Source organism: Dioscorea cayenensis, unplaced genomic scaffold (assembly GCF_009730915.1).
Source record: "Dioscorea cayenensis subsp. rotundata cultivar TDr96_F1 unplaced genomic scaffold, TDr96_F1_v2_PseudoChromosome.rev07_lg8_w22 25.fasta BLBR01000910.1, whole genome shotgun sequence".
Classification (NCBI taxonomy): Eukaryota; Viridiplantae; Streptophyta; class Magnoliopsida; order Dioscoreales; family Dioscoreaceae; genus Dioscorea; species Dioscorea cayenensis.
This window is the reverse complement of record NW_024087301.1, coordinates 1-142,544: the sequence shown is the minus strand read 5'-3', so window position 1 is coordinate 142,544 and position 142,544 is coordinate 1. Positions and strand designations below refer to the sequence as shown.

Sequence of the window (142,544 nt, the reverse complement as noted above, 5' to 3'; positions counted from 1 at the left end):
GAGATGAAAGGGGTGAAGAACTGGGTGAATGAAGTTGTACAAGTTGCTTACCAAGTCGAAGACGCCATTGATACTTTCCTCATTAAGGTGAATCGTCAGTCCCATGGTTTTTTTTTTCCAATTAAGGCAAGTGAAGGGGCAATTGTGCTTTCACCTTGTATAGGTTTAATGTTTAATTTTTGGTCAACTATCAAACCAACACATTAGATAGGGAGATTCATTAGTGATAGGGGCTAATGATAAAAAGTAATTTTTTATTTTAATTAATGTGCATAAGTATGGAAAAAAAACTCAAATCAATTTTAAAATATAGAGCAGGAATAAATTGATTGAAAACAATTCAATAGTGTTGGAGTATAGGCTGACAAAAACGTAAATATATATACATATAGAGAGAGAGTAGAAAGCTTTTTAGAGAATTTATCACTAACCAATATTTGCTATAATTTTTTTAGTGTAAGTGGTTAGGTACCTATAATTTTCAATAAACAATACATTATACATATATATAAAGTACATTACGTAGTATACTTTGGTTTTTTTTATTGAAATTATTCTGGAATTTGAATTTATTATTTTAATCTTTTTTGTTTTGCCTTTCCTCCTTTCTTAAGAATTTCTCCATCCATGGCTCTACTTTCACATGAACCATAACTTCCTATTTGTAATTTAACACTTTTTTTTAATAGGTTTAAACCAAGCGCGTTGATAGCAAGGCATAATGTTGGTGTGGAGATTCGCAAAGTAAAAGAACGGCTTAATGAGATCAAGGATGCCAGAGAGAGGTATGGGATTCAAAACTTGGGTGAAGATGGAGATGCTTACAACTTAGTATCCATAATAAGGAGACCCCATTTCTCATCTCAATATTCTGATGATGCTAATGTAGTCGGGCTCTTTAATGATCAGAAGATCCTACTTGAACGGCTGATGGATCAACAACAACAAAGGCTTTGTGTCATTAGCATAGTTGGTATTGGTGGTCTTGGCAAAACAACCCTTGCACGGAAACTCTACCTTGACAATGCTGTTAGCAATCATTTCGACAAGCGCATTTGGGTAACAGTCTCTCAAGAAAATAGTTTAATGGGGCTTCTTAGAAAGATGCTTGAAGAAGTTCGGGAGATTGAAAAGGAGAAGTTGGAGAAAATGACAAAAAATGATTTGATAGAGATGATTAATGGCTCACTGGGAACACACAGGTTTCTCATTGTATTGGATGATATTTGGCGAGAGGATGTATGGAATCAGATGCAAAGAAGTTTTCCGAATGTGAACAATGGAAGCAGAGTCTTGATCACCACTCGATTTCTTAATGTTGCAAAGGAAGCAGATCCAAGAAGCACTCCGTACCAACTTCCACTTTTGAATGATGATGAGAGCATGAAGCTTCTTCTCAAGAAGGCCTTTCCTTATGAAGATGCTGAGGCAAATTGCACTAGTGAATTGCTTGATATCGGCTGTCGTCTCATGCAAAAATGCGGTGGCCTACCTCTGGCTTTAGTTGTTCTTGGAGGTCTCCTATCTACAAAAGACAAAACACCTGTTGTGTGGCGAAGAGTGTTGGAGACGTTGGATTGGGCGGAAGAAGGAAGACAATGCCAAGAAATACTTGCTTGGAGCTATGAAGATCTTCCATATGATATGAAATCTTGTTTTCTTTATTTGGGCGCTTACCCTGAGGATTATGAGATCTCTGGCAATGAGTTAATCTGGCAATGGATTGCAGAAGGCTTCATACCACAGAAAAATATGAAGACCATGGAAGATACGGGGGAAGCTATTTTAGAGGAGTTGATTCAGAGGAGCTTGATTCATGTAAATACCAGGAAAAGCAATGGGAGTGTGAAGAAATGTGGTGTCCATGATCTACTACTGTATTTTGCAAGATGTGCAGCTAAGAAAGATTTGTTCCTCACAGTATGCTCCAATGAAAATGATCAACCAACTTATTTGGCGTCATCTCGCCGTGTGGCTTTTCACAACGTCAATGACACCAAGATCAATGAAATCTCTAGAGCCTCTACAATGCATGGACTCAGGACTTTGATGGCATTTGGTCTACTTTATCCTCCAATTGATTCTCCAATATTTAGATTTGAGCTTCTAAGGGTGCTTGATTTGACTGAGTTAACTTCTGTACAAAGATTACCAAAAGAGATTGAGCTCATGATCCATTTACGTTATTTAAGACTGGTGGGTGTTGATTTTCGCCTACCATCGTCCGTAGGAAACTTTCAATCCTTAGAAACTGTTCTTCTAAGGCAAGTAACAGAGGTACCAATCACACTATGGAAGATAAAGACACTAAGACATGTGCAAATCAAGTTTATGTGCACACCATCACAAAGTCTTGAGCTAAAAAATCTCCGCACACTTGAGAATGTAGAATTCGGATCCTATAAAACAATAAACTGGAGGTTTCCCAACCTTAGGAAGTTGAAAGTGTTGATTCATACGGAACACCAGGGAACAATGCTAACCCATCTACTCTGTGGACTATACCATCTTATCAGCTTGTTTATACTTGCTTTAGAAGATTGCCCTTTAGAGATCGACACCAAGGACTTTCCATTTCACAACCATCTCCTCTCATTGACGTTATTTGGATTTTGGCCAAAGGGGGGCGCCATATCTGAATTCCCAACTTGTCTCACTAAGCTTGAACTCGGTGATTCTAGATTGGAGCAAGACCCAATGCCCAAATTGGAGAGGTTACAATACCTTGTCACTCTTGAACTCTCTCAAAATGTGTATCTTGGGAAAACCATGGTATGCTCTACTGGTGGATTACCTAGTTTGAAAAGTCTATTCATTGACACAATGCCTAATCTTGAGGAGTGGAGGGTAGAGAGAGGTGCAATGCCCAAGCTTGCTTTCCTAAAATTAATTTCATGCGAGATGCTAAAAGTGTTTCCAGATTTGCAACATGTGATGAGCCTTCAGGAGTTGGAGTTGCGTCACATGTCCCAAGAGCTCATGCTCAGTTTGCAGAGGGAAGCAGGGGAAGATTGGTACAAGATTCAACATGTGCCAAAACTCACCCTTGAAGAATGGTGAGTGTTAAAGGCCAGTTAGTTATCCCTTGTTGGTGTTGTTTATCTTGTTCTACTTTGTAATCTTTGTTATATTTGTTAGTTTGTGTATTTGTTTTTCATTTCCTTAACTTGTACGCCGTCTATAAAGAAAGAAAAACTTTGAGGTCAATGTGAGTCCTCTCATTGATTTCATGTCACTTGATGTACTCCTTTTTTTTATTTTTTTTATTTTTAATTTCATGCATGTCTGTTTGGCTGAGCATTATCATCTTTTGCCATTTTCACCTGCCTTTGGATTCTCATTATGTGTACAATGATTGCAAGTAACGGAAATTTCTAAATTTTTCATAACATAAGATAACATATGTTTTATCATTAATTTAGTATTCATGATCAACGTATCTTTCACCAGGTTAATTATATACGTATAATTTTTCATATATTTACAGTTAAAAAGAAAAGAATATATAAATTTCTCTTTATTTGTTTATTTATTTATTTATGTATTATTATTATAATAATAAAAATAGATAAACCAATATTTTATTGAAAATTGAATTTTTTTTTTTTCAATTTTATCTACTAATAGATAAAATTGGTTTTTCCATTTAGTGTTGTTATTAAAATATTATTAAAAGAGGGAAAGAAATAAAAACCAATTCACTAATTAAGTAGCTAACACTAATTAAACAAATGACATATGTTAACCGGCTTTTATTCCCTTCCGACCTTTTAATAAAAAAATTGCTATGCCAACTTTTGTTAATTGGTAGATTGAAATTTTCAAAATGAAATAATGTAGGTATTCATGTAGCTAAATTCAAATAGGGAAACTAAATGACTAATTTGACCTAATTAGAGGAACCAAATAGAAGATTAAATTTTTTCTCAAAGATCCTTAGAAGGGTAGACAAATAACTTTGAGACTTATTTATTACAATAAAACCTCTAGAAAATGAATATTTATTAATTTAGAGGGAAGGTTTAATATTTTATACAATTAGAAGGAGCAATAAATCCAAAAATAAATAATATATTGGATGCTATTAATTTTATCAATATGGCTTAGAACATTAATGGGAAGGTAACAACTATTACAAATTATTTTCAACATCGCAAAAACCTAATTAGAGGAAAGAATTGAAAAATGTGGATAAAAACACATTCATTGAAATGAAAACAAAAACACACAATACAACAAGATAATTACTAGATGTGGTACAGGACAAAAGAGAAGAACAAAAAAACAGTCCCCCGAAGACACAGACGTCCCCCACGCATAACACAAGGAAAACTACTCCGTGATCAGGTCAATGTCCTCCTCTGTCGCGGGAACCTCTCCGGAGGGCTCAGCCCGGGAACCAAAGAAATCCAGGCTTCTACGGATGAGCGTCATGGACCCCTCCAACTTTTCTTTAATTCCATCTGAGACAACAGAGAACCAGGACAAGAGCATACGGTCAATCTTTAGGATAACATCAAAAGCAGAAATAGAGTTGGCATTAAACACAAGATCATTTCTAGCAAGCCACACATTCCATAACAAAGCTTTAACAAAAAGGTCCCCAAGCTCCTAAGTGAGGATTGACAAGCACTCGCCACGAGGTCCAAAGACTACTCATGGAACTAGGAGGGTTAGGCAACTGCAGCAACTGAATAAAGTAACTCCAGATGGAATTCACAAAAGGGCACTCCAAAAAACGGTGGTCCACCGTTTCAATCCCCGTACTGCACATCACACAGGTCGCCGTAGGGAGCCTATTGCATCTTCTTTTTGACAAATTAGCAAGAGTGGGAATTTTATTTTTCCATGCAAGCCAATTGAACAAATTAATTTTTCCTAGGACAAGCGATGACGCTAAAAAGAATTTCGCACCCTGACATCTCAAACCACCGTCATTTAGGAAATTATAAAAAGGACTTCACCGAGAAAAACACCGCTTTCCCGTGAGACACCAACGTTTCTCATCTCCCAATTCACCGTTATGGCCCCTAATACGATCCAAGAAAAGGCTAGTATCCCGATAATCAGAAAAAAAGGAGTCGACTCTAGCAGATGGCTAAGCTCGCACACTCGAACCATTCGGGTTGGCGACTCACTCACGAATTCCTCAGGCCACACATACATAAGTGCAAGACATATGAGCGAACAATCTTTCCAAAACAGAGTCTTGTCACCATCTTTGACTATATGTGAAATCCCAAATCTAAACGCCGGTAAACAATTGAGAACCCCTTTCCAAAAAAAGGAACACCGACTTGGGCAATCGGGGAACAGGTTCCAACGGGACAAACCATAATTAAACTGAATAACCTTCTCCCCACTCAAGCTATGATCCGAAAGGAACTTCCACCACCATTTTTCCCAACGAGCACTATTAAAAGTTACCCAAATCCAGGGATACCCCAACCCCCCGATCTAGGGACCCGACAAAGAGTCTTCCAACTGATCAGTCTACAACCCAGGTTATCAATATCTACCCCAGATCAAAAAAAATCTCTCCTAATCCGGTCAATTTTCTTAATGACCCAACTCGGGAGTAGGAAGAAGTACATCCAATATGTCAGAAGAGCAGAAAGCACCAAGTTAATGAGAGTCAGGCGACCTCCCAGGGAAAGATGCCTTTCCTTCTAACCCCAGATACGACTTCTAACCTTGAGAATCAAATTCTCCCAATCCTGCCTTTGGGTTCTAGCGCCAGAAAATGGGACTCCCAAGTAGGTGATAGGTAAAATACCCACTTGGCAACTTAAAGTATATGCAGCCCTAACATATGGTAACATGTTTCGATTACTCATATATAAGCAAGTTTTACCAAAGTTGGTAACAAGCCCTGACATTCCTTTAAAGACCAACAAGATCAGCTTCACAATTCTGAGATCCTCCAACCCTCCAGATGTCAAAACCAGCAGATCATTTGCAAAGTGCAGATTGCACCTTGCCCCGAACTCCCCATTGGGGACACCAACCAAAACCCCAGAACTCAACGCATGCGAGAACATCGCACTCATCGCATCCATGACTAGCATAAATAGCATGGGCGATAAAGGATCACCCTGACGGAGCCCATGCTGGTAACGTATGTAACCAAGGGAAGTTTTGTTCACAAAAATATTGGCCTTGGACGTAATCAGAATATTTTGCAACCAACCCAACCATCTCTCACTGAAGCCCCTCACTCTCAGGAGATCAAGGAGAAACTCCCAATTCACTGTATCAAAAGCTTTTGCAAAGTCCACCTTCAGAATATGTCCTGAAAGTCTATGTTTACGCATGCTAAAAATTAATCCTTCCTCCGTGGCAATGTTATCCAATATACATCGACCCTTCACAAACGCAGACTGCTCCAGATCCACCAGATCATTCAAGACCTTACTTAATCGGTTGGCCAAGACTTTAGAAAGAATTTTCAAAGAGGTATTGATTAAACTAATGGGCCTATAATCATTCGGAGATTCAAGAGAGACAACTTTAGGAATGAGGCCCAGTTAATCCTCTACAAGTTGGCACTTCCCGAATAAAAGTCCTCGCAAAGCCGAAAAAGATCCAACTTAGTCGATTGCCAGAATTGCTTAAAGAACTGGATAGGAAAACCATCCGGTCCAGGACCTTTCTCCCCACCTAATTCAAAAACAGCCTGTTTGACTTCATCCATCGTAAAAGGATGATCGAGCTGCGAAAGGTCCACCTGACGCTTGTGATCCATTAGCTTATGCAGATTAACCCGAAGTCCAAAGGCCCGCCGCAAACCAAATTGCTGCCAAAAATGCGATGCAAAAGTTTACCAATATCGCCCGGATCCATCACAGATATCCCATTGTCAGCAATGGAAGGAATAAAATTTCTATTTTTTCTCCCATTCGCACCCAAATGAAAGAACCTCGTATTTTCATCTCCTTCCCTCAGCCATTGGACCCTAGATCTCTGTCTCCAGTAAATCTCTTCTTGTCTACGAATATCATTGAGCTTATCTAATAGAGTCTTGTCCTGTTGGTTTTCCAGCGTGGTTAAGCTCCTAGACTCCTTAGTGATATCTAATGGAAAGGTCTCGGATTAGAGATGAAACTCCCCACTTCAAGCTTTATTGCCACATGATCAGAACCCAACCTAAGGAGGCTGTTTTGAAGTAACTTAGGGAACTGAATGGCCCAAGCACAATTGACCAGGAAATGATCCAACTTAACCCAAATGGGATCCACTTGTCCATTGGTCCAAGTGAACTTCCTACCGGTCGACGATGGCTCAATTAAACCCATGTCTGAAAGGAAGGCATTCGAGCACCTAATGTCCTCCAAGTTGGGAACCCCTGAACATTTATCATTAGGATTAAAAATTGCATTAAAGTCCCCGTAAATTATCCAAGGAACTCCCCCATCGCCGCCAATTCCCCTAAGCTTATCCCAAATGGAATTCTTTAGGGCTCGGGTATTTGGACCATACACAGAAGTGCAACGCCAAATAAAATTATCCCTTTTATTACAGAATTCCACTATTAAACTAAAGGCACCCACCCTTTCAAGTTTACCAGTCAAAATAAGACTATTCCATCCTACAATTATGCTACCTGCCGAGCCACTAGCAGGGAGAAAAAGGAATTGATCTGATCGAGAACCCTTGATCTCACGCCACGTGGAGGGCGAGACATCATCGAGTTTAGATTCTTGTAAACAACATACTTCGGTAAAATAAAGGTTCAAAAAATCTTTCACTAGGAATAGCTTAGACGGTCTACCTAGGTCCCTGACATTGCATGAGATAATATTCATAAAGAAACAATTAAATTTCCCGGACCTCCGAAGAGGTCACCGCTGTCCCCTGACACGGGGCAGAACGAGACTGTTCTAACATGCGAATATGATTTAAGCAGTCACTAGCAGGGTCAATAAATTTAATGCCGCATGCATCACAATAAGCAGCTAACTGAACATCAGACCAATCTGAAAGAAGGAGCGGGGTGGAAGAAGTACCTTCCGAAGATTCTCCACGAGCTATTTTCTTCTTGGTAGACCTTAGCGGCTCCACTTCTTCATTGAACCTTGCTGGGGGTTTTTTGGCCTCTCACTTCTTCTAGTCCCCGCTGGAAGTTTTGTGTCTTTCTCACTATGCAAGTTTGGAAGCAGAACACGTAGATTCCTTTCAAACTCTGTCGACGAATCATCCGACTCAGATATAATTTTCGGTGAAGCATTAACAGCCATATGAATATCAGAACCATCTCCCTCATTGTGCTCCAAACCCAGGTGGGAACTAAAATTTACCGGAACCAAGGCCCAAAATTTTGACAAAAAATGCCATTTGAACCCTGAAGAGGGTGCCATAGCGGGCATGGCCCCAGGGTCACCAAGACTGCCCCCAGTCGCGTGAACCATAGAATTCTGATTAGGCTCAACCGTGTCTCCAACACCAGTCCCACGAGCCTCCAATCCCGTATCAGAACTGCCATTTGGGCCTAAGTCCAGCCCAACAACAAGCCCAGCCACCTTTTCCAAAATAGAAAAAGTAGACTGGTTAGTCGGCTCCATGGTCCCCCCATACTTCCAGCCCAACCCGTGGCCCACCTCACAAATTAAAATTGGGTCATCCTTGCAACTAGAGCCCATGTCTTGGCCCATATTCAAGTTAAACCCATCCACGAACTCCATAAGCTCAGGCCCAACAGAATCCATACATGAACGAGCCTTCTTCCTATTACTGACAGGTGAACCAGGAACCTCCGAAGGTTGCATGGGCGCCACGTCACCAAGCATCCCCTCCTCGAACGACACCTGGGCCTTCGCAACTCCGGAAGCCTCAGACGATCCAGGCCGTCCACCTATCCCATCCTTCAAACCATGCGAACCCTGGCTCCGAACTTTTCACTACTCGACATATCGCCCTCTTGAGCTCTGTGTTTTGCCAGGAGCGTCAATCCATCCAGACTTGAAGCGCTTGGGTATCCAAGCCTGCCCCTGACCATCAGTCCGACCACTAGAACCCGACGAACCGCCGGTCCATCGCACCATGGCCTAACCTTTCGACTGGTCCTCCGTGCGACCATCGTGGGAGTGACGCTTAACCTCCGACAATCCCCTGCGAGCAATAACAGCGTGGGAGCAATGCTCCACCACCTTAGCGTTGTCTCTACCCTCTGGGACATGACTAGTAGACCCCTTGCCTTGTTCACTCTCGGCATTAGAACGGGAGCAACGCTCAACCGCCACCCGGGAGATCGACTAAATTGAATTCTCTTTCACCTTTGCCATGATGAGCAACGGTCGCGAGATCAAGAGAGATTTGCAGGTGTTCGACGAAATTCCCAGTAAAAAACCCAGGTATTTGATGAAATGCCTGGGTCTTAACTGGGGTCTTCTCCACTGAGTCAATATAGTCAAAGAAACAAAAAAGAGAAAAGTTTTTAGGGGGCCAATCAAAATGATGCACATTCATTAGATTATATAGTAGTCTAATACAACCCATCAGACACTATCTTAACTTCCATTGGACAAAACACTATCAAGTATTTCATTGGTTACTTAACGTAGTCCAAAGACCTGGGTTGAGTTCATCGACTCCCGGAGATTACTAAACATATTATAATATATATTCAAAAGTCTTCAACTTCTTTAACACCCATTTGGTCAGAGCACCATGCCATTCTCCTTGCTTCTTCGGAGAGCCATCTTGGACCCAGACAGACACCATCCCAAAGCACCCATGCTCCCATCCATCTTCACACCATGCCCTTCCACCATCCCCCGCAAGGTCATGGTCGAGCTTCTTCATGCGTACACGCATCCATGCCACCTTCAATCATTCTCCCAACACTCCCTCTTGATTGAAGTGTCCGAACTCCAATCAAGTGTCTCATTACAGCATGTTTTTTTCGATGTACGAGAGGTTTTGTAAACATGTCAGCAAGTTGTTCATCAGTGGGATAATGATGAAGAGAGATTACATTTTCAGTTACCAGCTCTCTGATGAAGTGATAGTGCACGTCTATATGCTTCGTCCTCCCATGGTGCGCAGGATTCTTTGCCACAGTAATCGCAGATTGGTTGTCACACCATAGTTGAGTAGGCTTGCTGATAGAATGCCCACATTCCTGCAAGAGTCTTCTGAACTAGACGACTTGACAAGCTGTAGAAGTCGCAGCAACGTACTTTCGACCTCCGTGGTCGATAGTGCTACTATTTCCCGCTTCTTCGGCTCCAAGATATAGAGCTCAATCCCAATCGAATTAGCATGCCCCGATGTGCTCTTCCGGGTCCGGCGGAGAACCTCCCCAATCGCTATCCGAAAAAGCTTCAAGTATGCCTTCGTCTCCTCGTGAAAACCAGAGACCAAACTCCTTAGTTCCTGCTAAGTATCTTAGCACTCTCTTTGCTGCAGAGAAATGACATAGGCTTGGACAACTCATGTATCGTGTAAGATAACTCACTGGGAAACATATATCAGGCCGTGAGTGAGTGAGATATAGGAGCTTTCCAACGAGACTACGATACATCATAGGATCACTGAATTCTTCTTCAGATATTCCCTGTGCTTTGTTAATCATACCCATTGGTGTTGGCACTGATTTTGCAATCGATCATATTCAGTTGATGTAGCAACACCTCTATGTATCTCTTTTGCCTGATAAAATACCATCTGATCTCTGTATAACCTCTAATCCCAGAAAGTAATTTAATTCACCCAGGTCAGACATATCAAACGTACTCATCATTTCTGCCTTAAATTGATTAATGAGAACCTCGGATGAGCTTGTGTAAATGATGTCATCCACATACACACTTAGCAGCAACCTCTCTCCATTTTCCAGCTCCTTTCTGTACAATGTGTGTTTACACTCACTTCTCACATATCCAAGCTCCCGAAAGTGACTGTCAATCCTTCCATACCATGCGCGAGAGGCTTGTTTCAAGCCGTATAGCGCCTTTTTTAATTTACACACAAGATGCTCGTTCCCTTCTATTATATACCCTTCAGGTTGCATTGTATATACTTCTTCTTGAATGTTTCCATTCAGGAATGCTGACTTAACATTGAAATGGAATACTGGCCATCCTGCGTGTGCAGCTAGAGCCAATAGCAGCCTCACCGTCTCCAACCGAGCAACAGGTGAAAAGACCTCCTCGTAGTCCACTCCCTGCTTTTGTGAGTACCCCTTTGCTACCAATCTTGCCTTCAGCTTCACCACTTGTCCTTGAGCATTCACCTTTGATCTGTAAACCCATTTCAGCCCCACTGCTCGCTTCCCTGGAGGTAAGTCACACAGCTCCCATGTGTGGTTCTTCTCAATTGACATAATATCGGAGTTCATTGCCTCTTTCCATTCCTTGTGCTTCACAGCTTCTTTGAAGTCATGAGGATCACCTGCACAAAGAGCAAATGTACAGGTGCTATATATATCAGACAGCAATCGTGTCTTTACTGGTGTTGTGTCTCCAGTCTGTGCAGCTTGAGACACTTGCCTCTGAGATGTATCATCACTTGTGGAAGCTCCACCTTCATCTTCGATTATGATCTCTGTATTTTGATTATTGCTGGACCCCCAGTTCCATCGAGAGTCCTCAAACACCACATCACGACTCACAATAATCTTGCCAGTGTCGAGATTATATAGCCTGTAAGCTTTGGCATTTGGACAGTACCCAATAAAGACACATCTTTCTGATTTATCATTGAGCTTCTGCAGTTTCTGCGAAGGTATTAGAGCAAATGCAATACATCCAAATACCCGAAAATGACTCACATTGGGTTTAACTCGATGCATGGCTTCGTACGGGGTCATATTGCGCAGTGCAAGAGTGGGACACCTATTTACAAGATACACAGCAGTGAACACTGCTTCTCCCCAAAACTTCACAGGTAACTCTCGACTCTTCATGAGACTCCTTGCCATTTCAACCACAGTCCTGTTCTTGTGCTCCACCACCACGTTCTGTTGAGGTGAGTAGGGAGCAGTGAACTCCCTCTTGATTCCAAACTTGTCACAATATTCCATGAATTCGTTTGAAGAAAACTCCCCTCCTCGGTCGCTTCTCACTGCTTTTAGCTTCAGGCCTGTCTGCCTTTCCATGAGAGCATGAAATGTCTGGAACCTTGCAAATGCTTCAGACTTGCTCTTGATGAAATAGACCGTGCACCACCTGCTATAATCATCAATTAGCAGAAAAAAATATTTGTTACCTCCCAGTGTGTCTTCACTCATAGGACCACAGAGGTCCATGTGCACAAGTTCAAGACATGAACTTGATCTTCTCGCCATTCCACTGGGAAAAGGAGTTCTAGCCTGCTTAGCCATTACACAGTCCTCACAGTGTGTTTTCTTCTTCAGCTCTGGCATCCCCCTTACTAGCTTCTTGTGAGCCATGTACATGAGACTTTTATAGTTTAGATGCCCGAGTCGTTGATGCCATAGCTCCTCTACTGTTTGACTCTTCATAGCTAGCACCAAACTGTCCATCCTAGCAATATCCAAAGGGAACATGTTATTACTTGATCTTGGAATTGAGATTACCCAATTTCTCTCTTGATTATCACTGATGATGCAATGATCCTTTTCAAACACCACCGAATATCCCTTGGTGAGCAATTGGCCTACACTCAAGAGATTGTGCGCAAGTCCCGGCACATATTGGACTCCCTGCAGCTTCTTCTGAGTTCCGGACGTTGTATTGACAACCACTGTCCCCATTCTACACACCTTCATCTCCTTGTCGCCTCCCAGCCTCACAGATACATTCAGCGACTCATCAAGTTCATTGAATAGCACTTTATCACCGGTCATATGATTCAAGCATCCAGAATCAATTAACCATATAGTGTTTGAGTGTGTACCTGTCGAGCTACTCGCCATGAAGAGACATTCAGTGCTTCCCTCTTCTACTATTAGACCAGCACCTTTCTCTGGTTGCTTCTCCCGAGCTCGGCACTTAGCTTTCATGTGCCCGAACTTCTTGCACTGAAAACATTGAATTTGGCTTTTGTTGTCAAAGCTCCTTCCATGACCTCCTCTTGCTCGGCCTCTTCCACGAGCAAATGACCTTCCTCGGCCTCTACCGTCACCCCACGAGCTCCCAGCGCCCGCACCCTTGCTATAGTTTGCTATAGGAAGCTCACTCTTGACTTGAAGAGCTTTCTCTCCCACTTTCCCTGCAGCACGATTTACTCTCACCTCGTGTGCCTGCAGTGTCCCACAGAGATCCTCTAGTGTAAGCTTCGCGATCTCCTTCGACTCCTCGATTGCAACAGTAACCCAGTCAAACTTCGGCGCCAAACTTCTGAGAACCTTGGACACTACTTCTGGTTCCTTAAGCTTGTGTCCAAGTGATTTGATCTGATTAGTGATAGTGATGACTCGTGAGATATATCCCTGGACCCCCTCTTCGTCTCCCATCTGCAACGTCTCAAACTCCTGCCGGAGAGCTTGGATTCTCACCGACATTACCTTGGAGGTACCAAGGTAATGCTTTCTTAAGATCTCCCATGCATCATGCGCTGATTTCGCTTCCGCGATCCGGTCAAGATTTGGACCGTCCACGGCTTGTTGGATCAGACACAACGCCTTCGCGTCTCTTTTCCGGTTCTCCCTCTCCACTGCTTCATCCTTTGACTCTTTCCAGCCGTTTTCAACCAGATCCCACATCTCCTGGGATCTGAAGACAGTTTTCATCCTCAGATTCCACCGTCCATATTCCTGGCCGGTAAAGATTGGAACTGATGGCTGAGAGAGACACACCGGGTTATTTGCAGACGCCGACGAGTTGCTAGTTGCCATAGATGAGCTCTGATACCATATTGATGAGCAACGGTCGCGAGATCAAGAGAGATTTGCAGTTGTTCGACGAAATTCCCAGTAAAAAACCCAGGTGTTTGATGAAATTCCTGGGTCTTAACTGGGGTCTTCTCCACTGAGTCAATATAGTCAAAGAAACAAAAAAGAGAAAAGTTTTCAGGGGGCCAATCAAAATGATGCACATTCATTAGATTATATAGTAGTCTAATACAACCCATCAGACGCTATCTTAACTTCCATTGGACAAAACACTATCAAGTATTTCATTGGTTACTTAACGTAGTCCAGCACTGGCTGGTTACTGACTCCCAGAGATTACTAAACATATTATAATATATATTCAAAAGTCTTCAACTTCTTTAACACCCATTTGGTCAGAGCACTATGCCATTCTCCTTGCTTCTTCGGAGAGCCGTCTTGGACCGGCACAGCACCATCCCGGCACCCATGCTCCCATCCATCTTCACACCATGCCCTTCCATCATCCCTGCAAGGTCATGGTCAGCTTCTTCATGCGTACACGCATCCATGCCACCTTTAATCATTCTCCCAACATGCCAAGCAGGGCCGATAGTTGCTATTTCCCCCCGAAAGACCTGCCACCAACCCCACTCTCTTCTCCGAAGATAAGACATACCTGCTAAGACCTCGATGGAATTTCCTCATACCAAGACTAAGGTCGACTTCCAACGGGAGAGCAACGCCGGTGAGCCTCCTCACCAAAGCAGAGACGAACATTTTATGTGGCAAGGAGGCTTGTGATAATGCAATCAACTCCCTCGCCGATCGCAACACTTCCGAGATAATTCCCTAGCTCCAACCATGGAGCGGAAAGTTCCAAATGAGCATCCATTGCCATCCCTAGACGCCCGGCCACCAGCCCTAAGCTTCGCCGACCAAGGTGCCAAACGCATAGAGCAAGGACCATCCCCCGCCGATCTCAAATGTACCCATCTTGCACACCTCCGTCACTTCTTCTCTACTTTTCAATGGCACCAGAAAAGCACACTCATTCAACTGCGTAATAGGTTTAGCAAAGGGGATGTTAAAGATAGAGGGCGCCACCTCCAGGATGCTAGAATCATTGACAAAACCATCGATGAGCGACAGCACAGCAACCTTCGCTAGCTCCTCCCGAGTGGCCGCAATCTCAGTTATTAGAGGAAGAGATCTCTACACGCCTTGCAGTCCTACCCCCCACCGTTGCAGTTAACGCACCTGGTTGCACTATCTCTGAGTACCCCGCCGAACCCTTCAGCAACTTAGATCTCACGTATAACTGTTTGCGCTGCAGACTGTGTCTCAACCCGCCCGGATAGCAAGCTGCCAAATGCTCAACACCAGAACAGCGCAGGCACACCACTTGGTGCTTGCACTCGGCCGTCGAATGTGAGGTCCTGAAACAACGCCCGCACGTCAGACTCTTCGATGAGCGTGGGCGTTTGGCTTCTGCGATCTTTGTTCCACCGCGGGGTTGGTCAGAGGAAGTGCTGCTCATGGTCATCCTTGACCCCTTCTTCTTAGGAGGCTGACCGTCTAAAGAAGAGGACGACACTGCTTGCGCGTACGAAATGGCCCCGCCTTTGTTGTTGATGCTCGACAGCAAAACCTTGGACGTCTGAGGCAAAGGACCATGACCTTCACCTAGCTCTTCACCTCCATCCTCGCCATAGCCCGGCTTCCCGTGAAAATAAAGTTATCACCATTGAAAAATATTTATTACAACACAACTATAATCATTATCAATTGATGTATTCATTGCCCTTGAATAATTTTTTTATCTATTGATAATTCTATCACACTGTTATTTTTAATAGAATAATTCAAAAGCTACTCAATATTTAGTATTCCATTCACACTGTTATTATCAAAAGCTACTCAATAAGATGAATCTTGAGCGCTTTGGTGTTACGGATGAGCTCAGGAAGGTGGATTGCTCCATCCCGCGCTTTTTCTAATGCTTTTGTGAATTCTTTTGATTTAGTGCTTGACAATGTTGCACAATAGATGAAGTACAGTATGGATGTGCTTATTGTGTGTAATGTGTGTAGATGAACCTGAGATACAAGAAGTTCCAACTTTGTCAAACGTCCGGCATGATCTTAGTGAATGGAAAGCTAGACATGCTACTCTGGTTTTGTCGACTGTTAAGGTACTCGAGCTCTTACTGGCCATTTATGTAGGCACAGCTAAAAACTGATTTTTTTTTTCCTGATCTCTGTTTATGTTTCAATTAAAGAATCCATTAAAAATTCAGTTTTTGATCAATTTTTTGAGCTTACTTCCCAAAAAAGATTGCTTTTTGTGCCCAATGTAGATCGGATGCCTAGAAGTCTTTTCACAAATGTGCATGTGATTCAATGAATAAGTAGTAGCGTTTTGTTGTAAGACACTTTTGTTCTATTTTGCATCTGAGTGTTGGTGAATTTGTATTTGATATCTCTTGTTATGACAATTCATGTTAGACAGTTTAGTTTTCTAGAGGTGGTACGAGTTACTCTTTTCTATCCTTGCAAGAGATATCAAAGTTCAGATTTGAGTTATGTCCTAGATATATGAAAGAGCAAAAATTTTGGCAAATATACTTCATTCTTGTGAGCAATTATGTGGCTCCATGTTGACAGTTTGCAGATGAAGAATCAGAAAGTTCGGGTATCAATCTGAAATGAACACCATGGAAGCACAACTGAAGAAGAAACACAAACAGTAACAAACACAAAGCATACACTCATTCACACACACCTTTTTCTTCAGTCAAACACTACAAAACAAAGGAGAATAAATAAAAGAAAAGATACTGAAAATACAATAATGTCCTTAACTTAACCCAGACAACCATCAGCATGCCTCGAACTTAAACTCCATCTCATGATCCATTCATCTCAGCCATTCATTGCTTCTTACTCTCTCTTCTTCACATAAACTTCAGCAACCCATATGATACACTAACTTCTTTGTTATATAACTGCTCTTCAGATCGTTGAACTTCATAGCTTCAATCAATAAACATTCCCCCCTTGATTGAAGAGTACACATTCCCAGTTGCTCTCTAAATTGGCAGTGACTCTGAAAATTTAAGCATTTAGTCAATCCATCAGCTACTTGCTCATCTGATTTGCAAAACTTCAGATGTACCTCTTTGTTTGACACTAAGTTTCTTATGAAATGAAACTTAATGTCAATATGCTTGGTTCTGCCATGCATAATGGGATTTTTTGCAACATTAATGCTGGATTTATTATCACACCACAGTGTAATAGGATCATTGCAAGTCATACCACATTCTATTAACATTCTTTTCATCCAGATTCCATGACAACATGCTGAACAAAGGGAGATGTATTCAGCTTCTGTAGTTGAAAGTGCAACAATTTCTTGCTTTTTTGATGACCAACAGACAGCTCCTGAACCCAAGTTAAAAACATACCCTGAAGTGCTCTTTCTGTCAATTAAATCTCCACTCCAATCACTATCAGAAAATCCCTCTAAAACACATTTAACTCCACTATAGTATTGAATGCCATACTCAACTGATCCAGCAAGATACCTGAGAATATACTTAGCTGCAGCAAATTGAACTCTAGTGGGCTTTGCCATAAATCTGGATAATAAATTAACTGCAAACAAGATGTCTGGTCTTGTATGTGTTAGATAGAGCAACTTTCCAATTAATCTTCTATATAGAGTTGCATTTACTTCCTCTGATTTCCCAAAAATCTGTTGTTTTGTTTCAATGGTCATTGGAACATTTGTAGGCTTGCAATTCTGCATATGAAACAATTTCAACAAATCTTCTGTGTATTTCTTTTGAGACACATGTATTCCAACATGATCTTGCTGAATTTCAAAGCCTAAGAAATATTTCATCACACCCAAATCATTCATTTCAAATTCTCTTTTCATTTCTACTCTGAATTTTTCTGCTTTTAATACTGATGAACTCATATATATGAGATCATCAACATAGACACATACCAGCAGTATATCTCCATTTTCTTCAATCTTTTTGTACAATGCATGTTCCATCTGACTTCTTTGAAAACCCTGTGATTGCATCCAAGTATCTAGTCTTTCATACCATGCTTTAGGAGCTTGCTTCAGACCATATAAAGCCTTGATTAGTTTATATACCATGGTCTCTTTGCCTGGAATTTCAAATCCCCTTGGCTGAGCTATATAAACATCTTCTTCAAGAATTCCATTCAGAAAGGCTGATTTTACATCCAATTGAAAAACAGTCCATTTTTTATAAGCTACAAGAGCCAAGAAAATTCTCACTGTGTCCATTCTCACAACTGGAGCAAACACTTCCTCATAATCTACTCCATACTCCTGATTGTATCCTTTAGCTACTAACCGAGCTTTGTACTTGTCTACTTCTCCATTTGATTTGAATTTTGTTTTATAGAGCCACTTTACACCTATCATCCTCTTGTCTGGTGGTAATTCACATAGTTGCCATGTTCCATTCTTTTCAATGGAATTAATTTCTTCACACATTGCTTTTCTCCAAACTTCTAACTTTTCAGCTTCTTCAAACCTTTCAGGATCCGAAACACATAAAGCAAAGCTGCAACTTTCATACACTTCTCTAAGTGATCTCACCTTTTGAATTGGAGAATCATCTACACTGATATCCCTTTCTTCCCTTGTTTGCCTACTTGGTATGCCATTATTTTCTGATTCAGAAACCCTTGAAGAATCAACTTGAGAAACATGAGATCCACCACTAGCAGGAAAACCAATAATGATTGAATTACTTCCAGCCTTATCTTGTGATGCAGAGACATTTTCTGAAATTTCTTCCTCATTCCATACCCAATTCCTATCTTCCATAAAATAGACATCTCTACTGAGAATTAATTTTCCAGAATCAGGAATATAGATTCTGTAAGCTTTGGTGTTTTGACTGTATCCAATGAAAATACCCTTTTGAGCCCTTTCATCTAATTTCTGTGACTTCTGAGCAATTGTTTTAGGAAAAGCAAGAGACCCAAAAATCTTCAAATGAGATACTTTAGGCTTCACACCAAACCATACCTCATGAGGAGTCATTCCTTTCACAGCCTGAGTAGGAGATATATTGGACAAGTATGCTGCTGTTAACACTGCTTCTGCCCAAAATTTTACAGGAAGATTTTTAGCTTTCATCATGCTTCTAGCTCTCTCTACCAATGTTCTATTCTTTCTCTCTGCTACCCCGTTTTGCTAAGGTGAATAAGGTGCTGAGAGTTCATGCTTTATGCCCAACCTGCTGCAAAACAAATTAAATTCTCTTGATACAAATTCTCCACCTCTATCTGTTCTTAATATTCTCAATTTCTGATTTGTTTGTCTCTCAACAAGTGCAACAAATTCTTGAAAACAAGAAAAAACTTCATGCTTGAACTTTAACATATAAACCCAACACATCCTCGTATAGTCATCAATAAATAAAAGAAAATACCTGTTCCCTCCTAATGACTCAGTTTGCATTGGCCAACAGACATCAGCATGAACTAAATGTAGTCTCTGTTTAGCTCTCCATGATCTGCCTTCAGTAAATGAATTTCTTGCCAATTTTCCATAGATACAAGCTTCACAATATTTGAATTTTTGTAAGCTTGGCAATCCAACCACCATTTCTTGTTGTTTAAGAGTTTGCAGACTCTGCATGTGAAGATGACCAAATCTCTGATGCCAAAGCAATGAAATATCATCTTCATTCATCATTTGCAGTATCAATTTTAGCAAATTCCACAGGATAGAGATTGTTATTATTTTTCTTTACATTCAATAATTTCTCACCAGTTTGTGGATGTACAACATGACATTCCTTATTCTTGAAGTTGATAATATAACCCATGTCAGCCAGCTGACCTACACTTAGTAAGTTATCTTCTAATCTTGGCACATAGTATACATCATGAATGAATTTCTTTTCTCCATTTTGAAGAGTAATAGCAACAGATCCTTTCCCATTAACTTTCACCTCCTGATCATCAACCAATTTCACTATATGGCACAAGGATTCATCCAACTTAGTAACGAGAGCTTTCTTGCCTGTCATATGATGAGAGCATCCACTATCTAGAAGCCAAATAGCTGAATTTTCTTGATCAGTTTTCATAGTAGCATCATGAACCATAAACAAGCTACCAGTATCACTTGATTGTTGACTCTCTTCAGTATTAATATTTTGCTCTTGAACTCTGTTTAGTGACCAACAATAAGCTTTGATATGACCATATTTCCCACAATGGAAGCACTGAACACCTTGATAAGAACCTCTTCCACCTCTTTGATTAGTTGTTGTTCTATGAGATTGCCTTTGACCACCTCTTCCATACTGTTGTTCTAGTTGAGCATAACTCTGGGAATCACAACTATATCCTCTTGGAACATCAAAAGTACCTTTTGTATTATTCATACCTCCTCTTCCACCAGCATCATATCCTCTTCCTCTACCTCTGAAACCTCTACCTCTGCCTCTTGCATACCCTCTTCCTCTATAAAAGTCAGATGACCAATCTTCACTCTCTAGAGGACTCCCACTGCTTGTAGATGCCTCTCCCTTCACATAAAGAACTTTGTTTGTTGGTTGATCTACAAATCTGTTAAGCCTTGCTTCATATGCTTGCAGACTGCCACTCAGCTCATTTAAGGACAATTTATCAACATCTCTAGCTTCTTCTATAGAAGTAACCACATTATCATACTTGATGGTTAAGCTTCTCATCACCTTGGAGACAACTTCCTTCTCTTCCAACTCATAGCCAAGCCCTTTAATCTGATTCACAAGAGTAATAACCCTTGAAACATATTATTGAACTCCTTCATCTTCTCTCATTTGCAAAACTTCAAATTTCTGTCTGAGAGTTTGTCTTCTCACAGAAACAATTCGAGAAGATCCATAATACTTAGATTGAATATGCTCCCATGCTTCTTTTGTACTTGTGAATCTCACAATACGATCAAAGTGATTATCATCCATAGATTGTTGAAGAAGATATAAAGCTTTAGCATCATCATTGCTACTCTTCAATTTTTCAGCATATGTTCCCTCTTAGAGCACCCCTTTCTCTACCACTTCCCATATATTTTGAGATATAAACAAGGTCTTCATTTTTGCACTCCATCTATCATAATTTTCTCCTCTAAAGAAAGGCAAAGCTGATTGAACAATATCAGGGTTAGAGGATGAACTAGAAGTCATACCCTCTTTAAGTTAACACTAAATTCAAGGGAAAATATCAAGCTTCTTGATGCAACTCACTCCAACACTGCAAAACTCTTTACTCCTAAGCTCTGATACCACTGTTGACAGTTTGCAGATGAAGAATCATAAAGTTCGGGTATCAATTTGAAATGAACACCATGGAAGCACAACTGAAGAAGAAACACAAACAGTAACAAACACAAAGCATACACTCATTCACACACACCTTTTTCTTCAGTCAAACACTACAAAACAAAGGAGAATAAATAAAAGAAAAGATACTGAAAATACAATAATGCCCTTAACTTAACCCAGACAACCATCAGCATGCCTCGAACTTAAACTCCATCTCATGATCCATTCATCTCAGCCATTCATTGCTTCTTACTCTCTCTTCTTCACATAAACTTCAGCAACCCATATGATACACTAACTTCTTTGTTATATAACTGCTCTTCAGATCGTTGAACTTCATAGCTTCAATCAATAAACATTCCCCCCTTGATTGAAGAGTACACATTCCCAGTTGCTCTCTAAATTGGCAGTGACTCTGAAAATTTAAGCATTTAGTCAATCCATCAGCTACTTGCTCATCTGATTTGCAAAACTTCAGATGTACCTCTTTGTTTGACACTAAGTTTCTTATGAAATGAAACTTAATGTCAATATGCTTGGTTCTGCCATGCATAATGGGATTTTTTGCAACATTAATGCTGGATTTATTATCACACCACAGTGTAATAGGATCATTGCAAGTCATACCACATTCTATTGACATCCTTTTCATCCAGATTCCATGACAACATGCTGAACAAAGGGAGATGTATTCAGCTTCTGTAGTTGATAGAGCAACAATTTCTTGCTTTTTTGATGACCAACAGACAGCTCCTGTACCCAAGTTAAAAATATACCCTGAAGTGCTCTTTCTGTCAGTTAAATCTCCACTCCAATCACTATCAGAAAATCCCTCTAAAATACATTTAACTCCAGTATAGTATTGAATGCCATACTCAATTGATCCAGCAAGATACCTGAGAATATACTTAGCTGCAACAAATTGAACTCTAGTGGGCTTTGCCATAAATCTGGATAATAAATTAACTGCAAACAAGATGTCTGGTCTTGTATGTGTTAGATAGAGCAACTTTCCAATTAATCTTCTATATAGAGTTGCATTTACTTCCTCTGATTTCCCAAAAATCTGTTACTTTGTTTCAATGGTCATTGGAACATTTGTAGGCTTGCAATTCTGCATATGAAATAATTTCAACAAATCTTCTGTGTATTTCTTTTGAGACATATGCATTCCAACATGATCTTGCTGAATTTCAAAGCCCAAGAAATATTTCATCACACCCAAATCATTCATTTCAAATTCTCTTTTCATTTCAGCTCTGAATTTTTCTGCTTTTAATACTGATGAACTCATATATATGAGATCATCAACATAGACACATACCAGCAGTATATCTCCATTTTCTTCAATCTTTTTGTACAATGCATGTTCCATCTGACTTCTTTGAAAACCCTGTGATTGCATCCAAGTATCTAGTCTTTCATACCATGCTTTAGGAGCTTGCTTCAGACCATATAAAGCCTTGATTAGTTTATATACCATGGTCTCTTTGCCTGGAATTTCAAATCCCCTTGGCTGAGCTATATAAACATCTTCTTCAAGAATTCCATTCAGAAAGGCTGATTTTACATCCAATTGAAAAACAGTCCATTTTTTATAAGCTACAAGAGCCAAGAAAATTCTCACTGTGTCCATTCTCACAACTGGAGCAAACACTTCCTCATAATCTACTCCATACTCCTGATTGTATCCTTTAGCTACTAACCGAGCTTTGTACTTGTCTACTTCTCCATTTGATTTGAATTTTGTTTTATAGAGCCACTTTACACCTATCATCCTCTTGTCTGGTGGTAATTCACATAGTTGCCATGTTCCATTCTTTTCAATGGAATTAATTTCTTCACACATTGCTTTTCTCCAAACTTCTAACTTTTCAGCTTCTTCAAACCTTTCAGGATCCGAAACACATAAAGCAAAGCTGCAACTTTCATACACTTCTCTAAGTGATCTCACCTTTTGAATTGGAGAATCATCTACACTGATATCCCTTTCTTCCCTTGTTTGCCTACTTGGTATGCCATTATTTTCTGATTCAGAAACCCTTGAAGAATCAACTTGAGAAACATGAGATCCACCACTAGCAGGAAAACCAATAATGATTGAATTACTTCCAGCCTTATCTTGTGATGCAGAGACATTTTCTGAAATTTCTTCCTCATTCCATACCCAATTCCTATCTTCCATAAAATAGACATCTCTACTGAGAATTAATTTTCCAGAATCAGGAATATAGATTCTGTAAGCTTTGGTGTTTTGACTGTATCCAATGAAAATACCCTTTTGAGCCCTTTCATCTAATTTCTGTGACTTCTGAGCAATTGTTTTAGGAAAAGCAAGAGACCCAAAAATCTTCAAATGAGATACTTTAGGCTTCACACCAAACCATACCTCATGAGGAGTCATTCCTTTCACAGCCTGAGTAGGAGATATATTGGACAAGTATGCTGCTGTTAACACTGCTTCTGCCCAAAATTTTACAGGAAGATTTTTAGCTTTCATCATGCTTCTAGCTCTCTCTACCAATGTTCTATTCTTTCTCTCTGCTACCCCGTTTTGCTAAGGTGAATAAGGTGCTGAGAGTTCATGCTTTATGCCCAACCTGCTGCAAAACAAATTAAATTCTCTTGATACAAATTCTCCACCTCTATCTGTTCTTAATATTCTCAATTTCTGATTTGTTTGTCTCTCAACAAGTGCAACAAATTCTTGAAAACAAGAAAAAACTTCATGCTTGAACTTTAACATATAAACCCAACACATCCTCGTATAGTCATCAATAAATAAAAGAAAATACCTGTTCCCTCCTAATGACTCAGTTTGCATTGGCCAACAGACATCAGCATGAACTAAATGTAGTCTCTGTTTAGCTCTCCATGATCTGCCTTCAGTAAATGAATTTCTTGCCAATTTTCCATAGATACAAGCTTCACAATATTTGAATTTTTGTAAGCTTGGCAATCCAACCACCATTTCTTGTTGTTTAAGAGTTTGCAGACTCTGCATGTGAAGATGACCAAATCTCTGATGCCAAAGCAATGAAATATCATCTTCATTCATCATTTGCAGTATCAATTTTAGCAAATTCCACAGGATAGAGATTGTTATTATTTTTCTTTACATTCAATAATTTCTCACCAGTTTGTGGATGTACAACATGACATTCCTTATTCTTGAAGTTGATAATATAACCCATGTCAGCCAGCTGACCTACACTTAGTAAGTTATCTTCTAATCTTGGCACATAGTATACATCATGAATGAATTTCTTTTCTCCATTTTGAAGAGTAATAGCAACAGATCCTTTCCCCATTAACTTTCACCTCCTGATCATCAACCAATTTCACTATATGGCACAAGGATTCATCCAACTTAGTAACGAGAGCTTTCTTGCCTGTCATATGATGAGAGCATCCACTATCTAGAAGCCAAATAGCTGAATTTTCTTGATCAGTTTTCATAGTAGCATCATGAACCATAAACAAGCTACCAGTATCACTTGATTGTTGACTCTCTTCAGTATTAATATTTTGCTCTTGAACTCTGTTTAGTGACCAACAATAAGCTTTGATATGACCATATTTCCCACAATGGAAGCACTGAACACCTTGATAAGAACCTCTTCCACCTCTTTGATTAGTTGTTGTTCTATGAGATTGCCTTTGACCACCTCTTCCATACTGTTGTTCTAGTTGAGCATAACTCTGGGAATCACAACTATATCCTCTTGGAACATCAAAAGTACCTTTTGTATTATTCATACCTCCTCTTCCACCAGCATCATATCCTCTTCCTCTACCTCTGAAACCTCTACCTCTGCCTCTTGCATACCCTCTTCCTCTATAAAAGTCAGATGACCAATCTTCACTCTCTAGAGGACTCCCACTGCTTGTAGATGCCTCTCCCTTCACATAAAGAACTTTGTTTGTTGGTTGATCTACAAATCTGTTAAGCCTTGCTTCATATGCTTGCAGACTGCCACTCAGCTCATTTAAGGACAATTTATCAACATCTCTAGCTTCTTCTATAGAAGTAACCACATTATCATACTTGATGGTTAAGCTTCTCATCACCTTGGAGACAACTTCCTTCTCTTCCAACTCATAGCCAAGCCCTTTAATCTGATTCACAAGAGTAATAACCCTTGAAACATATTATTGAACTCCTTCATCTTCTCTCATTTGCAAAACTTCAAATTTCTGTCTGAGAGTTTGTCTTCTCACAGAAACAATTCGAGAAGATCCATAATACTCAGATTGAATATGCTCCCATGCTTCTTTTGTACTTGTGAATCTCACAATACGATCAAAGTGATTATCATCCATAGATTGTTGAAGAAGATATAAAGCTTTAGCATCATCATTGCTACTCTTCAATTTTTCAGCATATGTTCCCTCTTAGAGCACCCCTTTCTCTACCACTTCCCATATATTTTGAGATATAAACAAGGTCTTCATTTTTGCACTCCATCTATCATAATTTTCTCCTCTAAAGAAAGGCAAAGCTGATTGAACAATATCAGGGTTAGAGGATGAACTAGAAGTCATACCCTCTTTAAGTTAACACTAAATTCAAGGGAAAATATCAAGCTTCTTGATGCAACTCACTCCAACACTGCAAAACTCTTTACTCCTAAGCTCTGATACCACTGTTGACAGTTTGCAGATGAAGAATCATAAAGTTCGGGTATCAATTTGAAATGAACACCATGGAAGCACAACTGAAGAAGAAACACAAACAGTAACAAACACAAAGCATACACTCATTCACACACACCTTTTTCTTCAGTCAAACACTACAAAACAAAGGAGAATAAATAAAAGAAAAGATACTGAAAATACAATAATGCCCTTAACTTAACCCAGACAACCATCAGCATGCCTCGAACTTAAACTCCATCTCATGATCCATTCATCTCAGCCATTCATTGCTTCTTACTATCTCTTCTTCACATAAACTTCAGCAACCCATATGATACACTAACATCTTTGTTATATAACTGCTCTTTAGATCGTTGAACTTCATAGCTTCAATCAATCAACACTCCACAATTATTGATTTGTCTTTGTGGATGCTGGATTATGCTGGTATTTTTTTTAAAAAATTGTTGTTAAATGCTAAATTAATTATATGCATAGCTTGCATGCTAGGAACATTTTATAAAGGGATTGGATTATATCTTGAAATTTGTTTTAGTATGGAGAGTGGGTAGCAGTAATTCTACAATTAGCTTCATAAATTCAAGTGCACGTACACTATATGGATAGTTCTATATGTTAGATGTATGTATATATATACATGAGTAGTGGAGTATACTTGTATGTGTTGCTTCTATATGTAACCCCTTAATCACTTGTTTCTAACATCAATTGATGAGTATTAATCCATTCTTTTCTCCTATATCCTTCTTCCCTCTTCTAACATGGTATCAGACTAGGTGCTTTCCTCCGGCCATCTTCTCCGGCCATCTTCTCCAGTCATCTCGCCGACCATCTTCTCCGGCCATCTTCTCCGGTTATCTCTCCGGCCATCTCTCTGACATTTTCTCCTTTATTTTCTACCTCACTACATCCTTTTCTTATTCTTTTCTCCTTCATCCACTCTTTCCTTGATCCACAAACAAACAAACTTACGCTTCCACCACCCTTTGTGCAGCGCCGCCCACGCAACCGGCGGCGTCCACGTGCGCGTCGCGCCCCTCCACCGGCGCCGGCGCTCACCGCGGCGCCAGTGCCGCTCCCCTCCCGCTAGCAACCCGCGCCCGCGCTTGCCCTGCGCCCCGAGTCCCGTCGCGTGACCAAGCCCGGCCCGGCCCGTGCCCGCGCTCCGGTGCTGCCGAGCTCCAGTGCACTGCGCCACGCCACCGGACGCCGGCGCCGCGCCCGGACATTGCCGCCCGCCTCCTTGCTCTCATCACCTAGCTCCTGGAATCAAGGCTTCCTACATTTTCCAATTACATGAAGACAACAAGTGTTGGGCCTTTGCCTTCAAAAGTAAAGACATTGATATGATTGGGCGTGCATCATGTGATTCATTTGATAGTGCGGATATTAGTACCGAGATGGGACGCTTATGGATTCAGTAGGATGTTACATGAGATACGTCACCGTAATCTCCACCATTCCGATGTGGTGCTTGATGGCACCAACTATATTCCTTGGCGACTCACTATCAAGCGGATTCTCGATGGTGTCCGGCGTTCTTACGTCCACGTTGACGGTACATGTCTTGCTCTCACTGCCCCCTCTCTCTCTGACACTGCTGCCTCCACGAGGGCCTCGGCTCTTCTCCACGACCTTTGAGCGGCAGTTTGAGAAATGGGGTCAGCGATGATTCTACAACCAAGATGATGATCTCTCGAGCGGTCGCTCTTGACATTCGTACTTAGATTGTTGATCTTTCCATCGCTTCGGGACATGTGGGACTATCTTGAGCGTCATTCTTTGTGGTTCCGGCCGGGCACAACTTTACACCTTATATCGAGGCTCTCTCTAGTCTCAGCGAGGGTGAGGACTGTCGACCCAGTTCTATAGTCGGTGTGCACCTTATGGCATCAGTTGATGCTTTGACTCCTCCTTCTTGTCTTTGTTCATCTTTGCCCGGATCCTTACTATTCGACTCTTGCTCTCGTCGTCGTAGCCATGATGAGACATAATGTATGTATGAGTTCATTATCGTCTTGCCTACGAGTTTGAGCAAACTCGGGCTCGATTACTTCATGCCCCCTCGGTCTACTCTTTGGATGAGGGCCTTCACTTTTTGTTCGTCTTTGAGGAGACCCGTTTCCGGGCTTCTTTCACAGGGGGGTAGGGCTCTTGCTGTCTCTCACTTCCCTGTTGTGTTATCGCCCTCTTTATCTACTAGACCCCCCGGCTTCTCCTGTCTCATCTCGGCCTTTTTCTACATGGTCGAAACGCTTTATGACTTGTCACTACTGTGGTATTTTTGGTCATCTTCAGCGTGATTGTCGGAAGAAGCAGTGTGGACTTCCGCGTACTGCTCCTTCACCACCTCTTCTCCCCTTTGCCTCACCGGCAGTACGTCTTTCGTCTAGGTCTCTCCCCCTCCACCGCCCCTACTCCACCATCTTCTACTCCGCTGTCTCCAGCTGATCAGCAACTATTGGTGATGTTCCGCCAATTTCAGCAGTCCTATCTAGCAGATTCCACTACCCATGCGCGGTCGGCTTAGGTTCCTCCTTCCGCTCTAGGTAGTTCCTGTCCTCTCTGGCTTCTTGATTCTGGTGCTTCTACTCACATGACTCATGATGCCACTCATCTTCATCATTCACGTCCACCCCTTACACATCACAGGTGTTCATACTTTTGATGGCACTCTCCTTCCTATTTCATCTACTTGTCATTTTTCTTCTGATGCCTTCTCTGTTCCCTTACCTCTCTCATGTCCCTCGGTTATCAATGAACCTTATATGCATTAGTCGACTCAGCGATTATAGTATCGGGTTATTTTTTTACCGTACCTCATGTCATGTCTCGAGGGATCGAGTGGGGCGGTGATTGGGCGGCCGCCACCATAATGGAGTCTATGTGTTGGATACCCTTCACCTGTCATCTTCATCTAGGCCCACTCACCACTGTCATGCTACAGTTCTATCTCATAATATGTGGCATCATCGTCTTGGTCATTTGTGTCAATCTCGTATGTCCTCTCTAGTTCGTCTTGGAGTCTTAGGAGCTATCTCTCCTTCCTCCGACATTATCTGTGTTGGCTGTAAGCTTGGTAAACAGCTACAACGCCCTTATCCCACGAGTGTATCTCAGACTACTGCTCCTTTTGAGCTTATTCATTCTGATGTTTGGGGTCCTGCTCCTTTTGTTTCTAAAGGTGGTAACCGTTATTATGTTATTTTCATTGATGACTACACCTGCTTTACTTGGATCTATTTTATGCATACTCGTAGTCAGTTATTATCTATCTATCGATCTTTCGTAGCCATGGTTCATACCCATTTTGCTGCCTCAGTCAATACTTTTCGATCTGACTCTGGTGGTGAATACATTTCTCAGGCTTTTCAAAACTTTTTATCTTCTGAGGGCATATTGCCTCAGTTATCCTGTTCGGTGCTCATGCTCAGAATGGGGTTCTGAACGCAAACATCGTCATATCTTAGAAACGGCTCGTGCTTTTCTTCTTGGTACTTTTTTCCCTCCTCACTTTTGGGATGATGTTGTTATTACAGCTGTTTATCTGATTAACCTTCAACCTTCCTCTCATCTTTATGATTGCAGCCCAGGGGAGTCTCTTCATGGGACACCTCCTCGCTATGATCATCTTCGTGTTTTTGGTTGTCGTTGTTTTGTTTTGCTCTCAGCGCTGGAGCGAACCAAGCTCACCGCCCAGTTTGTCTCCTGTGTTTTTCTGAGATATAGCCTTGAGCATAAAGGTTATCGTTGTTATGACCCCGTTGCTCGTCGTATTCGTATTTCTCATAATGTTACATTTGATGAGACCACCCCATTTTACGCTTCTCCCTCTTCTACTGAGTCCCTCTCTCCTTCGGTTCCTCTATCTTTCCTTTTCCCTCTCATTTCTCCTGTGGGTACCTCTCCTATGCCTTCTTCTCCGTCGATCATTACTCTTCCCGAGCTTCTTAGTCACTCCTTTCTTGACCCCCCTTCTCCTCTATCTGTTGAGTCTCCTACTGTGTCTACTCCTACTTCTTCACTTCCTCCTGCTCATCCGCCAATTCGTTTATTCTACCATCGTCGGGATCCCGTAGTGACTCCATCAGGGCAGGCCCACTCTGACGTCTCTCCTACTACTGATCCGCCTCCTGAGGTATCCTCTGCTCCTTACTCTTTACGAGATCGCTCCACTTTACATCCTTCTGTTCGTTATGCTTCTGCTAGCACCAGTATCTCAGATGTCATTGAGCCAGGTACATACAAGGAAGCGGTTCAATCTCCTGAGTGGCGGACTGCCATGGTTGAGGAACTTGATGCCTTATCTCGGACTCACACATGGGATATTGTCCCTCTCCCTACCCATGTTATTCCCATTACATGTCGTTGGATCTATCGGGTGAAGACCCGTTCTGATGGGTCTCTCGAGCGTTATAAAGCGCGTCTTGTTGATCATGGTTCTCAGCAAGAGTATGGTCGTGACTATGAGGAGACTTTTGCCCCCGTGGCCCACATGCACACTGTCCGTACCTTAGTTGCTGTTGTTGCTGTTCGTAGGTGGGTTCTTCATCAGCTTGATGTGAAGAACGCCTTTCTTCATGGGGACCTAAAGGAGGAGGTCTACATGACTCCTCCTCCTGGCCTTCAGGTACCTCCTGGATCTGTTTGTCGCCTTCGCCGCGCTCTCTATGGTCTCAAACAGGCTCCTCGTGCCTGATTTGAGCGGTTCAGCACGAGTTGTTGAGGCTGCTGGATTTACTCCGAGCATACATGATCCGGCAGTCTTCATTCATTCTTCACCCCGTGGCCGGACCATTCTTCTTTTGTATGTGGATGATATGATTCTTACTAGTGATGATTCTGCTCACATTGCTTTTGTGAAGCAGAAACTATGTGAGACTTTTTTGATGACTGATCTTGGTCCGCTTCGTTATTTTCTAGGTATCGAGATCACATCTCATCTTGATGGCTATCGACTATCCCAGCAGCGTTACACTCTTGACCTCCTTGCTCGCTCTGGCTTGACAGATACTCGTACCGCCGCTACACCGATGGAGTTGTATTTGCAACTTCGTGCTTCTGATGAGATTCCCATACCGGATCCTTCTTGCTATCGGCATCTTGTTGGTAGCTTGGTCTATCTTACTGTCACACGTCCTGACATCTCTCATGCCGTGCACATTCTCAGTCAGTTTGTTGCGGCCCCTACTTCTGTTCATTATGGACATCTTCTCCGGGTGTTACGATATCTTCGAGGCACTGCCTCGTGTGGTCTGTTCTACTCTCATCGGTCCACTCTTCAGCTACAGGCCTATTCGGATGCTACTTGGGCTAGTTCTCCCGATGATCGAGCCTCTGTCACTGGCTATTGTATCTTTCTTGGGTCTTCACTTGTTGTGTGGAAGACCAAGAAACAACAAACTATTGCCAAGTCCAGTGCTGAGGCTGAGGTTCGTGCTATAGCTTCTACTGTACAGGAGGTGCTTTGGCTTCGCTCGATTTTGCAGGATTTTGGTGTCCCGATTCATTCTCCTATTCCTATTCACTGTGACAATACGGGAGCTCTTCAGATTGCAGCAGATCCAGTCAAGCATGAGCTGACCAAACACATTGGTGTCGATGCCCACTTCACCCGCTGTCATATCTGTGCTCATACTGTCTTCTTCATTATCTTCCTACAGAGGTCCAGGTGGCTGACTTTTTCACTAAGGCTCAGACACGTGATCAGCATCTGTTTATGTTATCAAAACTCAAGACACATGATCCACCTTGAGTTTGAAGGGGGGGTGTTAGATGTATGTATGTATATATATACATGAGTAGTGGAGTATACTTGTATGTGTTTCTTCTATATGTAGCCCCTTGATTACTTGTTTCTAACATCAATTGATGAGTATTGATCCATTCTTCTCTCCTCTATCCTTCTTCCCTCTTCTAACACTATATATGGGAGATGCACAACTAACTGATGATGTAGCTCCTTGTTTCTTCCCGGGAAATATATTAAGCTATTGTAATGGTGTCGATGTGTGATGCCCAAGTTTTTGTCTTGTAGAGGGCGTATAAGAAACTTGTCGAGGGTGTCAAATGAAAAAAAGATGCTTTGTGAGGCAATTGCCAATTGATTGTGAATTCTTGCAAACTAGACCGACCTAGCTGGATAAAAATGAAGGGTTCTTTGTAATTGCAACTTTGCTTTATAATATCATTATAGATTTACTAAGTAACCAAACTAAAATACCTTGATGTGTTGTCAATTGAATACCCATGCATGCATGTGTATTTGGTGCCTGAACTTGGTTCTTGTGTTTTATTTCTCCTTTATTCCATGTCACCTCTGTGCATTTTTCTGCAAGGAATAAGGGAATTTGATTGGAACTCCTATCTTCATATTTTATTTCCCTTAAAAATGAATCTAGACCATTTCTTTTGCTATGTTGATTTCTTATTTTGACATTTTCCAATGTGTGAATGGATGATTTTATTAACATATTTCTGAAGATGTAAGATTTTTATAATGCACATTGTTTTGCCCTCAGTCCTTCCTGTTGTTCTGCCAATCAGTTATGAGAAGCAATATGCAGAGGAGGTGACCATGAAAGCAAATTAACAAAGTTCAACGACAGACTAAAGGAAGTCTCTACTGTTACACCTGTTTCCAAGGATAAAAGTGAGCGAAACTAAGTCGAAACTAAAGGATCATCATCAAAGTTAGAGCAGGGACTTGGATGTGTTTCTTTTGGGTGACCTTGGAAGTGAGGATGATGACCCAGGTGTGCTATTCAATCCTATTTTACCATGGTCATGGTGCAAATTCAATTGTCCTTGGCATATTCATATTTTACGATACTTATCGATTATTTTTCTTGATGGATTGTTGAAAAATTATTTTTCTTTTCCGTCTCATTTTGTTCTACTTACTGTATTTTCAGATGGAGGTGATGATGGATTTGATGATGATTTTGATAAGAATGGAAAGATGGTGAGCACTCGATGTTTTGACAATAACTCAATTCTTGTCGAGTTCATAACTGCAGAGTTTAGGCAACCTGAAAAATCGGCATATTAGTTATTATTAGTTATTATTAGTTTATAACTCTCTTCTAGTTAAAAGACAACAATTTATGCTTAGAGACAAGATGGATAATCCTCCCAAAAACTTATTATCAAATGCTAGGTTACGCTTGGTTTCCTAGTTCATACCATTTTTACCATAGAAGCTAGCTTTGCAATGGCAGGGCTAAGTTAGATTTTTTGTCACTTTTCTACTGTCATTTCCAATCTTGTCAATGAAAACTATTAAAAGATTCATTCACTGAGTTGAATAACCTCATTCTCCCTTTTCAAATGATTGAGAGAGGAGAGATCCTAAACAATGTAATATCACAAACTAGTCAAGCTTCATAAATTCAAGTGCACACTATATGGATAGTTTTATATGGGAGATGCATAACTAAATATTGTAACAATCTTGATGTATGATGCCCAGGCTTTATCTTGTTGGGAGAATATAATAAAATTGTCTGAGGTGTCAAATGAAAAAGATGCTTTGTGAGACAATTGGCAATTGGCAATTGATTGTTAATGCTTGCAAACTAGACTGACCCAGCTGGATAGGAATGAAGGGTTGGTTGTTGGTTGTAATTGCGACTCTGCTTTACAATATCATTGTAGGCTTACTAAGTGACCAGACTACAATACCTTGATATGTTGTCAATTGAATGTCTGTGCATGCACTTCTATTTGGTGTCTGAACTTGGTTCTTGTTTTTTATTTTCCTTTTTATTCCATGTCAACTGTGCGAGTTTTTCGGCGAGTAATAAGGGATTATTGATTGGAAAGTCTTATCTTCCTATTATATTTTCTTGTAAAATGAATTTAGACCATTTCTTTCAATTAGCTATGTTGATTTCTTGTTTTGACATTTTCCATCATGTAATGGGATGATTTTGTTACCATATTTCTGAAGAAGTGAGATTTTTATAATGTACATTGTTTTGCCCTCGGTTCTTCCTGACAAGCCTGTTGTTCTGCCAATCAGTTATGAGAAGCAGTATGCAGAGGAGGTGACCATGAAAGCAAATGAACAAAGTTCAAGTGATAGACTAAGGGAAGCCTCCACTGCTACACCTGTTTCCAAGGATGAAGTGAAGGAAACTAAGTCAGAACCTAAGGTATCATCATCAAAAATAGAACAGGACATGGACGTTTTAATTTCTTTTGGGTGACCTTGGAAGTGAGGATGATGGCCCAGGTGTGCTACTCAATCCTATTTCACCGTGTTCATGGTGCAAATTCAATTGTCCTTAGCATATTTATATTTTACAATGCTTGTCTCAGTATTTTCCTCATTGGATTGTTGGAAAAATTGTTTTTTTTTCCCTTTCTCATTTTGTTCTACTTACTGTATTTTCAGATGGAGGCGATGATGGATTTGATGATGATCTTGATAAGAATGGAAAGATGGTGAGCACTCAATGTTTTGACAATAACTTAATTTCTGTCAAGTTCATAATTGTAGAGTTTAGGCAACTGAAAGAAATCGGCATATTAGCTATTATTAGTTTATAACTCTCTTCAAGTTGAAGACAACAGTTTCTTCTTAGAGACAAGATTGATAATCTCCGAAGACTTAATTTCAAATGCCAGTACTCGCTTGGTTGCTAGTTCGTACCATTTTTTTGCTGTAGAAGCTAGCACCTGCAATGACGAGGGTTAAGTTAGATTCTTTGTCACCTTTCTACTGCCATTTCCTATCTTGTCAATGAAAAACTATTAAAAGATTCAATCACTGACCACCTGTGTCTGACTATTTCTCATTTGGAAAGCTTTGCACTAATGATAGAAGGGAGGAGAGATCCTAAGCAATGTAATATCACAAATTTGTCAAGCGTTTGTTCATTGTTGGCCTGATTAGAATATTATTCCTCTTACCTTTATCAAAACATCATAACCACATTCACTTTTTTCAAAAATATATATATTTATGTATCTATTTTTGAATTCTTTTGTTGGGAACATTCCAGATGTGTCTTGATGATCTTATTTTCATTCCTGTGTAAATATTACATGCCAGCATGTAGGTTCCAAATATAAGATCCTACCTGAACATTCTCAAGTATTCTATGATTCTTGTTGCAATCCTTGCTCAAGGTAAGGCTTCAATTAAGTGGGGGATGTGGGGGATTGGTTCTGTGGAGTCTAAGTCCTTAAACTGGGTGCTAGTTACCAGTGCAGCATTCCAAATCAAAAAGGACTTACTAAGTTTATTCTTTTCAAGTAGATTATCTCATTAACAAAATATAATGTTTTTCTCAGATACTTAACTAGGGACCACTAATATGAATTTGTGAACGCTCAGGTTGTAAGTAGGAATTGCTAATATGGATTCCTGAAAATTTCCTTTTATGCTCCTGGCAGGGGTTGGAAAGCGATGAAGATGGTGAAGGTGCGAAATAATCTTGAAGGGTCTGTCTATTGCTGTGGTTTTTTAACATGGTTTTGTTTTTGTTTTTAAAGTGATAAACAAATCTGTTTATATTTTTTGCATTAGTCAGACTCTTAGATGGTGGGGGACCTACTGTCCACTGTAAGTGTCATTCTATCTAATTGTTTTGTATTTAAAAGGAACCTAAATGACCTTTTACTGCACAAGAAATTCAGTGAATTTCAAATTTGAAAAAAATATGCTGCATTTTTTTTTACAGTTCGTTTTCTTCGAGGTCAGATAAGTTTGTTTTATTCTATTGAATCTGTGAAGGAATGGGTAGTTTTGTTCTTTTTGTTGTGTTATTTGGATCAAGATTTAAGCATTTCAAGAGACCGTTATCACTATATTTTATGTTCATTTATTTTTTTTTGGGAAAGAGGAGCGGGGTGAACCCACTAGAGATCCAGAGACGTGCACAAGCCTCAGTGGAACAAGTGGGGACGGGGCCGCGCTCACGTGGGCGCTGAAACCACCCGTACACAACCACTATTCACAACTCCCAGAAATGTGCCCTCAGCCGAGAATCGAACTCTCACCACTCGGTGAGAGTTCTATCGGCGACCCGTGTACCAATAGACCCCAAGGTCGTTGGCAATTTTATGTTCATTTATAACAACATATTCATGCCAGACTGCATAGTGAATATGTTCTCCTTGAATCTAATAAGAGTGGTTTGAAATTTTTTTTTATAAATATTTTTTTTAAGGTTTTTCTGTTGCTTTACTCTTAATAAAAATCAAATTACATGTGATTACCTAGCTTAAAAAAAGTGATGCAAATACAAAATTTCTCCATGCTGTTGCCAATGGCCGCAAGAACCTTAATCGTATCCCTAGTATATACATACATATTTGTATATGTAAATGTATGTTTATATAGATATTCATATACATATATGTGTGCATATGCATATACATACATACATGTATATGAGTATATGTATATGTGTGTATATATGCATATATATATATGTATATATGTAGATGTGTATATATGTATATGCATCTATGTATATATATATATATGTAAACGTACCTATGTAGGTTTATATAAATATAAATATATATATAAGTGTGTAAGTATATGCATATGTAAATATATATATATATATATATATATATATATATATATACATCATTTATGGATTTTCAATTCTCGGGATTTCGATTTACACTCAATTTGGACGTAGGTCTAAATACATATGTGAGAGTAATTTGGTTTTATCTTGGTGTTTTAAAATTCTTCAAACTAAATAAAATTTTTTTGAATGTGGTATTTAAAATATAACTTCAAATATCATAAAATAAACACTGCTTTCGTGAAACTTAGTCGTTAAAGAACAATTAAAATAAAAATAAAAAAGTGCCTTAACATATACTCCATCGCTTTCTTTATTCTTTTTTATTAAATAATAATAAATGTGTTTATTTAAATAAAAAAAACCACCTATATATGATCAAATGGGGGCGTTTTTTTTAATATTACTTATTTTAAATTTAATTACATACGTGCAATTAAATAGAAAATAAGTAATATTATAAAAAAAAACAATATTTTCAAAACCGGACCGGAAAGTGAACCGGCCAAACAATTGGGTCATGAGTCAATTGGTTGGACCGGATGACCCGGTTTGGTTGAATCGGATTCTGTAATATATATATATATATATATATATATATATATATATATATTAATACAAGTATCAATTATCCAAACCCACATATATTCCAAGGCTAATTCAAACATGATATGCCAACATGCTACTTAACATGAACATGATATGCAAAATTATCATCCCACCAATTCACATGTGATATTATAAATATATATATATATATATAACATGATATATATATATTTATAATACATGTTGTTATCACCATCACATCAATTCAGCGAGAGCCACACCGCGCAAGTCATCGTGCCAAGAAAATTAAAGATGGTGAAGGGTACAAGTGTAAATAAAAAAGATATGAACTTTTTTTTATATATAAGAAGCTTTGTAGCCATTTGTAAGTAGTCTAGTTGTTGAGGGAACGTTTAAAAAAAAATGCCTTAACATATATTCCATTGTGTTTTTTAATTCTTTCATATTAAATAATAATAAAAGTTGTTTGGATGAATAAAGAAATCACCCATGATCAAAGCACCCCTTTATTTCTTTCTTCTTTTCAATATTTTGTGTTGATTAGAAGCCATCATCAAATGTACTATCTTCAAATTAATAGAAAGAAAAAACTGATTTTCATCTCTTGCAATAAGTGAATCAAGAGAGGGAGAGTGTGTGAGGGAGATGGCAATCTGCTGGTAACACACGTTGAGTGTGAGGAAGCGGAACTAGTGTAGCAATTCATCGAACACTCAGTGTGCAATATCACAATACCTAGCAATCACACAATGAATAGGCAGATGCAAGAATAACATACAACCAATCTCATAAGAATAAAGTAAGAGACACCAATTTAACGTGGTTCGGCTAAGATCAAGCCTACATCCACGGGAGAACAATGCTTCACTATATCATGGGGGAATAACAAGAGTACAAAAGTATAAGAAATAGGCAAAAAGCCACAAGAGAGTTACCAAGCTCTAAGAACAAGCTTTACCTCAAAAACAAGGGTCTTACCTTGCTTTAATGAGATCAAGTAAGAACAAAAGCTCTCCTCTACACCACTCTTTCCACTCTCTAAAATACAAGAGAATTCTCCCTCTCTATCTCTCTCTCTCTTTTCTCTCATTACACAACACCCAACAAACATAACCCTATATAAACAATAGAGCAATCTAGACCGTTGGATTAAAAAAGATCAAGATTTGATTTAATCCCAAGGATATCAAGCCAATATCTAACAACACCCTTCATTAGGACCTTTTGGGAGGAGCCATTATTTGGTGCGCATAACAAAACATCATTAAATTACCAGAATTATGTACCATTTTATTTGTTTATCTATTTTACAACTCTTTTGTGAAATAGCATTTGTGACTTTTGCATAAAAAAAAACATATATATATATATATATATAATAAATTACGAAAGCGTCCGAAGCTAGTGAAAATTAGCCTTTGACGTGTATACAAATATAATAATTCAACATGGAGCAACACGGAGATATGATTTGATCATCTTACCTGTTTAACAATCATCTTATTAATCATCTCAGTTGTCTAACAACTTATATATATATATATATATATATATATATATATATATTCTCCTCGAATTAATTATTATATATATATTAACAAAAACACCCTCAGCTTCATCTCGGACAAGTTGACTTTTTCGCACCACATGGCCACACCAAAATTTCACATGCCTTTGGGGCCCTTTCTGCATAATAACAAAGGCGATATTATGTACTACTATATTTGTTTATCAATTTTACAACTCTTTTGTGATATAACACTTGTCACTTTTGCATAAAAAAATCATCCTATATTCTATCTAAATTAGGAAGGTGTCTTAAGCTAGTGAAAATTAGCCTTTGACGTGTATACAAATATAATAAATCAACATGGAGCAAAACGGAGATATGATTTAATCATCTTAGCTGTTTAACAATCATATCTTATTAATCATCTCAGTTGTCTAACAACATATGTATATATATATATATTCTCCTCGAATTAATTATTATATATTAAAAAAAAAAAAAAACCACCCTCAGCTTCATCTCGGACAAGTTGACTTTTTCGCGCCACATGGCCACACCCAAATTTCACATGCCTTTGGGGCCCTTTCTGCATAATAACAAAGGCGATATATTGGATAACTGACACCACCCATGCACCCATGATGAAAGCACCCAGCTTTATTCAATTCCTTCATGTTTTTTTTATATTCTGCCTTGCAATTAGAAGCCACCCTCAAATTAATACAAAAGAAAAAAACTCAGCTTCATCTCTTTCAATCAGTCAATCGCGAGAGAGAGAGAGAGAGAGAGAGAGTGAAGGAGATGGCTGAATCCGCTGTTTCACAGGTGGCAACCAGGCTTGCCGGGCTCTTGTCACAAGAATTCGGTTGTTGTATGGAGTGCGTGATGAGGTGGAGTGGATGGAAAGAGAGCTCCGTAGGGATTAAATGCTTTCTCAAGGATGCTCGATGCAAAAAGGAAAGAGAGATGAAAGGGTGAAGAACTGGGTGAATGAAGTAATACAAGTTGCTTACCTATCTGAAGACGCCATTGATACTTTCCTCATTAAGGTTGATCATGATCAGTCCCATGGTTGGCTGAGTCTCATCAAATACTGGTAAGAATAAAATAGTTTTTTTTTTTTTCCATTGTGCCTTCACTTGTATAGGTTTTTAGGGTTTAATTTTAGGTCATTTATCAAACGAACACATTAGATAGGAGGTTCATAAAAAGTAATTTTTTATTTTAATTAATGTGCATAAGTATGGAAAAAAACTCAAATAAATTTTAAAATATAGAATAGGAATAAATTGATTGAAAACAATTCAATAGTGTTGGAGTATAGGGCTGACAAAAAAATGTACAAAAATATATGTATATATATATAGAGTAGAAAACTTTTTAGAGAATTTATCACTAACCAATATTTGCTTAGTGTAAGTGGTTAGGTACCTATAATTTTCAATAAACAATACATTATACATATATATAAAGTATATTACGTAGTATACTTTGGTTTTTTTTTTATTGAAATTATTCTGGAATTTGAATTTATTATTTTAATTTTTTTTGGTTTGCCTTTCCTCCTCTCTTAAGAATTTCTCCATCCATGGCTCTACTTTCACATGAACCATAACTTCCTATTTTTGATTTAACACTTTTTTTTTTTGATAGGTTTAACCCAAGCGCGTTGGTAGCAAGGCATAATGTTGGTGTGGAGATTGGTAAGATAAAAGGAAGGCTTAATGAGATCAAGGATGCCAGAGAGAGGTATGGGATTCAAAACTTGGGTGAAGATGGAGATGCTTCCAACTTAGTATCCATAATAAGGAGACCCCATTTCTCACCTCAATATTCTGATGATGCTGATGTAGTCGGGCTCTTTAATGATCAGAAGATCCTACTGAGACGACTGATTGATCAACAACAACAAAGGCTTTGTGTCATTAGCATAGTTGGCATTGGTGGTCTTGGCAAAACCACCCTTGCACGGAAACTCTCTCGTGACAATCTTTGTTAGCAATCATTTCCACAAAGCGCATTTGGGTAATGATCTCTCAAGAAAAATAGTTTAATAGGGCTTCTCGAGAAAGATGCTTGAAGAATTTCGGGAAGATTGAAAAAGGAGAAGTTGGAGAAAAATGACAGAAAATGATTTGATAGACATGCTTAATAACTCACTAAGAACAGAAAGGTTTCTTATTGTATTAGATGATATTTGGCTAGAGGATGTATGGAATCAGATGCAAAGAAGTTTTCCGGATGTGAACAATGGAAGTAGGGTCTTGATCACCACTCGGTTTCTTAATGTTGCAAAGGGAGCAGATCCAAGAAGCACTCCGTACCAACTTCCGCTTTTGAATGATGATGAGAGTATGAAGCTTCTTCTCAAGAAGGCTTTTCCTTATGAAGATGTTGAGGCAAATTTCACCAATGAATTGCTTGATATCGGCCTTCGTCTCATGCACAAATGCGGTGGCCTACCTCTGGCTTTAGTTGTTCTTGGAGGTCTCCTATCTATTAAAGACAAAACACCTGTTGTGTGGCGAAGAGTGTTGGAGACGATGGATTGGGCGGCAGAAGGAAGACAATGCCAAGAAATACTTGCTTTGAGCTACAAAGATCTTCCATATAATATGAAATCATGTTTTCTTTATTTGGGTGCTTACCCGGAGGATTATGACATCTCCGGCAAGATGTTAATCGAGGGCAATGGATTGCGGAAGGCTTCATACCACGGGGAAGAAAAAGAAGACCATGGAGGATACGGGGGATGCTATTTTTAGAGGAGTTGATTCGGAGGAGCTTGATTCATGTAAAAAAACCGGGGAAAAAAACAATGGCGAGTGTAAAAGAAATGTGGCGTCCATGATCTACTTCTAGATTTTGCAAGATCTGCAGCTAAGAAAGACATCTTCCTCACAGTTTGCTCCAATGAAAATGATCAACCAACTTATTTGGCGTCGTCTCGCCGTGTGTCTTTCCACAACGTCAAGAGCACCAAGATCGATGAAATCCTCTCTACAATGCATAGACTCAGGACTTTGATGACATTTGGTCAATCTCGTATTCCAATTGGTTCTTCAATATTTAGATTTGAGCTTCTAAGGGTGCTTGATTTGACTGATTTCATTGATGTACAAATACCAAAAGAGATCAAGCTCATGATCCATTTACGTTATTTAAGACTGGGGCATGCTGATCGGCGCCTACGGTCACGGTACTGGCCCAAACACTTACACCTACCATCGTCGGTAGGAAACTTTCAATCCTTAGAAACTGTTCTTCTAAGCGAAGTAAGAGAGATACCAATCACACTATGGAAGATAAAGACACTAAGACATGTACAATTCTGGCAGTGCAAACCACCACAAAGTGTTGAGCTAAAAAATCTCCTCACACTTGAGTTTGTAGAATTTGGATCCTATAAAACAATAAACTGGAGGTTTCCCAAACTTAGGAAGTTGAAAGTGGAGATTAATGAAAAACACCATGGAACAATGCTAACCCATCTACTATGTGAACTAGACCATCTTATCAGCTTGTTTATAAAGGCCACACAAGGCTGCCATATAGAGATCAACACCAAGGACTTTCCATTTCACAAGCACCTCCTCTCATTGACGTTATTTGGATTTTGGCCAAATGGGGACACCATATCTGAATTCCCAACTTGTCTCACCAAGCTTGAACTCTGTGATTCTGGATTGGAGGAAGACCCAATGCCCAAATTGGAGAGGTTAAAAGTACCTTGTCACTCTCAAACTCCATAGAAATGTGTATCTCGGGAGAAAAATGGTATGCTCTACTGGTGGATTCCCTAGTTTGAAAAATCTGTTCATTAACGAATTGGTTTCTAAAAAGCACTTCGATTATACTTGTTCTATCGGACCCGGATACTATGTTTAAGGATTACGCATTGCCCAATCTTGAGGAGTGGAGGGTAGAGAGAGGTACAATGCCCAAGCTTGCTTTCCTACAATTAAGTTCATGCGAGGAGCTATCAGTGTTCCCAGATTTGCAACATGTGATGAGCCTTCAGGAATTAGAGTTGTTTGACTTGCCCGAAGAGCTCATGCTCAGGTTGCAGAGGGAAGCGGGGGAAGATTGGTACAAGATTCAACATGTGCCAAGACTCACCCTTGAAGAATGGTGAGCGTTGAAGGCCAGTTAGATATCCCTTGTTGGTGTTGTTTATCTTGTTCAACTTTGTTATCTTTATTATATTTGTTATTGTGTATTTGTTTTTCATTTCCTTAACTTTTATGGCGTCTAAAAAGAAAGAAAAACTTTGAGGTCAAAGTGAGGCCTCTCATTGATTTCATGTCACTTGATGTACTCCTTTTTCTTTTTGTTTTTTGTTTTTTTTAATTTCCTTTGATATCAAAGTGTGCTCTCATTATGTACAATGATTATGAATAAAATGTTCCTCTTTGGTTTAAACATAAAATCAGGATCAATGGCAAATTTTAAGGCACATGCATTACCATCTTTTGCCTTTTTCACCTGCCTTTGGGTTCTCATATGTGTACAATGATTGTAAATAATGGAAATTTCTAAATTTTTCATAACATAAGATGATAACGTATGTTTAATCATTAATTTCGTATTCATGATCAACGTATCTTTTACCAAGTTAATTATATACATATAATTTTCCATATGTTTACAGTTAAAAAAAAAGAATATATAATTTTCTCTTTTTATTATTATTTAATAAACTTGGATAAATCAATATTTTATTAAAAAAAATTGAATTTTTCTCTTTTATCGTTATTCTCTTCTCAATGAAAGAAAAAGAAAAACTATCTTTTCCTTTTAGTAGTTAAGTTGCATCGCATATATTCATTCTTTGTTTATTAAATTTTGGTTTTCTCATTTACACATCATTCATAAAACTAAGCTCTACCAATAGTATTTGCCAATGTGGGAAATCTTAATTTATCTACCAATAGACATTGGTTTTTCCATCTAGTACCGCTATTAAAATATTATTAAAAGAGGGAAAGAAATAAAAACCAGTTCACTAATTAAATAACTATCATTTTTTAATAAATCAATGATTTATCTATTTTGATGCCCACGTGACTGAGGTGGCTCAGGACGGTAGTGGGGAGTAGTCTTTTTTTTATGTGGTCAGGAGGAGACCCGTTGTTCCTCCCTTTTGCGATTTTTTGTTGCTCCACAGCTAGTGGACGGATGTTGTACTTTGTTTTGACTTTGCTCTTTTATCGATTGTGGTTTATCCACCTTTTAAAAAAAATATGATTTATCTATTTTTATTAAAAAAAATAAAATAACTAACACTAATTAAACAAATGAGATCTCGATCCAAATTGGATCTCGACCGGAAATCTAAACTAATCTTCCTCTCCATCGCATTCCTTTACCAGTGTGCCCCAACCTTTGCTAGTGATTGTGTGCCGAATCAATGTAGCCCTAGGCCAAGCCACCACCTCCGCTAGTGAGGGAACAACATCCACCAATCGTCCTTCTCCCATGCACTTCTCGCTCCACATCTATGCAGCCTTAGTCCAATGAGCTAACTTGAAGATTCCATATGCCAACGACCTTCGGGTCTATTGGTACATGGGTCGCCGATAGAGCTCTCACAGAGTGGTGAGAGTTCGATTCTCGGCTGAGGGCACATTTCTGGTAGTTGTGAATAGTGGTTGTGTACGGGTGGTTCCAGCGGCCACGTGAGCGCGACCCCGTCCTCACTTGTTCCACCGAGGCTTGTGCACGCACAGGGGTCTCTAGTGGGTTCGCCCGCTCTTCTTCCCTCAACTTGAAGATTCCATAACATGAACTAATTAATGGATATAATGCAATGTTAATTACTCTCAAATGTGATTCACCTGGTAAACATAACAATAAGGGCCGCCATACATATATTGTCTTGAATAAATTTGAGACAATGTCCTAGTTACAAAATGCGGAAATTTGTTTCTTATATGTTCTACAGTGCTCAATCTAGTGGAGTTATCGTTGGAAGGGAAGCTCCCCATTCTACTTTATTAATCATCACTTCTAGTTAACTGATTATAAGATCTATTCAAAGTTTAAACCCAGACTTAGCATATCATTGATCTGTTTTTGTTAGTGACATTTATTCTTTAGTGTTTGTGATGGTCGGGGCAAGAAGGAATAATAGGCCATTGAAAAGAAAAAAAGTAGAAGCAAAAATAAAGAACCAAGTCGATGAGTCCAGGACAACATTTGAAGCTCGAGAATTCTTAATATAGCAAAAGCATGATTATTCGTCGTAACTAATCCTTAACTCTGAAGTAACAAAACAGTTGTCTAGGGTTGGCTTTTCTATAGTAGGGTTTATTTTATGTCAAACTTCTTAAATACTATGTAAAGAAGCAAGTTCAACCCATTATCATTTTGTTTAATATGTACAACAGTTATGAAGAACAAATTGTTGCTCTTGTAAATTTCATATAATCAATGAAATTTAAAGTTTGTTGCTTCTTATCATAATTTTTTTTTGTATTTAGTATAATCAATGGAATGAATGCAATTATTATAATCAGGAAATAGAAAATTCATGCCACAAATAAATGACTTTGGCATTGGCTGCACTAATTGGAGATCAAGAGTACTTACAATGTGAATGTTTTTGATGAAAAACTATCAATTGAGTACAATGTGGCTGATGTTGAAAATTTTGCTCAAAATGTGATTGTTTTGCTGCTAATGGTTTGAAAGTCTACTTCAAGTTAACTGATTGTTTTTGATTGAAAAAGGTGAAACTTTTGTTACAATACATTCCATTTAGATGAAAAATTGAGTACATTGTGACATTGATATAGATTGTTTTGTTTAATATGTGATTGTTTTTGTTGTCTGATTGGTTTTGTTAATCATAGTTTGAATATGTACATTAAATTAGCTATAATAGGCGCATCCTCATAACTTGTGAAAGAAAATTATCAATTTCAATTAAAGGGTTGAATTTTTGTTACAATGCATCTTGCTTAGATTGGAATTGTCTACAATGTACATTGCTATTGATTAACCATCCATAATACAAACACTAATTGATAAATAAAAAAAATAAAAAAAAAAGATATACTATGCTTCTCTACCTGATTGGGCTGAGATAGAAGGCAAGTTAGAGGATCACAAACCTTGCCATGTTTCCCTCATCATCCAATTTGGCAATACTTTTGACTTATTTCTCTAGCCCAGGCTGTTCCTCTAGTTTGATAAATTGATTAATTTGTTAAATAGAGAAAAAAATAGTAGTAGTTCTGGAAAGTTTTTCAGAAGAGGGACTAAAAAGTAATTTTATTAAAATAATAAAAAATAATTAAAATAAAATAATTTTAAAAAATGAACAAAAATAATACATCATTCGCTTGAGCCCCAACCAAACCCTGCCGCCTTTGTGCTCCAACCCCAGCGATCTCTCCCTCAGCGCCTCCTTCGGCGGCACCGTTGCCGGCGAAGCCACGGCCGACGACGGCATCCTCGCGGGATTCTTCTCGATCGTGGCTTCCCATCGCCGATCCCTTGAGCTTCCCATCACCGACAAGCTCGAAGCCATTCGCGAAGAGAACGCCGAGCTCCGCATCGCTAAGAACAACTTCGCCAAACTCCTCTCCAAAATCCCCATCACTGGAGGTACACCTCGATTCATGCCTCCGATTTCAACTTTGCCCTTATCTTGCATCTCATTCTTGAAGAAACTGAAGAAGCTGATGGCCGCCCAAACGGGAACGAGGGACGACAAGATCCGCATCCAGAAGTGGTACAACATCTACAAGGACCATATCACTCTCAAGGACTACGAGATTCACGACGGCATCGGCCTCGAGCTCTACTACAATTGATCCATCATCTCAATCTAGGTTTATCCCTGCTTTTTTTATGTGTTTAGATCACTCGGATTTCAAATGGGATTGGTGTGGGAGTGTGCTTCAATCCATTTGTGGAATGGAGGGGCAAGGTTTTATTTAGTCCAAGTTGGTTTGCTTGTTTGGTTTTTTCTTGTTATAAGATTGAATTTTATGATGTATATACTAAATTCATTTGCTTTTTGTGTGTTTAACAGAAGATCAAATATGGTGTGGTGAGCATGCAAGATTTAGCTTGGGATGTGTTGACTTGGGAAAAGTTTTACCTGAGTGGCCGCTTGCAAAAACCTGTACTTTGAGGTGTGCTAGTTGTTTATTGTTTATGTTGTGTTATATTTTTCCTTTTTTTTCATCAATAGGTTCATATTCACTTTAAAGTAATTTATGTGGGATTGTTATCTTGACAATTGTGCCCTATTTTGATCATGTTATGAGGAAGGAGGGATTCAATGGCCTGATTTTATGCTTCTATGTATAACATTATACTTATCGTCAATCAGTTTTAAATGAAATCCTAATAGCTTTGGTTGGTGCTTGCTCGGTTGATATATGTCTGATTTTCAATGTGACTTGCTTGGATGAATAAAGAAATCATCCATGATCAAAGCACTCCTTTATTCCTTCCTGCTTTTCAATATTCTGCGTTGATTTGAAGCCGTCATCAATTGTACTATCTTCAAATTAATGGAAAGAAAAAACTGATTTTCATCTCTTGCAATCAGTGAATCAAGAGAGGGACAGTGTGAGAGAGAGCAGTGGAGAGTGTGAGAGGGAGATGGCTGAATCCGCTGTTTCACAGGTGGTAACCAGGCTTGCCGGGCTCTTGTCTCAAGAATTCTGGTTGTTGTATGGATTGCGTGATGAGGTGGAGTGGATGGAAAGAGAGCTCCGTTGGATTAAATGCTTTCTCAAGGACGCTGATGCAAAAGGAAAGAGAGATGAAAGGGTGAAGAACTGGGTGAATGAAGTAATACAAGTTGCTTACCAAGCTGAAGACGCCATTGATACTTTCCTCATTAAGGTGAATCATCAGTCCAATGGTTGGCTGAGTCGCATCAAATACTGGTAAGAATAAAGTAGCTTTTTTTTTTTCCATTAAAGTAAGTAAAAGTAACAATTATATCGTCACCTTGTCTGAGTTTTGAGGTTTAATTTTGAATTTTCTATGAACAAATTTTAGAATTCGATTTCAGATTTTCTATGAAACAAATGCATCACAAGGGGGATTCCTTTGAAGTAGTCAAGAAAGGCGGTTGATAATTTTTTTTAATTCATGTAAATAATAAAGAAAAACACCTGAATCAATTTTAAATTATAGAGCAGGACTAAATTGATTGAAAACAATTCAATAATATATATATTAAGAGAGAAGAAAGATTTTTAGAAATTTTATCACTAATAAATATTTGCTTAGTACAAGGGGTTAGGTTTTTATTAAAAAAAAAAAAAAAATAGAAAACAGCGGGTTATGTACTTAGCCAGTGTATGGGTAGGTGTGAAGTTGAAACTCCATTTTTATATATTGTATCAGTACTATTTATGCATTGTTCAGTGGGTTTTTAGTGGAAGAAATTTTATTTTTTATCCTTCTAGGGTTGTATGGTAGCAATTTACTATCGTGGGATGATCATTAAATCATCGTAACTGGTGCACATTTGGAGTTGTTAATCCCTTAACGACACTTGTCATTATCGTAAAAAAATAAATCACAAAGTAATTGAGATAAATGGAGATGATTATTCAAAATTATCAAATTTAAAATTTAAAATAAAAAAAACTCATCTTATTATTTTCAATAAAGAATGCTTTATATATTTATATATAAAGTATATTACGTAATATTATCATGGAGGAATGTTATATATATATAACCTAGTTTGAATATTTGAATTTATTATTATTATTATTATTATTATTATTATTATTATTTATCCTTTCCTCTTAAGAATTTCTCCATCCATGGCTCCACTTCCACACATGAACCAAAATTTCCTATTTTTGATTTAACACTTTTTTTAATAGGTTTAAACCAAGCGCGTTGATAGCAAGGCATAATGTTGGTGTGGAGATTGGTAAGATAAAAGAAAGGCTTAATGAGATCAAGGTTAGTAGAGAAGCCTATGGGATTCAAAACTTGAGTGAGGATGGAGATGCTTCCAACTTAATATCCATAATAAGGAGATGCCATTTCTTATATCAATATTCTGATGATGCTGATGTAGTTGGGCTCTTTAATGATCAGAAAATCCTACTGGGACAACTGATGGATCAACAACAACAAAGGCTTTGTGTCATTAGCATAGTTGGTACTGGTGGTCTTGGCAAAACAACCCTTGCATGGAAACTCTACAAGCCTATGGTGGTCTTAGCAATCATTTCGACAAGCGCATTTGGGTAACAGTCTCTCAAGAAAATAGTTTAATGGAGCTTCTTAGAAAGATGTTTGAAGAAGTTCGTCAGATTGAAAAGGAGAAGTTGGAGAAAATGACAGAAAATGATTTCATAGACATGCTTAATGACTCACTAAGAGCACAAAGGTTTCTTATTGTATTGGATGATATTTGGCGAGAGGATGTATGGAATCAGATGCAAAGAAGTTTTCCGGATGTGAACAATGGAAGTAGGGTCTTAATCACCACTCGGTTTCTTAATGTTGCAAAGGGAGCAGATCCAAGAAGCACTCCGTACCAACTTCCGCTTTTGAATGATGATGAGAGTATGAAGCTTCTTCTCAAGAAGGCAAAGCCTTATGAAGATGTTGAGGCAAATTTCACCAATGAATTGCTTGATATCGGCCTTCGTCTCATGGACAAATGCGGTGGCCTATCTCTGGCTTTAGTTGTTCTTGGAGGTCTCCTATCTATAAAAGACAAAACACCTGTTGTGTGGCGAAGAGTGTTGGAGACGATGGATTGGGCGGCAGAAGGAAGACAATGCCAAGAAATACTTGCTTTGAGCTATGAAGATCTTCCGTATCATATGAAATCATGTTTTCTTTATTTGGGCGCTTACCCTAAGGATTATGAGATCTCTGGCAATGAGTTAATCTGGCAATGGATTGCAGAAGGCTTCATACCACAGGAAGAAAGAAAGACCATGGAGGATACAGGGGAAGCTATTTTAGAGGAGTTGATTCAGAGGAGCTTGATTCATGTAAATATGAGGAAAAACAATGGGAGTGTGAAGAAATGTGGCGTCCATGATCTACTACTGGATTTTACAAGATCTACAGCTAAGAAAGACATCTTCCTTACAGTTTGTTCCAATGAAAATGATCAACCAACTTATTTGACGTCGTCTCGCCATGTGGCTTTCCACAATATCAATGACACCAAGATCAATGAAATCTCTAGAGTCTATACAATGCATGGACTCAGGACTTTGATGGCATTTGGTCTACGTTATCTTTCAATTGATTCTCCAATATTTAGATTTAAGCTTCTAAGGGTGCTTGATTTGACTGAGTCAATAAGATTACCAAAACAGATCAAGCTCTTGATCCATTTACGTTATTTAAGGCTGGGCGATGTTAATTACCTACCATCGTCGATAGGAAACTTTCAATCCTTAGAAACTGTTCTTCTAAGTCATGGAAGAGAGATACCAATCACACTATGGAAGATGAAGACACTAAGACATGTACAAGTCTTGCGGTGCAACCCACCACAAAGTCTTGAGCTAAAAAATCTCCTCACACTTGAGAATGTAGCATTCGGATCCTATAAAACAATAAACTGAAGGTTTCCCAACCTTAGGAAGTTGAAAGTGTTTATTGATGAGGAACACCAGGGACCAATGCTAACCCATCTACTCTGTGGACTACACCATCTTATCAGCTTGTGTATACAGGCCGCAAGAGATTGCTCTATAGAGATCAACACCAAGGACTTGCCATTTCATAACCACCTCCTCTCGTTGACGTTATTTGGATTTTGGAGAAAGGAGGGCTCAGTATCTGAAATTCCCCAACTTGTCTCACCAAGCTTGAGCTGATGTATTCTAGATTAGAGCAAGACCCAATGCCCAAATTGGAGAGGTTACAATACCTTGTTACTCTCAAATTCTTGGGAAATGTGTATCTTGGGAAAAACCATGGTATGCTCTCATCGGTGGATTCCCTAGTTTGAAAAGTCTGTTCATTGACAGCTTGTGGGATGACGACGCAATGCCCAATCTTGAGGAGTGGAGGGTAGAGAGAGGTGCAATGCCCAAGCTTGCTTTCCTAAAATTAAGTTCATGCAAGATGCTGAAAGTGTTTCCAGATTTCCAACATGTGAAGAGCCTTCAGGAATTGGTGTTGTATAACATGTCCCTAGAGCTCATGCTCAGGTTGCGGAGGGAAGCAGGGGAAGATTGGTACAAGATTCAACATGTGCCAAAATCACCCTTCTAGAATAGTGAGTGTTAAAGGCCAGTTAGTTATCCCTTGTTAGTGTTGTTTATCTTGTTCTACTTTGTAATCTTTGTTATATTTGTTACTGTGTATTTGTTTTTCATTTCCTTAACTTGTATGGCGTCTATAAAGAAAGAAAAACTTTGAGGTCAATGTGAGGCCTCTCATTGATTTCATGTCACTTGATGTACTCCTTTTTATTTTTAAATTCCCTTTGATATTAAAGTGTGCTCTCATTATGTACAATGATTATGAATAAAATGTTCCTCTTTGGTTTAAACATAAAAATCGGGATCAATGGCAAATTTTTAAAGGCACATGCATTTTTTTCTATGTCTCGCTATCGAGCATTACCATCTTTTTGACTTTTTTTCACCGCCTTTTGGGTTCTCATTATGTGTACAATGATTGTAAATAACAAAAAAATTTCTAAATTATTAATAACATAAGATGATAACATATGTTTAATCATTAATTTAGATTCATGATCAACGTATCTTTTTACCGAGTTAATTATATACGTATAATTTTTCCATATGTTTACGAGTTAAAAAAAGAAAAAGAATATATAATTTTCTCTTTATTTATTTATTATTATTATTTTTTTAATAAAAAAATGGATAAATCAATATTTTTATTAAAAGAAAAACTGAATTTTTCTCTTTTTATCGTTATTCTCTTCTCAAAGAAAGGAAAAGAAAAACTATCTTTTCCTTTTAATAGTTAAGTTGCATTGTATATATTCATTCTTTGTTTATAAAAATTTTTGGTTTTCTCATTTACACATCATTCATAAAACTAAGCTCTACCAATAGTATTTGCCAAGATGGGAAATCTTAATTTACCTACCAATAGACATTGGTTTTTCCATCTAGTACGATTATTAAAATATTATTAAAAGAGGGAAAAGAAATAAAAAAACCAGTTCTCTAATTAAATAATTATTAATTTTTTTAATAAATCAGTGGTTTATCTATTTTTTTATTAAAAATAAAAATAAAAATAACTAACACTAATTAAACAAATGAGATCTCGATCCAAATTGGAACTGGACCTGAAATCTACACTAATCATCCTTTACCCGTGTGGCCCAACCTTTGCTAGTGATCGTGTGCCGAATCAATGTAGCCCTAGGCCAAGCAGCCACCTCCTCTAGTGAGGGAACAATATCCACCAATCGTCCTTCTCCCATGCACTTCTCGCTCCACATACATGCGGCCTTCTCGTCTGCCAGTCCACTTGCGTTGATAGGAGCCCTTCTCAACATCTAAAACCCAACTAGCCAAAGAAGATCATTTTGAAGCCATTATGACCTCCATCAGCCTTTCTTTAGCTTTAATCAGCTTGATCAATTCTTTTGTCAAGTGGCAAGGTAAGCATTGATTATTTGGCATATGTTTCTACATTTTATGTTTGAATTTGATTTTATTAAAGTTTTGTAACTAGTTTAGTAATGTGATGTATGGAATTGAATGTTGGATTTGTTCTGTTAGTAATGAGATATGTTACCCTTTAGATTGGCAACTATTGAGAGCTTTGTATATATATTTTTTAATTTTTTCTTTATGCTGAGATAAACCTAATCCATTCTTTTTACATTGCAATTTTCCATATGAAGATGTTCAATTTTACGTTGTGGCATGCTTCTACTAGTGAAAAAGTGCATTGCTAAGCAGTTTGTGCTAATTCTTTCATATTTCTATCACATACTTGAGAGTAATTTGATAGAGAAATTAATGCATATATATATATCACTACAAGAAAATTTTCAAATTGGCACGGAAACAAAATCGTGACAAATTTGATCACAAAAGATTTGATACTTAACTAAGAACCGTGGTCAAATATGTGAATAAAAATAATTTTTAATTTCGTGTCTCGACATCTGTACAAATATATAAATTTAATAATTTTTCATAATAGACTAAATGCAGCGACTAAACATATTTTTAAAAACATAATTATATTATTATCATAGTAACACTCGTACTAAAACCCCAAATATAATAATATATTACTCTGCGTACAACATCAGTGCTAAATAATATAATATATAATAATATACTAAGATGGTGCCAAATATCGTGCCAACCATATAAAATATAATAATATACTAAAATTGTGCCAAATACAGTGCCAAAAATATAAATATAATAATATATTAACACCGTACCAAATACCGTGCCAAAATATAAATATAGTAAATTATTAAAACCATGACAAATACAGTGCCAAAATTATAAATATATTAATATATTAAAACCGTCCCAAATTCGGTGCCAAAATTATAAATATATTAATATAGTAAAACCGTTCCAAATACGGTACCAAAAACATAAATATATTAATATAATATTACCGTGCCAAATTCGGTGCCAAAAATATAAATATAGTAAATTATTAAAACTATGACAAATACAGTGCCAAAATTATAAATATATTAATATATTAAAATCGTCCCAAATACGGTGCCAAAATTATAAATATATTAATATATTAAAACCGTTCCAAATACGGTGCCAAAAACATAAATATATTAATATAATTTTCAATTTTGTGGAAAAAAAATACATGCATAATTTGCATGATATAGAAAGAGTCAAAACTCAAGAGATGGATGGGAAATTATCAACAAGAGGACCTAGTACCTAGTGTCCAGTGAACTATTGCGAACCCTATTTACTTGCATTAAAAACATTTGAATTGGTTATGTTCCCTGAGAAGTTTACATCAAAAAGTATATATATATAATCATATTTTGGGAATGACAATGTTTGGTGTTGACTTACTTTCAAACACTCACTCTATATATTCCTGTTTTTAATATAATATAAAACGTTGGTGAAAAGTGAAAAGAAAACGTTGCTTTTTCTTTTTCAGTTTCTTTTCTTCTCCTTCTCTCTCCTGTAAATCCTTAACCCTAATCTCTTCTTCTTCTCCATGGATGCTCGCTCCTCAAGCTCCCGACCCCGGCCCCAACTATCTTGCTCACCAACCCTAATCCCCAACCCTCATTAAAGCTTCCTCTTCTTCGAGAGAGAAGGCATTGCCTCCTTTCTGTTTTTTTTTGGATCTCGCTATTCGCTTCTCTCTTCTTCGAAGCCTCGAATCTCTCTCCATTTGGCGAGCGAGAGAGAAGGCATCCGAGCAGCACCGAAGGATTTAATCTTTGCTTGTATCTCCGAGTGTCCTTTTCTGGTTGATCGCCCTCTCAGTCACTAAGGTATTCCCCCTCCAAGTTTTGTTTCTATTGGTTTTTCTGATTGCTCATATCATTATTTGTTAATTTGTTCACAGAATTCTACAATATAAATTGGTTCAAGAGAAGTGGGAGAAATTGCACATTCTCTACAAGGTAATCCCCGACAAATGATGTAGTTTCATGGTATTTGATCTCCTTAGTGATTTTTATGAGTTTATGATTTTTTTAATTGGTTGTGTTAGTTTGAATCTGCATGATCAGATCGTATTACTATAATTAACCCATTGAACATGTTTTTAATCTTTTAATGCTTAATGGAATTCACCGTCATGCCTAGTAATATGGAAATTAATTTAACCAGATGATATGGTGTTTGTTTACTTGACTCGTTAGATCTTAAAGTCAATCTTGTTTATTTTTCTAAGCTATTTACTAGTTTGAAAAAAAGAATAGCACAATTTATTGGCTATTGAGACACATAACAATGTTTAATTATTATGCACTACTTGTCAAGATAGACTTGTTTACTTATTTATAATGGCATGTTGTTCTCATAAACCACATTGAATAGGTTTGTAAAATTATCGTGAAAGAGTGCTTCCATATGAATAGGAGAGTGACCAAAGATAATTGATTTTTAAACACTTTTTAAAAATCATTATTTAAAAATAATGATTGCTTTCAAACCCAAATTAACCGGTGCTAAATGGAGGTAAGGGTGATCATGACAAAGATGCTTGCAAATGTCTTATCTCTCGTTAAATATAAGTCTACTAGGAATTAATAAGGTGTCTATTGTGGGTCTTTGGCTATCCAAATTCTTGTCTTGTTTATATAAGACGCTCAAATTGGTGTCTTGTTCTTATTATTATTTTTCTTTTTTTATCCCATACATTTCACTTAGAGATAGAAACTTTGTTTTCAATGATGGATTTCGATCAATCCTTCATGATTTGGAGCATTGCTTAGATGATTTTTTTCTCCCTTAGCTAATTTTTTTTTCGTCCATTGCACCGCTTTGGGCTACAGTTAATGGAACTTGAAGAAAGTGATATTTGATATGGTTACCGAGTAATCTTTTTTTAGGTACCTCAACTTTTCTCCTTTATAATCCTTGTATTAATTTTGAAGAAATGTTGTCGCATTTCGAGTTTGCAATCCATTTTCTCGTGTTCACCATATAGTTAGATTGTTTTGATGATTGGCTTTGTTTTCAAAGTTCTCTGTTTGATTAAAATCATTTTTGGTGTTTCCTGGGGCATGCCCAGGAAGGAATAAGATGAGGGAACAAATGTCTTTCCCAGTACAAGGCTGCTAGTTTTCTTGAGTATCATTTTGACAAATTTTATTGGTTCTATTAGGTGCCCACCATTTCATCTTTGGTGACTTCTGGTTGTGGTGAGGTAAATACTTGCTCTATTATTGACCAAGAAATGATCTGTTTTGGGGTTGAATGCAGATGAGTTCATCACTTGGAGGTTTGCACTTTCATAGATTTTTAACCCTGCAGAGAATGTCGTTAAAAACCGTAATTGACTCGCCATACGTAATTTTGTCTACTTTAATATTGAAAAAGCTCGCATATGATGAAAGATTGAAAGAATTTTTTTGATGCAAATGTGTTGCGCTTAAACACGATGATTTCATTAAAACCCACTTGGACAAACAGGAAAGGAAAGAGTCGGGGCATCAAGTGAATAACATAACATCAAAGTTGAGAAACGATCCCGCCGACAAGAAAGACGAAAGTAAGAAGAAAGTAAGAATGTTCTAATTGGCCACTTTTATTTTTTATTTTTTCTTAATCTATGATGCTCACTTTCATCCTTTATGTCAAATTTATAGGCTATGTTTTATCATTCAATCAAGATTGCAAGTCTGAATAGTGATAGTAGTTTATTATATTCACTGCTAATAATTCAAGAGCGCTACCACTTCACTTTCAACCTTTATTATATTGAGGCTAAGTTTCAACTGATTGGAGTGTATAATTTTTAGATTTTAATTGGTGGATTTTTTTTTTTAATCATGGGCAGCGGCATGATCAAGTAGGTATAGCGATTCATAACTCTTGCACTGAGAAATCAAAAAGTTTGTTTTTGGAGAGAGTTATTACGTGTTTATCATGTTCATTGGAGCATTTGGGACTTCTTTTGAAGTGATTTACAAGCAAATTTAGTGGGAGGAATAAGATTGGGTGAGACTATGCTTTCATATTGTGCTATTTCTGTGAAATTTCCCTTTATTCCCTCTTGATGTTTTCATCAACTCTGTAATACGAACCCGAATATGTTAATTATTCCGCTAAGCTAATTTTTCTTTTGTTCTGATTCTCGTTCGGGATTTTATTTTGGCTTACCTATTTACTCATCTCGAGATTCTTTTGTTGCCGCCTTTCCTTGACTTGTAGTCTTGTTCTCGTGGGCCGTAGAATTTTAATTCGAGTGTCATTGATTTTGATTTTTGATTTTTTTGAGTGCCCTGCAGAGTTATTTTTTTAGAAAAATTACTTGTTGCGTGGGCTTTTGTGCGGTTCAATGCATCATTTCTAATTAACTGGTATATGCGCATTGAGTATTATTTTTTTTCCTATGTTTTCTTATTAATTGAGTGAGTGTGGGGTTCTATTTTATGTTTGGAAATTGTTTGGTTTATTTTTCCACATTTATTAGACTTCTCTAGTTTTAGACACTGAAATGTCATCCCCTGCCTGAAAAGTAGAATTGGTATCAGCAACTGCAATTGCTATTCGCTCCCTGGCCTTTCTAAACAGTTATAGGAGCCCATTTGTCCGGCCCTTTATTCAAAGAAAAACATCAAGAAAGACTTGGATTTCAATGTTTCTCAGATTGCTTGGGGCCATGCATTGACATAGATGCTGTGCCAGAGCCATCAGGCTCACGAGGTCATAAATACGAGGTCCCTGATGATAACTTACTAGCAGAAACACATGAATTCAATGTGGAACTGTGGAATTAGAATGTCTTTCTCAAGCCTTACCTACATAACATTGTCGGCATCGACTGAAAAAAAAAGAAGTGGTCCTTCAAGAGTGTACTGTGTATCAAGTTGGAAAGTTTCAATAAAGCAATACTACAGTGTTCTTCAAGTTTAATGCTTGAAAACTATATTAAAGAATCAACCTGGTAGTTTCAGATAGCCATTGTTTGTTTACATACCTGTTAATCACATTAGGTCAGAGAAAAATTAACAATGTAAATACACAAGTAGTCACCCACTGCTTTCATTGATTGATATTCAGAACAATTGGATCAGTTTATATATATATATATATATATATATATATATATATATATATATATATATATATATATATGTTTATTGTATTATTTATTCGTGACTAAATCTGTGTATGTTTTGGATTTTGAATCGGATATTGTTTTCCATAACCAATGCACATTTCTTTAACCCATCCACTCATGCACGTGGACCTGCAACCATTTTTGCCATTGTCTTTTTTAACTATTTCGTTTTCATGAATACCCACTTTTTATTTTCAGAAGGCACGTGATGATATGCGTTGCGCACGTGTCGGCTTCTCTCTACGGTAATTTTTTAATATATATATATATATATATTATAAAAAATTTAAGTTATCTTTGTAAATTTATTATGTATGTTTACCGTAAATAATGATTAAATAGTTATAAATATATTATACAAATTTATTATGATTATTATATAATACTGTTAAATATTGTTTACATATAGATTAAAATCCAATAACTCTTATGGATGTTTTTGTTTTTAACTCATTTATCAAATTAAATTAATAAATATGAAATTTAAAAACTAATTCTTGTTTTTTTACATCATGGATGGAAAGATGAGGAAATCTTGTGGTACAGTCTATATTAATTTTTTGGATTGATAGGACCGTTAAGGTAAAAGCTCCAACTTGATAACTGCATTTTTATAATTAATAAATAAATAAATAAACTAATGTTTTGGTAATTTTTATCTCACTAACAAGTATATGGTTAAAATTTTAATGAAGCCATTAAATATTAAAATTTATGTTTTAATATTTACTCACGAAGATTGGTCGAAGTGATAAAAGTTGTAGTTTCATCTAATATTTTATATTAGGTACAAAAATATCTATTTGGGGAGGTCTACTATTTTATAGAGTTTTCAATCTTATTGTTTTACCTTGCTAATAAATATATTTTTACTCAAAATCCTTTAATATTTCTTGCTTGAAGTGTCATAATGAAGTTTAAACAAAGTTGTTTTCCCACACACACCATCTATTAAACATTATCCAGTTGTGTTATATCTTCATTTAATTACTTGATGCTTTTGAAATTTCAGGGTTCTTTCTACAGCAGCCTGTTCTTTGAAGTCATTCCTACCATACATCACTTGAGCACTATGCAAACTTTCCAGAAATCTCCGGTTAGCACTTAATTCTTGTTTGCAATGTGATGATGATCTTTCATAAACCCATCACTTTCTTGTTAAATTTGCCTTATGAGGCTAGAATTGGAGAAAATATTCCCTCCATCTTTCTTTGATTCTATGGAGCATCTCATTGTCCATTTGCCTTATGAGGCTAGAATTGGAGGTCCTGTTCAATATAGATGGATGTATCCCTTTGAGAGGTAACAAAAATTGCAATCTAACTTTATTGAATTTAAGATAATTTTGTTTAGTTTATGTAATGTTTTTTCATCCTTGTACTTGTAGGTTTCTTTATGACTTGAAAAAAACATTGAAGAATAAGGCACATGTTGAGGGTTCAATTTGTCAAGCTTATATTGCACAAGAAATCAACATTTTTGCAGAACATTATTTTGAACCTCATGTATCATGTAGAAGGAGGAGACCTCTACGAAATGATGAAGGGGTTAATGATGGTGCCTTTGAACCTTTCTCTATATTCAATTACATAGGTCGAAGTCAAGGTCGTCCAAAGATTAGATGGCTTTCTGAAAATGAGTTGCATGTAGCACATACTTATATATTACGAAATTGTCCAGAAGTGCAACCATATTACAAGTAAGTTATATTATAAATTAATCAAACAATCAATTTTACAATCGATATAATATCTAACTTCAATATAATTTTTTTAATTTTCTTACTTAAATGCTCATTCATAGGATATTTGTCAACTACCTACAAGGGAACTCTGTTGATGCCATCGATAAGGCAATTGATAAGCATTTTGCAAAGTGGTTTGAAAATTTTGTAAGTAATCATTTTAATATCTTGAAATTGTATCAAGAGAATGACAAAACATCTCATATTCAATTTTTGGGTTTAGGTGGCAAATAAGGTCAATCAAGTCATTGATCCTCTCTTGCAAAGCCTTGCTTGGGGTCCATCTATGAAAGTGACAACATGGCCAGGATACTTCATCAATGGTTATAACTTTCATAGTGTCACCCATGGCATTGAGAAAGCCACCATGAATAGTGGCATATGTGTACAAGGGTCCAATGTTGAGGAGATATGCACTGATTTCTATGGTTTGTTGCAGGATGTAGTCCAACTTGAGTACCATGGTAATAGATGGAACCGTGTTGTCCTCTTCGAGTGTACATGGTTTGATCCAATAAATGGCACCAAGGTTCATCCTCTATATAAATTGGTTGATGTTAATCGGAAAAAATTGTATGCAAAGTATGATCCATTTGTATTGGCACAACAAGCCATTCAAGTGAACTATATTGAGTATCCTAGCATGAAAAAGGATAAGGTTGATTGGTTAGCTGTGTGCAAGACAAAAGCTAAGAGAATTGTTGAGACAAGTTGGCCAGGCAAAGATAGCACCGCATATCAAATGGAGGAAATTACATCAAATCCGATTATCAGTATTATACAAGAGATTCCTTCTTTGGTTGATCCACAAGGCAAAAACCAATTTGTTAACTTATCTGAACGGATGCAAGATATTTCAGAAAGTGAAACTGAGGAAGATGAAGAAGATGAGCAGGCAGACAATGAATATGAAGAAACTGATGATGATGATGATGATGATGATGATGATGATGATGATGATGATGATGATGATTTGGGAGAACATGACTTTTAATTAATTACTAAATATCTTGTGTTTTTTTTCTCTTTTTTGACAAAAACTTCATATTTCTATGTTGTTTCTAGTTTTTTATGGATGTGTGTGGTGATAGATATATATCTCATTTATGATCATGTTTTTCTTCTACCTTTCTAATTAAGTTATTGACATTCTAAATTTTTTTTCTTATCATTTATATTCACCCAAGTCTTTTGTTGTTTGGATAGATTGTTTAGCTGAATTGGGATGACTCATTATCCAGACTATAGCTCTGTATCAGGTTTGGCTAGATTTTTTTTTTAAAACATTTATGTTTTTGGTCAAGCTTATTATTTTATTATAATAATGTTGGTTGAATTATTTGTATAATATATTTATCGCATGAAACATCCTTGCTTTTCATGTATCCTTTAATTTGAGTGAAATTTGTTTCCATGTTTTACAACTTATAGGTCGGGGTCGATCGACATTGAGACATGGTGGTCGATCTGTATCAGGCCGAGGTCGATCCACCTCAAGTATTCGTCAGAAGTCTGTTAGATCGAAATTAGTCTCCAATACCTCACCAGAATTGGGAATGCCTCCATGTATACATCCAAATATTCAGGCACCAGAAGTGAGCCCATCGACTACACAATCTCCTTTAGCTTCACAGCCTCCACTAACTCCACATGCCGAGGCATCTACCCATGCCTCTGAGGAGCAACATGAGGCAACAGAGGATCAACCCAATGAATCTAATGGCACTGGACTCCCATGGCTTATTACTCCTGATAGTGTAGTTATGTAAGTAAATTTTATTTTCTAAACATTTGACAATTATATATATAAATTCCTTAAGAAAATTCCTAAATTTTATAATTAAAATGTATTAATTTCACTTTTTTCAGAGATTACGAAGTTAAAAGAGCAATACATGATTTGGTCCAAGGCCACTACAAAGAAGCATGGACTGGATGGGGAAAAGTGCCTAGAGATGTACGACAGAGAATGTTCACAGCTTTTAGGGTAAATATTATTTAATTAAATATATTGCTTTACTATTAAAAATATATTAATGTAGTTAATCTTTCTTTCTTTAGGGTATTTACACATGGGAGTCGCAGCATGAGTCTATGATATTATGTCATTTCAATCATGAGGCGAGTGAATGGTTGAAAAAAGTAACTTGCACGTACACTTTACAAGGCTCCTCTTGAGTGGATGACCCCTTCAGTTTGGGAAAGTTTGAAGAAATATTGGGGGTCGAAAGAGTTCAAGTAAATAAGTGAGCAAAACAAAAAGAACAGGGCAGTAAATGGAACTTCTTCGTTTGTTATTTATCGTGGTGGATCTGTCAGCACTGCTGTGCACCGCCTCAGGCTTGTAATGCCCATATTCTATTTAATAATAATAATTATTGTTATTATTTATGATTTATTTAATTCTTTAAATTTTTTATTATGCTATTATTTTAGATTGAAGAATTGGGTAGGGAACCGACACCGAAAGAATGTTTCATCCGCACTCACGGGAAGAAGGATGGCACTCTCGAGGGTGAGCGTGCTACACAAATTGTTGTAAGTATACTATAATTGCCTTAAGAAGTTAATTTATTTGAATGAATTTGTGAAATTAGTGTCTTTCTAGTAATAGTTTCATCAATTTATTTCCGAGTAATAGTTTCAATGAATAAATTTATTCACTTTATTATATGTGTATATATATATTCCTTTATAGGATACTTTAGACATTTATATATTATTGTTTATTAATTGGATCTAATTTTTGATGGATGCAGGAACAATTTGATAAAGCCATTGCATATAAGCGTGATCAAGGAGAAGATGAGAATTTTATCAACCAAAATGAATTGTGGGACCGCATTGCTGTTGGAAGTCGTAATAGAGTGTTGGGAAAGGGCAATATAGTTAGGCAAATGTCTTCAATCAATTACAAGCCACGTTCAGGGCCTTCTCATTCAAGTGGGCAACAATATGCCCAAATTAATGAGTTGCAGGCAGAGCTAGCAAAAACCCAAGCCGAGCATAATGCAATGCTTGCTGAGCATGATAAGATGCGAGCCGAACATGATGCGATGCGGATTGAGTGGACTCGTCGCGAGTCATTTGAAATGTCACCGCTTGCAGCACTTAGGGTTAAGGGCATTGACCTCTCTGATATGCATGTCGCTACTCTCACAAGATCTATCCCTAGAGCACCAACAGCGGAGGCACAATCGCATGTTGATGAGCACTCTCCAACGAGAAAGAGACCTCGCACCACACTCGTCCCCAACAACACTCTTGATGGCCCAAATGATGAAGAAGAGGATATATAGTTTACTTTGAGTTTTGTCTTCTTAAAGTTGTTGGTGTAGAAGTTAGTATCTCTTCAACTCGGGTCGATAAGGAAGATGAAGTAACTATTCATACAATAGTTCACTTCAGTTTATTCAAGCAACAATTCATTCTAATGTTTTTCAAAAATTTTTTTGTTTGAGGTAAAGGTCATGAATTGTCTTTTTAGCATGATTTTCTGCTTTTCCAAAGTTGCAAAAACTTTCCCTTGTGCACATGACTATAAGGGCTTGGTATGTTCTCTAATTACCAATTCATTCCATTTTTTATATGCATGTTTATTTATATATTAATTTATATTGTTAGCTATTAGAAATCCTTTAGACATTATGTATCAAGGATTCGGTGTGCTTGCAGGGGTCTTGGATAGGAAAGCAAAGTGAAATGATGCAGATGATTGGATGGTGCATTTGTGCCTACCTTAAAAGTAATGTATGCTTAAACTCCGAGAACGAAATCATCTTGTATGCTTAAATAGGATAAAATCATATGACGTAACATTGTTATGTCTTCTTCAGTTATAGGTCGACAATCATTTGGATATGCGTATATTGGTTTTATGACAATTCTTCTGATCCTACAATGGCAAAGAGATGATTATGTTCCAATACTTTATCATTTCCTCAATTGTCACTTCATAAGAATACATGAGGTATTATTTATTTATTTACTTGTATCATTCCTTTCCTTTGCTATACTTATGCACAATTCTCATAAAGGCATTATATTCTTTTTCACTATTAGTGCATATGCATTCAGTACACTAATTTCCTTGATCATGTTTAAGTTGCCAAACCATTTCCTTTCCTTGTTTTGGTATGAAGTATATTCATTTGTGTAAATTTTGGTTTCTATATGATGTGGGAGTTGATGAGGAGGAAAAGCCTTGAAGTTTTCCATAGCTCCTGGAAGTCTTGAGTTTTCCATAGCTCCTGGGAGTTGATGTGGAACTATCTCCACCACTGTATGATAGTTCATCTTTTCACAAAAATCAAACGTGAACTTCAAGATGTTAATTATTCATTCTGATAAGATTAAATTAGAAATGCCATATTAATGTTTGTTCCCTCTCATTTGGTTGCCAATGCTCCTTATGATATTCTCTTCTCTTTATTGACTATTCTCAATTGTAAATCAAACTGCATGAACAACCATCAAAACCAAACATGTGAGGTTGACTATGTGAGTTCACATGCATGAGCTTTATTCAAAAGAAATAGTGAAAGTTCAACTACTCAACTGTTCAATTAGCAAACTGGGGTAGTTAGCTTTAGAGAAATTTCTGAGAAACCATTGAAGTGACAAATTGATGTAGTTTTATTTTGTGGATTGAATTGACTCAACCAGTTTAAATTTAGAGGGCTTACTGGGTCAAAAAGTCAAAAGTTTGTCCTGATGTGGTGTACTAGGCATAGAGACCCACAAAATTATATAAAGGTAAGTCTTGGGAGTGCATACCTGGTCCAACACAAGGCCCAAATTTCTGACAACTCAAAAGGTAGAATTAGCAGGAAGATCAGCTAAAGTAAGGTCTTGTCTTGGCTTTGTTGGGTAAAAAGTAAATTAAAAAAGACAAGAACTCAAGAAGTGAAGGACTACGCATGCAAAGTGTGATAAAAAATTTTAAAAAAAAAATTAGACCCCTTACGCTTTACTTCTCTCATGATATTCCTTCTTATATTAAATTCCATCATTTTCTTGGCTTTTGCTTCATACTTTGATTATTATTATGACTATTGATTGAACATTATGTTGTAGAATTATAAGTTTGCACATATACTTGTAATATTTTTATTTATGTTATATTATAGAAATTATTTTTCTTGTGTTTTCTGTTTGTAGTGTATTAATTTTTTTTAAATCTTTTTTTGTTTTATGCTTGCATAATAATAATTTAAGTGGTGGAGTTTCCAAGCAAATATATGATCATCTATCTACAACATGATTGCCACAAGAATGTATGAGCATCAAATAACAAGGTAAACAATAATCGTAGCAAGAATAGTAGTATTAATAACAAGGAAAACAATAATTGTAGCAAACATAATTATTATTAAGATTAATTAAGAGATCTGAATGTGCCTCATGACTAATTGATTAATGTACTGAAGAAGCCTACGGTTTAATGGTTGGGATTGAGTTTCTAATTTATTTTATAATTTATAAAAAAAAATGGCATTTGCATTTTGAGTGTAACGACATGTCTTCTGAATTCTCTTAAATAGGTTGTCCATGTAACGTCATTGCTCTCAAATTGTTTCTAGCAGTGTACACAGATGCATTTCTAAGCTGCTGTTGTTGTTCATTGTCATTCTCTCCTGAATGCTTCCATAAATTCTTCTCTTTGTAACCTCAAGGCCAATGTCTGCATCCTCCGATTGGCTCTGGCATTGCTCTTCTTCAGTCGATTACGCCATTATTATCATCTCTTGCTATTGCTCTCGGAGCTTGGCTAATGGTGGTCCTTGTTAGTCTTTCCAGGCTTGTTTTAGGTGATGATGTATTGATGCACTTTGTTCTTGCCTTGATTTCATCGGAAATAGAAGTTGAATTGTGTTCCAAAGCACTCGTGTTCACTGTGTAAGACCTTGTGTTACTGCAAAATTATAAGCACATTGACACTAAGAGAGTTTTTTTCGTATTTGTATTCATATTTCAGTATTTCGAGAACAAGTTCAAATGATTGAGGTCTGTTGATATTATTTGCTAACCTGATAAGTTGCCTTCGCATTTTTGGACATCTTTTTCAACATTTAGAAGTAGATGATTTCAAGCATTTCACGCAGAAACTGTCATAATTTGGAAGCCATCTCTCTAGTTGACTCCTATCCTAAACTTTTGCTTCAGCAGGGGAATGAAGACACGTTTAAGAATGCAAAACTAGGAGGACTTTAATGAATGGAAGGAACTTAAGTTTTATCATCCACCTCCAGGTGAGTCCAAAACATTTTAATTACTTATTTTTATGTATAACTAATTGTTTTTCTATTTGTTATATCAAAATATAGTGATTTATTAAATTAATCATTCAACATTGATGTTCTTATCACTAAAAATTAAATATTTCAATTGAAAAAACCATTAACGAAACTATATTGTTGGTCCATGTCATTGTCTGAGCTGCTAGTCCTCTAATTTTTGCTTAACATTATTGTCAAGAATTTAGATATATGGATTGCTTAGAGGAAAAGAAGGAGATGAAATGCTCAAGAATTCAGATGCTGTGGAGATCTTCTCAAGGACTAGTTTTGCAAGAGGACCTTTTCTTGATCAACCAAAGAAAATACTTGATCATAAGTGAGTACTGATCTCAACGGAGATGGTGACTGTTAATATAATTTATTTATAAAATCATTAAGTTATTTGCAAGTTGGAACCGCCAAAGTCTTATTAAAGTATAAATTGCACCACTTGCCTTTAGTTTCCATTTTATAGAACAATTAAGTATGGACCATATATGAAATTAATTAACATTTTGCTTGTTTGTTTGTTATTTATGCAGTAGGGTAGTCTCGCTTGGTGATTTGAATTATAGAATTTCATTGCCTGAAGAGTCTACAAGGTCATTGGTGGCACAAAAGGAATGGAACACATTATTAGAGAAAGATCAAGTATGGTTGATTATTAATTCATTTACTGTTAGTCAGAAGATGTTGAAGAAGTTGATTAAAGGAATGGGTATGTATTGTTAATTCAATAAAATAATTTTTGTTTAGCAATTAAAAAAAATTTGATGGGTGTAATTCAAGAAAATTTAAATAAAAATTATTTTTTATAAAATAAATAAAAGCGTGCCAAAAGCCGTGACAATTTTTTTTCCCAAAAACTGTGCCAATTATTGTGAAAAAATATAATATATAAAATCATGCCAAAAAAGCGTACCAAATACTGAACCTATAAAACCGTGCCAAAACTATGCCAAATATGGAATCAAAGTCCGTGCCAAATATCAATGTTAATATTTGGCACAATAGTAAAGAAAGGGTGCCAAAAACAGTGCCAAAATTTGGCACGGTATAAAAGGACGGTGCCAAAATTTATTTGTGACCATTCTATAGGCATAGTTAATTTTTGGTGCCAAATACGGTGCCAAAATCAATTTGGCACGGTTTTTAAACTCATTTCCGTGCCGATATCACCGTGCCGATTTGGGATTTTTCTTGTAGTGTATATATATTAAGAAAGTAATATAAATGATAAGAATACATTATAAACCTTACTTATGTGATAAATTATTATAAATTTTAAAATGATGATAGATTTGGACCACCGAGCTATTATTTACATTCTATATAATAGCTTTAGTCCAATGAGCTAACTTGAAGATTCCATAACATGAACTAATTAATGGATATAATGCAATGTTAATTACTCTCAAATGTGATTCACCTGGTAAACATAACAATAAGGGCCGCCATACATATATTGTCTTGAATAAATTTGAGACAATGTCCTAGTTACAAAATGCGGAAATTTGTTTCTTATATGTTCTACAGTGCTCAATCTAGTGGAGTTATTGTTGGAAGGGAAGCTCCCCATTCTACTTTATTAATCATCACTTCTAGTTAATTGATTATAAGATCTATTCAAAGTTTAAACCCAGCTTAGCATATCATTGATCTGTTTTGTTAGTGACATTTATTCTTTAGTGTTTGTGATGGTCAGGCAAGAAGGAATAATAGGCCATTGAAAAGAAAAAGTAGAAGCAAAATAAAGAACCAAGTCAGTAGTAGAAGCTCGAGAATTCTTAACATAGCAAAGCATGATTGTTGCCAGTGGCCGAGCCAGAAATTAAAAGTTAGGGGGGCGAATTAGAAAAAAAAAACTAATTAATTAATTAATTAAAAATTTTATATTTTTTAAATTTATTTATATGATAATTTATAGTTTAGTTTATAAAAATTAAATGTTTAAAAATCTATGCTAAAAATGTAATTTTATATATTATATAAATTAATTTGTAAAAAAAATTAAAACTAAAACATAGATTTATAAAAATGCTACATAAAGAAATTTATAAAATATTAATAAATCAAATAATAAATTTTTGATAATATTTTTTTTTTAAAAAATTGTGTTTTAGATTTTTTTTAACAAAAGTGACAAGTGCTGTATAGATTTGGGGCATGCGCACGAAATGAAATTTAATTATTTAATCCACGCACTCTTAATCGGGGATGAAGAGTTTGGGTTACAAACTTATACCCACAATCGATGTCGACCCGTTACTATTATTGTTTTTAATGAGTTTTAAACTAGAGATTTTGTTAAGTTGTTAAGTACTGTTAGGTTATATGCTATTTTGGTTGTTTTAGACTAAATCTATTAATTTATAAAAAAATTAATTTTTTTAAAAATAAAAAAAAACAATAGAGAGAGATAATTTAAAAAAATAAAAAATAAAAACATAGAAAGAGAGAGATAGGGGGCCGGAAGAGAGAGAGAATAAAAAACTAATTTTAAAGAGAGAGAGAGGGGAAAAAAGAGAGGGGGAAGAGAGAGAATAAAAAACTAATTAGAGAGAAAGAGTGAGAGAGAGAGAGAGACAGAGAGAGAGAGAGAGGGTGGGCGAGGGGCAAAGGGGGACAGACGGAAAGAGAGAGTGTACGGAAAAAGGGAGAAAGAGAGAAGGGGGAGGGGGGCCGCCGGCGGCAGGGGAGGCGGCCGCCCTCCTTAATTGCCCCCCTCTTCCTCCGCCCCTGATTGTTGTTGTAACTAATCCTTAACTTTGAAGAAACAAAACAATTGTTTAGGGCTAGCTTTTCTATAGTAGGGTTTATTTTATTTCAAACTTCTTAAATACTATGTAAAGAACCAAGTTCAACCCACTATCGTTTTGTTTAATATGTGCAACAGTTATGAAGAACAAATTGTTGCTTTTGTAAATTTCATATAATCAATGAAATTTGAAGTTTGTTGCTTCTTATCACAATTTTTTTTTTTGTATTTAGTATATTCAATGGAATTAATGCAATTATTATAATCAGGAAATAGAAAATTCATGCCAAATAAATGAATTTGGCATTGGCTGCACTAATTGGAGATCAAGAGCACGTACAATGCTAATGTTTAATTTTGATGAAAATTATCAATTGGGTACAATGTGGCTGATGTTGATAATTTTGCTCAAAATGTGATTGTTTTGCTGCTAATGGTTTCAAAGTCTACTTCAAGTTAACTGATTGTTTTGATTGACAAGATGAAACTATATATGTTACAATACATTCTATTTAGATGAAAATTGAGTACATTGTGACATTGATGTAGATTGTTTTGTTTAATATGTGATTGTTTTGTTGCTGATTGGTTTGTTGATAATAGTTTGAATATGTACATCAAATTAGCTATAATAGGCGCATCCCAATAACTTGTGAAAGAAAATTATCGATTTCGATTAAAGGGTTGAATTTTTGTTACAATGCATCTTGCTTAGATTGGAATTGTTTACAATGTACATTGCTATTAATCAACCATCTATAATACAAACACTAATTGATAAATAAAATAATAAAAAAACACATACCATGCTTCTCTACCTGATTGGGCTGAGATAGTAGGGAAGTTGGGGGAGCACAAACCTTGCCATGTTTCCTTCATCATCCAATTTGGCAATACTTTGACTTATTTCTCTAGCCCAGGTTGTTCCTCTAATTCAGGGGTATGGAGCTGCGATTGAGGTTGAATACGAATGTAGGAGGTGGCGGTGATGGCTCTGTGGGGGCGGCGATGGATGAAGAATCAGGTCCATAAGGTAGAGGAGAGTGGTGGAGAGGAGATTAGTTTAGTTTAATTATGGTTGGTTACATAATTAACCGGGTTTTATTCCCTTCCGACTTTTTAAAATAAAATTTTAATAAAAAAAAAAATGCTATGCCAACTTCTGTTCATCGGTAGATTGAAATTTGCAAAATGAAATAATGTAGGTATTCATGTAGCTAAATTCAAATAAGGAAACTAAAGGAGTAATTTGACCTAACTAGAGGAACCAAATAGAAGATTAAATCTATTCTCAAAGATCCTTAGAAAGGTAGACAAATAACTTTGAGACTCATTTATTACATCAAAACCTCTATAAAATGAATATTTATTAATTTAGAGAGAAGTTTAATATTTTATACAAGGAGTAATAAATCCAAAAATAAATAATATATTGGATGCTATTAATTTTATCAATAAAGTTTAGAACATTAATGGGAAGGCAACAACTATTACAAATTTTTTTTAATATTACAAAACCTCCCTTTTCAATAAAGTAGTGGTTTATCCATATTTTATATATATATATATATATATATATATATATATATATATATATATATAAACTTGATCAAAGTAAAGGAGTGAATTTTGAGCAAATTGGTGAAAAAAAAAAGTTAATAATAGATGAAAAAATTATTGATCAGATTTTGAACTATTCTAGTGAAAATAATACCATGACCGCATCATCAATAGATAAAAAGATTATTCCAAGGCAATGAATACCTTAATTGATAATGATTACAGTTGTGTCTTACTAAATATTTCTTTCAAAACTGTTTTTTTTTTAAGCAACAGAAACCTTAAAAAAAATCAATGCTTATTCGCCGAGGCCAGCAAGAAGGCCGATTCTATCAAGATTGAAGCATTGAAGCGTGCTGACCAGATCAAGGCTCTCGCTGGTGAGATCCCCCTCCCCATCGGTTCCTCAGATGGATCTGGATCCTCTGTTGCACCTGATCTGCAGGCGGATCTTGAGCGCTTTGGTGTTACGGATGAGCTCAGGGAGTTCGTTAAGGGTATCACTCTCAGCACGTTTCGTGATTTCCCAATGGAAGGTGGATTGCTTCATCCCGCGCTTTTTCTTATGCTTTTGTGAATTCTTTTGATTTACTGCTTGACAATTTTGCACATTAGATGAAGTACAGTATGGATGTGCTTATTGTGTGTAATGTGTGTAGATGAACCTGAGATGCAAGAAGTCCCAACTTTGTCAAACGTCCGGCAAGATCTTAGTGAATGGCAAGCTAGACATGCTACTCTGGTTTTGTCCACTGTTAAGGTACTTGAGCTCTTCCTGGCCATTTATGTAGGCATAGCTAAAAAATGATTTTTTTTTTCCCAATCTCTGTATATGTTTCAATTAAAGAATCCATTGAAATTTCAGTTTTTGATCAATTTTTGTGCTTACTTCCCAAAAAAGATTGCTTTTTGTGCCCAATGTAGACCGGATGCTTAGAAGCCTTTTCACAAATGTGAATGTGATTCAATGAATAAATAGTAGCGGTTTGCTGTAAGACAAATTTGTCCTATTTTGCATCTGAGTTTCGGTGAATTTGTATTTGATATATATCTCCTGTTATGACAATTCATATAAGACAGTTTAGTTTTCTATAGGTGGTACGAGTTACTCTTTTTTATTCTTGCAGGAGATATCAAAGTTCAGATATGAGTTATGTCCTAGATATATGAAAGAACGAAAATTTTGGCGAATATACTTCATTCTTGTGAGCAATTATGTGGCGCCGTAAGTATTGATTTGTCTTTGAGACCGCCGGTTTATGCTGGATTTTTTTTTTTTTAAATTGTTGTTAGAAGCTAAATCAATTATATGCATAGGCGGCATTTTAGAAACATTCTATAAAGGAATTGCATTCTATCTTAAAATTGGTTTTAGTGTGGAGAATGGGCAGCAGTAATACTACTATTAGCTTCATAAATTCAAGTTCACACTATATGGTTAGTTTTAGATGGGAGATGCATAACTAACTATTGTAACAATCTTGATGTATGATGCCCAGGCTTTATCTTGTCGGGAGAATATAATAAAATTGTCTGAGGTGTCAAATGAAAAAGATGCTTTGTGAGGCAATTGGCCATTGATTGTTAATGCTTGCAAACTAGACTGACCCAGCTGGATAGGAATGAAGGGTTGGTTGTTTGTTGTAATTGTGACTCTGCTTTACAATATCATTGTAGGCTTACTAAGTGACCAGACTACAATACCTTGATATGTTGTCAATTATATGTCCGTGCATGCACGTCTATTTGGTGTCTGAACTTGCTTCTTGTGTTTTTTTTCTCTTTTATTTCATGTCAACTGTGTGAGATTTTCAGCGAGTAATAAGGGATTATTGATTGGAAAGTCTTATCTTCCTATTATATTTCCTTGTAAAATGAATCTAGACCATTTCTTTCGCTATGTTGATTTCTTGTTTTGACATTTTCCAACACGTAAAGGGATGATTTTGTTACCATATTTCTGAAGAATTAAGATTTTTATAATGGACATTGTTTTGCCCTCAGTTCTTCCTGACAAGCCTGTTGTTTTGCCAATCAGTTATGAGAAGCAGTATGCAGAGGAGGTGACCATGAAAGCAAATGAACAAAGTTCAAGTGATAGACTAAGGGAAGCCTCCACTGCTACACCTGTTTCTAAGGATGAAGTGAAGGAAACTAAGTCAGAACCTAAGGGATCATCATCAAAAATAGAACAGGATTTGGACGTTTTTCTTTTGGGTGACCTTGGAAGTGAGGATGATGGCCCAGGTGTGCTACTCAATCCTATTTCACCGTGTTCATGGTCCAAATTCAATTGTCCTTGGCATGTTCATATTTTACAATGCTTATCTCAGTATTTTCCTCATTGGATTGTTGAAAAAATTGTTTTTTTTCCCTTCTCATTTTGTTCTACTTACTGTATTTTCAGATGGAGGTGATGATGGATTTGATGATGATTTTGATAAGAATGGAAAGATGGTGAGCACTCAATGTTTTGACAATAACTTAATTTCTGTCAAGTTCATAATTGCATAGTTTAGGCAACTGAAAGAAATCTGGCATATTAGCTATTATTAGTGTACAACTCTCTTCAAGTTGAAGACAATAGCTTCTTCTTAGAGACAAGATTGATAATCTCCGAAGACTTAATTTCAAATGCTAGGTACTGCTTGGTTGCTAGTTCGTACCATTTTTGCTGTAGAAGCAAGCCCCGCATTGACAGGGTTAAGTTAGATTCTTTGTCACTTTTCAAGTGTCGTTTCCTATCTTGTCAATGAAAACTATTAAAAGATTCAATCACTGACCACCTGTGTCTGACTATTTCTCATTTGGAAGGCTTTGCACTAATGATTGAAGGGAGGATAGATCATCCTAAACAATGTAATATCACAAATTAGTCAAGCGTTTGTTCTTTGTTGGCCTGATTAGAATCTTATTCCTCTTACCTTTATCCCAACATCATCACCACATTCACCTTTTTCAAAAATATATATATTTATGTATATATTTCTGAATTCTTTTGTTGGGAACATTCCAGATGTGTCTTGATGATCTTATTTTCATTCCTGTGCAAATATTACATGCCAGCATGTAGGTTCCAAATATGAGATCCTATCTGAACATTCTTAAGTATTCTAAGATTCTTGTTGCAATCTTTGCTCAAGGTAAGGCTTCAATTAAGTGGGGGAAGTGGGGGATTGGTTCTGTGGAGTCTTAGTCCTTAAACTGGGTGCTACTAAATTTATTCTTTTCAAGTAGATTATATTATTAACAAGATATAATGTTTTTCGCATATACTTGACTAGTGACCACTAACATGAATTTGTGAACTGGTTGTAAGTAGGAATTGCTAATATGGATTCCTGAAAATTTTCTTTTATGTTCCTGGTAGGGGTTGGAAAGCGATGAAGATGGTGAAGGTGAGAAGAAATCTTGAAAGGTCTGTCTATTGCTGGGGTTTTTTCACATGGTTTTGTTTTTGTTTTTAGAGTGATAAACAAATCTGTTTGTATTTTTTGCACTAGTCAGACTCTCAGATGGTGGGGGACCTACTATCCACTGTAAGTGTCATTCTATCTAATTGTTTTGTATTTAAATGAAACCTAAATGACCTTTTACTGCACAAGAAATTCAGTGAATTTCAAATTTGAAAAATATGCTGCATTTTTTTTTTTACAGTTCATTTGTTCAAGGTCAGATAAGTTTGTTTTATTCTATTGAATCTGTGAAGGAACTGTTAGTCTTGTTCTTTTTGTTGTGTTATTTGGATCAAGATTTAAGCATTTCAAGAGACCGTTATCACTGTATTTTGTGTTCATTTATAATAACATATTCATGCCAGAGTGTATAGCGAATTATGTTCTCCTTGAATCTAATAAGAGGGTTTTGAATTTTTTTAATAATAATTTTTTTGTAAGGTTTTTATGTTCCTTTAGTCTTAATAAAAATCAAATTACATGTAATTACCTAGCTTAAAGAAAGTGATGCAAATAAAAAATTTCATCATGCGGTTGCCAATTGCCGCAAGAACCTTAATCGTATCCCTAGTGTATAGATACATATTTGTATATGTATATACACAAACATATGTATGTTTATAATATATATATATATATACATCACCTAAGAATTTCAACTTTCGGGACTTTAACCCAATTTAGACGTGGGTCCAAATATATCTGTGGGAGTAATTTGATTTTATTTTGGTGGTTTAAAATTCCTCAAATCAAATAAAAGATTTTTGAATGTGATATTTTAAGTTGCGTTATATAATTTCAAATATTATAAAACAAACACTTCTTTCATACAACTTAATTATTAAAGAACATTTAAAATAAAAATTAAAAAAAATGCCTTAACGTATATGTACTCCATTGCTTTCTTTATTCTTTTTTATTAAATAATAATAAAGGTGTTTATTTAAATAAAGAAACCACCCATGATTAAAGCACCCCTTTATTCCTTCCTGCTTTTCAATATTCTACCTTAATTATTTCCATTGTTGATTTGATTGGATTAGCACAATCATAATTGATTTAATTAGTTTAATTATAACAATTATCTTTTATACAAATTAGCCAAGATAAATAGATGTTGTTTGTACAATACAATTGAAAAAGAACGAAACTATTCTTCTTCTTCACTTATTCTTCTAATAATAAGAATAAAATGCAAGCTCTGATTTGCAACGGATAAGAACTATATATTCAATTGTGCATTGCTCACGACATGAACACATTCGTCTCTTGCTCATCCTTATCATTCTTTGATCACATCTCCGTCACCTTTTGCTTAGTGGCTTCCAGTGCATGCATGGCTCCACCTTAATCGAACTCCGAAATGCTTGTTTTTATTCTTTCATATTAAATAATAATAAAGGTGCTTGGATGAATAAAGAAATCACCCATTATATTAAAGAACTGCTTTATTCCTTCCTTCCTTCCTGCTTTTCAATATTCTGCGTTGATTAGAAGCCATCATCAAATGTACTATCTTCAAATTAATAGAAAGAAAAAAAAAACTAATTTTCATCTCTTGCAATCAGTGAATCAAGAAAAAAAACTGATTTTCTTCAAATTAATAAGAATGAATGGCGTGTAGCCCAAGGCATCTTTCTCCTTCTTTTCTCTCTCCCTTCTCTTCTTCTCTGTTGCTTATACTATTTTTGAAACCCTAATCTCAGACAAAGTAGTAGAGAATGTGAGAGGGAGATGGCTGAATCTGCTGTTTCACAGGTGGCAACCAGGCTTGCCGGGCTCTTGTCACAAGAATTCTGGTTGTTGTATGGAGTGCGTGATGAGGTGGAGTGGATGGAAAGAGAGCTCCGTAGGATTAAATGCTTCCTCAAGGATGCTGATGCAAAAGGAAAGAGAGATGAAAGGATGAAGAACTGGGTGAATGAAGTTGTACAAGTTGCTTACCTAGCTGATGACGCCATTGATACTCTCCTCATTAAGGTGAATCATGATCAGTCTCATGGTTGGCTGAGTCGCATCAAATGCAGGTGAGAAAAAAGTAATTTTTTTCCCATTAAAGTAAGTAATGGAACAAACTCTGTATGAGTTTTGAGGTTTAATTTCGAATTTTTTATGAATAAGTTTTAAATTCGATTTCAGATGTTCTATGAAATAAATACATCATATAGGGGATTCCTTTGCAGTAGAAAAAAAAAAAAACAACAACAACAACAGAAGGCTGTTGATAATTTTTTTTTAATTTTAAGTAATGTGAATAATAAAGAAAAACACCCCAATCAATTTTAATATATAGAGTAGGACTAAATTGATTGAAACAATTCAATAGAGGACAATTCAATAGAGGTTAAGGTGTCGGGCGTGAACTGGGTCCTAGAGATACATATGTTGGACTTGGAGTGGCCTTTCATGGGACAAATGTTGGGTTGGGAGGGAAAGCTGGAAATGAAATAGAGGTTAAGGTGGCTATTTCGAATGTAGGGAAAGGAGCTGATCAGTCAAAAAGAGTTGGCCATGTTAACTTGTTTAATGAGGTGGGCCTGGTGGCTTTAGATGTGGGGTTTAATGAGGTGGTCCCCTTGCTTTTCTATGATGTGGGCTGGAATTTGGCCCAATCTAGTGAGGGGTTGGACCATTTGGGAGTTATGGGCCAGGAAGAGGTTATAACTGGGCCTAACCTGGATGGTGAGCTGGATAGGATGCGTGCTAATTCTAATAGTACTTAGGCTAATCTGGAAGATTCCATTACTGTCATTCATTGCAGTTTGGACTCCTTAAGACCATGTTCAGAGGCGGTTGGTGGAGCCGCCTCGGACAAGGAGACCCATATCAGTGTGGTGGGCTAGTTTATTTTTTTGGTTGGGCTTGAGGAGACCCGTTGTTCCTCGTTTTGTTTTTCTTTCTTTCTGTTTGTTGTTGGATCACGCCTAGTGGTCAACTTTTCTTGTTGCTAAGTGTTTGTTTGTTTTATTTAATTGAAGTGGTTTATCCACCTTTTCACAAAGATTCAATAGTGTTGGAGTATAAAATATACCCAAATATATATATATATATATACATAGAGAAAGAGAGTAGAAAGGATTTTAGAAATTTTATCACTAACGAATATTTGTTTAGTACAAGGGGTAAGGTTTTTATTAAAAAAAAAAAAAGAAAACAGGGGGTTAGGTACTTAGCTGGTGTATGGGTAGTTGTGGAGTTGAAACTAGACTTTTATATATTATATCAGTACTATTTATACACTGTTTAGTGGGTAAATGGATTCATAGTGGAAGGAGTTTTATTCTTTATCCTTCTAAGATTGAATGGTAGATCAATTTATTATCCTGGGGTGGTCATTAAGCTATCATAACTGGTGCATATATGGATTTGTTTATCCTTAACAACTTTGCCATTATAGTCGAAAAAAAAATAAAATAAAATAAAAAAAATAAAAAAAATAAATCACAAGGAATTGAGATAAATGAAGATGATAATTCAAAATATCAAATTTAAAATTTAAAATAAAACAAGAAAACTCATCCTATCATTTTCAATAAAGAATGCCCTATATATATATAAAATATATTATGTAATATTACGTAATATTATCATTGAAGAATGTTTTATACTTTCTTATATATACCCTAGTTTGAATATTTGAATTATTATTATTATTATTATTATTATTATTATTATTATTATTATTGTTTATCCTTTCCTTTTCTCTTAAGAATTTCTCCATCCATGGCTCTACTTTGACATGAACCATAATTTCCTATTTTTGATTTAACACTTTTGTTTAATAGGTTTAAACCAAGCTTGTTGATAAGAAGGCATAATGTTGGTGTGGACATTGCTAAGATAAAAGAAAGGCTTAATGAGATCAAGGCTAGCAGAGAAGTGTATGGGATTCAAAACTTGAGTGAGGATGGAGATGCTTCCAACTTAATATCCATAATAAGGAGACGCCATTTCTTACCTCAATATTCTAATGATGCTGATGTAGTCGGGCTCTTTAATGATCACAAGATCCTATTGGGACGACTGATTAATCAACAACAACAAAGGCTTTGTGTCATTAGCATAGTTGGCATTGGTGGTCTTGGCAAAACCACCCTTGCACGGAAACTCTGCCATGACAATGCTGTTAGCAATCATTTCCGCAAGCGCATTTGGATAACAGTCTCTCAAGAAAATAGTTTAATGGGGCTCCTCAGAAAGATGCTTGAAGAAGTTGGAGTGATTGAAAAAGAGAAGTTGGAGAAGATGGAAGAAAATGATTTGATAGACATGCTTAATGACTCACTAAGAAAACTGTTGGGGTTTTGACCTGAAATGCAACAGTGAAAAACTGCGGAATTACTGTTCACTTACGGGGTTCATGCGCCCGCATACACCCCGTGAAGCTCACTGGCGATCTTGTGCGGCCCGTATGCAGCCCGCATAAGCTGCAAAAAACCTTCAATGTCTTCCTTGAGGCTTCAATGTTGCTCCCAAGGGTTCTACAAGGCTTCAAAGCTTCAAAACAACTCATAAAAAACTATCAAACCCCTCATTCATGTTAGAATGAGATGATCAAACAAACAAAGATTCAAGACAACGATTTTTAGCGTGGAAACCCTACAAATCGAGGGAAAAACCACGGGACTCCTTAGAGCCTCTTAAACATGTATCCACTAGGTCAATAAAGGATTACAATGGATCTTCTCTAGCTAACTAGAGGTTTACAAGCACAAGGACAAAGGCATTCATGAGAGAAGAGTTCTCATTGACAAACATCATCATCATCATCAAGATGGCTAACAAACAACAAGTAGGGAGAAATAGAAGGATCAAATCTAATCAATAGGTAGTGCTTCTTGCAAGGAGTCTTCTCCTGAAGTTTGAGTGAGATCCGGCGAGGTTTGGCCGTCCGATCTCCTTGCCCTAGCCTTCTCTCCTTCTTCTCCTTCTTTTCTTTCCCTCTCTCACTTCTTTTGGATAATCACCCTTAATCACAAGCATAACCTTTTCTCATTATCAAGGAATGAGAAAAATTCACCTTGTAAAGTTACCCCTTTGCCCTCCATCTTCTCCACTATTGACCTAGTTTCATTTTTTTTTTTTTCATCATGGGCATGGAGCCCAATTATTCATCCAACCCAACAAATGGGCTGGACCCCAACAAAAACAAAGGTTTCTTATTGTATTGGATGATATTTGGCGAGAGGATGTATGGAATCAGATGCAAAGAAGTTTTCCGGATGTTAACAATGGAAGCAGAGTCTTGATCACCACTCAGTTTCTTAATGTTGCAAAGGGAGCAAATCCAAGAAGCACTCCGTACGAACTTCCGCTTTTGAATGATAATGAGAGCATGAAGCTTCTTCTCAAGAAGGCCTTTCCTTATGAAGATACTGAGGCAAATTGCTCCAGTGGATTGCTTGATATTAGTCATCAGCTCATGCGCAAATGCGGTGGCCTACCTCTAGCTTTAGTTGTTCTCGGAGGTCTCTTATCTATAAAAGACAAAACACCTGTTGTGTGGCGAAGAGTGTTGGAGACGATGGATTGGGCGGCAGAAGGAAGGGAATGCCAAGAAATACTTGCTTTGAGCTATGAAGATCTTCCGTATCATATGAAATCATGTTTTCTTTATTTGGGTGCTTACCATCACTGGCAATGTGTTAATCAGGCAATGGATTGCGGAAGGCTTCATACCACAGGAAGAAAGGAAGACCATGGAGGATACAGGGGAAGCTATTTTAGAGGAGTTGATTCAGAGGAGCTTGATTCATGTAAAAACCAGGAAAAACAATGGGAGTGTCAAGAAATGTGGTGTCCATGATCTCCTACTGGATTTTGCAAGATCTGCAACAAAGAAAGATTTGTTCCTCACAGTTTGCTCCAGTGAAAATGATCAACAAACTTATTTGGCGTCTCGTCGTGTGGCTTTCCACAACGTCAATGACACCACGATCAATGAAATCTCTAGAGTCTCTACAATGCATGGACAGAGGAATTTGATGGCATTTGGTCTACGTTATCCTCCAATTGATTCTCCAATATTTAGATTTGAGCTTCTAAGGGTGCTTGATTTGACTGAGTTAACTTCTGTACGAAGATTACCAAAAGAGATCGGGCTAATGATCCACTTACGTTATTTAAGACTGAGGGATGTTGATGATCTCCTACCATTGTCGGTAGGAAACTTTCAATCCTTAGAAACTGTTCTGCTAACGCAAGTAACAGAGATACCAATCACACTATGGAAGATAAAGACACTTAGGCCTTGTTTGGGTTGGCTTCTCAAAAAATCACTTTTTTTAAGTTTTGTAGAAGTGCTTCCCGGAAAAGTGCTTTTCCAGAGTAAGTTAAGCACTTTTTTATATTTTGTGTTTGTATTAGTTTTTCTGTAAAAGCAGAAGCTGTGAAAATAAGCTAAAAAACAGTTTTTTTTCAGAAGCTACTCATGACTAGCTTCTGAAAAAAGCTGTTTTTCAGCTTTTTTTACAGCTTCTGCTTTTGCAGAAAAGCCAATACAAACAACTTTTTTTGAACCCAGAAGTACTTAACTTATAAAAAAGCACTTCTGGGCTTTCAAAAGCTCATCCAAACAAGCCCTAAGACATGTACAAGTAAAGTGGTGCAAACCACCACAAAGTCTTGAGCTAAAAAATCTCCTCACACTTGAGTATGTGGCACTCGGATCCTATAAAACAATAAATTGGAGATTTCCCAACCTTAGGAAGTTGAAAGTGGAGATTAATAAGGAACACCAGGGAACAATGCTAACCCATCTGCTCTGTGAACTAGACCATCTTATCAGCTTGTTTATAGATGCAACAGGAGATTTCCCTATAGAGATCAACACCAAAGACTTTCCATTTCACAACCACCTCCTCTCATTGACGTTATATGGATTTTGGCCAAAAGGGGACACCATATCTGAATTCCCAACTTGTCTCACCAAGCTTGAACTCAGTCATTCTAGATTGGAGCAAGACCCAATGCCCAAATTGGAGAGGTTACAATACCTTGTCACTCTTAAACTCTTTCAAAATGTGTATCTTGGAAAAACCATGGTATGCTCTACTGGTAGATTCCCTAGTTTGAAAAGTCTGTTCATTGCAGTCCTGTCAGCATCTGAAGACCCAATGCCCAATCTTGAGGAGTGGAGGGTAGAGAGAGGTGCAATGGCCAAGCTTGCTTTCCTAACATTAATTTCATGCAAGAAGCTAAAAGTGTTTCCAGATTTGCAACATGTGATGAGCCTTCAGGAATTGGAGTTTCGTCACATGTCCCAAGAGCTCATGTTCAGGTTGCAGAGGAAAGCAGGGGAAGATTGGTACAAGATTCAACATGTGCCAAAACTCACCTTTGAAGAATGGTGAGTGTTAAAGGCCAGTTAGTTATCCCTTGTTGGTGTTGTTTATCTTGTTCTACTTTGTTATATTTGTTACTGTGTATTTGTTTTTTCATTTCCTTAACTTGTATGTCGTCTATAAAGAAAGAAAAACTTTGAGGTCAATGTGAAGCCTCTCATTAATTTCATGTCACTTGATGTGCTCCTTTTTCTTTTTCTTATTCTTTTTTTTTTAAATTTCCATTGATATCAAAGTGTGCTCTCATTATGTACAATGGTTATGAATAAAATGTTTCTCTTTGGTTTAAACATGAAATCAGGATCAATGACAAATTTTAAGGCACATGCATTTTTCATGTCTGCTTGGCTGAGCACTACCATCTTTTGCCATTTTCACCTGCCTTTGGGTTCTCATTTTTTTTTTATGAAAAAGAGCTGCGTAGCAGCTAAATTAATTGAAAACCAAAAGAAAGCTGTCAATCTACAAGACAAGAAAAAAAAACAAAACATCTAATCCATACAGGAGAGATTAAAGAATGAAGATTCCATAACACGAACTAATGGATATAATGCAATGTTACTCTCAAAATGTGATTCACATGGTAAACATAACAACAAGGGCCACCATACATATATTGTCTTAAATAAATTTGAGACAATGGGCTAGTTACAAAATGCCAAAATTTGTTTCTTATATGTTCTACGGTGCTCAATCTAGTGAAGTTATTGTTGGAAGGGAAGCTCCCCATTCTACTTTCATTCATCACTTCCAGTGAATTGATTATAAGATCTATTCAAAGTTTAAACACAACTTAGCATATCATTGATCTTTTTTGTTAGTGACATTTATTCTTTAGTGTTTGTGATGGTGATCAGGCAAGAAGGAATAGTAGGCCATTGAAGAGAAAAAGTAGAAGCAAAATAAAGAACTAGGTCAGTAGACCATAACAACATTTGAAGCTCGAGAATTCTTAACATAGCAATGCATGATTGTTGCTGCAACTAATCCTTAACTCTGAAGTAATAAAACAGTTGTTTAAGGCTGGTTTTTCTATAGTAGGGTTTATTTTATTTCAAACTTCTTAAATACTATGTAAAGAACCAAGTTCAACCCACTATCATTTTGTTTAATATGTGCAACAGTTATGAAGAACAGATCGTTGCTTTTGTAAATTTCATACAATCAATAAAAGTTAAAGTTTGTTGCTTCTGATCATAATTTTTTTTTTGTATTTAGTATATTCAATGGAATTAATGCAATTATTATAATAAGGAAATAGAAAATTCATGCCAAATAAATGAATTTGGCATTGGATGCATTAATTGGAGATCAAGAGCACTTACAATGTGAATGTTTTGATGAAAATTATAAAATGAGTACAATGCAGCTGATGTTGATAATTTTGCTCAAAATGTGGTTGTTTTGCTACTAATGGTTTGACAGTCTACTTCAAGTTAACTGATTGTTTTGATTGAAAAGATGAAACTTTGTTACAATACATTCTATTTAGATGAAAATTGAGTACATTGTAACATTGATGTAGATTGTTTTGTTGCTGATTGGTATGTTGATCATAGTTTGAAAATGTACATCAAATTAGATATAATAGCATTTTAATAGCTTGTGAAAGAAAATTATTAATTTCGATTAAAGGGTTGAATTTTTGTTACAATGCATCTTTCTTAGATTGGAATTGTCTACAATGTACATTGCTATTGATCAACCATCCATAATACAAACTCTAATTGATAAAAAAAAAACACATACCATGCTTCACTACCTGATTGGGTTGAGATAGAAGGCAAGTTAGAGGATCACAAACCTTGCCATGTTTCCTTCATCGTCCAATTTTTTTTTTTTGAAGAAAAACCCCAAAGGGGCTAATTTATTGAAAAAGAACTGGACAACACAGACAAGAAAAAGCTGAGTTAACAAGTCAAGAAGAGCTAAAGAACAGAGCTAAAGGACTAGAAAATAAATCCAGAGTCGATGAAGCGTTTCATGATCCAGCGAGGGAGATCTCTTCCAAACAAGAAGAGATTAAGTGTTGAGTAGTTGAAACCAAGTGTAGCCAAAGAGATGGCAGGGGCCATCCAAGTACCGGGGATGCAATAGACAGAAGGTGAGCCGTGCGCGTTCAAGAGAGATCTGATGGACGTGAGTTGAGAGGAATATCTCCTGTTAAGGACATCGTCAGAAACTTGAAGCGCGTGAATGGTAGAGTAGATATCAACAAAAATATGCTTGACAGGAGAGTGGCACTGTATAGTTGCACGAAGTGCAATTTCCAGGGCAAACAGGTCATCTCGCGAGTGATCATCCAAAGCAAGAGCGACGCACCTTGCAAGAATGATAGAATAGTTAGCATTGGAGAGAAAGAAGCCAACAGAACATACCTTGGTGCTCGCGTTGGTGCTGATATGTGCGAATAAGAATAGTTCATCGCAGCAAGAAAAGTTATTCAGTATGAGTTTTTGCCCAAGAAGACCAGAATTACAATTGATATGTTCCTGCACATGAGCAATTGCTTTGCAAACAGAGGCAGGGATATTAATGTTGGCATTGTGGAAAATAACATCACACCGAGTTTTCCAAAGAAACCATGCCGTTGAATCAATGATAGAAATAGTACGTTTAGAGTAGCTGCCATCAGTGAGCCAGAGCCTAGAGGTAAAACCGGTGGGAAAACAGACATAAGTATTGATTCTCAAACTGAGGTGGGACCAGACTTGCCTAGCAATCTGACAATCATAAAAAAGATGTTGAATAGTTTCGCAAGAATTGCCACACATAATGCAAGGACTATTAGGGCCCATATTCATTTGAAAAAGGAAGTTGGAAGTGGTAATGCAACCATGAAACTGGGTCCAGAGAAAATGCTTCACACGAGGGGCAGTGCAAAGTCTCCAAATTAAGTGCCAACCAGGCCAAGAGTCTGAATGAGAAAGGCTAATGCTCAGATGACTATATACTGATGAGGAAATGGTTAAGTGCTTAGAAGTGGGGCTCCAAATCCAGTGGCTACGGCAATTGTCATCAATAGAACAGGGAGGCAGGTCTAGGGGATCAAGAATGGAACCAAAAAATTGCTGGAGCTTAACAATATTCCATCTATGCCTGTGCAGAAAATCTAAAATAGAGGTATTATCAAGGTCTTCACTCATATTGATAAACGTAGGCTTACGGGCGATCGGAATATCGAAGCACCAAGGGTCCCATAAGAAAGAGGTGTTGATGGGATTAATACAGTTAATGCGGCAAAAATGCTTAATGCAAATGGCAGTATTGACTAAACATCTGAATATCCCAGAACAATTAACAGGGGCCGAGTACTTCCAAAAATTAAAAGCACCATACTTTAAATGCATAATATTGACCCAAAAATCATTCACGCCATTTAAGAACTTTAAAAAAAATGCTTGGCCATTAAAGAGTATTTAGCAAGAGACAAATTCCGAATACCAATACCCCCCTCAGGCTTACCTTCATTAATGGTTCTCCAATTCACATTATGGATGCCCTTTCCATTGCCGTTCCTACTCCAAAAAAACCTCCTTACAGCTTTGGTAATCTCGAAAATAATTGACTCAGGGACATGACAGATAGACATGATATAGATAGGGAGAGAAAGAATTGAAGAGTTTATCAAGATGGTTTTAGCAGCAAAAGAAAGATTGAAATTGCTCCAACGTTTACAAATCAGACGGACGCGATCAACCATGGGTTGAAAAGTCGAGACCGCGAGTCTTTTGGGAGAAATTAAAATACCAAGATATTTAACTGGGAAGGAAGCCTGGGTGAGATTCAAAATAGAACAAATTCTGGAAGAGATGTGATTATTACACCAAGAAGGGAAAAAAATTTGTGACTTGGTAAAGTTGGGACGCTGACCAGTAAGCATACTATAAAGATGAAGGCATTGATTAATACTACGGGCAGCACTCCTGGTAGCCAGAGTGACCAGAATAAGATCGTCCGCGAACATAAGGTGATTGAAGTTTTGACTAAGGTTAGGATGAAAGCCTGGAATTGTGTTGTTCATAAGATTGATGTTGAGAAGTGAAGTAAGAACCTGAGTAACAATGATAAACAGATAGGAAGAGACAGGGTCTCCCTGACGAACACCTCTGGGCAAAGTGAACCAAGGAGTGGGATTCCCATTAACCAGAATAGAGAAGGAACAAGATTTAAGACAGGAAGAAATCCAAGAAATCCAAAGCGAAGGAAAGTTCATGCGACGAAGAACGGCAAGAATTGCATTCCAATTAACCGTATCATATGCTTTTTCGATATCTAATTTAATGATCATCCTAGGGGTTCTTGGTATCAGATTCTAAAGTATGCACAGCCTCTTGCACCGCAATAATATTATCGAAAGAACACCGATCCGAAACAAAACCAACTTGTTCTCGGCCTATCAGATTAGGGAGAACAAGCTTCAAGCGATTTGCTAAAAGTTTGGTGATAATTTTGAAATTCACATTACAAAGAGCAATCGGTCTGAAATCAGTAACATGCCTAGGATTGTTCTTCTTGGGAATAAGAGTGACAAAGGTTTTACCCCAAGAGGTAGGAATAGAAGAATTCGCGAAGAAAAACTGAATGGCTGCGTAAAGACAATCACCAATAATAGGCCAAAAATTTTGATAAAACTCCGAATTAAATCCATCAGGGCCGGGCGACTTACCTGCAGGGAGATCAAGAATGGTCGAATAGACTTCTTCTATAGTGACCTCCCGAATGAGGGAAGCAGCCACAGAGTCCGAGATACTGGGCAGATTGGCGGGAAGAGCATCAAAGGTGGTAGGCATTGTGGTTGTCGTATGGTTCCAAAGCTCTTTATAAAAAGTAAGAAAAACTCTTTCAATACTCGATTGGTCTCTACAATGATTATCATGCACATCAACAACCTGCGAAATAAAATTAGTGTGAGCATGAATACGAGTAGTGGCATGAAAGAAGCTAGTATTCCTGTCTCCATCCTTAACCCATGCCAACCTGGCACGTTGCGCCCACATGTTGCAGCATTGACGCTGTAAAGTAGAGAGGTTAACATAATGATCAAAAAGAAGAGATTGAGAAATTAAATTAAAATCAGAGTTTTCAAGGTGGCTGATCTCAGCCTTAATATTAATCATATCAGAATCAGCTCGATTGACCCCAGTCCGATGCCACTCGCGGAGCTTATGGCAAGACCGGGACAGGAGATGAGAAAAAGCGTGCATGGGGTTCCCATGAGGGTCACAATTCCAAGCGTCGCGGACTGCATCATAACAACCCACAAAATCAAACCAATTAGTATTAAAGCGAAAAACATGATTAGAACGCGGCATAAAAGGAAGAGAAGAGAGAAAGAGAGGAGCATGATCAGAGAATGATCACGAAAGGTGCTTAAGATTATTGATCTGGAAAGAGTTAGCCCAAGTGAGATTGATCAAGCATCTATCCAGCCTGGCCCAACACCTAGCTTGCCCTAACTGATTGTTACACCAAGTGAAATGGGGCCCAGAGTAGTTCAAATCAATAAGATTGTTCCCGTTAATGAAGTCGGTGAAAAACCGGGCTTTCCTGGCATAATACGCAAAAGAACCACCCCTGTGCTCAGACCTGTGAACAATAGAGTTAAAATCTCTAACAATAAGCCAAGGAGTATGCAAAAGGGAAAGCTTAGAAAGCTCATTCCAAAGAAGACATTGGTTACGAAGCCGAGTAGAATTATAAATAACTGAGATAAAGAAATTCTTATGGCTATCAAACGAGATAATAATGTGAAGAGCCCGATTGGACACTGCAACCGGAGAGGCAGTGCCCAAGGATTTATGCCACAGGACGATGATGCCACCAGAAAAACCAATAGAAAGAATGGCCGCCCAGTCCCAGTGCTTTGGAATTTTCCTACAAAAACGATCAACGCGATCAGAATCAGTTCTTGTCTCAACAATACAGACAATATCCGGTTTGTAGATGCGAATGAGACGCAAGACCCGAGAAAAGGTACCGGCAGCGGAGATACCCCTACAATTCCAGCAAATGATTTTAGCAGTATTCATGAAAACAGACAGAAAACAAGCAAAACAACACTCCTTGACAGAGAAGACCAGCAAAGCAAGATCAAGAGCAGAGCTCTTCAGACTCGATTCTCCCCTTCTTGGGAGAACGATCAGAAAGATTTGAGCCTTTTCTAACTAATGCTTCCCGACGGGCTTCGGTCTGGTACTGGATGAGAGTCATGGAATCATCAGGTCCCTCATCAGGAGACTCCTCCGTCGACATCTCGTCATCATCTTCATCATCAGAATAATCCTCATCTTGACTATTATCCTCTTCTATACCGTCATCCTCCAGAGCAGCAGAGACTATATCCACCAGGGCACCATGGGAGGTTGTGGGAACGGAAGGCTGGGATGGTGAAGCTGGTGTGATAGAGGAGCGAAGAACATGGTTGGAGGATTTGGAACGATGTGGTCTAAGCTGAGTTTTCTCACCTGGGGGCAGGTGAAGGGGAGGGGACGTGTGAGTGGACGGGTTGGGCGGTAACACATTGGGTGGAGTCACTTCAATGCCTTGGGACCCCAAAGCATTAAGTGGAACATTGGGAGAGGAGAAGGTAATGGGTGGACTAGCATTCGTATGGGTGAAAGGGGTAGGCAACTGTGTATCTGCATCGAGAGTAACGAAAGGTGCATGGGGAGTGACAGGCCGCCCACCAGAAGCAGCTGATCTACCGCCACGTATGTTCCAAATGACAGCACCTCGGGACAAGGGGATATCGGGGCTCGGGTCGGCTGCAGCATCGCTAGTCATGCGACTAGCACGTGTGCCACCTCCGCGACCACGAGTGCCGCCTCGCCGGCGAGACACCAAAAGCCACGGGCCAAAGTCGTTCTCCTCGGCAGGAGGAACCGTCACATCAGAGTTTTCCGACGTGTGAAGCGAAGGAATAGGATCAGTCTCGTCCATCCTCTGATCCGGAACACCTGATACCAAGCTTGAGCCCGTCATGGATCGCCACACTGGGCGATTTTGACCAGATCCAGCGGCACCAGATGTCAAGGATCATGGGCAGGAGTTGCTTCCATGTCCGATCATACCACACATGTAACAGAAAGTTGGTAAACGTTCGTACTGGACCACAACAAACACCCGGTGGAGATCATCTCCTATCCAGAATCCCCGTGAGAGAGGTTTGGACAAGTCAATCTCAACACAGATGCGGGCATACTTGGATCGACTGAGAGAATTAGTAAATTCATCGATCTTGAGGAGGATACCAAACAGGTCAGCAATAGTTTCCAATATCTCACCCCCCCAAAACTCAATGGGAAGGTTGTGGAGTTGCAACCAGATAGCAGCGGTGCTGAGCTTGGAAAGGTAGGCTCAAAGTAGGGCTTCCAAGGGGAGAGCTGGAGGATGATACCATTTACAGACCAAGGTCCATCAAGGAGGATACGCTGCATGCATGCTTGGGAGGGACACCGGATTAGAAGAAATCCATTGGGAAGATAGGAGATGGAAACCTTGCCAAAGGAGCTCCATTTAGCGAGCAACTCAGACTTGACTTGATCGAAATTCGGTGTCTTACCAAACAATTTTCCATAAAGGGCATGTTGAAACTTCATTCTAGCTCTGTTTATAGCATCGCTATCAAGTCTGATAAAATCAGTAGTTGTTACTTTGAGTTTGGCAAGGATTTGTTCATTGTGCAGGGGAGAGTTGTCCGAGGACCGACAGAGACCAGAGGCTATCTGAGCCCAGGATTTAGGCTTCCCAGGAGCAGGGAAAGCAAGCTGCCGGTCCCCGCTTGCCATAGCAAGAGAGGAACGACGAAAAGGATTGCGAGAAGACAGAGCCGAGGGACGGGAATGACGAAAAGGAACTCAGAGCCGATCCCTTCATCGTCCAATTTGGCAATACTTTGACTTGTTTCTCTAGCCCAGGTTGTTCCTCTAATTCAGGGGTATGGAGCTGCAATTGAGATTGAATACGAATGGAGGAGGAGGTGGTGATGGCTGTGTGGTGGCGGTGATGGATGAAGAATCAGGTACATAAGGTAGAGGTGAGTGGTGGAGAGGAGATTAGTTTAGTTTAATTATCTTTGGTTACATAATTAACTGGGTTTTATTCCCTTCCGACTTTTTAAAATAAAATTTTAATAAAAAAAAATGCTATGCCAACTTCTCTTCATCTGTAGATTGAAATTTTCAAAATGAAATAATGTAGGTACTCGTGTAGCTAAGTTCAAATTCAAATTCAAATAGGGAAACTAACGGAGCAATTTGACCTAATTAGAGGAACCAAATAGAAGATTAAATCTATTCTCAAATATCCTTATAAAGGTAGACAAATAATTTTGAGACTCATTTATTACAACAAAACCTCTATAAAATGAATATTTATTAATTTAGAGGGAAGTTTTAATATTTTATACAATTAGAAGGAGTAATAAATCCAAAAATAAATAATACATTGGATGCTATTAATTTTATCAATAAAGTTTAGAACATTAATGGTAATGCAACAACTATTACAAATTATTTTTAACATTACAAAACTTGATCAAAGAAAAGAATGAATTTTGAGCAAATTGGTGAAAAAAAAGTTATATCTAGTCTACTATAGAGTAAAAGAATATTGATCATTTTATCAAAAAAAAAAAAAAGAATATTGATCAGATTTGGAATCATCAATAGATGAAAAGATTATTCCAAGGCAATGAATACATTATTATTATTTTTTTAAATTTTTTGAATAAGGTGGATAAACCACAAATTTATTGAAAAAGAGAAAATTAAGGTAATATATAGAACAAAAGCAGATGCGACAAGTAAATCTAAAAAAGTTGATGACTGTAAACCTCACCAGAAATGAGGAGAACAGTGAACAGAAAAAGCATAAAAATATGGGAGAAAAAAGATAGGGAAATTGTAGCCGGCGAAGTCAACCATCTGGAGACATAGGTTTGCCCAGTGTCAATAGGGGCAGATTACTCCTGATTCGAGTTGGGGGGCATATCGCCGGTGAAGTCAGTGGATCTGGAGGTCAGGAAATTTAAGGAACGCTTGATCTTCTGAGTGATCTTTGTAGCTTCCTACTGGTGGGATTCCGAATCTCCATAAATCCAAGAAAAAACCATATTAGCTGTTTTGTAAAGCGTTGAAGAGATAGGTGAACAGCTTTGGTTAAAAATACGATTGTTGCGTTCTAGCCAAATATTCCAGAAAATGGCTCTGAACAAAGATCCCAGAGGTTTCTGAGAGAAGGGTTTAAAGAGGGTATCCAATTAGTCCAAATATTTGAAACTGAGTAAGGTAGGGTTTCAGAATCAAATATACACTTGAAAAATGACCAAAAGCGAACTGAGTAGATACAATTTAAAAAAAGGTGATCCATTGATTCTGAATTTTTGTGACAAAGTATACATGTGTCAGCGGCATAAGGATTGCAGCATTTTTTGAGTAGATTCTCAAGTGTTAGAATTTTGTTATCCCAGGCAAACCAACAGAATAAAGTGATTTTGCTAGGAGAATGAGTTTTCCAAAATTTGGAGTAGAGTTGATAGCGAAGACCTCCATCAATTAAGAAGTTGTAGAAGGATTTGACAGAGAATTTTCCATTTTTATCTAAAGACGAGGAGTAGGAATCTTTAAGTTCATTTTCACAATCCGGTAAAGAATTTATTAAAATGGCGAAATCTTCAGCAGTAGCTGTTCTAAATGGATTACCATGGGAATTAAGTATAATAACAAATTGTTTTAGAGTAATCCAAGGGTAAGGACAGTCCAGGAAGAGAGATGTCCAACGGTTATTGGAGGATTGGCCCTCCAGCCAATCACTGTTAAAATAATTGGCTTTGATAATCATGGACCAACAAGAGTCCGGTGTGGTGATGAATTTTCACCACCATTTCCCAAGTAAAGCTTTGTTGAACTCCTATAGATCGAGAATATCCCTGCTACCCATGCTTCGAGGGCGACAAATCCTTTTCCAAGCAATTAGTCTTATCCCCTTATGGATAAGATCATGGCCTTTCCATAGAAAATCTCTCTTGATTTTATCAATTTGATGAATGACCCAGGCTGGAAGTTTAAAAACTGACATCCAATAAGATGGTATAGAAGATAACACGGAGTAGATAAGAGTTAACCGACCTCCTAATGAAAGGTACATTGCTTTCCATGGCGTGAGTCTGGGACGAACAGAATCAATTAACTTAGTCCAGTCAATTCTTCTCGGTTGTTAGGCAGAGAGGGGAATGCCTAGATAGGTTATGTGGAGGTAATCTCTATTGCAATTAAGGATTCTCGCGGAGGAGGAGAGCGGTTGGTAACCGAAATTAGTGAAATATAGGCAGCTTTTCGAGAAGTTGATTGAAAGACCAAAGCAGCCTTCTAAGAAATAAAGAATTAATTTAATGATTTTAAGATCTTTGTGTCCACCAGGCAAGAATATGATAAGATCATCTGCATATTGTAAATGACAAATGCTGTTTGATTGGTCCAGTTGAACTCCAATCAGAACTTTGGAATAAATAGGATGATTAAACATTGCACTAGGCCGCTAAGGCAAAGAGAAGGGGTAAAAGAGGATCACCTTGTCTTAATCCTCTTTTGCAGCGAATATAACCTTGTGCAGATCCATTAATGAGAATTTGAGTTTTGGCAGTTTTAAGAATAGTGTGTATCCAAGAGATCCAGCGATTGCCAAATCCTCTAGCTTCTAGAATCTTGAGAAAAAAATTCCAGTCTAGAGAGTCAAAGGCTTTAGCGAAATCAACTTTAAAGGCAAAGCCCAAAATTTTTCTTTTTTGGAGATTAAAAATAACTTTCTGGGCAGCAATAATATTATCGGCAATGCATCTACCCTTAATGAATCCAGATTGAGAATTATCCACTAAGAGACCAATCTTATGAATCAATCTTGTGGCGAGAATCTTGGAAATGATTATATAGGTTGAATTGATAAGACTGATGGGTTTGAATTCAGTGACCTCAGTTGGGGTATTTGTTTTGGCAATAAGTGCAATGTGAACCCAATTGAGTCTTTCAAAGTTGATATAGCCATCATAAAAATCACTACAGATTTTAATTAAATCCTCCTGGATAAGGCTCCAATGTTTTTGAAAAAAGAACATTGGAAAACCATTTGGACCTGGAGCCTTATCAGCGTTTAGATCAAACACAGCGTGTTTAATTTCATCAGGAGTGAAGAGGAGTTCAAGCATAGAAAGATCAACTCTATCTTTGAAGTTAAATAGATGGTTCCAGTTGAAAAGGAAACAATGTGTAATCGGGGTACCAAGCATGGTTTGAAAATGGTCAGTGAATATTTTCCCAATTTCGTGGTTACCTTCAATCCAATTCCCATTATTATGAATTCTAGGGATGGAATTTTTTTTCTTCCTACCATTAGCCAGTAAATGAAAGAATTTTGTATTTGCATCGTCCTCTTTGAGCCAAGTAATTTGAGAGCGCTGTTTCCAGTAAATCTCTTCTTGATTTAGTAGAGTGTAAAGCTCAGATTAAATTTGAGAGAAACGAGTAGATTCATCCTCAGAAAGAGATCTTCTTTAGCATAATGTATCAAGTGTGTTTATTTTTGCAAGCAAATTTTTTTGTGAAGATTAGAAGCACCAAAATTTTCTTTTGCCAAGGTACTTAGCTTAGATTTTAAGAAGGTGAATTTTTTAGAAATGATGTAGGTCCCGCAACCATTGAAGTTATGGTTTGACCACCAACCTTGAATTAAGTTCTCTAATTGGTCATTGGAGTACCAAGATTTTTCAAATCTGAAAGTTCTAGAGCAAGAATGATGATTACCAAATTCCAGGTAAATGGGGGAGTGATCAGAACCGATTCTTGGAAGAGAACTTTGAAATGTTCTAGGAAAACTCAGTGGCCAGTCATGCGAATATAAAAATCTATCCAATCTAACCCATATCGGTTCAGATTGACCATTGGTCCAAGTGAATTTCCGCCGGTGTAAAGGGGGGTCAATAAGGTTGAGATCACCTAAAAGCTTTTGGGAGCTAGCAATATCCCTATGATTAGGGTCTCCTTTGTTTTTATCGCTCAAATTGAATAAAGTGTTGAAATCTCCATAGATTAACGATGGTAAATCGTGTAAATTTCTAATAGATCGGAGTTCATTGCAGAAATGAATTCTAAAGGAGCTAGCGTTAGGTCCATAAACACTAGTGCAAGCCCATTTAGAGTTTAGGGGAAGGTTTATGAATTCCATAGTGATGGAGAAGGTTCCTTTGTGAATTAAGATACCCATAACCTGGGAACTATCCCAATCGATAATGATACCACCAGCGGTACCAAGAGCTAGGAGGTAGTCAAATGAATTCAGTTTCGAAACACCAATTGATCTCCAAATAGAGCTATGAATTTCTTGGAGTTTGGATTCTTGTAAACAAACAATATCTGCTCGTGAAGAGAAAATTAAGTCTTTAACTAAATGGCGTTTAGAGGGTCTGCCAAGTCCCCTAACATTCCAACATAGAATAATCATTAAAAAAAATAGGGTCAATCAATCTGATCTTGAAGGAGATCCTGTTGGAGAAGTAGAAGTTCCAACCCTAGAAGATTCAAGTCGACGGATTTTATCTAGACATTTAAGCTTATGATTTGGTGAACCTTGAAATTTAACACCACAAGCATTGCTATAGTTAAAGAATTGTGTATCAGTCCAAGAAGAAAAAATAATTGCATTAATTGAATTAGGCGTATCGTCTCGAGGGTCATCAGGAACGTTTTTCTTGGTAGATCTTGGTGGGATAGGAACAAACCCAGCTTCTTCATTCCATCGACCGAGGGTTTCTTGGGTCGGTCACTTTTTCTGATATGCTGTTGAATCTGACCCAGTGTGGTGGTAACAACAGGGTTCTTTCCAGTAGGTGGAATGTTAGGAGTTTTCTCTATCATCATATCTGAAGAAGAGTCCTTACTACTGAGTAACCCAATTCTCGGAACAGGCAAAGGATTAGTTGTCAGTTCGTCCGGGTGAATACCAGATTCAAACTGATTAAGATTCTTCTTGTTCAGAATAAGTTCATCATCTACGATCGCATCAGAAAGGATGCCATCATCTTCCCCCCAGTCAAGTAACTCATCATCAGAATGATCATCTAGTGGAGTAATAAGTGGTGAAGGGTCTTGAGAGAAGAATTTCTCGGAATTAATGATAGGAACTAGAGTCCAACTTCCATGAACAAAGATCCATTTATAACCGTTAGGAATAGGAATAGTCAATGGAAGTTACTTTAAGTGTGTAGGTAATGCATCAGAATTAGAAGAGTTGGTGTCCATAGGAAAGCAATTCCTTTGCCTTTATCTCTAGCTAAAGGAACTTAAGAAGAATTGTCTTGATTATTCACTGGATTAGACACTGATATTTGGTCAATTTTGGCCATAATCGGGTTCTGAATTAACAGAGTTGATTAAATTAAATCAATTTGAGAATTAGTTGAATCAACCATATTTTGAGGCAGGATCAACTCAGCTGAGGAATCAGCTTTGATCTAAGATGAGATCAAATCCTGAGAAGTTCTTATCTCATTAGAATCCAAGTACTGAGTTTAGTTATCTTGGGATATGATTTTATTTGAATTAATGAGAGAATCAGAAGAAGACTGATCCCGAGGCGAGCTAGACACCCGCAAACGTCTAAGATGATCTGAAGAGGCATGATCACGATGCACTGGAACACCCATTGTGTGAGCATCCATCACATGGCTGCAGTGCATTAACAGTGCATCCCCTTCCTCGTTTCTCTCTCGAGAGATCTGAGGAATCTAGGGGGATCACTGTGGGAAGATCACCGGAGCTCTGGCTTTCTTTGACCAAGCATAAGCCGTCCAAGCTCTCAGCGGAGGCCAAGGTTTTCTCTGAACGAATCATAGGGCGAGACGAGAATGCAGCAGTTGATTTCTTTTGAGAAGAGGAAACAGGACCTTGAACCAATTTCGACCTGATGATTGGAAAGCCATCGTCCTCGAGCCTAACTTTGAAGCTTCTCACTCCCATGTCAATGATCATCTCTACAAGGAAGGAGGTGGGGGATTGAAGCCTGACGAGAGCTCACATGTGTTCAAGAGATACATCTTCTTTCTTTTGAACCAAGATAAGCTCTCCCAAAGGTCTCAAAACTTCCAAGATGGAGTCCAAGTTCTAGCAGTGGAGAGGGAGATTGGTTAATCTAATCCAATTATAATTCCCAACAGCCACTGCATGAGATCCAAATTCAGGTGTCCAATAGGAGAAGCTAATGGTGCAAGGGCCATGCTTGGTGGAGAGAGAAATCTGGTTCATCTGAACAATGGTCATTGCTGCTATTGTTGTGAAGAGAGTGAGAATTAAAAATTTTTTTGAATGGGGTTATATTCTCGTATTGATCAGAGTTCAATATGGTTGGCAGAGCATCATGAAGAGATTGAACACTCGCGTTGCCAGATAGCACCTTGATGATCACCCGTCTCTTGAGATCTTTTTTGGTTTGAATGATGGCTTCGGAGATGGGAAGAGAAACCCTCAGGGAAGTGATCTCTGAATTAGGGCGAGAGACGGGGACGTGAAGCAGAGGTTTAGAAGAAGGCAAGTTTCTCTTCAGTTTAGATTTCTCTGAGAAAGATCCAGAAGAGAAGAGCTTGAGAGGCCATCTAGCTGCAAAATGCCTGACGCCAGACCAACGTTGACAGGTGAGTTGGTGGCGACAATCTTTAACTTTATGTCCAGATCTAAGGCAACGTTTGCAGGTATCTTCGTTTTTCGGAGAACAGCGACTCTTCAACAAGGTAGGAGTGAGGGAGTGGAGTTCTCTGGAGGTGGGGAAAGACGAGCAACATCGGCAAATGAAATGCCATCCTTCACTGGAGAATTCTTGTTCTTTTGAGGCCCATCCGCCTGATGAAGTGAATGGGAAGCCGAGGGGGCAGTGTTGGCAGGTTGATTAAGCGGAAAAGGTGCGCGAACGTCTCTGAAAGCCCTTCATGGCTTTGTCTGGAATTGTCGCGCGATCTGCCGTATGAGAAACGGGTTCCAGTGTGAGGATGATGAGCACCGTCGTGAGAAATACGAGGGCCACCGTGAGAATCTCGGAAGCCGCTGTAAGGGTCCTGAGCGCCGCCCAAGAACCTTATACCATTCCAGGTAATGTGTTTTACATTAAGAGTGTGTTTGTTTGGGCGGATGTAAAACTACATGTAATTGGAATTACAAAATTTTTCAAAATCCAGTGTTTGTTTAGCTAAACTTGAGAATTTCAAAGTAGTTACAAATGCAGTGTAAATGGATTTTATTAGATTTGTAACTACGCTCAAATCGAGCGTAGTTCAATCTCCTGCATTTGTAATTTAATAAAGAGTCTCACATGTGGTATCACATGAAACTGAATAATTAAAATATGTGTAAAAAGGTTGTAGTTTCCAATGTATTATCACTCAGGTATTATTTATGTTTAAAAATATATTTTAAAATAGTATGAGTTGATATATGAAGAAATTATAAATAGATAAGATTTACATCATCATAAAAGTAAAACTAAATAAAAATATTTGTAAAAATATTGAGAAGATAAAGCAATCAAATAAAATAATTTAAGAATAAAAAAATCTCCAAAAAAATAATATTATGTTTGAAATATAAAATACATTAAAATGGTGTACAGACATGTAATTTTATTTATTTATTTTTTTTGAAGATATGTACTTGTAATTAAATGTTTAAACTTATCTTAATATTTAATAATGACTCAAAGTGGGGCAACCTTAGTGGTGTTTATATCTTAAAATACATCCAACCAAACACATGTTTTCAAAATCTAGATTTACAAATCTTTCCAAACAAACATAAAATTTTGAAATCCATCATTTTCAATTACAGTCAACCAAACACTAGATTTGACTCTCATGCATTTTCAACTCCAGCATTTACAACTACACTGTAATTGAAAATCTACTGCATTTTCAACTACATCTAACCAAACACTACCTAATTGAAAATGATTATAGTAGTATTTTACTAAATATTTCTTTCAAAACTGTTTTTTTTAAGCAATAGAAACCTTAAAAAAATCAATGGTTCTCCTAGGAGTTTGTCTTTGAGAGACTGCGAAGAAGATTAAGGAGTTCACCGCCGAGGTCAGCAAGAAGGCCAATTGTATCAAGATCGAAGCATTGAAGCGCGCTGACCAGATCAAGGCCCTTGCTGGTGAGATCCCCATCGGCCCATCCCCATCGATTCATCAGATGGATCTGGATCTTCTGTTGCACCTAATCCTCAGGCAGATCTTGAGCGCTTTGCTGTTGCGGATGAACTGAGGAAGTTCGTTAAGGTATTATTCTCAGCACGTTTCATGATTTCCTAATTGAAGATGGGTTGCTCCATCCCGCTCTTTTTCTTATGCTTTTGTGAATTCTTTTGATTTAGTGCGATAATTTTGCACATTAGATGAAGTACAGTATGGATGTGCTTATTGTATGTAATGTGTGTAGATGAACCTGAGATGCAAGAAGTTCCAACTTTGTCAAACGTCCGGTAAGATCTTAGTGAATGGCGAGCTAGACACGCTACTCTGGTTTTGTCCACTGTTATGGTACTTGGGCTCTTCCTAGCCATTTATGTAGGCATAGCTAAAAACTGATTTTTTTTCCCAATCTCCGTATATGTTTCAATTAAAGAATCCATTGAAAATTCAGTTTTTGATCAATTTTTGTACTTACTTCCCCAAAAATATTGCTTTTTGTGCACAATGTAGACCGGATGCTTAGAAGTCTTTTCACAAATGTGCATGTGATTCAATGAATAAATAGTAGTTGCTAAGCTATAGGGACAAATTTGTCCTATTTTGCATCCGAGTTTCAAAGTAATTGTACCTGATATCTCGGTTATGGAAACCATATTAGAAAGTTTAGTTTTCTTATAGGTGTACTTTAGCTACTCTTTTAATTCTCGTGTAGAGATGTCAAAGTTCAGATATGAGTTAAGTGTCCTAGATATAAGGAAAGAGCAAAATTTTGGCTTTAACATACTTCATTCTCCTTAGAGCAAATTATGTGGCAATCGAAAGTATTGATTTGTCTTATGATCGGGCCGGCTTATATTGGATTTTTTAAAAATTGTTGTTAGAAGCTAAATCAATTATGTACACCGCATTCTAGAAAACATTTCGCAAAAGGATTGATTCTATCTTAAAATTGGTTTTAGTATGGAGAATGGGTAGCAGGAATACTACTATTAGCTTCATAAGTTAAAGTGGACACTACATGGATAGTTTTATATGGGAGATGCATAACTAGTATCTATCAGAATAATCTAGATTTATGATGCCCAGGCTTTATCTTGTTGGGAGAATATAATAAAATTGTCAAATGAAAAGATGCTTTGTGAGGCAATTGGCAATTGATTGTTAATGTTGGTAAACCAGATCACCCACCATGGGGAATGAAAGGTCGGTTGTTGGTTGAATCAACCGCTAAACATTGTAGGCTTACTAAGTGACCAACACTACAATACCCTATTATGTTGTCAATCGAACGTCTCAGGCATGCATGTCTATTTGGTGTCCCGAACTTGGTTCTTGCGTTTTTTCTCTTTTATCACGCCAATCGAAGTAGTTTTTGGTGAGTAATAAGGGAATATTGATTGGAAAGTCTTATCTCCCCATTATATTTCTTTGTAAAATGAATCTAGACCATTTCTTTTACTATGTTGATTTCTTGTTTTGACATTTTCCAACACGTAAAGAGATGATTTTGTTACCATATTTCTGAAGAAGTAAGATTTTTATAATGTACATTGTTTTGCCCTCGGTTCTTCCTGACAAGCCTATTGTTCTGCCAATTAGTTATGAGAAGCAGTATGCAGAGGAGGTGACCATGAAAGCAAATGAACAAAGTTCAAGTGATAGACTATGGGAAGCCTCCACTGCTACACCTGTTTCTAAGGATGAAGTGAAGGAAACTAAGTCAGAACCTAAGGGATCATCATAAAAAATGGAACAGGATTTGGACGTTTTAATTTGTTTTGGGTGACCTTGGAAGTGAGGATGATGGCCCAGGTGTGCTACTAAATCCTCTTTCACCGTGTTCATGGTGCAAATTCAATTGTCCTTGACATATTCATATTTTACGTTGCTGATCTCAGTGTTTTCCTCATTGGATTGTTCAAAAAATTGTTTTTTTCCCTTTCTCATTTTGTTCTACTTACTGTATTTTCAGATGGAGGTGATGATGGATTTGATGATGATTTTGATAAGAATGGAAAGATGGTGAGCACTCAATGTTTTGACAATAACTTAATTTCTTTCAAGTTCATAATTTCAGAGTTTAGGCAACTGAAAGAAATCTGGCATATTAGCTATTATTAGTTTATAACTCTCTTCAAGTTGAAGGCAATAGTTTCTTCTTAGAGACAAGATTGATAATCTCCGAAGACTTAATTTCAAATGCTAGGTACTGCTTGGTTGCTAGTTCGTACGATTTTTGCTGTAGAAGCAAGCCCTGCATTGACAAGGTTAAGTTAGATTCTGTCATTTTTCAAGTGTCGTTTCCTATCTTGTCAATGAAAACTATTAAAAGATTCAATCACTGACCACCTTTGTCTGACTATTTCTCATTTGGAAGGCTTTGCACTAATGATTGAAGGGAGGATAGATCATCCTAAACAATGTAATATCACAAATTAGTCAAGAGTTTGTTCTTTGTTGGCCTGATTAGAATCTTATTCCTCTTACCTTTATCCCAACATCATAACCACATTCACCTTTTTCAAAAAAATATATATTTATGTATATATTTATGAATTCTTTTGTTGGGAACATTCCAGATGTGTCTTGATGATCTTATTTTCATTCCTGTGCAAATATTACATACCAGCATGTAGGTTCTGTTAGTGCAACCGCACTATTTAATTGGCATGATTTGACACCAAGGCAAGATGACCTGGCAACCATGGTGACAAGGCATAATTTATGACGTGGCAAGCATTGTGACATGGCATAGAGACTTGGAGTGCAAGGCAAACATCTTGAAGATCTTGGTGGAGTTATTTTTAGTAAGTCTATAACATAGAGGCAAATATCTTGAAGATCATGGTGAAGCTATCTTAAAGATCTTTGTGGAGTTATTTTTGGTAATGCATTACATTTTGAAGATAAGATCATATCAAGACCATACTTAGAGAGATGATTGAAGACTAAATATGGTGGAGCTTAATTAAAGAAAGATCTATTCTTGGTATGAATGAAGGCTAATTGAAAATATGATTTGAAGAATCCTTGATGAAGTTTGATTGAAGTCTATTGAGGGCAAGATTTGAGGACCAAACTTGGGTGAATTGAAAATCAAGTTTGGAGAATTTTTGAAGACCAAATTTAGGTGAATTGAAGACTAAGTTTGGCAAGTTTAATGAAGACGCACAAGGACGGGATCGGGAGATTTGGCTGCATCGACTCGGACTAAGCAGAACTCTATCAAGTCAGCAATCAGGGCCATGTTGCAATTCATGTTACAACAAGAGTTGTAACAGCTAATTTCAGCAGGTTTTTAAATTAGTAGCCGCGGAGATTCTAAAAGAGGTATGTGCTATATTTGGGATGTTGATGCGTCTATATAAGCTACCTTGCTCGTAGATTGTAAGTGTGACTCTTGCGTGACTCTTGGGTGACTCTTGGAGGAGAGTGAGTGAGCACTAGGCAATCTAGAGAGGGTAGTGATCTTTATTGTTGAGAGTGTCAGTGACAAGTGTTTCTACTCATCTATTTTTACCTCTTTTAGTGGATTGTTTATCTCCGGGCTTGGTCCCACAGACGTAGGCGAGTGGACGTCGAACTGGGTTACCAACGTTGTGTGTCTCCTTGTTTTTGTTTGTGTGTCTCTTTCTTTCTTGGTTTGTGTATGAGTGCTTGAGTGTTACCTAATACCCACAAACCACACCGGTGGAACTAACAGGTTCCAAATATGAGATCCTATCTGAACATTCTTAAGTATTCTAAAATTCTTGTTGCAATCTTTGCTCAAGGTAAGGCTTCAATTAAGTGGGGGAAGTGGGGGATTGGTTCTGTGGACTCTAAGTCCTTAAATTGGGGGCTAGTTACAAGTGGAGCATTCCAAATAAAAAAGAACCGACTAAGTTTATTCTTTTCAAGTAGATTATATTATTAACAAGATATAATGTTTTTCGCATATACTTGACTAGTGACCACTAACATGAATTTGTGAATTGGTTGTAAGTAGGAATTGCTAATATGGATTCCTGAAAATTTTCTTTTAAGTTCCTGGTAGGGGTTGGAAAGCGATGAAGATGGTGAAGGTGAGAAAAAATCTTGAAAGGTCTGTCTATTGCTGGGGTTTTTTCACATGGTTTTGTTTTTGTTTTTAGAGTGATAAACAAATCTGCTTCTATTTTTTGCACTAGTCCGACTCTCAGATGGTGGGGGACCTACTATCCACTGTAAGTGTCATTCTATCTAATTGTTTTGTATTTAAAAGAAACCTAAATGACCTTTTACTGCACAAGAAATTCAGTGAATTTCAAATTTGAAAAATATGCTGCATTTTTTTTACAGTTCATTTTTTCAAGGTCAGATAAGTTTATTTTATTCTATTGAATCTGTGAAGGAACTGTTAGTCTTGTTCTTTTTGTTGTGTTATTTGGATCAAGATTTAAGCATTTCAAGAGACCGTTATCACTGTATTTTGTGTTCATTTATAATAACATATTCATGCCAGAGTGTATAACGAATTATGTTCTCCTTGAATCTACTAAGAGGGTTTTGAATTTTTTTAATAATAATTTTTTTGTAAGGTTTTTATGTTCCTTTAGTCTTAATAAAAATCAAATTACATGTAATTACCTAGCTTAAAGAAAATGATGCAAATACGAAATTTCATCATGCGGTTGCCAATGGGCACAAGAACCTTAATCGTATCCCTAGTGTATAGATACATATTTGTATATGTATATACATAAACATATGTATGTTTATAATATATATATATATATACATCACCTAAGGATTTCAACTTTCGGGACTTTAACTTACGCCCAATTTAGACGTGGGTCTAAATATATCTGTGGGAGTAATTTGATTTTATCTTGGCGGTTTAAAATTCCTCAAATCAAATAAAAGATTTTTGAATGTGATATTTTAAGTTGCGTTATATAATTTCAAATATTATAAAACAAACACTTCTTTCATAAAACTTAATTATTAAAGAACATTTAAAATAAAAATTAAAAAAATGCATTAACATATATGTACTCCATTGCTTTCTTTATTCTTTTTTATTAAATAATAATAAATGTGTTTATTTAAATAAAGAAACCACCCATGATTAAAGCACCCCTTTCTTCCTTCATGCTTTTCAATATTCTGCCTTAATTATTTCCATTGTTGATTTGATTGGATTAGCACAATCATAATTGATTTAATTAGCTTAATTATAACAATTATCTTTTATACAATTTTTTTTTTTTTTTTTTTTTTTTTTTGAAAAAGTGGATAAACCACGTTCATTAAAGCTCAAAACAACAGTGACAAGAGCCAAAGCTCTACAAAAGCATCCACCAGGAGTGGGATTAGGAAAAAACCAGTACAACCAGAAGAGAGTAGGGGAGGGAGAAGCCTAAAGGAAGAGAAGCTCCTTTAGGGATACAAAATAGTGAAGCAACTATTCCTCGCCCGCAGTGGTGGGTCTCGACATCAGGGGGTCCTAGACAATGTCTCTAGTGATCAGGTAATCCAGACTCCTCTTGATCTTGGACATAGGCTCCTCAATCTTTGCCTTCTTTGGTTCAGGAGCTGCATTGAACCAAGATAACAATAAACGATCAATCTTCAGGATAACCGAATCGGGCGTCAGACAAGAGGAAGTGAAAATGCGTGCATTTCTTTCAAGCCATATGAGCCAAGTGATTGCCCTCACAAGCAAATCCCAAAACGGGGATAGGGTTTTCACCACCGTTCTCCTCCAATTCCCCCACAAGTCTTTGAGGGATGTAGGAGACTGATGGGTCCCAAAGAGATGCAAAAAATAGTTCCAAATATGATTGCAAAAGGGCAATGAAGGAGGAGATGATCAGTAGTCTCAATATCCCCATGGCATAACACACAAGTGGAAGATTGAAGAAGATTACATCTACGTCGGGCTAAGTTATCGAGTGTCAAAATCTTGTCATCCCAAGCAAGCCAGTTGAAAAGGTTAATCTTGCTCGGGCACAAGCTTTTAAGGATATTGGGAGTCCTAAAGCAATGCAATCCTCCATCATTCAAAAAGTTATAGAACGATTTAACAGAAAAATTGCCATTTGCCGTAAGAGCCCAACATTTTTCATCCTTCCCAGGAGTAAGGCACCCAAAGATATCAATAATAAGGTTGCTTTAATCAGAAGAATCGTTTGGGAAGAACCCCGACATCCTACTCGTAAAATCCCTGATAGATTCCTCTTTAGTAAGGGTCAATTGAAAAAGGTTGGGCCAAATGTCTGCCGGGGCCTTGCCCTCCACCCAATTATCAAGCCAAAAGAGAGTAGTGGCCCCATTCTTAACACAAGGGGAGATGTTTTTCCTGAAAGCATGCAGCGAGTGTAAAATGCCATTCCAGAAAAAGGATCGCCTTCTACATTGTTTATGGTAGAGATTCCACTCTGGAGATGTTTTGAAATAGTTTTCTTTAAAGATACCCTGGCCATACCAGTTCACACCAGAGGTTAACTTCCACCACCATTTTCCAAGAAGGGCGTTGTTAAAAATTTGCAAATTTAATATGCCCAGCCACCCTGTTCTCTCGATCTGCATAATCTCATCCAGCTCACAAATCTAATTTTGCTTCGTTGATTGTCCGGCCCCGACCAAAGAAAGTCCCTTCTAATTTTATCAATTTTCTTGGATACCCAAGAAGGAAGTTTGAAAACTAACATCCAGTAAGTAGGAATGGCCGTTAGAACAGAGTTAAGCAGTGTAAGTCGTCCTCCTAAGGACAGTAATTTGGATTTCCAGGAAGCAAGTCTAGAACTGCCTTTGTTAATTAAGGAATCCCAATCTTGTCTTCTTGGTCTTCCACCAAAAATGGGGATACCGAGATACTTGACTGGGAGGACATCCGAATTACAATGAATTGTCCTAGTAAGGGCGATGTGAGGAAAAGTGTTTTTTTGTGAAGAATGCAGACAAGTTTTGTCTGAGTTGACCCTGAGTCCCGAGATACCCTCAAATATGTAAAGTAGTAGCTTGATGATTCAGAGATCTTCTCTACCACCATTCATGAGGATAAGGAGATCATCCGCAAATTGAAGGTGACACATTTTAATTCCTGTGTTCCCCAGAACCACCCCGTGAAGAATACCAGAGTTGAGGGCATTGTTAATCATGGTGCTAAGAACATCCGTCACCATGACTAAGAGGAGAGGAGAGAGGGGGTCTCCTTGTCGGAGTCCTCTATGATACCTAACATAGCCCGTTTGGCGACCATTAATGAGGAACTTAGCTTTAGAAGAAGTAAGAATCGAATTAATCCATCCAATCCATAAATCACCTCTAGCTTTCAGTAGCTCCAAAAGGAAACACCAGTCAACCGTGTCAAATGCTTTGGCAAAATCAACTTTTAGGATTAGACCTGGGAGACGATGCTTTTGCATGTAGAAGATAAGCTCATTCGCAGTAACAATGTTATCAGTGATACACCTCCCTTTTATAGAAGCTGATTGGGTCTCATCCACCAAAGCATCGATCTTAAGTCGCAATCTGTTAGCGAGAATCTTTGAGATGATCTTAAGAGACGAGTTGATCAAACTAATAGGACGATAGTGTGAGGGATTTTCAGGACTCTGGCTTTTGGGGATAAGCACAATGTTTGTCCAGTTAATGCATTCCAGATTGGTTTTCCCCTAATAAAAATCATCACAAAGTTTGAAAATGTCATCTTTGATAATACCCCAATATTTCTGGAAGAAAAAAATCAGGAACCCATCCGGGCCAGGGGCTTTATCAACGGCAAGATCAAAAACCGCCTTTTTTTATTTCTTCCTGAGTAAAAGGGAAATCCAGGGATGAAAGATCATTCTAGAATTTGGAGCCTAGGAGATGTGGCCAATTAACCTTAATGCGGAATGCTTGGGCCGTGCCACATAGGTTTTTGTAGAAAGTAGTGAAGGAGTCACTAATGCTTTTCAAGTCATCTGCCCTAACATTGTTGTGGGTGATCTAAGGAATAAAGTTCCTATTCCGCCGACCATTGGCTACGGAATGGAAGAATCTAGTATTTTCGTCTCCTTCTTGGAGCCGAGTCACCCGTACCCTCTGCTTCCAGTATATCTCTTTGTGTTTGAGGATCTGTAACAGATCATTTCTCAATGAAGAATCATTGGCGATTTCCTCCTTAGTGAGGGTTCTCCGTTCTTTGTAGGAATCAAGAAGATCAATCTCATGTAAAAGAGCCAACTTCTTGAGTTTAATTGAACCAAAGTCTAATTTTGCCCAACTCTTAAGTTGATCTCTAGTGTAGGTAAGTTTCTTGGCAAGTATGAAAGCCCCACATCCTTGAAAAGAAAGAGAATTCCACCAGGTATTGATTAAATCAGGAAAATGATCCACCTCACACCAAGTCCGTTCAAAGTGAAACGGCCGCTGTACCGAGGGATGATCACCAGATTCCAGTCTAATAGGGACATGGTCCGAGCCCAGCCTAGGCAGACAGTTTTGAGTAGATTTGGGAAAAAAATATGTTCCAGTCCAGGTTAACTAAAAAACAGTCAAGTTTAACCCAAATGGGGTTGGCTTGTCCATTAGTCCAAGTGAATTTTTTGCCAAATGAAGGGGGTTCCAGAAGCTGGAGGTCCCTAATTAAGAGTTGCGCTAATCTGATATCATCATAATTTGGGCTACCATTAGACTTATCCTTCGGGAAAAAGATAGAATTAAAATCCCCACAAATTACCCAAGGCATACCCACCCCAGGATGGCAGTTTCTAATTTCTGTCCAGAATTCCAGTTTGAGATGACGAGCATTAGTCCCGTCGACCGAAGTACAAACCCAACAAACATCATTTGACTTAAATTTAAACTTAACTGAGAGGTAGTAAGAGCCTTGGAAAATCTTATGCCCCTCAAACATACTGCTGTTCTACCCAATAATCATTCCACCCGCAGAACCGGCCGCGGGGGTAAAGCAATAGGAATCAAGGCGAGGTCCACCAATTGATCTCCAAGTGGTAGGGTTAACAGTACTTAATATTGATTCTTGTATACAACAGGTGTCTGCGTGGTGTAAGTGCAGGAAATCTTTAACAAGGAAGCGTTTGGAAGGCCTTCCTAGTCCTCTAACATTCCAGTTTATAATGTTCATGAAGAAACTAGTTTGACCCAGAGACGGAACCTAAATGTGAGGTTCCTATTTTAACGCTAGCAGGAGCAGTTCTAGTTGATTCAAGCATGCATAAATGAGTAAGTACATTGTCTCTATGTTGCAATGAATCAAAAGAGATACCACAAGCATTACAATAATTAATTAATTATAAATCATTCCAATCAGAAAAAAGAAGGGGGTCAGGGCAGTACCTTTCGGAGTCATGCTAGCAGTCCCTTTCTTTTTGACTGATTTTGGTGGTTGTGGTAAGAAACCTGCCTCCTCATTCCATCTAGTAGATGGTTTTTTCCTCCTTTCACTTCTTCTAGTTCCTTGAGAAGAATCTTCAGTTTGCCCTTGAAGGAGCAGTCTTTTAATTTTGACCTCAAAATCGGATTCCGAGTCATCGGTTTCACGGCTTTCAAAACTGGCTCTATCCTAATCCGACCCCTTAGATAAGTGTGGGACATGAATCTGCAATGATTCCTCCCCTAGGTTGTCCCCATTCCAAATTTCCAAATTTTTTTCTGGGAGGTTTCCTCTTCTAATTGGGATCTGTTAGCAATTTCCTTGGAGAATTTGGAGGGAACAAGGGTCCAAACTCCATGTAGAAACACCCAGCTGAAGTTTGGAGGGGATGGGAGATTAGCAGGGGGTTGTGCAGGATTGCATAAAGAATCCTGATCTTCTGATTGTTCCCCACCAGAGTGTTGGATAATACCGTGGCATTGAGTGCTACTGGGTTCCATCCTTATCTCCGATCTAGAATCTGGATTTAAAGACCCAGTTATTTCAGTCTCCATGGCCTGTAATGTTGGATTAAGGCCCATGTGACTGTCCATTGGATTTGGAGAACAATCTGGCCCATAAGGAGTCAAAGCCGGATCATTGGATCCCAGGAGGCCGCCCAACATCACTGGGCCCCCAGCAATTTGCAAAGGAGAGTCCAATTTATGCTGTTCCAAAGTCTTTGATACCGCACGTGACTTTGTCTGGCTCTTTACCTCGTCATGGGTTCCACGTGTCGCCAAAACAATAGTTTCCCTATCACAATCACCCGTTTTGTCTTCCGGAATCTCTGAAACCTCGTCCAATGGCTGTTCGACAACGCCATGAGTCTCTGGAGATCCATGTAGTGGCCTGCTCAAGGCATGCAATTTAGATAATCCATTAGATAAAACACAGTCATCTTGGTTTCTTCGCAACAATGAAGGACCATCGGTCCGAAGTGGTTTTGGACGGTGATCCCCAGTTCTTCTCGACGGTGAGCAGAGACCCCGGGAGCGTTGCTCGCCGGCCAGGTCTCCACTGTCTTTTGAGGGGCCCCGGGAGCAGCGCTCTCCGGTCGGGCCTGATTGGAAAAATTTGTCGAGGCCCCGAGAGCAGAGCTCTCCATTCGGGCCGGTTGCGGACGAGTTCGGGGTCTCCAAATCTGAGAGTGAGGCCGCGAAGTTGTATCCAATTTAGGATTCTTCATATCAGGTGGAACATCAACAGGAATTGGAGCTTCCATCTTCGCTTTCTCTTTGTCCTCACGGCTCAGCGCAGCAGACAAGCGATCATTTGATGATGTAATTCTAACCTCTCCGTCGTCAGACCTTGAAGGTAGATAGATATACTTCTCTAGATCCCGCTGGAACGTCAGAAACGGGAAATGATTATTAGTGATGAGTACAATAAATTTTCTCATTCCGAAGCTCAGAATTAACTCATGCGGGAGCATCACTCGGGGCCGACAGCGAACGAGGACTGAAAGGAAGGATTTGCAGGGCTTGCTCGGCTGAGGGATGGCTACCAGTTCACCAATCGGCCTCAAAACATCAACGAGAACCGACCACGTCCAGGCGTGCAAAGGGAGATTCCAAATGAGCAAGACCTGGGCTTTACTAGAAGCCGATCCCACTGACCCAATCTCAGCAGACCAAGGCTTGAAGGAAAGCACACACGGTTCCATCTTGGAGGGAAGACTCAGTTCTCCAATCTTGCTTGCTTTAATGACTTCGGCTTCACTGCTTAGTGAGGCGAGGAAAGAGCTCCCTCTGAATTCATAAACAGCGTCAACTCGAGGTGTGTTGAGAGCTCCCGGGAGAAACTCTAAGAGAATTTCATCGCTGGTCTGACCGGAGACGGTGTCAATGACAATGATTTTAGCCAACTCTTTCTTGAGTTTAGAGGTCTCCTCCGTTAGCGAGATCGAGAGCTGAGAACGTTGCCATCTGTTGTTTGCTGATGAGTCTCCATCCATAGAGGGGATACCATTCTACGCATTAGCTACTGATGGAAAGCAGGCTTTGGCTTTGGGTCTAACTCGACGGTGTCGCGGAGGCGAAGGAAGCTCAACTCTACAGTTGTTTGCCAAGTGGCCAGCACCACCGCAGCGTTTACAGGTAAGACGGTGGCGACATTCCGAAGTTTTGTGGGTATTACAGAGGCAGTGGCTGCAACTAGGCGGCGAACGGGGTCGCTTAGACATAGACACCGGAAGGAAACCCTTGGGAGATGAGTGAGCGTCATCCTGGTTGTCCGAGTTTGGGCTGCGTCGTTGTCTACGGGAGCTGACTACTTCCCAGCCGACCTGGAACCTCGTCGCCTCAAACTCAGCGCCTGTCTTAACTTCCTCTGCCACTTTCTGCTCACTGGACGGACTCACTGCTTGAACAAATGAAGTACCCTACCGGACCAGGCTGCTGCACGGATGAGGAAGGTCTCTACTTGAAGGACGAGTGGGAGGGACCTGCTGATGGAACCGGGCAGCGGGTTTGCGAACCCCGCCTCCCTTCTAGCCTCCAGTTTTACCTGTCCGACCGCCATCCCGAATACCACCGCCGAGGAGGTCATCGTGGAGCGAGTCGCCCATCCCACCTCGAGTTCCTCTTCTATGTTGTCATCCTCGATTTCAGCATTGAAGGAAAGCACCATGTTCTCATCCAGTATATTTTCCAAATCATCTATATAAAGTCGAGCTTTGTCATTGGAGCACCATGAAAGAACGGCAGAGGAAAGCTTATCAACCTTCTGGAGAGATTCCCTCCCACCCCACCCTTTTTGGATCGCCATTTGAAGCGCCGTCCATCAGGAGAGCACGAGGCTGATCCCCTCTTTTATACAAATTAGCCAAGATAAATAGATGTTGTACCTAATGGTATGATACTATAGTGTAAAAAGGAAGGTCATGGTTCAAATCCTTTCTCCGGCAGTATTGTTCATACATTATTCGTACAATGTTCACTCGGGATTTTTATATTATTACTGTATTGTACATACACTATTTATCCGGGCTTTATTTATATAAAAAGGTGCTTGTCGCCTATTATTCAAAAAATATATATTATATATATATATATATAGATGTTGCACCTTTAATTTGTACAATACAATTGAAAAAGAATGAAACTATGCTTCTCTATTCTTCTTCTTCAATTATTCTTCTAATAATAAGAATAAAATGCAAGCTATGACTTGCAACGCATAAGAACTAGAAGACATATATTTATTCTTTTTTCAATTGTGCATTTGCTCACGACATGAACACATTCGTCTCTTGCTGATCCTTAAAATTCTTTTGTCACATCTTCGTCACCTTTTGCTTAGTGTCTTCCAGTGCATGCATGGCTCCACACGTACCTTAATCGAACTCCGAATTGTTTTTTTTTATTCTTTCATATTAAATAATAATAAAGGTGCTTGGATGAATAAAGAAATCACCCATTATATTAAAGAACTGCTTTATTCCTTCCTTCCTGCTTTTCAATATTCTGCGTTGATTAGAAGCCATCATCAAATATACTATCTTCAAATTAATAGAAAGAAAAACTAATTTTCATCTCTTGCAATCAGTGAATCAAGAAAAAAACTGATTTTCTTCAAATTAATAAGAATGAATGGCGTGTAGCCCAAGGGCATCTTTCTCTTTCTTTTCTCTCTCACTTCTTTTCTTCTCTATTGCTTATACTATTTTTGAAACCCTAATCACAGACGAGATCGTTACAAAGTAGTAGAGAATGTGAGAGAGAGATGGCTCAATCCGTTGTTTCACAGGTGGTAACCAGGCTTGCTGGCTCTTGTCTCAAGAATTCTGGTTATTGTATGGATTGCGTGATGAGGTGGAGTGGATGGAAAGAGAGCTTCGTAGGATTAAATGCTTCCTCAAAGATGCTGATGCAAAAGGAAAGAGGGATGAAAGGGTGAAGAATGTTGGGTATTGGGCTCCCGTCCTATGTGGAGAAAAGCCCAAATGGTCCAAGCCCATTAGGGTTCACTTTATTAAGTGTTTTCCATCATATTAGGGTTAAGAGAGAGAAAAATCTGGGGAGATAGCAGCCGCAAAGATTAAAACGGCAAATTTTCACAGGGTTCGGATTTGACAGGGGCAGCAAATTCAAGCTGGTGTTTGGAGGGTCAAACGATGTCTGATTGAGCTGAAATTTGGTGGGCATGTTCGGGACTTGCAGAACTTGATTTCCACCAGACGGTTTGTGATTTAGCTTCTCCTACCGCGAGATATGAGGGTCAGAACAGAAGCTACAGAATATTGCTTTTGTTTCCAATATAGCTTGTTTTAGCTATTGTTTTGGTCAAGTTATATTTTTTTTCTGATTTATGCTCATTCTTGAGACTCTCTTGTACCCTGAATTTGATCATAGTGGAGCTTGGATTGGTCAAGATTGACCCGTGGTTTTCCACCCTTGATTTAAGGGTTTTTCACGTAAAATTTGGTGTCTTGTGTGATTGCAATTTTTGGTCTTGTTAGGTTGCTCTCCTTCATCTTGCAAGCTTGGGGATTATTTATTTGTTTACAATTTATTGAGATTGTTGCTTAATTCCCATCAGAGTGGTATCAGAGAGAGGTTCTCAATCTTTGTGATCATAGTGGTTTTCTTGCTTGAATGATGGAGGCAAATACAAACAGGATGATTAGTTTGAATGGAAGCAATTATCATCTTTGGAAAGGGAAAATGAAAGATTTGTTGTTTATCAAAAATATGCACTCACCTGTGTTTGCTGTGAAGAAGCCAGATTCAAAATCTGATGAAGAATGGGCATTTGCACATCAACAAGTTTGTGGGTTTATTCGGCAATATGTTGATGATAATGTTTACAATCATATTGATAATGAGACTGAAGCCAAAAAATTATGGGAGAAGATTGAGTCTTTGTATGCTTCAAAGTCAGGAAACAACAAGCTGTATTTGTTGAATTCCATGATGAATTTGAGATATAAAGAGGGAACTTCCATATCAGATCACTTGAATGTTTTTCAGGGGCTTCTTGATCAATTGTCAGGGATGAGTATTAAATTTGAGGATGAAATTCTTGGACTTTGGCTGTTGAACACACTACCAGATACATGGGAGACATTTCGGGTCTCAATAATAAATTCTGCTCCAGGTGGTGTGGTGTCTCTAGAGTCAGTTAAGAGTAATACTCTTAATGAGGAGATGAGAAAGAAGGCTCAAGGTTCTTCTTCTCAACCAGAGGTTCTGCTTCATGAAGATCAGTGGAGAAATCTTCATAGAAATCAGAAAGGTAGAGATAAAAGTAGAAGCAAGTCCAAGTCCAGATACAAGGATGTTGAATGCCATTATTGTCACAAAATGGGGCACATAAAAAGGAACTGTTTCAAATGGAAGCGAGAAAGCAAGGGAAAAGGCAAGCAAGAGAAGAAGGATCAAGATGGTGATTCTGTATCTGCTGCTACTTCTGATGATTTGGTCTTTACTACTGAGACTGATATAATCAACATTGTATCTGATGAGTTAAGCTGGGTTGTGGATAGTGGTGCTAATTTGCATGTGACGCCAAGGAAGGAATTCTTCACATCTTTCAAATCTGGAGATTTTGGCTCATTGAAGATGGGTAACAGTGGCATTACAAAAGTGGCTGGTATTGGAGATGTGTGTCTGCAAACTACCATGGGTATGAAGCTACTTCTAAAAGATGTAAGGTATGCTCCTGATGTTCGCTTGATGATGACGGATATGACAACTGCTTTGGTGGTGGAAAATGGAAACTTACCAAAAGAAACATGGTTGTAGCCCGTGGAAATAAATATTCTAAGTTGTATTGGTTGAAAGGTGTTGTTCCTAGTGATGATGTGAATGCAGTAGATATGGAGGCATCTTACTTGTGGCACAGAAGACTTGGTCATATTAGTGAAAAAGGATTGTCTAGCTTAGCTAAAAAGAATGTGCTTCCAGGATTGAAGAATGCAGAGTTAGAGAGATGTTCTCACTGTATGACAGGAAAACAAAATAGGGTATCTTTTAAGAAGCATCCCTCTTCAAGGAAGTCAGAGTTGCTTGAGTTAGTACATTCAAATGTTTGTGGACCTTTAAAGGTAAAATCTTATGGTGGTGCCTTATACTTTCTGACATTCATTGATGATCATTCCAGGAAACTTTGGGTCTATGCTTTGAATACCAAAGATCAGGTGCTTGAAAAATTCAGAGAATACCATGCCTTAGTTAAAAGAAAGTCTGGTAAGAAGCTCAAATGTATCAGGAGTGATAACGGTGGTGAGTATTGTGGATCTCTTGATGCATACTGTAAACAACACGGAATCAGACATGAGAAGACACCTCCCAAAACTCCTCAGCTTAATGGTCTGGCAGAGAGAATGAACAGAACATTGATGGAAAGAGTTAGATGCATGCTTTCAGAAGCAAAGTTACCTCAAATGTTTTGGGGTGAGGCATTGTGTGCAGCAGCACATGTGATCAATCTTAGTCCTGTTGTGGCCTTGAAAGGTGATGTGCCAGATAAAATATGGTTTGGAAAGGATGTTTCCTATGACCACTTAAGAGCTTTTGGTTGCAAAGCATTTGTTCATATTCCAAAAGATGAGAGGTCTAAGCTTGATGAGAAGACTAGACAGTGTATCTTCGTGGGCTATGGTCATAATGATGAGTTTGGGTATAAACTATATGATCCAGTGAAGAAGAAGCAGGTTAGAAGCCGTAATGTGGTATTCATGGAAAACCAAATGCTTGATGACATCGATAAGGTGGGGCAGAAAGATCCCTTGAAGACTTATGAGTTAATTAATACAGAGCCAGTTCATGTTATACCAAATCTAGAGACAGTTGATATTGATGTTCAGAATGATGATCAGCAGCTTGGAGATGAATTAGATGTTCCAAGAATGGATGTGCAGATACAACCTGAGCAACATGAAGATGAACCTGAAGATCTACCTCAAGTTCCACTTAGAAGGTCTAACAGAGAGAGACATGTGTCCACCAGATATCCATCTAATGAGTATGTGACCTTGACTGATGGGGGAGAACCAAAGAATTACAAAGAGGCCATAGAAAGTGAAGAAAAACAAAAATGGATTCATGCAATGGAAGATGAAATGAAATCCTTAGATGACAATCATACAATTGATATAGTCAAGTTGCCTAAAGGCAAAAGGGCCTTAAAGAATAGATGGATTTACAGGGTGAAATAAGAAGGAAATTCAGCATCTCCTAGATATAAAGCTAGATTGGTGGTGAAAGTTTTTAGTCAAAGAAAAGGGATCGACTTTGATGAGATTTTCTCACCTGTTGTGAAAATGACATCTATTAGAACTGTGTTGGGTTTAGTTGCAACTCTTGATTTGGAAGTTGAGCAAATGGATGTCAAAACTGCATTTCTCCATGGTAATTTGAAGGAGGAAATTTATATGGAACAACCTGAGGGTTTCAGGGTGCAAGGCAAAGAAAATCATGTGTGTCTGTTGAAAAAGAGTTTGTATGGTTTGAAACAAGCTCCACGACAATGGTATAAGAAGTTTGAATCGGTTATGATTGAGCAAGGCTATAAAAAGACTACTTCTGATCATTGTGTCTTTGTGAGCAAGTTTGCTGATGGTGATTTTATTATCTTGCTATTGTATGTTGATGACATACTTATTGTTGGGAAAGATTTTTCTAAAATTGACAGGTTAAAGAAGCAACTCAGCAACTCATTTGCTATGAAAGATTTGGGATCAGCAAAGTAGATATTGGGTATTAGTATTGTGCATGATAGAAAAGAGAAGAAGCTTTGGATGTCTCAAAAGAAATATATTGAGAAGGTGCTGGAGAGGTTCAACATGGGAACGTCTAAGTCTGTAAGCACTCCTCTAGCTGCACATTTCAAACTGAGTGTTAGTCAGAGTCCTTCAACTGAGACCGAGAAGGTTGACATGGAAGGTGTTCCTTATGCATCTGCTATTGGAAGTTTAATGTATGACATGGTGTGTACTAGACCTGACATTGCTTATGCTGCTAGCAATGTTAGCAGATTTCTCTCAAATCCAGGTAGAGAGCATTGGAATGTAGTGAAATAGATTATGAGGTATCTTAAGGGAACTTCAGACTTGAATCTTTGTTTTGGTGGTGAGAAGATTATGCTTGTCAGTTATACAGATTCTGATATGGCTGGAGACGTTGATTCTAGAAAGTCCACTTCAGGGTATTTGATCAAGGTTGCAGGGGGAGTTGTGGCCTGTCAGTCTAGATTACAAAAGTGTGTTGCATTGCCCACAACTGAGGCAGAGTTCATTGCCATCACAGAAGCCTGCAAGGAATTGCTTTGGCTTAAAAAGTTCTTGCTTGAGCTTGGCTATACACAAGAGAGATACGTCTTATATTGTGATAGTCAAAGTGCAGTTTATCTTGCCAAAAATCAAACATTTCATTCCCGCTCAAAACACATTGATGTGAGGTATCATTGGATACGAGATGCATTGGATGCGAAGTTGTTGGAGTTGGCTAAAGTTCATACAGATGACAATGGTGCTGACATGTTGACAAAGACTTTGCCAAGAGGGAAGTTAGAGGTTTGCCGTATGATCGCCGGGATGGCGGTCACCTCCACATAGTCGTGAGGGGGAGATATGTTGGGTATTGTGCTCCCGTCCTATGTGGAGAAAAGCCCAAATGGTCCAAGACCATTAGGGTTCACTTTATTAAGTGTTTTCCATCATATTAGGGTTAAGAGAGAGAAAAATCTGGGGAGATAGCAGCCGCAAAGATAAAAACGGCAGATTTTCGCAGGGTTCGGATTTGACAGGGGCAGCAAATTCAAGCTGGTGTTTGGAGGGTCAAACGATGTCCGATTGAGCTAAAATTTGGTGGGCACGTTCGGGACTTGCAGATCTTGATTTCCACCAGACGGTTTGTGATTTGGCTTCTCCTAGCTCGAGATATGAGGGTCAGAATAGAAGCTACAGAATATTGCTTTTGTTTCCAATATAGCTTGTTTTAGCTATTGTTTTGGTCAAGTTGTATTTTTTTTCTGATTTATGCTCATTCTTGAGACTCTCTTGTACCCTGAATTTGATCATAGTGGAGCTTGTATTGGTCAAGATTGACCCGTGGTTTTTCACCCTTGATTTAAGGGTTTTCCACGTAAAATTTGGTGTCTTGTGTGATTGCAATTTTTGGTCTTGTTAGGTTGCTCTCCTTCATCTTGCAAGCTTGGGGATTATTTATTTGTTTACAATTTATTGAGATTGTTGCTTAATTCCCATCAAAGAACTGGGTGAATGATGTTATACAAGTTGCTTACCTAGCTGAAGACGCCATTGATACTTTCCTCATTATTGTGAATCGTGATCAGTCCCATGGTTGGCTGAGTCGCATCAACCACAGGTAAGAAAAAAGTATTTTTTTTTTCATTAAAGTAAAGGAACAATTGTGTCTTCACTTTCTATGAGTTTTGAGGTTTAATTTCAAATTTTCCATGAATAGGTTTTAAATTTGATTTCAGATGTTCTATGAAAATAATACATCATATAGGGGATTCCTTTGCAGTAGACAAAAAATAAATAAATAGAAAAAAAATAAAGGGTGTTGATAATTTTTTTTAATTTTAAGTAATGTGAATAATAAAGAAAAACACCTCAATCAATTTTAATATATAGAGTAGGACTAAATATATTGAAAACAATTCAATAGTGTTGGAGTATAAAATATACCCAAAAATATATATACATAGAGAGAGAGTAGAAAGGATTTTAGAAATTTTATCACCAACCAATATTTGCTTAGTATAAGGGGTAAGGTTTTTATTAAAATATATATATATATATATAAAAATATATAGAAAACAGGGGGTTAAGTACTTAGCTGGTGTATGGGTAGTTGTGGAGTTGAAACCAAACTTTTATATATTGTAGCTAGTGTATGGGTAGTTGTGGAGTTGAAACCAAATTTTTATAAATTATATCAGTACTATTTATACATTGTTTAGTGGGTAAATGGATTCATAGTGGAAGGCGTTTTATTCTTTATCCTTCTAAGATTGCATGGTAGAGCAATTTATTACCCTGTGGTGGTCATTAAGCTATCATAACTAGTGCATATATGGATTTGTTTATCTTAAATACTTTGTCATAATAGTTATAAAAAAAATCACAAGGAATTGAGATAAAAGAAGATGATAATTCAAAAATATCAAATTTAAAATTTAAAATAAAACAAGAAAACACATCCTATCATTTTCAATAAAGAATGCTCTTTGTATATATATAAAGTATATTATGTAATATTACGTAGTATTATCATTGAGGAATGTTTTATACTTTTTTATATATAACCTAGTTTGTATATTTGAATTTATTATTATTATTATTATTTATCCTTTGCTCCTCTCTTAAGAATTTCTCCATCCATGGCTCTACTTTGACATGAACCATAATTTCCTATTTTTGATTTAACACTTTTGTTTAATAGGTTTAAACCAATCGTGTTGATAAGAAGGCGTCATGTTGGTGTGGAGATTGGTAAGATAAAAGAAAGGCTTAATGAGACCAAGGCTAGCAGAGAAGTGTATGGGATTCAAAACTTGAGTGAGGATGGAGATGCTTCCAACTTAATATTCATAATAAGGAGACACCATTTCTTACCTCAATATTCTGATGATGCTGATGTAGTCGGGCTCTTTAATGATCACAAGATCCTACTGGGACGACTGATAGATCAACAACAACAAAGGCTTTGTGTCATTAGCATAGTTGGCATTGGTGGTCTAGGAAAACCACCCTTGCACGGAAACTCTACCGTGACAATACTGTTAGCAATCATTTCCGCAAGCGCATTTGGGTAACAATCTCTCAAGAAAATAGTTTAATGGGGCATCTCAGAAAGATGCTTGAAGAAGTTTGGGAGATTGAAAAGGAGAAGTTGGAGAAAATGACAGAAAATGATTTGATAGACATGCTTAATGACTCACTAAGAACACAAAGGTTTCTTATTGTATTGGATGATATTTGGCGAGAGGATGTATGGAATCAGATGCAAAGAAGTTTTCCGGATGTGAACAATGGAAGCAGAGTCTTGATCACCACTCGGTTTCTTAATGTTGCAAAGCGAGCAGATCCAAGAAGCAATCCGTACGAACTTCCGCTTTTGAATGATGATGAGAGCATGAAGCTTCTTCTCAAGAAGGCCTTTCCTTATGAAGATGTTGAGGCAAATTTCACCAATGAATTGCTTGATATCGGCCTTCGTCTTATGCACAAATGCGATGGCCTACCTCTGGCTTTAGTTGTTCTTGGAGGTCTCCTATCTATAAAAGACAAAACACCTGTTGTGTGGCGAAGAGTGTTGGAGACGATGGATTGGGCTGTAGAAGGAAAGGAATGCCAAGAAATATTTGCTTTGAGCTATGAAGATCTTCCGTATCATATGAAATCATGTTTTCTTTATTTGGGTGCTTACCCTGAGGATTATGAGATCACTGGCAATGTGTTAATCAGGCAATGGATTGCGGAAGGCTTCATACCACAGGAAGAAAGGAAGACCATGGAGGATACAGGGGAAGCTATTTTAGAGGAGTTGATTCAGAGGAGCTTGATTCATGTAAATACCAAGAAAAACAATGGGAGTGTGAAGAAATGTGGCGTCCATGATCTATTACTGGATTTTGCAAGATCTGCAGCAAAGAAAGACTTCTTCCTCACAGTTTGCTCGAATGAAAATGATCAACCAACTTATTTGGCGTCATCTCGCCGTGTGGCTTTCCACAACGTCAATATCACCAAGATAAATGAAAACTGTAGAGTCTCTACAATGCATGGACTCAGGACTTTGATGGCATTTGGTCGAGACTATTCTGCAATTTATGATTCTCCAATATTTAGATTTACGCTTCTAAGGGTGCTTGATTTGACTGAGTTAGTAAGATTACCAAAAGAGATCGAGCTCATGATCCATTTGCGTTATTTAAGGCTGGGGTGTGGTCCATGCCTGCCATTGTCGGTAGGAAACTTTCAATCCTTAGAGACTGTTCTTCTAAGGGCAGGAGCAGAGATACCAATCACACTATGGAAGATAATGACACTAAGACATGTACAAATCTGGCGGTGCAAACCACCACAAAGTCTTGAGCTAAAAAATCTCCTCGCACTTGAGTATGTAGAATTCGGATCCTATAAAACAATAAACTGGAGGTTTCCAAACCTTAGGAAGTTGAAAGTGTTCATTGATAAGGAATACCAGAGAACAATGCTAAGCCATCTACTCTGTGGACTACACCATCTTGTCAGCTTGTGTATAAATGGCGATCAATCTGATTGCCCTATAGAGATCAATACCAAGGACTTTCCATTTCACAACCATCTCCTCTCATTGATGTTATTTGGATTTTGGCCAAAGGGGGGCGCCGTATCTGAATTCCCAACTTGTCTCACCAAGCTTGAACTCCTTGGTTCTAGATTGGAGCAAGACCCAATGCCCAAATTGGAGAGGTTACAATACCTTGTCACTCTTAAACTCTTTGAAAATGTGTATCTTGGGAAAACCATGGTATGCTCTACTGGTGGATTCCCTAGTTTGAAAAGTCTGTTCATTACCAAAGCGTTTCTTGAAAACATCAAACCATTTGTGTCTCGGGTTGACCCAATGCCCAATCTTGAGGAGTGGAGGGTAGAGAGAGGTGCAATGCCCAAGCTTGGAGTTTCGTTACATGTCCCAAGAGCTCATGCTCAGGTTGCAGAGGGAAGCAGGGGAAGATTGGTACAAGATTCAACATGTGCCAAAACTCACCCTTCGAGAATAGGGAGTGTTAAATGCCAGTTAGTTATCCGTTGTTGGTGTTGTTCATCTTGTTCTACTTTGTTATCTTTGTTATATTTGACTTGTTCCTGATGTTTTGTATTACTTTATATTATGTTTTTACTGTAATACCAGTGTATGTTTGTATTACGTGTTTAGAAGATATGGTTGTATGAACTGACTGGCATGCACATCAAGTGTTTGTTTAAATATCCAGTTTATCAATGAATGAAGTATGAGTTGATTTCCAGTTTGCAATCTCATCAGTTCTTTTTCTTATTGTGAGTGTTTTACAATTCAGTGAGTGTGATTGAATCAATTGATACTTCATCCGATCCTATCAGATAAGAGTATAAATAGAAAGAGAAGAAGTTTGGGAGGGATTAATTGTGAGTGTTTTTTCATTACTTGCTTTTCAAATTGTTGTTTTCCAATGGAACCAAGGCATGCAGCACAAGGAGCATGGCCTCTTGGCCATTCCTTCTGTCCCTCTGACAGTGTTTATTTTAAACTTAATAAGGTTCTATTCTCTATGATATTCTTTAAGCATTATAACCATTTATTGAAGTCCATTTTGGACATTCGCTTTGAAATCAGGTCACTTAAATTAGTGTGTTATTGGGGTTATAAGAATAATATCAATTCCAATGCAAAGTGAAGTTGTCTTGTTTGCTCTTATGAGGGGATATTTTTAAGGCTATAAATATTTTCTCTTAAAGTCCTTTAACATTTCATATGAATTATAACTCCTTTGTATTTGTTTATCACATAAATTCTCCTTGATTAAAATAGATAAAGGGCAATAATAATGTATGTGTGTGTGTGTGTTTTTTTTAAAGTAAAAGGTGACTAATTGTAGGTTGCTTGGTGTGGTGTCACACAAACAAAAGGCTGGTTAGTAAACATCCAATAACTCCCCATAATTGTCCTGTTTAGTCTGGCATTACTATCATTGGTTATTCTTTTTATGTTGTGAAACATTAGCTAATTATTGGGCAATACTTGGTTAATTAGGGTGATAGCTTTACAATAATTCAGATGTAATGAGTTCGTCCTTCAAAAAAGGATATGCTTTTATGCTTTTCTTTGCTAGATTTTCCCAATAGGAGACATAGCTTTTTTCAAATCACCTTTAAATACCATCATGAAGTTTGAGTTAAGTTAAACTTTTAAAGGTGGATAATCCTATATTGTATTTAAATAATTTAAGGGAGATTAATCTGTAAAAGATGTTTTGGCAGCGCTTCAAAACTGAGTACTTGATTAGTCCAATTGGAAAAAATTTTAGGGCAATTAGTTACTTACAAACCATTGCCAATTCATCTTCATTGTTTGAGTTCTGGTTGGTTATCCATTATAGAACTATTCTTCAAATATACACATTCATATCCTTCAGTCTGTTTTCTTTGCATCATTCACACTACAAGAAAGTTACATTTTAAAAACAGAATATTAGAAACGGAATTTATTCTGTTTGAATTTGCAACAGATTAACAACGGAATAACAATCGTTTTAAATATGATTTTAATAACAACGGCTTACAAACGGGCATTTAAAAATATGATTTATTAAAATTTTAAAAACTATCCGTTTCTACTCCGTTTTTAATAGAAATGGACTAGAAACGGATTTAAAAATTAATATATTATTTAAATATCATTAATTATTAAAAAATATCCGTTTCTAATCCCTTTCTATTAGAAAGGGACTAGAAACGGATTTAAAAATTAATATATTATTTAAATATCATTAAATATTAAAAATATCCGTTTCTAATCCGTTTCTATTAGAAAGGGACTAGAAACGGATTTAAATTATAAAGAATTTGTTTGGTGCTAATTGTAACAAAATTCAATTTGTTGTATTATTCTAGTTGGCGATCATGATGTTGGCTTATAGTTGTATTTGTCGTATACTTATTATTTTGTGTTGAACATATATACTTAAATATTTCTTTTTGTATGAATTGATGAGTTTATCTTATTTGTTGGTGTTCTAGGTTAAAAATTTATGTAGCAGGTTTTTAAAAAAAATTAGGGATATAATTTTTATTTTATTTTATTGACTTAAATGTTTGAAACGGATTAGAAACGGATTTATTTGTTTGAATATTGTTTTTTAATTTTAAAAAAACTTTAGGAATGGATTAGGAACAAAAAAGCTATTGTTTCTAATAGGGGAACAAAAAAATAAAAGCAGTAAAAATATTCCGTTTGGAATCCATTTCTATTTTTGTAATTTAGAACGGATTAGCAACACATCTTATTCCGTTTTAATTTTTCAAAAATTAGAAATATAATGCTTTCCGTTTCAATCCGTTTCTAAATTTAGAAACAGAATATTTTTCTGTTTCTATTCAAATTAGAAACAAGGGTATTCAAAACAGATAAATTCCGTTTCTGATCCGTTGCTAATTCACTTTAGGAACGGATTAGAAACGGAAATTACTGTTTCTAAACAGTAATTTTCTTGTAGTGTCAGCACTTTTGGATTTTGTTTACTTAATTGTGTGTTCTTCAAAAACTTGTGATTTAGTTTGGTTTATTAGCTTTTATACGATTATAGTAATGAAAAGCAAGTAATGAAAAAACACTCACAATTAATTAGAGCTTTATTAAGGTTAAAATAAACACTGTCAGTGGGACATAAAGCGTCTTCTTTCTGATTTCATGGACAAAGTCCATTTACAATTTGGTATTCTTCTTCTTCTTTCTTCCTTCTTACTCTCTGTTTAAGTTTCTTTTCTTTTTTTTCCCATGCCATATTGTATAAAATAAATAAATAAATAAAATAAATAAAAGCTGAAAACAGTAAGATGATTATTATTTTTAGTGCAAAGCATTGATCACTGAAAACGGTACGTATATTACCGTTTTCCTCTAATGCCATGCAAAACAGTAACTTCATTATCGTTTTGCCTAAAAATGGATTTTTTTTAAAGCTTGCTTAATTTGGTAATTAAAAAAAAATTTGTAATATTTTAAAAAATAGCTAAATAAAGAACCAAGTCAGTAGACAACAACAACATTTGAAGCTCGAGAATTCTTAACATAGCAAAGCATGATTATTGCTGTAACTAATCCTTAACTTCAAAATAACAAAACAATTGTTTAGGGCTGGCTTTTCTTTAGTAGGGTTTATTTTATTTCAAACTTCTTAAATACTAGGTAAAGAGCCAAGTTTGACCCACTATTGTTTCGTTTAATATGTGCAACAATTATGAAGAACAGATTGTTGCTTTTGTAAATTTCATATAATCATTGAATTTTTTTTTTTTTTTTGAAAAAGTAGATAAACACTTAAATTAAGAAAAAAAAACAAATAATAACAGTCCAATATCACTAGAAAATTCAATGAAATTTGAAGTTTGTTGTTCCTTATCACAATTTTTTTTGTATTTAGTATATTCAATGGAATTAATGCAATTATCATAATCAGGAAATAGAAAATTCATGCCAAATAAATAAATTTGGCATTGGCTGCACTAATTGGAGATCAAGAGCACGTACAATGTTAATGTTTTGATGAAAATTATCAATTGAGTACAATGTGGCTGATGTTGATAATTATGCTCAAAATGCAATTGTTTTGCTGCTAATGGTTTGAAAGTGTACTTCTATTTAACTGATTGTTTTGATTGAAAAGATGAAACTATATATGTTACAATGCATTCTATTTAGATGAAAATTTAGTACATTGTGACATTGATGTAGATTGTTTTGTTTAATATGTGATTGTTTTGTTGTGATTGGTTTGTTGATCATAGTTTGAATATGTACATCAAATTAGCTATAATAGGCGCATCCTCATAACTTGTGAAAGAAAATTATCAATTTCGATTAAAGGGTTGAATTTTTGTTACAATGCATCTTGCTTAGATTGGAATTGTCTACAATGTACATTGCCATTGATCAACCATTCATAATACAAACACTAATTGATAAATAAAATAAAATAAAATAAAACACATACCATGCTTCTCTACCTGATTGGGTTGAGATAGAAGGCAAATTTATGGGCTGTTTGGTTATCTGTAAGTAGCTGTAATGTAAGTGGTTTTACATGTAAGTGACTGGTTGGTTTGCTGTAAAACTTCCACTTACATGTAAGTGGACTTACATCTCACTCACTTTTAGGGGCTGTTTGGTTGTCTATAATTATAATTATATGTAAGTGAAATTACAGTGTAAGTGAAACTGTTGTATTTTAACTTACATCATTATTGTTTTGTTTGCTGTAACTATGAATGATGTATTTACTTTTTATTTGTTTGGTTTGATGTAAAATTAAAGATATAATTACCATGTAAGTGAGTTGGTGAGATTATCCCCATTATTATTATTATTATTATTATTATTATTATTATTATTATTATTATTATTTAATACTCTTCATTAAAATTAATTTAAATAAAAATAATTAATTAATTTAATAAATTTAAAAATATTTAATTTTTATTTAATTTTATTACTTGAAAAAATTATAATTAATTTTATAAAAATAAATATGATAAAATATTTAATATTATAAATACTAAACTATAAAAATATAATATTTATTTAATTTTATTACTTTAAAATATTTTTATAATTAATTTTTTGAAAACAATATAATATTTTCAATAATAAAAAATATTTTTCATAAAAATATTTAATCATATAGATAATAAATTATTAAAATATTTAATATTTATTTAATTTTATTACTTAAAAATATTTTTTTAATTATTTTTAAAACAATAAAAAAAATTTATCATAAATTTTTGAATAATATAAATATTTAATATTTATTTAATTTTATTACTTAAAAATATTTTTATAATTAAATTTAAAGATAATTTACTTTATTAAATATTTTTATAATTAAATATAATGGTGACTGGATATTTACTGTTAGTTGAAATACAGTAAAGTAAGTATTTTTACAGTATTTTTATAATTTTGCTGTAAATTGAAATACTGTAAAAGTGGGTGAGATGTAAGTCCACTTACATGTAAATGGAAGTTTTACAGTAAACCAAACAGTCACTTACACGTAAAACTACATACATTAGAGCTACTTGCAAGTACTTACAGGTAACCAAACAGACAGTATTTCAACTTACATCAAAATTTGCTGTAAGTTAAAATACAGTAAAGTATGTGGTATCTACTTACCATTATATTTAATTATAAAAATATTTAATAAAGTAAATTATCTTTAAATTTAATTATAAAAATATTTTTAAGTAATAAAATTAAATAAATATCAAATATTTATATGATTAAAAAAATTTATGACAATTTTTTTTTTTGAAAATATTAGATTGTTTTAAAAATAATTATAAAAATATTTTTAAGTAATAAAATTAAATAAATATTAAATATTTTAATAATTTACTATTTATATGATTAAATATTTTTATGAAAAATATTTTTTTATTATTGAAAATAGAATATTGTTTTCAAAAAATTAATTATAAAAATATTTTCAAGTAATAAAATTAAATAAATAGTATATTTTTATAGTTTACTATTTATATAATTGAATATTTTATCATAATTATTTATATAAAATTAATAAAATTAATGATAATTTTTCAAGTAATAAAATTAAATAAATATTAAAATTTTAAAAATTTTAAAAATTAATTAATTATTTTTATTTAAATTAATTTTAATGAAGAGTATTTAATAATAGTAATAATAATAATAATAATAATAAAATAAAAATAATAATAATAATAATAATAATAATAATAATAATAATAATAATAATAGTGGGGGTAATCTCACCAGCTCACTTAGATGGTAATTATACTTTTAAATTTACATCAAACAAAACAAATAAAAAGTAAATACATCATTCATAGTTACAATAAATCAAACAACAATGATGTAAGTTGAAATACAACATTTCAGTTATATTATAATTTCACTTACATGTAATTCTAATTACAGATAACCAAACAGAGTCTTAGAGGATCACAAACCTTGCCATGTTTCCTTCATCATCCAATTTGACAATACTTTGACTTATTTCTACGGCCCAGACTGTTCCTCTAGGTTGATAAATTGATTAATTTATTAAATAGGGGAAAAAATAGTAGTAGTCCTGGAAAGTTTTTCAAAAGAGGGATTAAAAAGTAATTTCATTATAATAATAAAAAATAATTAAAACAAAATAATTGAACAAAAATAAGACATCTATCGCTTGAGGCCCAACCCTGCCGCCTTTGTGCTCCAACCCCAGCGATCTCTCCCTCAGCGCCTCCTTCGGCGTCACCGTTGCCACCATTGCCGGCGAAGCCACGGCCGACGACGGCATCCTCGTGGGATTCTTCTCGATCGCGGCTTCCCATCGCCGATCCCTTGAGCTTCCCATCACGGACAAGCTCGAAGCCATTCGCGAAGAGAACGCCGAGCTTCGGATCGCTAAGAACGACTTCGCCAAACTCCTCTCCAAAATCCCCATCACTGGAGGTACACCTCGATTCATGCCTCCAATTTCAACTTTGTCGTTAACTTGCATCTCATTCTTGAAGAAGTCAAGAAGTCGATGGTCGCTCAAAGCGGGAACGAGAGCGACAAGATCCGCATCCGTAAGTGGTAAAAACATCTACAAGGACCATATCACTCTCAAGGACTACGAGATTCACGACGGCATCGGCCTCGAGCTCTACTACAATTGATCCATCATCTCAATCTAGGTTTATCCCTGCTTTTTTTATGTGTTTAGGGGCTGTTTGTTTGGCTGAATTTGAAAATACTTGGATTTGAAAATTCTTGGATTTGAGAAATCCTTTGTTTGTTTCAATGGATTTCAATCTCTTTTGTATTTTCAAATCCAAAAATCATGGGATTATGGAATTCGGCCAAAATGACCGAATTTCAAAATCCCATTCAGTGAATCCCATTATATTAATTACTTATAATATTAATTACACTATAATTATATTTTATAAAATATTAAATAAAATATAATTATAGTATAATTAATATTAGTAATATAATATATAATTGATATATTATATTATATTATTTATTTTAATAAATAATTAATATATTATATTTTATTATAATAAATTAAGTATATATTAATTATACCATAAATAAAATATAATTATAGTGTAATTAATATTAGTAATATAGTATAGAATTGATATATTATATTATATTATTTATTTTAATAAATAATTAATATATTATATTTTGTTATAATAAATTAAGTATATATTTATTATATTAATTACTCATAAAATTAATTACACAATAATTATATTTTATAAATATTAAATAAAATATAATTATAGTGTAATTAATATTAATAATATAATATATAATTAATAAAATATATTATATTAATTATTTAATAAAATCTAAATTAAAAAATCTCTCCAACCAAATACAAAATTTTGTAATTCAGCATTACAAATACATCAAACCAAACAATAGATTTGACTCTCCTGAATTTTCAAATACAAAAATTTGTAAATACAAATCCATTGCATTTTCAACTACATCCAACCATTTGTGGAATGGAGGGGCAAGGTTTTATTTAGTCCTAGTTGGTTTGCTTTTTTGGTTTTTTCTTGTTATAAGATTGAATTTTATGATGTATATACTAAATTCATTTGCTTTTTGTGTGTTTAACAGAAGATCAAATATGGTGTGGTGAGCATGCAAGATTTAGCTTGGGATGTGTTGACTTGGGAAATGTTTTACCTGAGTGGCCGCTTGCAAAAACCTGTACTTTGAGGTGTGCTAGTTGTTTATTGTTTATGTTGTGCTATATTTTTCCTTTTTTTCATCAATAGGTTCATATTCACTTTATAGTAATTCATGTGGGATTGTTATCTTGACAATTGTGCCCTATTTTGATCATGTTATGAGGAAGGAGGGATTCAATGGCCTGATTTTATGCTTCTATGTATAACATTATACTTATCGTCAATCAATTTTAAATGAAATCCTAATAGCTTTGGTTGGTGCTTGCTCGGTTGATATATGTCTGATTTTCAATGTGACTTGCTTGGATGAATAAAGAAATCATCCATGATCAAAAGCACTCCTTTATTCCTTCCTCGCTTTTCAATATTCTGCGTTGATTTGAAGCGGTCATCAAATGTACTATCTTCGAATTAATGGAAAGAAAAAAACTGATTTTTCATCTCTTGCAATCGGGTGAATCAAGAGAGGGACGAGTGTGAGAGAGCAATGGAGAGTGTGAGAGGGAGATGGCTGAATCCACTGTTTCACGTGTGGTAACCGAGCTTTGCTTGGGGCTCTTGTCTCAAGAATTTGCGTTGTTGTATGGATTGCGTGATGAGGTGGAGTGGATGGAAAGAGAGCTCCGTTGGATTAAATGCTTTTCGAAGGACGCGATGCAAAAGGAAAGAGGGATGAAAGGGTGAAGAACTGGGTGAATGAAGTAATACAAGTTGCTTACCTAGCTGAAGACGCCATTGATACTTTCCTCATTAAGGTGAATCATCAGTCCAATGGTTGGCTGAGTCGCATCAAATACAGGTAAGAACAAAATAATTTTTTTCCCATTAAAGTAAGTAAAAGAAACAATTATATCTGGTTTAATTTTGAATTTTCTATGAACAAAGTTTAGAATTTGATTTCAGATTTTCTATGAAACAAATGCATCACATGGGGGATTCCTTTGAAGTAGACCAAAAAGGCGGTTGATAATTTTTTTTTTTAATTCATGTAAACAATAAAGAAAAACACCTCAATCAATTTTAAAATATAGAGTAGGACTAAATTGATTGAAAACAATTTAATAATATATATATATATATATATATCGAGAGAGGAAAGATTTTTAGAAATTTTATCACTATCCAATATTTGCTTAGTACAAGGGGTTAGGATTTTTAAAAAAAAAAAACTAGAAAACAGCGGGTTAGGTACTTAGCCAATGTATGGGTAGGTGTGAAGTTGAAACCCCATTTTTATATATTGTATCAGTACTATTTATGTATTGTTCAGTGGGTTCCTAGTGGAAGAAATTTTATTTTTTATCCTTCTAGGGTTGTATGGTAGCAATTTACTATTGTGGGGTGATCATTAAGTCATCGTAACTGGTGCATATTTGGATTTGTTAATCCCTTAACGACACTTGCCATTATTGTAAAAAAATAACTCACAAGTAATTGAGATAAATGGAGATGATTATTCAAAATTATCAAATTTAAAATTTAAAATAAAAAAAACTCATCCTATCATTTTCAATAAAGAATGGTTTATATATTTATATATAAAGTATATTACGTAATATTACGTAGTATCATCATTGAGGAATGTTATATATATATAACCTAGTTTGAATATTTGAATTTATTATTATTATTATTATTATTATTATTATTATTATTTATCCTTTCCTCTTAAGAATTTCTCCATCCTTGGCTCCACTTCCACATGAACCATAATTTCCTATTTTTGATTAACACTTTTTTTAGTAGGTTTAAACCAAGCGCGTTGATAGCAAGGCATAATGTTGGTGTGGAGATTGGTAAGAGAGAAGAAAGGCTTAATGAGATCAAGGCATGCAGAGAAGCTTATGGGATTCAAAACTTGAGTGAGGATGGAGATGCTTCCAACTTAATATCCTTAATAAGGAGACGCCATTTCTCATATCAATATTCTGATGATGTTGATGTAGTCGGGCTTTTTAATGATCACAAGATCCTACTGGGACGACTGATGGATCAACAACAACAAAGGCTTTGTGTCATTAGCATATTTGGCATTGGTGGTCTTGGCAAAACCACCCTTGCCCGGAAACTCTACCGTGACAATGCTGTTAGCAATCATTTCCACAAGCGCATTTGGGTAACAGTCTCTCAAGAAAATAGTTTAATAGGGATTCTCAGAAAGATGCTTGAAGAAGTTCGGAAGATTGAAAAGGAGAAGTTGGAGAAAATGACAGAAAATGATTTGATAGACATGCTTCATGACTCACTAAGAACAGAAAGGTTTCTTATTGTATTGGATGATATTTGGCTAGAGGATGTATGGAATCAGATGCAAAGAAGTTTTCCGGATGTGAACAATGGAAGTAGGGTCTTGATCACCACTCGGTTTCTTAATGTTGCAAAGGGAGCAGATCCAAGAAGCACTCCGTACCAACTTCCGCTTTTGAATGATGATGAGAGTATGAAGCTTCTTCTCAAGAAGGCCTTTCCTCATGAAGATGTTGAGGCAAATTTCACCAATGAATTGCTTGATATCGGCCTTCGTCTCATGGACAAATGCGGTGGCCTATCTCTGGCTTTAGTTGTTCTTGGAGGTCTCCTATCTATAAAAGACAAAACACCTGTTGTGTGGCGAAGAGTGTTGGAGACGATGGATTGGGCGGCAGAAGGAAGACAATGCCAAGAAATACTTGCTTCGAGCTATGAAGATCTTCCGTATCATATGAAATCATGTTTTCTTTATTTGGGCGCTTACCCTGAGGATTATGAGATCTCTGGCAATGGATTGCAGAAGGCTTCATACCACAGGAAGAAAGAAAGACCATGGAGGATACAGGGGAAGCTATTTTAGAGGAGTTGATTCAGAGGAGCTTGATTCATGTAAATATGAGGAAAAACAATGGGAGTGTGAAGAAATGTGGCGTCCATGATCTACTATTGGATTTTGCAAGATCTGCAGCAAAGAAAGACTTCTTCCTCACAGTTTGCTCTAATGAAAATGATCAACCAACTTATTTGGCGTCGTCTCGCCGTGTGGCTTTCCACAACGTCAATGACACCAAGATCAATGAAATCTCTAGAGTCTCTACAATGCATGGACTCAGGACTTTGATGGCATTTGGTCTACCTAATCTTCAAAAAGATTCCCCAATATTTAGATTTGAGCTTCTAAGGGTGCTTGATTTGACTGAGTTAACTTTTGTACAAAGATTACCAAAAGAGATCGAGCTCATGATCCATTTACGTTATTTAAGGCTGGGGCATGTTTCATGCCTACCATCGTCGATAGGAAACTTTATATCCTTAGAAACTGTTATTTTAAGGCAAGGAACAGCGATACCAATCACACTATGGAAGATAAAGACACTAAGACATGTACAAGTCGGATGGGCCAAACCACCACAAAGTCTTGAGCTAAAAAATCTCCTCACACTCGAGTATGTAGAATCCGGATCCTATAAAACAATAAACTGGAGGTTTCCCAACCTTAGGAAGTTGAAAGTGGTGATTAATAAGGAACAGCAGGGAACAATGCTAACCCATCTACTCTGTGGACTAGACCATCTTACCAGCTTGCGTATAGAGGCCGAAAGATATTGCCCCATAGAGATCGACACCAAGGACTTTCCATTTCACAACCATCTCCTCTCATTGACGTTATTTGGATTTTGGCGAAAGGGGGGCTCTGTATCTGAATTCCCAACTTGTCTCACCAAGCTTGAGCTGATGTATTCTAGATTAGAGCAAGACCCAATGCCCAAATTGGAGAGGTTACAATACCTTGTTACTCTCAAATTCTTGGGAAATGTGTATCTTGGGAAAACCATGGTATGCTCTACTGGTGGATTCCCTTGTTTGAAAAGTCTGTTCATTGACAGCTTGTGGGATGACGACGCAATGCCCAATCTTGAGGAGTGGAGGATAGAGAGAGGTGCAATGCCCAAGCTTGCTTTCCTAAAATTAGTTTCATGAGTGAAACTAAAAGTGTTTCCAGATTTGCAACATGTGATGAGCCTTCAGGAATTGGAATTGCGTGACATGTCCCTAGAGCTCATGCTCAGGTTGCGGAGGGAAGCAGGGGAAGATTGGTACAAGATTCAACATGTGCCAAAATCACCCTTCTAGAATAGTGAGTGTTAAAGGCCAGTTAGTTAGTGTTGTTTATCTTGTTCTACTTTGTAATCTTTGTTATATTTGTTACTGTGTATTTGTTTTTCATTTCCTTAACTTGTATGGCGTCTATAAAGAAAGAAAAACTTTGAGGTCAATGTGAGGCCTCTCATTGATTTCATGTCACTTGAGGCTTCTCTTCTGCCAGTCCACTTGCTTTGATAGGAGCCCTTCTCACCATCTAAAACCCAACTAGCCAAAAAAGATCATTTTGAAGCCATTACGACCTCCACCAGCCTTTCTTTAGCTTTAATCAGCTTGATCAATTCTCTTGTCAAGTGGCAAGGTAAGCATTGATTATTTGGCATATGTTTCTACATTTTTATGTTTGAATTTGATTTCATTGAAGTTTTGTAACTAGTTTAGTAATGTGATGTATGGAATTGAATGTTGGATTTGCTTTGTTAGTAATGAGATATGTTACTCTTTAGATTGGCAACTATAGAGAGCTTTGCCTTTTATTTTTTTATTTATTTTTTACACTGAGACTAACCTAATCCATTCTTTTTTACATTGCAATTTTCCATATCATCATGTTCAATCATACATTGTGGCATGCTTATACTAGTGAGAAAGTACATTGCTAAATAGGTTGTGCTGATTCTTTCATATTTCTATCACATACTTAAGTGTAATATGATAGAGAAATTAATGCATAGATATATATCTTAGGAAAGTAATATAAATGATTAGAATACATTATAAACCTTACTTATGTGATAAATTTGTTAGGATCGGGTAACTCGATCAACAACTTGCAAGCACTCTGTTTCCAGGAGAGTACTGAAAATGGAAGAGTAGCTTGACAGTGATCACCAGGTTTTAGCACACAATTCTCACCAAATACAATCACTGCTCAGTCATATATCAAAGCAAAGAAAGATAGAAAGAAGACTAGCAATTTCACACTCAAAATAACTTGCTTATTTCATTCAATTAAGCACCAGGCATTTATACAAACACCTAGCAGACCAACCATCATGGTTGCACAATACATAGCTAGAGAACATTCAATTTAAACAAACATTACAAACAAACATAACAACAGATAAATTTAAGCATCCCCAGATGCATTACAAACAAATACATTCAGTTAAGCAGCATTCAATTCTTTCTTGTTTTGGGTCCCGACATGAAGCGCACCAAGGCTGAATTCCCGGAGACAATCTGGAGCTGCAGCAGTGTGAGCAACTTGAGTCATTGGGATCTGATCACTATCTCCAACAAAATTATTATAAATTTTAAAATGATGATAGATTTGGACCACCGAGCTATTATTTATATTCTATATAATAGCTTTAGTCCAATGAGCTAACTTGAAGATTCCATGACATGAACTAATTAATGGATATAATGCAATGTTAATTACTCTCAAATGTGATTCACCTGGTAAACATAACAATAAGGGCCGCCATACATATATTATCTTGAATAAATTTGCAACGATGTCCTAGTTACAAAATGGGGAAATTTGTTTCTTATATGTTCTACAGTGCTCAATCTAGTGGAGTTAATGTTGGAAGGGAAGTTCAAATTCTACCTCATTCATCACTTCCAGTTAATTGATTATAAGATCTATTTAAAGTTTAATCCCAGCTTAGCATATCATTGATCTGTTTTGTTAGTGACATTTATTCTTTAGTGTTTGTGATGGTCAGGCAAGAAGGAATAATAGGCCATTGAAGAGAAAAAGTAGAAGCAAAATAAAGAACCAAGTCAGTAGTCTAGGACAACATTAGAAGCTCGAGAATTCTTAACATAGCAAAGCATGATTGTTGCTGGAACTAATCCTTAACTCTGAAGTAACAAAACAGTTGTTTAGGCTGGCTTTTCTATAGCAGGGTTATTTTATTTCTAACTTCTTAAATACTATGTAAAGAACCAAGTTCAACCCATTATCCTTTTGTTTAATATGTGCAACAGTTATAAAGAACATATTGTTGCTTTTGTAAATTTCATATATTCAATGAAATTTAAAGTTTGTTGCTTCTGATCATAATTTTTTTGTATTTAGTATATTCAATGGAATGAATGCAATTATTATAATCAGGAAAAAGAAAATTCATGCCAAATAAATAAATTTGGCATTGGCTGCACTAATTGGAGATCAAGAGCACGTACAATGTTAATGTTTTGATGAAAATTATCAATTGAGTACAATGTGGCTGATGTTGATAATTTTGCTCAAAATGTGATTGTTTTGCTGCTAATGGTTTGAAAGTGTACTTCTATTTAACTGATTGTTTTGATTGAAAATATGAAATTATATATGTTACAAAACATTCTATTTAGATGAAAATTTAGTACATTGTGACATTGATGTAGATTGTTTTGTTTAATATGTGATTGTTTTGTTGTGATTGGTTTGTTGATCATAGTTTGAATATGTACATCAAATAAGCTATAATAGCATCCTGATAGCTTGTGAAAGAAAATTATCAATTTCAATTAAAGGGTTGAATTTTTGTTACAATACATCTTGCTTATATTGGAATTATCTCTACCTGATTGGGCTGAGATAGAAGGCAAGTTAGAGGAGCACAAAGCTTGCCATGCTTCCTTCATCATCCAATTTGGCAATAATTTGACTTATTTCTCTAGTCCAGGTTGTTCCTCTAATTCAGGGGTATGGCGCTGTGATTGAGGTTATATACGAATGGAGGAGGAGGTGGTGATGGCAAGAAGTTCCAACTTTGTCAAACGTCTGGCAAGATCTTAGTGAATGGCAAGCTAGACATGCTACTCTGGTTTTGTCCACTGTTAAATTACTTGAGCTCTTCCTGGCCATTTATGTAGGCATAGATAAAAACTGATTTTTTTTTTCCCAATCTCTTATATGTTTCAATTAAAGAATCCATTGAAAATCCAGTTTTTGATCAATTTTTGTGCTTACTTCCCAAAAAAGATTGCTTTTTGTGCCCAATGTAGACCGGATGCTTAGAAGTCATTTCACAAATGCGCATGTGATTCAATGAATAAATAGTAGCGTTTTTCTATAAGACACCTTTGTCCTATTTTGCACCTGAGTTTCGGTGAATTTGTATTTGATATCTCTTGTTATGACAATTCATATAAGACAGTTTAGTTTTCTATAGGTGTGTACGAGTTACTCTTTTTTATTCTTGCAGGAGATATCAAAGTTCAAATATGAGTTATGTCCTAGATATATGAAAGAGAGAAAATTTCGGCAAATATACTTCATTATTGTGAGCAATTATGTGGCACCGTAAGTATTGATTTGTCTTTGTGACTGCCGGTTTATGCTGGATTTTTTTTAAAAAAAATTGTTGTTAGAAGCTAAATCAATTATGTGCATAGCCTGCATTCTAGAAACATTTTATAAAAGGGATTGGATTCTATCTTAAAATTGGTTTTAGTATGGAGAATGGGTAGCAGTAATACTACTATTAGCTTCATAAGTTCAAGTGCACACTATATGGATAGTTTTATATGGGAGATGCATAACTAACTATTGTAACAATCTTGATGCATGATGCCCAGGCTTTATCTTGTCGGGAGAATATAATAAAATGATCTGAGGTGTCAAATGAAAAAGATGCTTTGTGAGACAATTGGCAATTGATTGTTAATGCTTGCAAACTAGACTGACCCAGCTGGATAGGAATGAAGGGTTGGTTGTTGGTTGTAATTACGACTCTGCTTTACAATATCATTGTAGGCTTACGAAGTGACCAGACTATGATACCTTGATATGTTGTCAATTGAATGTCCGTGCATGCATGTCTATTTGGTGTCTAAACTTGGTTCTTGTGTCTTTGTTATCCTTTATTCCATGTCAACTTTGCGAGTTTTTCTGTGAGTAATAAGGGATTATTGATTGGAAAGTCTTATCTTCCTATTATATTTCCTTGTAAAATGAATTTAGACAATTTCTTTCAATTCGCTAAGTTGATTTCTTGTTTTGACATTTTCCATCATGTAAAGGGATGATTTTGTTACCATATTTCTGAAGAAGTAAGATTTTTATAATGTACATTAATTGTCTTGCCCTCGGTTCTTCTTGACAAGCCTGTTGTTCTGCCAATCAGTTATGAGAAGCAGTATGCAGAGGAGGTAACCATGAAAGCAAATGAACAAAGTTCAAGTGATAGACTAATGGAAGCCTCCACTGCTACACCTGTTTCCAAGGATGAAGTGAAGGAAACTAAGTCAGAACCTAAGGGATCATCATCAAAAATAGAACAGGACTTGGACGTTTTTCTTTTGGGTGACCTTGGAAGTGAGGATGATGGCCCAGGTGTGCTACTCAATCCTATTTCACCGTGTTCATGTTGCAAATTCAATTGTCCTTGGCATATTCATATTTTACAATGCTTGTCTCAGTATTTTCCTCATTGGATTGTTGGAAAAATTGTTTTATTTACCCTTCCCATTTTGTTCTACTTACTGTATTTTCAGATGGAGGTTATGATGGATTTGATGATGATTTTGATAAGAATGGAAAGATGGTGAGCATTCAATGTGTTGACAATAACTTAATTTCTGCCAAGTTCATAATTGCAGAGTTTAGGCAACTGAAAGAAATCTGGCATATTAGCTATTATTAGTTTATAACTCTCTTCAAGTTGAAGACAATAGTTTCTTCTTAGAGACAAGATTGATAATCTCCGAAGACTTAATTTCAAATGCTAGGTACTGCTTGGTTGCTAGTTCGTACCATTTTTGCTGTAGAAGCAAGCTCTGCATTGACAGGGTTAAGTTAGACTCTTTGTCACTTTTCAACTGCCATTTCCTATCTTGTCAATGAAAACTATTAAAAGATTTAATCACTGACCACCTGTGTCTGACTATTTCTCATTTGGAAGGCTTTGCACTAATGATTGAAGGGAGGATAGATCATCCTAAACAATGTAATATCACAAATTAGTCAAGCGTTTGTTCTTTGTTGGCCTGATTAGAATCTTATTCCTCTTACCTTTATCAAAACATCATAACCTCATTAACCTTTTTCAAAAATATATATATTTATGCATATATTTCTGAATTCTTTTGTTGGGAACATTCCAGATGTGTCTTGATGATCTTATTTTCATTCCTGTGTAAATAATGCATGCCAGCATGGAGGTTCCAAATATGAGATCCTATCTGAACATTCTCAAGTATTCTAAGATTCTTGTTGCAAACCTTGCCCAAGGTAAGGCTTCAATTAAGGGGGCGTTTGGATGAGGGGAATGGTTCCCCTCTTGGGGGGACCATTACCCATTCCCATATTTGGTAGACATTTCAAGATAGTAATCATTATCTTGGGGGTTATCATTAACCCCCACAAAGTAATTGTTTACTTTCCCATATCGGGGGAATGAAGAGGGATGGAGGTGTAATGAGTGTAAATTATTTTTTATTATTTATTATTTTTTTTTTTGAAAAGGTGGATAAACCACATGCATTAAACAAATTCACAAAAGTATAAAACCCCTTCCACTAGCTGTGGAAACAAAAGAGAAATCAACAAAGGAGGAACAACGGGTCTCCTCCTGACCCAAAAACACAAAAACTACTCCTCACCGCCGCCAAGATCAACCTCTAGAGTGGGAACCGCCTCCATCCCCTCAACATGAGGTCCCACAAACTCTAAGCTACGCCTGATGGAAACGATAGGATCATCAAGCTTTGCCCTCAAACCATCAGGAGCTGGAGCTGAAGCAGCACCCGCCTCCACCCCACGAGACTCAAAGTACTCCAAGCTTTGGTGTAGCTCAGAAATAGAATCCTCCATCTTCTCCCGTGCACCCTCCTCCACTGAGTCGAACCAAGATAGTAGCAGTCGATCATTCTCAAGATGAGGGTATTCAAAGACATACAATTGGCATTAAAAATAGCCTCATTTCTAGTAAGCCAAATAATCCACACAACTGCTTTCACAACTAAGTCACCCACATCCTTACAGCTCGAAAGCGCATGTAAAAGTCTCCGTGTACCCCCAAACCTCTTGCAGGGACCCTGGCGGATCCGGGAGTCTTAGAATTCTCACAAAGTATTGCCACACCTGCCTAGCAACGTTGCAATGTAAGAAAAGGTGGTCTACCGTCTCAATAGCCGAGTTGCACATGACACAAGTAGCGAGAGGGGAGCTTATTACAACGCTCGCTTTAGCCAAACGACATCCATTGTGAGGATCCTATTCTTCCACGCCAACCAGTTAAACAGATTAACTTTCTTAGGGCACGGCTTCCGCCAGAAAAATTTCGCAATGGGACAACACAAACCACCATCATTAAGGAAATTGTAAAGAGATTTGACCGTGAAGGCCCCGTTGCCCGTAAGACTCCATCTTTTGTTATCCCCCAGCGAGCTCACAGGAACACGCAATCTATCCCTGTAGATCAAGCTATCTCCCCCCAAGTTGAAGAGTGCACGACCTAAGAGAAATTGCAAATCATATACAGTGCCATTAGGCGCTTCCGAATCCCTGAATTCCTCTAGCCAGATGAACATAAGTGCGCGACGGTTAAACCAATTATCTTTCCAGAAGAATGTCTCCGTGCCTGCAACGACCTCGTGACGAACACATCCCCTAAAAGCAGGCAAGCAGCTCAACACCCCTTTCCAAAAAAAGGATATCCTGCCCGTTTGCCTTGGAAACATATTCCAGCGGGATAGATTGTAATTAAACTGAATGATATCCGCCCCACACCACGATAGATCTTTCATAAATTTCCACTACCACTTACTCAGAAGCGCCTGATTGAAGCTCGAGAGGTCTAAGATACCCCAACCACCTTGGTCACGCGATCGGCAAAAATTTTGCCAACCCACCAGCCTGCAGCTCGGGTGGTCAATGTCCGGTCCAGACCAGAGAAAGTCCCTTCTAATCCGGTTGATCGCCTTGATGACCCAACCCGGAAGCCGAAACAACGACATCCAATAAGTAGGGATCGCCGATAAAACCGAGTTTACCAACGTGAGTCGTCCCCCCAAGGATAGGTGCCGCATATTCCAAGAGGACACCCTCCTCCTGATTTTTGCGATTAGACCCTCCCAGTCTTGTTTCCTTGGCCTTCTACCAGAGATTGGAATAGCCAGATACATAACCGAAAGCAAACCCCGACCACAGCTTAAAGTGTCCGCAGCCTCCCTAGCCGGGAGTTCCCCCGTCGTGACCGAATAAAGACAAGTTTTTGAAAAATTTGCCGCTAAGCCCGATAAACCTTCAAAAATATATAATATAATCTTAACGATCCTCAAATCTTCTAGGCCACCCGTAGTCAACACCAGCAGGTCGTCCGCATAATGCAGATTACATTTGCTACCCCAAGCCCCAAGGGGTACACCCACCAAAATCCTAGATCTTAGAGCATTCGAAAACATCGTACTTAGCACATCTGTGACTAACACGAACAAAAGAGGAAAAAGAGGATCTCCCTGCCGAAGACCACTAAGATATCGAGCATAACCATTTGGAGATCCGTTCACCAGGATGGTAGCCTTGGAAGAGAGTAATATGCATTTGATCCACCCAATCCATTGGTCGCCGAAGACCCTAGCTTTTAGCAGATCCAAGAGAAAGTCCCAATCAACACGATCAAAAGCTTTGGAGAAATCAACTTTCAGAATGTGCCCAGGTAATTTCCGCCTGTGAATGCTAAAAATAAGTTCCTCCGCCGTTGCGATATTATCCAATATGCAACGCCCTTTCAGAAACGCAGATTGCTCAGCATCCACAAGGGAATTAATCACATTGCTAAGACGCGCAGCTAACAGCTTGGAGATAATTTTCAAGGATGCATTAATCAAGCTGATAGGTCTGTAATCGCTCGGGGATTCAGGTGAATCAATCTTAGGGATAAGAACAATATTGGCCCAGTTGATCCTTTCCAAGTTGACTCTATTCCAGTAAAAGTCCTCATAGAGTTGGCAGAGATCAGATTTAATCGTATCCTAGAACTATTTAAAGAAACTCAACGGGAAGCCGTCAGGACCCGGCGCTTTATCCCCCCAAGCTCGAAGACAGCTTTTTTAATTTCCTCTACCGAAAAGGGAATTTCCAGGGTTGATAGGTCAATGGATGACTTGAAGTTAAAGAGTTTCTGGAAGTCAATCTTGAATCTACTGTGGCACCTGTTGCCAAACAGCTGCTTGAAGTGCTCAGTGAAAGCTTTCCCAATATCCCGCGAGTCCACAAGCATTGTACCGCCCAGAGAGAGACAGGGAATAAAATTCCGATTCTTGCGGCCATTGGCCGCTGCATGGAAAAACCTCGTATTTTCGTCCCCTTCCTGCAACAATTGCAGTCTCAAGCGTTGTTTCCAATAAATTTCCTCTTGATTCTGAATCTCCCGAATCTTCCCTAAGAGCTCCTGCTCCTTCCGGGCCTCCACAACAGTCAGCTTCCTAGATTCCTTTGCAATATCCCACACCTCCGCCTCCTGCAGTAAAGCAAGTTTCTTCAGTTTGATCGAACCAAAGCTAAACTTCGCCCACTGACGCAGGTGTGCCGAAACGTGGGCAAGCTTTTTAGAGAAGACAAAAGTCCCGCAACCAACCGGTGTATGCTCTGTCCACCATTGATGTACCATCTTATGAAATACCTCAGCAGTGGACCACACAATCTCATACCGAAATGGTCTTGGTCTAGCTGAGTGAAGGCCCACTTCTAGTCGAATTGCGACATGATCATAACCGAGTCGAGGAAGACTGGTTTGAGAGACTCTCGGGAACCGATCTAAACAGACCCCATTGACCAGGAAGTGATCAAGTTTAACCCAAATTGGGTCCTCTTGCCCGTTTGTCCAAGTGAACTTCCTACCCACGGAGGGTGGCTCATATAAATTCAAAATCCTCACGGAGTGTAAATTATTCATTTGACGTCTCACTAATATATATATTTGGGTATATTGATATAACAATATATTAATATATTAAATAAATTTAAATATATTGATGTTAAAATAATTAATATTTAATTATAATTATCATATAATAATTATATTAAATAATATTTATTTCAAATATAAGCTATAAAATAATTAATAAGTAATTTAAATAATTAATTATAATAATTAAAAATTATTTAAAATATTTTATAAACAACAAACTTTATTTATTTATATTAAGGGCATAAAAGTACTTTACATCATATTTTTTTCATTACTTTTTCAATTCCTAATATATTACTCTTCTACTTTTCTCATTCCTAATGAATTACTCCCTCTGTTCCTTTTTATCTGTCGTGAATAACTGAATCTCATATACCAAGAAAATTAGTTATTTCACATAATTTAATAAAAAATTAGTTATCTTTCCAAAATTACCCTTAATTTATATCTTCATATTTTTCTCTCATATTATATTTCAAGAAAAGAATTGAATAGAGTGTGAGGGTAATTTTGGAAAAAAAAATAATAAATGTTTCTTGATGTTTAAAAATGACAGATAAAAAAGAACGGAGGGAGTACCTTTCCAACCAAATACCTTTTTCATTACGGTCCCCTACCTATTCCTTTCCCCCCCTTTTTTCATTATCTCATTCTATTACGGAAATCCAAACGCACACTTAAGTGGGGGAAGTGGGGATCGAATTGGTTTTGTGGAGTCTTAGTCCTTCAACTAGGGGCTAATTCCAGTGCAGCATTCTAAATAAAAAAGGACCTACTAAGTTTATTCTTTTCATGTAGATTATCTCATTAACAAAATATAATGTTTTTCTCAGATACTTGACCAGTGACCACTAACATGAATTTGTGAACTCTCTGGTTGTAAGTAGGAATTGCTAATGTGGATTCCTAAAAATTTCCTTTATGTTCCTGGCAGGGGTTGGAAAGCGATGAAGATGGTGAAGGCATGAACAAATCTTGAAGGGTCTATCTATTGCTGTGTTTATTCGCATGGTTTTATTTTTGTTTTTGTTTTTAGAGTGATGAACAAATTTGCTTATATTTTTTGCATTAGTTAAACTCTTAGATGGTGGGGGACCTACTGTCTGCTGTAAGTGTCATTCTATCTAATTGTTTTGTATTTAAAAGGAACCTAAATGACCTTTTACTGCACAAGAAATTCAGTGCATTTTTTTTTTACAGTTCGTTTACTTCAAGGTCAGATAAGTTTGTTTTATTCTATTGAATCTGTGAAGGAACCGTTAGTCTTGTTCTTTTTGTTGTATTATTTGGATCAAGATTTAAGCATTTCAAAAGACCGTTATCACTGTATTTTGTGTTCATTTATAACAACATATTCAAGCCATAGTGCATAGCGAATTATGTTCTCCTTGAATCTAATAAGAGTGGTTTGAATTTTTTTAATAATAATTTTTTGTAAGGTTTTTCTTTTTCTTTACTCTCTATAAAAATCAAATTACATGTGATTATCTAGCTAAAAAAAGGTGATGCAAATACGAAATTCCTCCATGCGGTTGCCAATGGCCACAAGAACCTTAATCGTATCAATAGTGTATAGAATCATAGATATATATTTGTATATGTATATGTATATAAACATACATATGTATGTTTATATATATATTTATACACACTTATACAAATGCATACATACACATACACATATGCATGTATGTATGTATATGAGTATATGTGCATGTAAACATATGATGCATAGGTATATGTATATGTGTGTGTATATGCATATATGCATATGTATACATGTATATATATAGATGCGTATATATGTATATATATATATATGTATATGTATATATATGTAAACATACCTATGTATGCTTATATAAATATGTATATGTATATATATGTGTATAAGTATATGCATAGCACTATATATGTATGTGTATATGTATATATATATTTCTATATATGTATATGTATATATATATATGTATTTTTATATATATGCATATACATTAATATGGATATGCATATGTAAATATATATACATATATATATCACTTAAGAATTTTCAACTCTAGGGATTTTAACTTACGCCCAATTTGGACGTGGGTCCAAATATATCTGTGGGAGTAATTTGGTTTTATCTTGGTATTTTAAAATCCCTCTAATCAAACAAAAGATTTTTCAATGTGGTATTTAAAGTTACATTATGCAACTTCAAATATTATAAAACAAACACTACTTTCATAAAACTTAGTTGTTAAAGAACTTTTAAAATAAAAATCAAAGAAGTGCCTTAACATATACTCCATTGCTTTCTTTATTCTTTTTTATTAAATAATAATAAAAAGTGTTTATTTAAATAAAGAAACCACCCATGATCAAAGCACCCCTTTATTCACTTATTCTTCTAATAATAAGAATAAAATGCAAGCTCTGACTTCCAATGCATAAGAACCAGAAGATATATATATCTATATCCAATTGTGCATTGCTCACGACATGAACACATGCATCTCTTGCTCATCCTCACTATTCTTTGATCACATCTCCGTCACAACTCCGAGCTCTGAGCCGAGATAAGGAACTCTTTGACTCAGTGAGAGCCACACCGTGCAAGTCATCGTGCCGAGAAAATTAAAGATGGTGAAGGGTACAAGTGTAAATAAAAAAATGACTTATTTTTAGATATAAGAAACTTTGTAGCCATTTGTAAGTAGTCTAGTTGTTCAGGGAACATTAAAAAAAAAAATGCCTTAACTTATACTCCTTTGTTTTTTTTATTCTTTCATATTAAATAATAATAATAATTGTTTGGATGAATAAAGAAATCACCCATGATCAAAGCACCCCTTTATTTCTTTCTGCTTTTCAATATTCTGCGTTGATTAGAAGCCATCATCAAATGTACTATCTTCAAATTAATAGAAAGAAAAAACTGATTTTCATCTCTTGCAATCTGTGAATCAAGAGAGGGAGAGTGTGTGAGAGAGAGAGAATAGTAGAGAGTGTGAGAGGGAGATGGCTGAATCCGCTGTTTCACAGGTGGCAACCAGGCTTGCCGGGCTCTTGTCACAAGAATTCTGGTTGTTGTATGGATTGCGTGATGACGTGGAGTGGATGGAAAGAGAGCTCCGTTGGATTAAATGCTTTCTCAAGGACGCTGATGCAAAAGGAAAG

At 36.9% G+C, this 142,544-nt stretch overlaps 12 protein-coding genes and 3 long non-coding RNA genes across 17 annotated transcripts; 12 read left to right on the top strand and 3 right to left on the bottom strand.

Annotated features, from left to right (window-relative positions):
- The first annotated feature begins 28 nt into the window (after positions 1–28).
- On the top strand, positions 29–3,162 carry LOC120255261 (probable disease resistance protein RF45). The gene is made up of 2 exons (XM_039263124.1): positions 29–87; positions 690–3,162. The coding sequence occupies exons 1-2, from the start codon at positions 29–31 to the stop codon at positions 3,058–3,060; spliced, it is 2,430 nt and encodes an 809-aa protein (XP_039119058.1). The 3' UTR covers positions 3,061–3,162.
- A 21,239-nt stretch (positions 3,163–24,401) lies between these two features.
- LOC120255260 lies at positions 24,402–25,472 on the bottom strand. The gene is made up of 2 exons (XM_039263123.1): positions 25,371–25,472; positions 24,402–25,268 (listed from the first exon to the last, which is right to left on the bottom strand). The coding sequence occupies exons 1-2, from the start codon at positions 25,470–25,472 to the stop codon at positions 24,402–24,404; spliced, it is 969 nt and encodes a 322-aa protein (XP_039119057.1).
- A 15,086-nt stretch (positions 25,473–40,558) lies between these two features.
- Positions 40,559–46,258, top strand: LOC120255259 (disease resistance protein RPH8A-like). The gene is made up of 4 exons (XM_039263121.1): positions 40,559–41,126; positions 41,319–42,156; positions 42,282–42,569; positions 45,829–46,258. The coding sequence occupies exons 1-4, from the start codon at positions 40,559–40,561 to the stop codon at positions 46,256–46,258; spliced, it is 2,124 nt and encodes a 707-aa protein (XP_039119055.1).
- On the top strand, positions 45,771–50,224 carry LOC120255248 (probable disease resistance protein RXW24L). Its single transcript, XM_039263113.1, is given in 5 exon segments — positions 45,771–46,276; positions 46,480–46,582; positions 47,005–47,347; positions 48,305–48,677; positions 48,680–50,224. Coding segments are annotated over 3 exon segments (2,004 nt in total). The 5' UTR covers positions 45,771–46,276; positions 46,480–46,582; positions 47,005–47,057; the 3' UTR covers positions 50,021–50,224.
- A 3,517-nt stretch (positions 50,225–53,741) lies between these two features.
- LOC120255250 lies at positions 53,742–55,373 on the top strand. 2 transcript variants are annotated; one of them, XR_005534940.1, is made up of 4 exons: positions 53,742–53,873; positions 53,973–54,030; positions 55,239–55,280; positions 55,337–55,373. It is a non-coding gene; the product is annotated as an uncharacterized LOC120255250 (long non-coding RNA). The 2 variants fall into 2 exon arrangements; XR_005534941.1 differs by having other exon boundaries at positions 53,742–53,898.
- Positions 55,374–60,819: 5,446 nt separating this feature from the next.
- Positions 60,820–61,461, top strand: LOC120255249. Its single transcript, XR_005534939.1, has 3 exons — positions 60,820–60,931; positions 61,006–61,288; positions 61,381–61,461. It is a non-coding gene; the product is annotated as an uncharacterized LOC120255249 (long non-coding RNA).
- Positions 61,462–68,922: 7,461 nt separating this feature from the next.
- On the top strand, positions 68,923–73,320 carry LOC120255258. Its single transcript, XM_039263120.1, has 7 exons — positions 68,923–69,004; positions 69,819–70,076; positions 70,200–70,300; positions 70,668–70,765; positions 71,579–71,787; positions 71,948–71,997; positions 72,911–73,320. The coding sequence occupies exons 1-7, from the start codon at positions 68,923–68,925 to the stop codon at positions 72,953–72,955; spliced, it is 843 nt and encodes a 280-aa protein (XP_039119054.1). The 3' UTR covers positions 72,956–73,320.
- A 644-nt stretch (positions 73,321–73,964) lies between these two features.
- On the top strand, positions 73,965–78,068 carry LOC120255247 (putative disease resistance RPP13-like protein 3). Its single transcript, XM_039263112.1, has 2 exons — positions 73,965–75,022; positions 76,781–78,068. The coding sequence occupies exons 1-2, from the start codon at positions 74,730–74,732 to the stop codon at positions 77,301–77,303; spliced, it is 816 nt and encodes a 271-aa protein (XP_039119046.1). The 5' UTR covers positions 73,965–74,729; the 3' UTR covers positions 77,304–78,068.
- Positions 78,067–80,517, top strand: LOC120255257 (probable disease resistance protein At1g58602; the record flags this gene model as incomplete). Its single annotated transcript, XM_039263119.1, has 3 exons — positions 78,067–78,796; positions 78,855–79,198; positions 79,532–80,517. Coding segments are annotated over 3 exons (1,890 nt in total), but the record flags the coding sequence as incomplete, so codon positions are not given.
- A 6,859-nt stretch (positions 80,518–87,376) lies between these two features.
- Positions 87,377–88,128, bottom strand: LOC120255255. The gene is made up of 2 exons (XM_039263118.1): positions 87,625–88,128; positions 87,377–87,577 (listed from the first exon to the last, which is right to left on the bottom strand). Exons 1-2 carry the CDS (start codon positions 88,126–88,128, stop codon positions 87,377–87,379), a joined length of 705 nt encoding a protein of 234 aa, XP_039119052.1.
- A 10,619-nt stretch (positions 88,129–98,747) lies between these two features.
- On the bottom strand, positions 98,748–108,955 carry LOC120255245. 2 transcript variants are annotated; one of them, XM_039263111.1, is made up of 2 exons: positions 105,875–108,955; positions 98,748–98,819 (listed from the first exon to the last, which is right to left on the bottom strand). In XM_039263111.1, the coding sequence occupies exon 1, from the start codon at positions 107,905–107,907 to the stop codon at positions 106,807–106,809; it is 1,101 nt and encodes a 366-aa protein (XP_039119045.1). In that variant the 5' UTR covers positions 107,908–108,955; the 3' UTR covers positions 98,748–98,819; positions 105,875–106,806. The 2 variants fall into 2 exon arrangements, with proteins under 2 accessions (XP_039119045.1, XP_039119044.1); XM_039263110.1 differs by lacking the exon at positions 98,748–98,819 and adding an exon at positions 101,833–102,121.
- Positions 108,956–116,761: 7,806 nt separating this feature from the next.
- On the top strand, positions 116,762–125,279 carry LOC120255254 (probable disease resistance protein RF9). The gene is made up of 3 exons (XM_039263117.1): positions 116,762–118,707; positions 124,920–125,149; positions 125,212–125,279. Exons 1-3 carry the CDS (start codon positions 116,762–116,764, stop codon positions 125,277–125,279), a joined length of 2,244 nt encoding a protein of 747 aa, XP_039119051.1.
- A 1,752-nt stretch (positions 125,280–127,031) lies between these two features.
- On the top strand, positions 127,032–129,226 carry LOC120255253 (disease resistance protein RPP13-like). The gene is made up of 2 exons (XM_039263116.1): positions 127,032–127,195; positions 128,143–129,226. The coding sequence occupies exons 1-2, from the start codon at positions 127,032–127,034 to the stop codon at positions 129,224–129,226; spliced, it is 1,248 nt and encodes a 415-aa protein (XP_039119050.1).
- A 35-nt stretch (positions 129,227–129,261) lies between these two features.
- Positions 129,262–130,347, top strand: LOC120255252 (probable disease resistance protein RF9). The gene has a single exon (XM_039263115.1). The coding sequence runs from the start codon at positions 129,262–129,264 to the stop codon at positions 130,345–130,347; it is 1,086 nt and encodes a 361-aa protein (XP_039119049.1).
- A 3,394-nt stretch (positions 130,348–133,741) lies between these two features.
- On the top strand, positions 133,742–135,015 carry LOC120255251. The gene is made up of 3 exons (XR_005534942.1): positions 133,742–133,771; positions 134,595–134,803; positions 134,965–135,015. It is a non-coding gene; the product is annotated as an uncharacterized LOC120255251 (long non-coding RNA).
- Positions 135,016–142,544: the final 7,529 nt, after the last annotated feature.

What these genes read in the sequence shown, in the direction of transcription:
- LOC120255261 (XM_039263124.1), top strand. Translation starts at nt 29, where the DNA reads ATGAAGTTGTACAAGTTGCTTACCAAGTCGAAGACGCCATTGATACTT. An exon ending in TTGATACTTTCCTCATTAAG is followed by an intron (nt 88 to 689) that starts GTGAATCGTCAG and finishes TTTTTTTAATAG; the next exon opens with GTTTAAACCAAGCGCGTTGA.
- LOC120255260 (XM_039263123.1), bottom strand. Translation starts at nt 25,472, where the DNA reads ATGGATGATAATCACTTTGATCGTATTGTGAGATTCACAAGTACAAAA. An exon ending in GATCTTCTCGAATTGTTTCT is followed by an intron (nt 25,269 to 25,370) that starts GTGAGAAGACAA and finishes CTTGTGAATCAG; the next exon opens with ATTAAAGGGCTTGGCTATGA.
- LOC120255259 (XM_039263121.1), top strand. Translation starts at nt 40,559, where the DNA reads ATGACAGAAAATGATTTGATAGACATGCTTAATAACTCACTAAGAACA. An exon ending in CGGCAAGATGTTAATCGAGG is followed by an intron (nt 41,127 to 41,318) that starts GCAATGGATTGC and finishes CAAGATCTGCAG; the next exon opens with CTAAGAAAGACATCTTCCTC. An exon ending in CCAATGCCCAAATTGGAGAG is followed by an intron (nt 42,157 to 42,281) that starts GTTAAAAGTACC and finishes GTTTCTAAAAAG; the next exon opens with CACTTCGATTATACTTGTTC.
- LOC120255258 (XM_039263120.1), top strand. Translation starts at nt 68,923, where the DNA reads ATGGAGCTGCGATTGAGGTTGAATACGAATGTAGGAGGTGGCGGTGAT. An exon ending in TGGTTTTGTCCACTGTTAAG is followed by an intron (nt 70,301 to 70,667) that starts GTACTTGAGCTC and finishes TTATTCTTGCAG; the next exon opens with GAGATATCAAAGTTCAGATA. An exon ending in GTGAGCAATTATGTGGCGCC is followed by an intron (nt 70,766 to 71,578) that starts GTAAGTATTGAT and finishes TTTGCCAATCAG; the next exon opens with TTATGAGAAGCAGTATGCAG.
- LOC120255247 (XM_039263112.1), top strand. Translation starts at nt 74,730, where the DNA reads ATGGCTGAATCTGCTGTTTCACAGGTGGCAACCAGGCTTGCCGGGCTC. An exon ending in CTGAGTCGCATCAAATGCAG is followed by an intron (nt 75,023 to 76,780) that starts GTGAGAAAAAAG and finishes TTTGTTTAATAG; the next exon opens with GTTTAAACCAAGCTTGTTGA.
- LOC120255255 (XM_039263118.1), bottom strand. Translation starts at nt 88,128, where the DNA reads ATGGCAAGCGGGGACCGGCAGCTTGCTTTCCCTGCTCCTGGGAAGCCT. An exon ending in TCCCATTGAGTTTTGGGGGG is followed by an intron (nt 87,578 to 87,624) that starts GTGAGATATTGG and finishes ATCCTCCTCAAG; the next exon opens with ATCGATGAATTTACTAATTC.
- LOC120255245 (XM_039263111.1), bottom strand. Translation starts at nt 107,907, where the DNA reads ATGGATGGAGACTCATCAGCAAACAACAGATGGCAACGTTCTCAGCTC.
- LOC120255254 (XM_039263117.1), top strand. Translation starts at nt 116,762, where the DNA reads ATGGGGCATCTCAGAAAGATGCTTGAAGAAGTTTGGGAGATTGAAAAG. An exon ending in ATAGGGAGTGTTAAATGCCA is followed by an intron (nt 118,708 to 124,919) that starts GTTAGTTATCCG and finishes CTCCAACCCCAG; the next exon opens with CGATCTCTCCCTCAGCGCCT. An exon ending in CAAAATCCCCATCACTGGAG is followed by an intron (nt 125,150 to 125,211) that starts GTACACCTCGAT and finishes TCATTCTTGAAG; the next exon opens with AAGTCAAGAAGTCGATGGTC.
- LOC120255253 (XM_039263116.1), top strand. Translation starts at nt 127,032, where the DNA reads ATGCTTTTCGAAGGACGCGATGCAAAAGGAAAGAGGGATGAAAGGGTG. An exon ending in CTGAGTCGCATCAAATACAG is followed by an intron (nt 127,196 to 128,142) that starts GTAAGAACAAAA and finishes TTTTTTTAGTAG; the next exon opens with GTTTAAACCAAGCGCGTTGA.
- LOC120255252 (XM_039263115.1), top strand. Translation starts at nt 129,262, where the DNA reads ATGAGGAAAAACAATGGGAGTGTGAAGAAATGTGGCGTCCATGATCTA.